The 144179-nt window shown below is 36.8% G+C and overlaps 1 protein-coding gene across 11 annotated transcripts; it reads left to right on the top strand.

The window, feature by feature from the left end:
* Positions 1-46067: 46067 nt before the first annotated feature.
* Positions 46068-142356, top strand: ETV1 (ETS variant transcription factor 1). 11 transcript variants are annotated; one of them, XM_030857164.2, is made up of 14 exons: positions 46068-46412; positions 46511-46670; positions 46846-46977; positions 47789-47876; positions 49246-49293; positions 58561-58614; positions 96753-96882; positions 100444-100632; positions 104940-105187; positions 122637-122705; positions 124299-124367; positions 127852-128021; positions 133651-133752; positions 138612-141354. In XM_030857164.2, exons 3-14 carry the CDS (start codon positions 46933-46935, stop codon positions 138831-138833), a joined length of 1434 nt encoding a protein of 477 aa, XP_030713024.1. In that variant the 5' UTR covers positions 46068-46412; positions 46511-46670; positions 46846-46932; the 3' UTR covers positions 138834-141354. The 11 variants fall into 11 exon arrangements, with proteins under 11 accessions (XP_030713024.1, XP_030713021.1, XP_030713022.1 ...); XM_030857161.3 differs by having other exon boundaries at positions 46069-46412; positions 46511-46707; XM_030857162.3 differs by having other exon boundaries at positions 46069-46412; positions 46511-46707; positions 46819-46977.
* Positions 142357-144179: the final 1823 nt, after the last annotated feature.

Below are 144179 nucleotides of genomic sequence, written 5' to 3'. Positions count from 1 at the left end.
TATAACAATAGCAACTCACCTGTATTTTTTTGTCTCAGTTTAGTAATTGATTAATTGAAGATAACGATAATCATTCCACAAGATTGTCATTGAGACTAAATCAGTATGTACATGTTTCAAATGCTTATCTTACCACTTGATGCATTGTGTTTAATTAACATTGAATAATTATATTCTTCTTTTCCAATTTTAATGATCTTTATCCTGAGCTCTAGGACCCAGATTTTTCATTGTTTGATGTTTTATTCTCACCATATCATCCCAGCGTGTCATAATCCACTTGCCCTTAGTCTGAGGTTTGAGAATTTAGGGTGAATAACTGAGACCCTCATATGTTAAGACATAGTGGGTTTTTTAAAAATTAATTAATTTATTTGTGGCTGCATTGGGTTTTCGTTGCTATGCACAGGCTCTCTCTAGTTGTGGCGAGCGGGGGCTACTCTTTGTTGCGGTGCGCGGGCTTCTCGTTGCGGGGCCTTCTCTTGCTGTGGAGCATGGGCTCTAGGTGTGCGGGCTTCAGTAGTTGTGGCTCGTGAGCTCTAGAGCACAGGCTCAGTGGTTGTGGTGCACGGGCTTAGTTGCTCCGTGGCATGTGGGACCCTGCCAGACCAGGGCTCGAACCCGAGCCCCCTGCATTGGCAGGCAGACTCTCAACCACTGTGCCACCAGGGAAGTCCTTTCGTGGGGCTTTTTTGTTTTCTCTTTTCTTCTCCAGGACTATTAGTTTCTCAGGAGACATCTCCTTGGGCTTTATGGCTGGTGTTCTGGGAACAAGGTACAAGGAAGCCTAGAGGATCTCGAATTCACTGTGCTCACTGGAGCTTGATCTCCTTGCTTTCTGTCCCATTCCTCTCCAGCTCCCCATCAAACTGGATGTCCCTGAGCCCTGAGCTTCTCTGGCTCAGTTACTTCCAAGTAAATGTCCAGTACCTACTAATTATGGAGGCATTGAAGGGACGTAAGGCTGTGAGACAGTTGGACTCTGGGAGTGGGAAAAAGGCAACTACACTTTTTATATGCAAACTCTAATCCAATCTTTGCTTCCATGCCTCACATCTTAACTTCCTTGTCAACTTGCCCTGATACTTGCCTTCAAGTGCTGAGTCTCCCGGTACTTTGCACACTGAAGCTGGGATCAGCCCTCTCCCCTGCAGGGCCTCCCCTGCAGGTACTTTACACTTAGCTTCCTCCACTAATCTGTCTCAACACCACTCCCTCTGGTTCCCTTCTTCCAAAAATGGGCTTAGAATTTTGGCCCATCATTTGACTCCTCTGGTTCTCTGTAAACTTGTGAGTTTATACCTTTTTAAATTCTTTATTTAACACTGAAGTATAGTTGCTGTCCAATATTATTTAAGTTTCAGGTGTACAGTAGAGTAAATCACGATTTTTACAGGTTATACTCCATTTATAGTTATTATAAAACATTGACTATGTCCCCTGTGCTGTATAATGTGTCTTTGTAGCTTATTTTGTACCTAATAGTTTGCACCTCTTCATTCCCTCCTCCTATATTGCCCCTCCCCCCTTCCCTCTCCTCACTGGTAACCACTAGCTTGTTCTCTATATCCGTGAGTCTGCTTCTTTTTTGTTACATTCACTAGTTTGTTTCCAATTCTTTTATTGACGTTTCATTGGGACTCTGAAGAGACAAAAATGAGTGATGAGACAAATGGGTGTGAGGGTCAAAGGTTTGGAAAGGTTCAAATTAAGAAGGAATATAATATGTTATTTAAAGTCTGTAGGGAATTCTCTGGTGTTCCAGTGGTTGGGACTCCACGCTTTCACTGCCAAGGGAGCAGGTTCCATCCCTGGTCGGGGAACTAAGATCCCACAAACCGTGCAAAATGACCAAAAGAAAAGTTTAAACTCTGTATATTGTCTAATTCTCTCCTAAAAATAGGATGCCAGTGATAACACTAAGATAAGTATTACAAAAAAGAAATCTGAGAAAGGTCAAGATATTTTATTTTTTAAAAGTTATGCCAACTCAGCTGGTTTCTAGATATCACTTAGGAAAACCAGAACTCTCAGACTTTGATGGTGCTCTTATTACAGAACTTGAGATACTCCTGAACTGAAATGCCATAGCATATCACCATCTTGGTCCTTCATTCTGCAATCACCATGCTTTAGATAGGGTCAACAAACTACAGCCCATGGGCCAATGATCTGTTTTTGTGAATAAAGTTTTATTGAAACATGGCTACTTCCGTTCAGTCGCCTATTGTCTGTGGCTGCTTTCATGCTACAAACCCTGGGATTTACACCAGAATTGTGTAGTTACAAAAACATTTACTGTCTGGCTCTTTACAGAAGAAGCTTGCTGACACCTGCTTTAGATGGCTAAGTTGCAGGAATATAAGAGTTGGTGGCTATTTTGTTAAAAAATAAATAAGTGGAAAATCAGCTGTGAAGAGTAGCAAATATTTTCTTGTTATTTCTGAATTAGGTAAAAATGATTATTAAACTTATGTTACCTCTTAAATATAAAAGGCAGGTGCAGTATAATGCCTCATGCGCAGACTATTTTTGAAACATACTAAAGTCAAAACCAAAACTCTGTATACCATTAATCTAATTACATAAAGGATCAAAGTATTGATATCTGGCAACCGGAATGAATTCTTTCATTTTAATCATAGTGGACACAGCACTATATAAGGGATAAAGGACACATGAGTTTGATTCTTGTATGTGCTATTTACATACTCGATGGCCTTGAACAAGTCACAGTGCCTCTAAATTTAAATTTCCTTGTCCATAAATACAGGGGATTAAATTGCATGGTTTTGCATCAGCTGTGATTCCATAAGGTTGTGAAAACAAAGCAGTTAACATCTTCCTTGCTTGCACATGATGTTATTAGGCTGTTCCACTGGTTTTAATATTTAAAAGAAAAGCATCAAGCACTAAAATTAGGAATACTGTGGCTATATTATGATTCTTCTACCCCTATACTTTATTTGGGTTCCCTTCGAAAAATCATTTATGCAATTCCATGCTCCAGTTTCCTTTTTACTAAAGCAGCAATAAGAGTGTTTGTTATTTTTAGTATATCAAGATATACTATTCTTTTTGGAAAAGCTGTTTGGAAAGACTTGAAAGAAAAGAAGTACATGAATATTAAATTTTGTTTTGAAGTTAATTTAGGTTATTATATTATTTCAAAAAGTACTTACCCTTGCCCTTTAAAATATTGTGTACAGAATGCAACTTAAATGCTAAATTTTACATAGTCCTTACTCATGTGTGAAAAAATTAGATATTCTGCATCGTAGACAACTCTTCTGAAATAATGTCACCATGTAATATCGCTGTTAGCTTTCCCAGCTGAGAAATGCTGTTTTCATGAATAGTGATAAGAGGGGAATTTGAATGGAATTTTACATTCTCATGCCTTGTTACATAAAATTGTCACTCAGGACTATAAATTTTATCCCTTTTATACCAAATATAAACTATCAATTTCAAACGTGTAGTATAGATTTAGATGCATTTCTTCCCATTTTTAAATGTCAGGTGAACCATGTTAGGTAAAGAGAACTCTGAATATGATTAGCTAGGATTAGAAACATTTAATCCAAACCATGACCCCTTTCCATTACCATATAATATTAAAAAACCTTACTATTTATGTGCTATAGAGCAACTGGGAATGTTTGCCTTAGTAGTCTAACTTACAGTGAACTTTTTACAGACTAAGGATTTTTAAAGGTCTAGAACTTTTAATATTATGGTAAAATTACTTCTCTTTAAGTATTCTTTCTTAGTGTTTGATACTTACACTGGTAATTATACTCAAATTTTACCTGATATTTAAATAGAAAATATGAGTTCATAATAAATACGCTGTAAGTGTTTTGTAGGAGATAGCAACTTAGTGAAAAAGATATACTCTAAATAATCATACTATTTTTTTTATTTGTTTATCTGTAGATAATGTAATGGGAAAATGTAGTGCTATTGTTGAAGATCCTGTCATTGTTTGCTGAGTTGAAATTAATTATTTAATACTTATTAATTGTCAGTAAAGTTCCGTGGAAACCCACAAAGCCTGATCTTTGTCTGAAGGAGTATCTGCTAATGTAGCCAACCTTTATAAGGAGTTACTAATGAAAGAGCTGGTGGAACAAAGGCAAGATATTGTATCAAACTGGAGCTCTTATAATACTATTGTCCTTTAGACTTTCTCGCTTCCTCTCACCATTCCATCAGAACAGATTAATGATGTGTACTATTTCACAGTCACAATTTAGGTACTCATCTCTGGCCTTGCTTCTATAATAATGGTATATTTTACCCCTATCCTATCATATTCACTTTTCAGTTCGTTCACAGGCTTTCTAGGTTGTCTGTAGCCTTTGCTTCAAGTCCTGTGAAGCTCAACCTGGTAAACTTTTATAATAGTTTTGCTTTCCTCTTGGTTTTTGGTTTGTCTGTTTGTTGCTGTTGATCATTCTGAACATTGCAGCCACCATGACATTCTTATCTTAACTAATGAACAAGCTCTGGGATAATTGAGATTCACTTCCTACCTGCTGGTAAAATCATAACTGGTCAAGAGAATCCTGCAGTTTACAAGGCCAGCTTCATATGATTTCTGAGATGCTTTCCATCATGCACGATGCTGTGAATTCATGGTACTACTTCACATAGCCTAGTTTCAGCAGCAAGATACTAAACATGCTCCTGATTTCAGGACAACAGTGGATTCCTATGAAGCTGAGATGAGATAACTACCATCCTTGATCCTCCAGACAACTTCTTAGGATTTGGGTGCAACATTTAAAAATCAAAAATCTCTTCAACCTGTCTAGCCCAAATGGCCTGAGAGGGTATAGCTCACCCATGGGATATCCATGGAGCCTATGTAATTAAAGCAGAGCAACTGAGATGAAAATGGCAAGAGAAAAAGCCACATGTGTAATGGAAGAGGGGCAGTCATTTGCTGTGGGCCGCTTTTAAGTTGGTTCCCAATGATGCCCACCTCCTGGCATTCATGCTAGTGTTTCACTACCAACGATTTAGTGTGAGCTGGACCTAGTGACTTGTTTCTGGTAAAGAAAATAAAGCAGAAATCCTGGGATATCACTTCCAAAGTTAAGTGTAAAAAGACTCTGGTTCTAAATTTGCTTTACTTCTCTTACTTTCTTGCTTACTTGATCTGGTGGAAGCCAGCCGCCATGTTGTGAACTGACCTAAGGAGAGGACTGTGACAAAACTAGGAGAGACCTCCATCCAACAGTCAGCAAGGAACTGAAGCCTGCCAACAACCACCTGAGTGAGACTAGAAGTGGGTCTTCCACAGTGGACCCTTTCTATGAGACAACAGCCCTGGCTGACACCTTGATTACAGCTTTCTAAGAGACCCTGAGCTGGAGGAACCAACTAAGTTGCCCCCAGATTCCTGACCTACAAAAATTGTGATTTATAAGCATTTCTTGTCTTAAGCCTCTAAGTTTTGGGGTAAGTTGTTATATAGCCATAGATGACTAATATATCATTTAAGATCCTATAGGCCACTGTGGTGACATTTTATCTCTCTGGGTGAGATGAAAAGCTCTTGCAAAATTTTGGGCGGAGCTGTGATGACTTACATTTTGAAAGGATTCTGCTTGCTGCTCTACTGGCAGTAATTTCAGGGGAATATGGTCATAAGCAAGAAGAAGAGTATCTTAGTACTTTCAGGCTGCTATGACAAAACATCATAAATTAGGTGGCCTATAAACAGCAGAAATATATTGCTCACAATTCTGGAGGCTTTAAGTGTAAATGAGGTACCAGCATAGTTGGGTTCTGGTGAGAACCCTCTTCTTCCAGGTTGTAGACTGCTGAGTTCTTGTTGTATCTTCACATGCTAAAAGGAGCTACAGAGTTGGGCAGGGCCTCTTTTTTTTTTTTTTTTGGTACGCGGGCCTCTCACTGTTGTGGCCTCTCCCGTTGCGGAGCACAGGCTCCGGACGCGCAGGCTCAGCGGCCATGGCTTATGGGCCCAGCCGCTCTACGACATGCGGGATCTTCCCGGACCGGGGCACGAACCTGTGTCCCCTGCATCGGCAGGCGGACTCTCAACCACTGCACCACCAGGGAAGCCCAGGGCCTCTTTTATAAGAGCACTAATACCTTTCTTAAGGGCTCCACTCTCATGTCCTAAGCACCTCTCAAAGACGCCACCTCCTAATATCATTAGATTGGGCACTAGGTTTCAACATATGAATTGAGGGGACACAAACATGCAGTCCATGGCAAAGTTTTAAGAGGCTTTTGCTTGCTCTAGCTCAAGCGAGAAGATGGAGGCTTAATCTAGGGTGACAGTAGTGGATGTGTTAAGAAGTGATCAGAATCTGATACATTTAAAGAAAAAGCCAAAAGACTTTGCTGATGGAATAGATGGAGGGTATGGAAAGGAAAGAAAAATGTCAAGAATGTCTCCAAAGTATCTGGCGAGATGGATCTGCCATCTACAGAGATGGGGAAATGCTATGAGAGAAGCAGGTTTGGAGGTGATGGAAATAGGAGCTGAGTCTGACAACTGTCCATTGACTATGCCTAATGCACATCCAAGTGAAGCTTCAAGTCATCAATTGAATGTATGAGTCAGATAACAAGGGAAAGGGCCCAATCGCAAACGTGAATTTGGGAATGTTCAGAATACCTGTAGGTGGTATTTAAAGACTTGAGTTTAGATAAGACCACCTAGAACTTATATATCAACAGAAAAAAGATCTAAGGACCAAACTGGGAGTCACCCCAAAATTTAAAGATCAGGGAGCTGAGGAGGATCCATAAGTAGGAGCCTGAGAGGAAGAAAACTGTAAGGAAATAGGAAGACTAGGAGAGTGTGGTATCCTGGAGGTCAGGAGAAAAACATGCCTCAACTCGCTGTGTTTAAGGAGGCTGACAGGTCAAATACAGTAAGGACCTGGGAAAGGACAATTAGTTTTAGTAACATGGATGTTGGATGTCATGTTGCTTGGTGACCTTGATAAAAGCATTCTGGTGGAGAGTTAGGGTGAATTGAAGAAAGACTAGATAGAGGGAAACTAAAAATATAGACAAATCTTTGGTGGAGTACTGCTGTAAAGAGAAAAAGGAAACAAATGGCAGCTTGAGGAATATGTGAGGTTGAGAGAGATTTTTCTAAACTGAAAAAAATAAAACAAGTATTGCAGGCTGATAATTCACTTAAAGAATATAAGTTGCTGCTAGAAAATGAAACAAAAGTTGGAGATAGAAAGTCATTCCATCAAAAAGAAAATGCACTTATTTATTTTTATAAGAAAAATCTAATTGGGATATTGAGTGGAATTGTGCTAAATTTATAGGATTCACTTAGAATGGATCAAAATCTTTGCAATATTGGGTATTCACATCTGCTATCTCTTCATTTATGCAAATGTTACATAAAGAGATAATAATTTTCTAGAGATTTTTCATATAATTTCTGTCCATTTTTTAGGTTTATTACTTTGTATTTCTTTGCTAGGAGTGGGATATTCTTTTTATTATTGATGCATTTTTTTGATAAATGTAAGAATATTGATTTAGATGTATTCATTTTGTATCTGCTTTTCATATTTATACATTGGTTTTAAACAGTTTCAGTTGATTCTCTTTGGTGTCATAATAAATAAAATCATATCCTAAGTAAATAACTATGGTACCCTGTTTTCAGTCTTCCATTTCTAGAACTACTGCCAGGCTCTCTCCACATTATCAAGTAATCAAAAAGTTTATACTGAAGTATAAACCAGAGGACATATGTAAAATGGGATCTTGAAGGATTATCTGATACATCTTCTGTCAGCCCCAAATGTCTAGCACCTCTGATGAATGATTCTTTTAAAGGAATTAGAGAAATTCTGCCATTCTCATTTGATAGATTTTTCAAATGTACATACTTTATCATATATCAAAATTTCTGTTCATGGTACTGAGTAGACTTTAATTTTTCCCTTATGCTTGAAGGGTTAATAAGCTCCTGGAGGATAAAAGAAGATACACAGCAAGCTGGATACAAATGGAAAGCAAAGCAGAGAAATGAGTACCCACCAGGGCTCTGCATATAGTTTAGCACAGTGTCTGGGACATAGTTGGTTCTAAATAAACTTTAAATAAAAGCTCCTGAGGAATCAAGATGTCGGTGTGGGAAAATGCAGAGTTAGCATCTCCCCACAACTATGGTGCCTGCCGGCCACTGGTGGGGAACTCTGACCCCAAGGAGATGGGAGGAACCCTAGAATGAACTGGTAGGACATAGGGGGACCGAGGGGGGGAGGAGAAGTGGAGGCCAGACAAGATTGGTGCCCCTGAACTTGGGGAGATCAGGAGAGGCAGGTGGGAGGGACTTTCTAGGAAGAGCAGGAGAGGAGTGGAGGGTGATCGCCTGGCCCACTTGGGTGGGGGAGCTTGCTGAGCTCCCAAGCTGGTTCCCCCACCTCCAAAGCCCCATCCAGGCAGTGTGGTTCCTGGAGGCATAGGAGGGAGGCCGGGGAGATCAGGAGTGGCAGGCGAGAGGGGACTTCCTAGACCCCAGACCAGAGGAGCAGGAGAGGAGAAGAGAGGAAGGCATTTACCCCACCCACTTGAGCCCATGAAGCCTGCTGGGCTCCCAGGTGAGGTCCCCTGCCCTCTGAGACAAGGGGAGGGAGACATGCCTGGGCCCCTTCTGTTCCTTGAGCCTAAGCCCCATCCCCCACAGCTCCCAGGGCGTTTTCCAGCCCTGTGGGTCCTAAGCATTGGCCCTACAAACCACACAAACCTCGCTGTTGCTTAGCCCCGCTCACCACAGCCAAGGCCTTTCCTGCCCCACCTCTGCCTTTTTTTTTTTTCTTTTCCCTCCTCCTCTGTTTTACTATTGTGGTACTGATGTACCTTCTGGTTGTTGATTCATCTGTATGTTTATTTTTACATTCTTTCTAACATATCTCTTATTTTCCTAGTCTAATTTTATTTTTTACTTTGTTATTCTCTTTTTTTTTTCTTGCTGCCCCACGTGGCTGGTGGGATCTTGATTCATGAGCCTGGGGTTGGGGGGTAGCTCCTGCAGTGGGAGCTCCAATCCTGAACCACTGAGCTAACAGAGAATCTCAGACCCCAGGGAATATTCATCGGCGTGAGGTCTCACAGAGCTCCTCATCTCAGCACCAAGACCCAGCTCTACAAAATAGCCTACAAACTTCAGTGTTGGAAGCCTCAGACCAAGCAACCAGTAAAACAGGAACACAATCTCACTCATAAAAAAAAAAAAAAAAAAAGAGACGTTAAAAAAATATGTCACAGATGAAGGAGCAAGGTAAAAACCTACAAGACCAAATAAATGAAGAGGAAATAGGAAATCTACTTGAAAAAGAACTCAGAGTAAAGATAGTAAAGATGATCCAGAATCTCTGAAATAGAATGGAAGCACGGATTGAGAAAATACAAGAAATGTTTAACAAAGATCTAGAAGAACTAAAGAACAAACAAATAGAGATGAACAACACAATAACTGAAATGAAAAATACACTAGAAGGAATCAATAACAATAACGGAGACAGAAGAACGAATAAGTGAGCTGGAAGACAAAATGGTGGAAATAACTGCTGAGGAGCAGAAGAAAGAAGAAAGAATGAAAAGAATTGAAGACAATCTCAGAGACCTCTGGGACAACACTAAATGCACCAACATTCGAATTACAGGGGTCCCAGAAGAGGAAGAGAAAAAGAAAGGGTCTGAGAAAATATTTGAAGAGATTATAGTGGAAAACTTCCCTAACATGGGGAAAGAAATAGTCACCCAAGTCCAGGAAGCACAGAAAGTCCCATACAGGATAGACAGTAGGAGAAACACACCAAGACACATATTAATCAAACTAACAAAAATTAAATTTAAAGAAAAAATATTAAAAGCAGCAACGGAAAAACAAAAAATAACATACAAAGGAATCCCCATAAGGTTATCAGCTGATTTTTCAGTGCAAACACTGCAAGCCAGAAGGAAGTGGCAGGATATACTTAAAGTGATTAAAGAGAAAAACCTACAACCAAGATTACTCTACCCAGCAAGGATCTCATTCAGATTCAATAGAGAAATTAAAACCTTTACAGACAAGCAGAAGCTAAAAGAATTCAGCACCACCAAACCAGCTTTACAATAAGTGCTAAAGAAACTTCTCTGAGCAGGAAACACTAGAGAAGAAAAAGACCCACAAAAACAAACCAAAAACAATTAAGAAAATGGTAATAGGAACATACATATCGATAATAACCTTGAACGTAAACGGATTAAGTGCCCCGACCAAAAGACACAGACTGGCTGAATGGATACAAAAAACAGACCCATATATATGCTGTCTACAAGAGACCCACTTCAGACCTAGGGACACATACGGACTGAAAGTGAAGTGATGGTAAAACATATTCCACGCAAATGGAAATCAAAAGAAAGCTGGAGTAGCAATAGTCGTATCAGATAAAATAGACTTTAAAATGAAGACTGTTACAAGAGATAAGGAGGGACACTACATAATGATCAAAGGATCAATCGAAAAAGAAGATATAACAGTTATAAATGTTTATGCACCCAACGTAGGAGCATCTCAGTACATAGGCAAATGCTAACAAACATGAAAGGAGAAATTGACAGTAACACAATAATAGTAGGGGACTTTTAACACCCCACTTACACCAAAGGAAAGATCATCCAAACAGAAAATAAATAAGGAAAAACAAGCTTTAAATGACACAATAGACCAGATACATGTTATTCATATTTATAGAACATTCCACCCCAAAGTGTCAGAATACATTTTCTTCTCAAGTGCACATGGAACAGTCTTCAGGATAGATCACACCTTGGGTCACAAATCAAGCCTCAGAAAATTTAAGAAAATTGAAATCATATCAAGCATCTTTTCTGATGACAATGCTATGAGATTGGAAATCAATTACAGAAAAAATACATGGAGGCTAAACAGTGCACTACTAAATAACCAAGAGATCACTGAAGAAATCAAAGAAGAAATAAAAAAAATACATAGAAACAAATGACAATGAAAACACGACAACCCAAAACCTAGGGGACACAGCAAAAGCAGTTCTAAGAGGGAAGTTTATAGCAATTCAGTCTCACCTCAAGAAACAAGAAAAATCTCAAATAAACAATCTACACTACACTTAAAACAACTAAAGAACAAAGAAAACCCAAAGTTAGTAGAAGGAAAGAAATCATAAAGATCAGAGCAGAAATGAATATGATAGAAACAAAGAAAACAATAGCAAAGATCAATAAAACTAAAAGTTGGTTCTTTGAGAAGATAAAAAAAATGTTAAACCCTTAGACTCAGCAAGAAAAAAAGGGATAGGATGCAAATCAATAAAATTAGAAATGAAAAAGGAGAAATCACAACAGACACCACAGAAATACAAAGGATAATAAGAGACTACTACAAACAACCATATGCCACTAAAATGGACAACCACGAAGAAATAGACAAATTCTCGGAAAGGTAAAATTTTCCAAGGCTGAACCAGGAAAAAATAGAAAACATAAACAGACCTATCACAAGTAATGAAATTGAAACTGTAAGTAAAAATCTTCCAGCAAACAAAAGTCCAGGACAAGGTGGCTTCACAGGTGAATTCTATCAAACATTTAGAGAAGAGCTAACACCAATCCTTCTCAAAATCTTCCAAAAAACTGCAGATGGAGAAATACTCCCAAATTCATTCTACAAAGCCACCATCACCTAAATACCAAAAGCAGAAAACGATATCACATAAAAAAAGAAAATTATAGACCAATATCACTGATGAATGTAGATGCAAAAATCCTCAACAAATACTAGCAAACAGAATCCAACAGCACATTAAAAGGATCATCCACCATCAAGTGGGATTTATTCCAAGAATGCAAGGATTCTTCAGTATATGCAAATCAATCAATGTGATACACCACATTAACAAATTAAGGAATAAAAACCATATGATCATCTCAATAGATGCAGAAAAATCTTTTGACAAAATTCAACACCCATTTATGGTAAAAACTCTCCAGAAAATGGGCATACAGGGAACCTACCTCAACATAATAAAGGCCATATATGACAAACCCAAAGCAAACATCATTCTCAATGGTGAAAAACAGAAAGCATTTCCTCTAAGATCAGGAACGAGACAAGGATGTCCACTCTCATCACTATCATTCAATGTAGTTTTGGAAGTCCTAGCCATGGCAATCAGCAAAGAAAAAGAAATAAAAGGAATACAAATTGGAAAAGAAGTAAAACTGTCACTGTTTGCAGATGACATGATACTATACATAGAGAATCCTAAAGATGACACCAGAAAACTACTAGAGCTAATCAATGAATTTAGTAAGGTTGCAGGATACAAAATTAATGCACAGAAATCTTTTGCATTTCTATACACTAATGATGAAAAACCTGAAAGAGAAATTAAGGAAACACTCCCATTTACCATTGTAACGAAAAGAATAAAATACCTAGGAATAAACCTGCCTAAGGAGGTGAAAGACTTGTACTCAGAAAACTATAAAACACTGATGAAAGAAATCAAACATGACATAAACAGATGGAGAAATATACCACGTTCTTGGATTGGAAGAATCGGTATTGTGAAAATGACTATACTGCCCAAAGCAATCTACAGATTCAGTGCAATCCCTATCAAACTACCAATGGCATTCTTCACAGATTAGAACAAAAAAATCTTGCAATTCATGTGGAAACACAAAAGACCCCGAACAGCCAAAGCAATCTTGAGAAAGAAAAACGGAGTTGGAGGAATCAGGCTCCCTGACTTCAAACTATACCACAAAGCTACAGTAATCAAGACAGTATGGTACTGGCACAAAAACAGAAATATAGATCAATGGTACAGGATAGAATGCCCAGAGACAAACCCATGCACATATGGGTACCTAATTTACAACACAGGAGACAAGAACATATGATGGAGAAAACACAGCCTCTTCAATAAGTCGTGCTGGGAAAACTGGACAGCTACATGTAAACAAATGAAATTAGAACACTCCGTAACACCATATGCAAAAATAAACTCAAAATGGATTAAAGACTTAAATGTAAGGCCGATACTAGAAAACTCTTAGAGGAAAACATAGGCAGAACACAGCAAGATCCTTTTTGACCCACCTCCTAGAGAAATGGAAATAAAAACAAAAATAAACAAGTGGGACCTAATGAAACTTAAAAGCTTTTGCACAGCAAAGGAAATCATAAACAAGATAAAAAGACAACCCTCAGAATGGGAGAAAATATTTGCAAATGAGGCAACTGACAAACGATTAATCTCCAAAATTTACATGCAGCTCAATATCAATAAAACAAACAACCCAATCCAAAAATGGGCAGAAGACCTAAATAGACATTTCTAAAGAAGATATACAGATTGCCAAGAAACACATAAAAGGATTCTCAACATCACTAATAAGAGAAATGCAAATCAAAACTACAATGAGGTATCACCTCACACCAGTCAGAATGGCCATCATCAAAAAATCTACAAACAATAAATGCTGGAGAGGGTGTGGAGAAAAGGGAACCCTCTTGCACTGTTGGTGGGAATGTAAATTGATACAGCCACTATGGAGAACACTATGGAGGTTCCTTAAAAAACTAACAATAGGACTACCACAAGACCCAGCAATCCCACTACTGGGCATATACCCTGAGAAAACCATAATTCAAAGAGTCATGTACCACAATGTTCATTGCAGATCTATTTACAATAGTCAGGACATGGAAGCAACCTAAGTGTCCATCAACAGATGAATGGATAAAGAAGATGTGACACATATATACAATGGAATATTAGTCAGCCATAAAAAGAAACAAAATTGAGTTATTTGTAGTAAGGTGGATGGACCTAGAGTCTGTCTTACAGAGTGAAGTCAGAAAGAGAAAAACAAATACCGTATGCTAACACATATACATGGAATCTAAAAAATAAAATGGTTCTGAAGAACCTAGGGGCGGGACAGGAATAAAGATGCAGATGTAGAGAATGGACTTGAGGACACAGGGAGGGGGAAGGGTAAGCTGGGATGAAGTGAGAGAGTGGCATGGACATATATACACTACCAAATGTAAAATAGATAGCTAGTGGAAAGCAGCCACGTAGCACAGGGAGATCAGCTTGGTGCTTTGTGACCACCTAGAGGGGTGGGATAGGGAGGGTGGGAGGGAGATGCAAGAGTGAGGGGATCTAGGGATATATGTATATGTATAGCTGATTCGCTTTGTTATAAAGCAGAAACTAACACACCCTTGTAAAGCACTTATACTCCAATAAAGATGTGGGGAAAAAAAGGAATCTTAAAAAAAAAATGGTACTGATGAATGTAGTTGCAGGGCAGGAATAAAGAGGTAGACATAGAGAATGGACTTGATGATATGGGGTGGGAGGGCGAAGCTGAGGCAAAGTGAGTGTAGCATCGAGGTATATACACTACCGAATGTAAAATAGTTGGCTCGTGGGAAGCAGCAGCATGGCACAAGGAGATCTGCCCAGTGCTTTGCGGTGAACTCAAGGGGTGGGATAGGGAGGATTCTAGGGAGGCTCAAGGGGGAGGAGATATGGGGACATATGTATGCATATGGCTGGTTTGCTTTGTTGTGCAACAGAAACTAACACAATATTGTGAAGGAACTTTACTCCAATAAAGATGTATTAGAAAAAAATAAAAGAAGCTCCCTCTACGTGGCCTAGAAAAAGCAATGAAAACTTTGTAAATGGACCTTGATTAGTAAGTCTGAAATTAAAAGGGAATTTTTCTAACACTATCCTTTTCACTTGCGGAGCAAGGGAACTACTGGAAAGAATATCATTGACAAGAAAAGCAAATAAAAATTCTGTTATCAGTTTAAAGTGACAACATACTACCATCACCTTTTTCTCAGTCACCATCTTCAAGAACAAATAACAATGAACAGTTGTTGGATTTGAAACTGGAAAATTACAACTGATAACAGATATCAATTGCTTCTCCAACTCTGGAAAAATTTTGAGTTCATTTCTCCTTAAATTTTTGGAGGAAAGAATCTATTAATGATTCCCACTTTAGGCCTTTTTCTCAGTGTGTTTGTAAAGTCTTTTCTGGGTTGATTGTACTCCGAATAGTGGCACATAACATATTTAACTCATTTCCTTTACTTCAAACACCGTAAGCTACTACTGCTTCCATTATCATAGGAAATGTAGATAAATGACTGGACCTTCAGTCTTAAAAAAAAAATAGTAGCTTAGGTCAAGAGATAGTTAAGAAGAATAAATTAAATCTGACTTTTAGCATGTTTTATTGTGGACCATTCCTTTCAATAATTAATGCTTCAAATTCTAGATGATGGATTTATTTTGAGCTGTCAGTTTTAAGACAGAAAGAAAAATGAGAGAAAAATGTTCTAGGCAATGATAACGTCCTACTTTAAAGTTCTTATGTGTTTGCTTAAATAGTTACAATAACACATGCTGCAGAAATTTCCTATATTTATTTTAGAATTACTGCTATGCACATATGTATTATTCTTGGTAGGATGGGCATCTTCATATCTAGGGCATCCCACTATGATGACTGATTATGTTCCAGCTGGTCTTTCTCTACTTAGGAATGAAATTTTTTACTGGAGTAAATTTAATCAGAAAATCCTGTTAAATGTGGCACTCGTCCCAATCAGTTGAAAGTTTCGAAAAGAGAAAGTATAAGAAGAGAGGCAAAAGCTACAGTCTTTAATAACATGAACTTATCCAATGTGAGTTCTGAAGTTGGACAGTCTTTGACTCTTCTTCTGAATTCATCACTTATTAACTCTATGACTTTTAAAGTGCTGTAAAACCCCTCTAATTCTTGGTTTTTTGTAACTTTGAGAAATAATATTAATAGCTACATTTTAGGCTTCCTAAAAGGGTAAATTGAGATACTGTATACATGCATTTAGCCAAGTGGGCAATAAGTGTTTCCTTTTATTGTTACTGTTATATATTCCAACCAGTGTCAAAGAATGATTTGCAAACCACCTGCATTGTTATCTGTTGAGGTACTTATTAAACTACAAATTCTGGGTCTCTCTCAACACCAACTGTTTCAAGATCTCTAGGGCTGAGGCCCAGAAATCTGCATTTTTCACAAGAACCCCAGGTGATTTTATGCATATTAAAACATTTTTTTCCAATTTTAATCAGTTTTTTTTTTATTTTTAAAATTGAAGTATAGTTGATTTACAATGTTATATTAGTTTCAGGGGTACAGCCTAGTGATTCAATTATACATATATACATGTATAATGTGTGTGTATATATATATGTATACACACACACACACACACACACACATCTGTTCTTTTTCAGATTCTTTTCCCTTACAGGTTATTACAAAATATTGAGTATAGTTCCCTGTGCTATACAGTAGGTCCTTGTTGGTTATCTCTTTTATGTATAGCGGTGTGCATATGTTAATCCCAGCCTCCTAATTTATCCCTCCCTCCCCTCATTTCCCCTTTGCTAACCATAAGTGTGTTTTCTATGTCTGTGAATCTGTATCTGTTTTGTAAATAAGTTGATTTGTATCATTTTTTTTTTTTGGATTGCACATACAAGTGATATCATATTATATTTGTCTTTCTCTGTCTGGCTTACTTCACTTAGTATGACAATCTCTAGGTCCACCCATGTTGCTACAAATTGCATTATTTCATTCCTTTTTATGGCTGAGTAGTATTCTCTTGTGTATATGTACCACAACTTCTTTATCCATTCCTCTGTCAATGGACATTTAGGTTGCTTCCATGTCTTGGCTATTGTAAATAGTGCTGCTATGAACATTGATGTTTATGTATATTTTCTTTTACTTAAGTTTTATTGGTGTATAGTTGATTTACAATGTTGTATTAGTTTCAGGTGTATGGCAGAGTGATTCATTTATACATATACATATATTCATTCTTTTTCAAATTCTTTTCCCATATAGGTTATTATAGAATATTGAGTAGTGTTTCCTGTGCTATATAGTAGGTCCTTGTTGGTTATCTGTTTTATATATAGTAGTGTGTATATGTTAATCCCAAACTCATCATTTATCCCTCCCACCCATGTTTCCCCTTTGGTAACCATAAGTTTGTTTTCAAAATCTGTGAGTCTGTCTCAGTTTTGTAAATAAGTTCATTTGTATTATTTTTTTAATTAGATTCCACATATGAGTGATATATGATATTTGTCTTTCTCTGACTTATTTCACTTAGTATGATAATCTCTAGGTCCATCCATGTTGCTGCAAATGGCATTATTTTGTTCTTTTTGTATGGTTGAGTAATATTCCATCGTATATATGTACCACATCTTCTTTATCCAATCCTCTGTTGATGCACATTTAGGTTGCTTCCATGTCTTAGCTGTTGTAAATAGTGCTGCAATGAACATCGGGGTGCATGTATCTTTTTGAATGATGCTTTTCTCTGAATATATGTCCAGGAGTGAGATTGCTAGATCATATGGTAGTTCTATTTTTAGTTTTTTAAGGAACCTCCCTACTGTTCTCCATAATGATTTTACCAATTTACATTCCCACCAACAGTGTAGGAGGCTTCCCTTTTCTCCACACCCTTTCCAGCATTTATTCTTTGTAGACTTCAATGATGGCTCTTCTTACTGGTGTGAGGTGATAACTCATTGTAGTTTTGATTGGTATTTCTCCAATAATTAGTGATGTGGAGCACTTTTTCATGTGCTTTTTGGTCATTTGTATGTCTTCTTTGGAGAAATGTCTATTTGGATCTTCTGCCCATTTTTTGATTGGGTTGTTTTTTGTTTTTTTTTTTTTGATATAGAGCTGCATGAGTTGTTTGTATATTTGGGGGAATAATCCCTTGTAGGTTGCTTCATTTGCAAATATTTTCTTCCAGTCAGTAGGTTGTCTTTCTGTTTTGTTTATGGTTTCCTTTGCTGTGCAAAAGAGTTTAAGTTTAATTAGGTTCCATTTGTTTATTTTTGTTGTTATTTTTATTACTCTAGGATGTAGATCCAAAAAGATATTGGTGCACTTTATTGCAGAGTGTTCTTCCTGTGTTTTCCTCTAAGAGTTTTATAGTGTCTGGCATTACATTTAGGGATTTAATATATTTTGAGTTTATTTTTATGTATGATGTTAGAGAATGTTTTAATTTAATTCTTTTACATGTAGCTGTCTAGTCTTCCCAGCACCACTTATTGAAGAGACTGTCTTTTCTCCACTGTATATTCTTGCCTCCTTTTCCAAAGATTAATTTAATGGGTTTATTTCTGGGATTTCTGTCCTGTTCCATTGATCTATATTTCTGTTTTTGTGCCAGTACCATACTGTTTTCATTACTGTAGCTTTGTAGTATAGTCTGAAGCCAGGGAGCCTGATTCCTCCAACTCCTTTTTTTTCCCCAGGATTGCTTTGGCTATTTGGGGTCTTTTGTGTTTCCATACAAATTAAAAATTTTTTTGTTCCAGTTCTGTGAAAAATGTTATTGGTAATTTGATAGGGATTGCATTAAATTGGTAGATTGCCTTGGGCATTTTAGTTATTTTAACAGTATTGATTCTTTAATCCAAAACATGGTATATCTTTCCATCTGTTTGTGTGGTCTTCAGTTTTTTTCATTAGCATCTTAGACTTTTCATGGTACAAATCTTTTTCCTCCTTAGGTAGGTTTATTCCTTGGTATTTTATTCTTTTTGAGGTGACAGTAAATGAGATTGTTTCCTTAATTTCACTGTCTGATCTTTTGTTGTTAGTGTATAGAAATGCAACAGATTTCTGTGTATTAATTTTGTATCCTGCAACTCTACCCAATTCACTGATGAGCTCTAGTAGTTTACTGATAGTGTCGTATTTTCTATGTATAGTATGTCATCTGCAAACAGTGACAGTTTTACTTCTTCTACTAAAGTTTGAGAAACATTACTTTAATACTTGAATTTCCTTTTTTAAAATGCTGTTTTCTTATCATCTGGCAGTAGTTTAAAGTCACTGTTTAGTAACTCCATTTTATCTTATCAATATGCTAACTACCTGAAAGAAAATAAATGCACATTGCTGGGGTTTGTATTTAAAATGCCCCCTTCCCTGAATAGCCAAAATGATCTTGATAAAGAACAAGAAAGCTGGAGGTATCATGTGCCCTGATTTCAAACTATACTACAAAGCTACAATAATCAAAACAGTACTGTACTAGGACAAAAACAGACATATATATCAATGAAACAGAATGAAGAGGCCAGAATGAACCCATGCTTATATGAACAATTAATCTAGGACAAAAGTGGCAAGAATATATAATGAGGAAAAGACAGCCTCTTCAATAAATGGTGCTGGGAAAACTGGACAGCTATGTGCAAAAGAATCAAACAGGACTACTTTCTGCACAAAATATGCACAAAAATAAATTCAAAATAGATTAAAGACTTAAATATAAGCCCTGAAACCATAAAAATTCTAGAAGAAAATATACGTAGTAACTTCTCTGACATCAGTTACAGTAATATATTTTTGGATTTATCTCCTCAGGCAAGAAAAAACAAAAATAAACAAGTGGGATTAAATAAACTAAACAAACGGGACATCAAACTAAAAAGCTTTTGCACAGTGAACAAAACAAAAAGTCCGCCTACACCTTAAAAGTACACAGAGCTGTAGTCAATTATATCTCAGTAAAACTGGAGGAAAAAAAAAAAGTAAAATGCCTGTTACCCCCCCACTCACCTTAGCTCAGGCCCATTGAAAACTGCTTCCAACTCCCCTTGTGTCTTCCTCATCTCTTTTCTTCCTGCATATAACCCATAGGAACTTTCTAGCACTCACTGTGCACACTTCAAAATTTTTAGTTGTTAATCATCCTGTACATGATAAAGTCTAAGCTTCTGAACATAGAAATCAAAATCCTCAAAATATATCCCCTACCTCTCTTTTAAGCCATATATCTACCCTGTCCCTGACACAGTATACTCTACTGAAAGAAAAGAAAAAGAAAAAAAACCCTCAGCATTTCAAATAAATAGTTCTGCCCTGTTTCAATGCCCTTCCTTCAGTCAACAAATGACTTAAAATTTCTTCCCGTTGAAATCATGTCCACCAAGATCCAGTGTGAGTGGCACTTCCTCCCAAGAGCTTTTCCTAATCTCTTCAGCTGCAAGAGATTACCTTCTTAAAGCCCTTAGTTTGTAATATTCTTAAAACACTTAGATTTTTCTTTTTTGTATTATGTCACCTGTTAGGTTTTTCACTTCTTACAGACAAAAAAACACATCATTATCTCTTTCTCTTCATCCCTTGTTGTGCTTGGCATAAATACTGGACTCAGGATGGTTGTTTCAAAGGAACCACTGAATGAATTAATGATCGTAACACGTAACTTGCAATAATAGTTTTCTAGAGACGCTCAACTTATGAAATATTTATCTTTGGCACTTTTAATTACTCTTGGAATGCAAGGGTGTTCTTGCTTTATCAACTGTATATGGACCTTAAAAACTACCCCATCCAACACTAGCACGACAGTTGAGAAATATGAGTAACACAATGACTTGCCCAAATCATACTGTTAAGGATGACACTGAGTCCAGAAGTATATTGGACTAATTCTCTGTTCAGATGATTTACACACTTATTTCATTTGTATATATGTACACTTATACATCAGTATATTTATTTTTCACATTTCTGTAAGTGTCCTGTATAAGCTTATTCTGTTGTTTCAAGAATGCTGTATAATCATCACAGTTCTACTGGCATACAACAAGAAGCATCGATCCTCATGTTTAGGAGATTGATGTCCACTGTTCTTCAGCTGAACTACACTGAATTCTGCATTAGGCTACAATTCAGCTGGGCTTAGCTACAGACTGATGGGTGGGTTCAGGTTTTCTTCATGTGTCTTCTTTCTGATGGGAAGCGAAAGGGGCAGCAGCTACCTAGGGCATGCTGTTTTGCTTTTTTCTGATTTGTCAAACTATCATTTCTGCCCACATTCCATTGGCCAAAGGAAGTAATTTTTATTATGTTTACATTTATATTTAATATCTGAAATATGTATATATGTCAAAATGGTTTAACTTCTAAAGATACAATTCTAGATATTCCTTGTTATAAGTGCAACTTGTAAAAAAATAAATGAAAATTAACCAATATAGAAATTTAGTTTCTGTATCTCCATTATGAAACTGAAAAAAATATATATATATATATTCAGTTTTGTTCATACTTGACAAAATGTTTATATGACTGGCCTATACTGATTATTTTTGATTATTCATATTTCTACTAGTGGGAGAAATTACAGTGACTTCATTTAAATGCTAGCAATTTTTTTTTTTTTTTTTTTTTTTTTTTGCGGTACGCGGGCCTCTCACTGTAGCGGCCTCTCCTGCCGTGGAGCACAGGCTCCGGATGCACAGGCTCAGCAGCCATGGCTCACGGGCCCAGCCGCTCCGTGGCATGTGGAATCTTCCCAGACCGGGGCACGAACCCGTGTCCCCTGCATCAGCAGGCAGACTCTCAAAAACTGTGCCACCAGGGAAGCCCCAATGCTAGCAATTTAAATGAGTAAAACTATGTTTTAAAATATTGAGGAATTTGGATTTTGTTTTCTATTTGCACCAAACAGAAGAATGAAACGGTACAATTTTTAATCTGCAGTAATAAAATTCATGAGAAAATTGCTTAAGATCTGAACTTTTAACAATTACTCAGATTAATTCTGATACACGTTACCCAAAATCAGTTTCAGTCAACCCTTCCTTAAAAGGGAAACCTCATGAATCATGTTTATATAGATACACTCCAGAATATTTTACACATTTAAATTGACTTCCATGTGAAAATGACATCATTAAACAAAATATCCAGCATTTATTAATTTTACCAAAACTTTGCCTCCCTGAGTGATTGCTAGTGATTGCCTGTAGTCTAATCAAAATATTATATGAGAAGCAAAATACTATATATCATACAATTTTATTTCAAAATTCCTACTACTTTGCCATGATACTTAGTAAGATCTACTGCTATACATTTAGCTATATTTTTCATTAATAATACTGAGATGGTCAAACCCTTAAATTGCTTTTAAACTCCTTATATACAAGATGGAACCATTTTAGAAAGCTCAAAATAATGAGAATTTAGGGATTAACTGTTTTTTTTTCCCCTTGGAAATTAATATGCAGCTAGTAATTATTGTACAACACTCACACTGAAGACCTGGGGTCTGAAAACTGAAAATATAAAGTTGTTTAAATGGTGTTACTGTAACCTAAAGATTCAGTACTAAAATTTCTCTCTTAGTTATTTTATATTTGTTTGGGTTGGCTATCCAACCCAAAAATCCTTTGCCCAGTTTTATTAGAAATTTCATGTCAAAATGGGCCTAACAATTCTGACTTTTTTTTTCGCCCACAGTTTAATAATTGCTGTTCTCTCTCTCTCTCTCTTTTTTTATAAGGAATTCTGAAGAGGGTAACCCATCAAGTATGTTATTTGCGCCTAGTTGCCATGGTTAGAGAAAAGGTAAGGGAGATTCCGTAAGAAAGTGGGGCCCCCAAACTATCATTACATCATTAAAGAGGAAACACAACCACCGGTACTACCTATAAATGTTCATAATTCAGCTGCAGTAAAGGGATTTACTAGATGACAGTGTAAAAGTGGTTATTTTCTATTCCTATCTGCATTTTTTGTAAGACCTGGATTTTTGTGACCTATACTGTATGAATATTTGTTTCAATTAAAAGGTGCTTTCTCTTTCAAAAAAAAAGGGAAACAAACAAAAAATTCATTTTTTCATGCCTATCCATGTTGATTTTCTGCTTTCTCTATAAGGTGGGGTGGAGAGGCAGGAAGAATGTTCTAATTTGAAGTAATTTGTAATGAAAATTAATTGTATATTTCTATGCATTTATTCAATGTTTTATTGATTGATTTTAACTAGAGTTTAAGTCTATATCAGGGAAGAGCTATGTGCAAATTACTCTGAAACTATTGTCAAGTTTGGCAGTGTTGGTGCTTTAAGAAATTCTTTGGTTTTCATTGGAGTCATTTATTCCTATTGATAAGGAAAAGTGTTTGAATTTCTCTAATACAAAGTTGCTGCACTGGGAGTTAATACTAACTTTACCAAAGTATACGATGGTAAGAATGAAAATGTCTCACTCTGGATCTTAGTTTCATTTCCTATAAAATGGGGAATTGATACTGTATCAGCTTCAGAGTCCCTTCTGATGATAGGATACTGGAGTAGTAAAGAATTGTGCTTAACCATTATTTTTATATACCAGTGTTTATAATGATCAAAATACAATGTACATTCATGGCAGAATGTGTGATAGGATAATTTATTGAAATATTAATTTGTGTTTCATTTTCACTGCTATGGAAGGATCAGAAAGAACATGAATTATTTTTACTTTGACATTTCTATTACATTCCCGTCCTCATTCCAGTAAGTGACCAGAATTTGTGTTCCTTTTGTTACCTGAAGATAAACTCACTCCCCAGCTTTTGTTTTCAGTTTACTAGGAGGAGTTATACTAAAGATTGGAGAGACAGAGAGAGAGAGAGAGAGAGAGAGAGAGAGAGAGAGAGAGGAATGGAGAAAGATGCAAGGTAGAGGAAGCATTAAAGGAAGGGAATGGAAGACTACCGAACCCTTGATTTATAGGGATCCAGGCCTCAGGCCTTGCAGAAACCCCAAGAGTACGGAAGAAGCTGGGGGAGGTTGGTTGAGTACACGGGACTTCTAGGGAGGTTGCTCTTGAAGGACTTAACAAAGATTCCTTTCACTGGCACTACCTACCTTCAAGAAGAAGTGGGTGGGTGGGACGGAGGGAGATGCAAGAGGGAAGAGATATGGGAACATATGTATATGTATAACTGATTCACTTTGTTATAAAGCAGAAACTAACACACCATTGTAAAGCAATTATACTCAAAGATGTAAAAAAAAAAAAGAAGTGGGCTTGGTCACTAAATCATAAAAGAAGAAAGCAAGAGAAGAAGAAAGGAACAGAGAGGAACTTCAAAAACAGCCAGAAACAATTAACAAAATGGCAGTAAGCATAAATTGATCAATAATTATTTCAAATGTAAATAGATGAAATTCTCCAATCAAAAGCCACAGAGTGGCTGAATGGATTTAAAACAAAAACAAAAGCAAAACCCATCTATATGCTGCCTACAAGTGACTCATTTAGATGTAAGGAAACACACAGACTGAAAGTGAAGAGATGGAAAAAGTTATTCCATACAACTGGAAACAAAAAGAAAGCTGGAATAGCCATATTTAATCAGACAAACTACATTTTAAAACAAATACTATAATAAGAGACAAAGAAGAGCATTACATAATGATAAAGGAGTCAATCCACCAAGAAGATATAACATTTGTAAGTATTTATTCACCCAACATAGTAGCAACTAAATATATAGAGCAAATATTAACAGACCTAGAGAAAGAAATAGACATCAATACAGTAATAGTAGGGGACTATAATATCCCACTTACCTCAATGGATAGATCATCCAGACAGAAAATCAATAAAGAAACATCAGCCTTAAATGATATAGACCTAATAGGTACTTACAGAACATTCCATACAAAACCAAGAGAATACAGTTGATCCTTATACAGCATGAGTTGAACTGCTTGGATCCGCTTATATATAGATTCTTTTTAATAAAGATATTGGAAAATCTTTTGGAGATTTGAAACAATTTGAAAAACTCACAGGTGAACTGCATAGCCTAGAAATATCAAAAAAATAAGAAAAAGGTATGTTATGAATGAATAAAAATGTAGATATACAAAATACAGGTCAATCATTTGTTTATGTTATCAGTAAAGCTTCTGATCAACAGTAGGTTATTAAGTTTCTGGAAAGTCAAAAGTTGTACAGGAATTTTTGGCTGCACCAAAGGGTCAGCACCCCTAACCACTGTATTGTCCAAGGGTCAATTGTATATGTTCTTCTCAAGGGCACATGGAAAATTTTCCAAGATAGATCATATGTTACGCCATAAAACAAGTCTTAGTAAATTTAAGAGGATTGAGATAATATTATGCATCATTTCTGACCACAGTGTTATGAAACTAGAAATTAATGACACAAGGAAAATTGGAAAATTCATAAGTATGAGGAGATTAAGCAACATGCTACTGAACAACCAATGGGTCAAAGAAGAAATCAAAGAATACTCTGAGACAAATGGAAATAGAAAATTAACATACCAACATTTATGGCAAGCAGCAAAAGCAGTTCCAGGAGGGAAGTTCATAAAGATAAATGCCTACCTCAAGAAACAAGAAAGGGGCTTCCCTGGTGGCACAGTGGTTAAGAATCTGCCTGCCAATGCAGAGGACACGGGTTCGAGCCCTGGCCCAGGAAGATCCCACATGCCACGGAACAACTAGGCCCATGAGCCACAACTACTGAGCCTGTGCTCTAGGGCCCACGAGCCATAACTACTGAGCCTGCATGCCACAACTACTGGATCCCACGCACCTAGTGCCCATGCTCCACAACAAGAGAAGCCACCAAAACAACAAAGAGTAGCCCCCACTCGCCACAACTAGAGAAAGCCCGTGCACAGCAACGAAGATCCAACACAGCCAAAAATAAATAAATTAATTAAATAAATAAAAAAAAAAAAACAAGAAAGGTCTCAAATAAACAACCTAACGTTACAACTCAAGGAACTAGAAAAAGAAGAAGAAAGCCCAAAGTTAGTGGAAGGAAGGAAATAAAATGTCAGAGCAGAAATAAATGAATTTACAGACTAAAAAGAAAATAGAAAAGATCAATGAAATTAGGAGCTGGTTCTTTGAAAAGTTAAACAAAATTGACTAACCTTTAGCTAGACTCACCAATAAAAAAGAGACTCAAATTAAAAAAAATCAAAAATGAAAGAGGAGATATTATAACTGATACCACAGAAATACAAAGGATCATAAGAGACTACCATGAATAATCACTTACAAATTGGACAACCTAAAGAAATGGATAAATTCCTAGAAACTTACAACCTACCAACACTGAATCATGATACAATAGAAAATCTTAACATATGTTGATTATTAGTAAGGAGATTGAATCAGTAATCAAAAACCTCCAACAAACAAAAATCCAGGACCAGACTGCTTCACTGGTAAATTTTACTAAACATTCAAAGAATTAATACCAGTCCTTCCAAACTATTCCAAGAAAAATTGAAGTGGAAGGAGCTCTTCCAAACTCATTTTACAAGGCCAGCATGACCCTGATACCAAAACCAAACACAAGAAAAAAAATTACAGGCCAATACCCCTGAGGATCACAGATGCAAAAATCCTCAACAAAATATTAGCAAACTGAATTCAAAAATACGTTAAAAGGATCATACGCCACCGCAATCAAGTGAGTGAGACTTATTCCAGGGATGCAAGAATAAACCAACATCCACAAATCAGTCAATGTGATACACCACATTAACAAATTGAAGAATAAAAGTCGTAGGATCATCTCAGTAGGTGCATAAAAAACATTTGACAAGGTTCAATATCCATTTGTGATCAAAGCTCTCAACAAAGTGAGTAGAGAGAGAACATACCTCAACATAATAAAGTCCATGTATGACAAGCCCACAGCTAACATCATACTCAGTGGTTACAAGCTGAAAGCTATTCCTCTGAGAGCAGGAATAACACAAAGATGCCCACTCTTGCCACTTTTATTCAACATAGTTTTAGATGTCCTAGCCAGAACGATTAGGCAGGAAAAAATAACTCACCCATGGAAAGGAAGAAGGAAAAGAGTCACTATCTGCAGTTGACCTGATGTTATATATAAAAAACCTTGAGAGACTCCATTAAAAACCTGTTAGAACTAATAAAAAATTTAGTAAAGTTGTAGTTATAAATCAGTACACAAATCTGTTGTGTTTCTATACACTAATAATGAACAATCAAGGAAATTAAGAAAACAGTGCCATTTACAAATGCCTCAAAAAGAACAAAATATCTAGGAATAAATTTAATTAAAGAGGTGAAATACCTGTATATTAAAAATTATAAGACATTAGTGAAAAAAAATGAAAGAAGACCAAATAAATGGAAAGATATTCCATGCTCATGGATTGGAAGAATTAATATTGTTAAAATGTCCATACTACCCAAAGCAATATACAGATTCAATGCAATCCCTGTCAAAATTCCAATGCCATTTTTCACAGAACTAGAACAAAAAATCTTAAAATTTGTGTGGAATCATAAAAGACCCCAAACAGCCAAAGCAATCCTAAAAAAAAAGAGCAAGGCTGGAGGCATCACACTACCTGATTTCAAAGTATTACAAAGGTATAGTAATTAAAACAGTACAGTATTGGCATAAAAGCAGACACATAGATCAATGGAACAGAATAAACCCATACATATATGGTCAATTAATTTATGACAAGGAGCCAAGAATAAACAACGGGCAAAGGAGAGTATTTTCAATGTGTGGTATTGGGAAAATTGGACAGCCACAAGCAAAAGAATGAAACTGGAATACTATTTTATACTATATACAAAAACTAACTCAAAATGGATTAAAGAATTACAGACTGTAAGACCTGAAACCATAAAACTCCTAGTAGGAAACATAGACAGTAAACTCCTTGACATAGGTCTTGTTGATGATTTTTGAATCTGACACCAAAAGCAAAAGCAGCAAAAGCAACAAAAGCAAAAATAAACAAGTGGGACTACATCAAACTAAAAAGCTCTGCACAGCAAAGGAAACTATCAACAAAATGAAAAGGTAACCTACTGAGAGAAAATATTTGCAAATCATGTATCTGATAAGGGACTAGTATGCAAAATATATAAAGAACTCATACAACTCAAGCAAACAAAAACAATTTTAAAAATGGCAGAAAAAATGAATAGACTTTTTTCCATAGAAGACATGCAGATAGCCAACAGGTACATGAAAAGATGCTCAACGTCGTTAATCATCAAGGAAATGCAAATCAAAACCACAATGAGATACAACTTCATACTTGTTAGAATGGATATTATAAAAAAGACTAGAAGTAACAAGTGTTGGCGAGGATGTGAGAAGGGAACCATTGTGTACTGTTGGTGGAAATGTAAATTGGTGCAGCCACTATGGAAAACACTATCTCAAAAATTAAAAATAGGACTACTATATGTTCCAGCAGTTCTGCTGGGCATTTATTTAAAGAACACCAAAACACTACTTCAGAAAGATATGTAGCCTCATGTTCATTGAAGCATTATTCACAATAGCTCAGATATAGAAGCAACTTAAGTGTCCATCAATGGATGAATGAATAAAGAAGAGGTGGTGTGTGTATACACACACTCACACACACACACAATGGAATATTACTTAGCCGTAAAATACAATGAAATCATGCTATCTGCAACAACATGAATGGAACTCAAGGACCTTATGCTAAGTGAAATAAGTCAGATAGAGAAAGACAAATACTATATATGTGTGTGTGTGTTAGTGCATAAAAAAGAATAAACCTAAAACTAAGTTTATAGGTCCAAAAACAGAGTAGTGGTTGCCAGAGCTGGGGATGGGGATGGGATAAATGAAAGAACTGTTTGTTTGTTTTTAGTTTAAATAAGTTAACTAAAAAATAAAATTAAAATATAATTTATTTTTTAGGAAAAAAACTGGGGTTGGATATTGAGCATATCACTAAAGTCATATTTGACTAAAGAACTGAGGCCTTCTTCCATGTTCCAGTCTTCCTATTAAATACGTAGATTTCTGTGTGGTCCTAGAGAGGCAGATGGATGTTGCCAAAATGACTGAATTTGGATCTCTTACCAGCCAAACAAGGAGAGGCTTGGAGTCAGATGCAACTTGATTTAATGACAAGAAAGATAATGTGACATTTCTTGCTCATGTACTTAGAAACTGAAAATTATAATGGCTGCAAGTATTGAGCAATAAAAATTCCTTTGAAAATTAACTATAAACATAACTGAATAATTAAATTAGAATTACTTTCCTCTGCTATAAACATCAAAAGGCAAAGTTCAAACTATATATATCAAATAAACATATATGATCCAATAGAATGAAAGTAGTGTTCTGTTTGTTAGAATGCATCATCGTAGGTAAAAACTCTCTAGGACTTTCCAATGCACAGAAAAATTTAAAGCTCTCAAATTTGTTTTTACAAGCTCAAGGGGTGAGACCTAACATAAAAAAAATACAGCATTCTTTAGCCCTTATCTGTGTACATCATTACACATTCAAGAGATTTGCCTCTACAAAGCTTTGTTATTTTGAGAGACAGCCCAGTGAACTTGTCACCATTCATGATGCAGTGGTGCGAAAAAAACTCTACTGTGTGTCAGGTATCCTAACTCTAGTCCCAGTTTCTGATTTTACATCTGTGGACTTGGTTAAATTGCTTAACTCTTCTGATTCTCAAAAGTATCCTCTGTAAGTTAAAAAGATTGTGATAAGAGGCTCCAAAGCTTCGGCCAACTTGAATTTTCTATTATAATGGTAATTTTTTCCAAATACTTTGTTTCCCTGGCCTTTAGCCCGATATCCTAAGAACTGCCATCTTAACTGCCATTCATGTATTAATGTTGAAAGTTAAAGGAGTCACTACAACGATTCTCTCATCAGCTAACAGTTTTGGAATTCCCTTTTCTTATTGTCTTCAGAGTCCATCTGAGTTACACAACAGAATGAGTCTCAATACTAGTACGTTAAACTCACATCAGTGTTTGAACAAAAGCAACATTACCCACTTTGTTTTGTTTTGTTTTGGTTTGGTTTGGTTTGGTTTGCGGTACGAGGGCCTCTCACTGTTGTGGCCTCTCCCGTTGCGGAGCACAGGCTCCGGACGCGCAGGCTCAGCGGCCATGGCTCACGGGCCCAGCCGCTCCGCGGCACGTGGGATCTTCCCGGACCCGGGCACGAACCCGTGTCTCCTGCATCGGCAGGCGGACTCTCAACCACTGCGCCACCAGGGAAGCCCCCACTTTGTTTTATTCACAAGATGCCCTCCAAAAGGTTTTAGTTGTTTCAAAGAAAATCCATACTCAAAGACTCCCTTATGTTAAAATTATTCAATAAGAATATCCTGCCAGCATTGATGCCAGCTACAAAGGATGAAACCTGAAAGTGCTTTAGGTGATGGCGGTGTCTTTGAAATAAACATCATCCTTTAGTCTATATATTGTATTCAACTCACTAAATATAAGGAATGTATATTTGCCTTATTTATGATTTTCTTCAAGAAATGCCCTTTTCTAGAAGCATCTGTTAGGCATATGCCCACTGCTAACCAAAGAGCCAAAATATCAAAGCGCCAGCATTCTTTTGAATTGAAAGATCTAGAATGTTTGCTGGAAATCAGCTCAATAATGACACAATCACAATATGCATACATATTTTTTGTACATTAGCCTTTATCAATGGGAACTGTTTGCAATACTTTAACGAGACTAAACCAAGGGCTTTCATTTGAACTCAATACTCAGAGGACTCCACAGGATTTGAGGGCAGGAAAGAAAGCAGAGAAGGTAGTAATTCCATTTTACAGTTGGGAAAACTGAAGCAGAGGCATAATTGAGTTCCAAAACTTATGGAGGAGGTGATGTTAAATCTAGAACATAAAGAATTATTTTTCAAGTCATAGACAGTTTTATTGCAAAAGGACCCTGTACACATTTATCAGTTCTAGTACCTTAATAGCTACCCAACAAGTCATTTTTTTGAAAAATATATAACTAATAAATACATTTAAATTAACATAGCTCTAATATTGACTATGGCCTTTTTTTTCTTCTCTTTCTATCTGAGTTGAAGATCAGTGTCCCAAGACACCTTAAATAAAATCTACGTAAGAACAGTAAACTTGTGAGGCAAATGCAGCTGCCATGTTCCACTGCCCTTCCTCTCAGCCAGGACAGATTATTGTCTGGTTGTTGTCTCAAATCCTCCCATTAAAACATTCTGGAGCCCCTTTCATGTATCAGGACCAAAACATGAGACTCCGAGAAATCAAGAGCAATCGATGTGGACTTCAGTTAGCATGTGACATCAACAGAACTGCTGAAATTTTCAATGGAAAATCCACAAAAATGTACAGCAACAATACTTCCATTAAAAAAAAGAAGAATCGTAAGCCATTTATCTTCCATTGGATGAAAAGAAGTAAAGTTAGATTAAGTCTCGCAGTAAAACTTTCTGGCTATACTTTGTACGTACTGAAGTACAAGAATATTTAGCCAATAAGGCGAGTTTTTGCCCATTCCCTAAAGGAAAATTATACGACTAACTAACACAAAATAGATAATACGGGGGTGGGGGGGGGGAATGCAGTCTGTCTTGTGAAGTGTGTATGAAATTTTTCCATCTAAACAGCAAAGAAATCATATCTTTGGTTTCTTTAACCCACAGAAAATAAGCAGTCAAATTGTAGAGACTTGCATGAATAGACAAATGTCATAAATATTTTTCTTTCTCCCGATATTTAAAAAATGTCTTTATATTCGTATATTTATCTATGCACGCATAGACTCACCCTAAAGTACCCATATTTTCAATCTGTGATTTAAAATTCTCACCTCATGGGGACTGCCCTGGCAGTCCAGTGGATAAGACTTTGCCTTCCAATGCGGGGGTGAAGGTTCGATCCCTGGTCAGGGAGCTAAGTTCCCACATGCCTTGGGGTCAAAAAAACAAAACATGAAACAGAAGCAATATTGTCACAAATTCAATAAGGACTTTAAAAATTGTCCACGTCAAAAAATCTTTAAAAAAATAAATAAAACTCACAACTCTTTTTTTTAAAGACTTAAAAATTATGTCTGTATGTATGATATTATTTGGAAAACAAATCTTTTGTAATAGTATATAACTACCTCCTGACAATATTAGCAGTCACTTCCTAAATTCTATATATTGTATTCACTTTACCAAACAGGAAATGCAAATTGCCCTTCTTTGTTATTCTTCCATTAAAGATATGCCATTTCATTGAATTAAAGATTGTTGAACATAAGCCAACCATTAGAATGAGGTTATGAATACCAAATGTACATACGTGTCGTACGCCTTTTCATTCTTAAAAGTGTGGAAGAATAGAAGGGAATAGAAGAGACTTATGAAGCAGCCAAGTAGTTCTGTCCTTAGACAAGAGGGGACTCATACTTGACAAGGGTCCCACACTTATATAGGCCTTCACATGAATTTTTATCCCCAAATATAATTTTGCCCTGAAAAGATTGATTAGCTTGCATTTAAACGTCATTTCAGCCACTCTTGGTAATGATCATACATCAGAGATTCTTCTTTAGAACCAATGATGTATACAGCAAATGTCATTGGAAGTTACACTTAATATTTCCCTCTTACATCCTCATTCCTCACACTCCACCACTTTTGTATTTTAGTAATGGCTAAATTGATAATACAAATCAAGAAAGGATTTGTGCTTTGGAGATCGGTGAGAAAATGGAGACAAAGAATTTTTTAATGATAAAAAATTTGTATTTATACTGTAAAATTTCCTTAGTTTCATAGTTCCTTACACACTTTGGATCAAGGAGGCTACTCTGGGCTCCCCAACTACAGCTACTGCTGTCACTCCATGGAGTTGAGGCCAACACTCTGGATTCCAAGGAAAGGTGGAAGTAATAAGGGAGAACTAAAGTGCAAAACAGCTGGTAGAAAGTTAAGAAATAAAAATAATTGTTGGGCTTCCCTGGTGGCGCAGTGGTTGAGAGTCCGCCTGCTGATGCAAGGGACACGGTTCGTGCCCCGGTCTGGGAAGATCCCACAGCCCGCGGAGCGGCTGGGCCCATGAGCCATGGCCGCTGGGCCTGCGCATCCACAGCCTGTGTTTCGCAACAGGAGAGGCCACAACAGTGAGAGGCCCGCGTACTGCAAAGAAAAAATAAATTAAAAAAATAATTGTTGATAGTATGTAGCTGTTATTATAAGTATATCATAAACTGGTCACTTCAATTAACAAAGACCTTATAAACTGGATGCTATTTTTATCCGCATTTCAAAAATGTAGAAACAGGGCTTAGAGAGATTAAGCAACCTGCCCAGGATCACACAGCTATTAAATGGGCGAAGCAAGTTTGGAATCAGGCAATGTAGCCCCAGGAAGTCATCCTTCTCAATGTCCACCTCCTCTCCCATCTTCTCTCAGCTGAATGCAACACATTTCTTTATTATTATTTGTCTTCCTGGGCAAGGAGAAGCCTGTTTCTATTCAAAAGAACTTCAACTCCAATATCAGCTATTTTTAATTTGATAAAATAAATTGGTATAACCTACTAGAAAGTGAATGTGCCAAGCATTGATCTAAGCACTTGACAAGAGATCATTCCTTTTATCGACTCTGTGATGGAGGTATTTAATTATCCCCATTTTGCAGAAGAACAAATAAAGGCACAGAAAAGTAAAATAACTTGCCCAAGCTCACACAGCTGCTAAGTAGAAAAGCTAGGATTTGCAACATGGCAGTCTGGCTTCAGAACCTACATTCTTAAGCAGGGCTGACTTCTCATTAGGCACATAGACATAGAGGCAAGGGCCTGCCATATTTTAGAGGACCATAAAAAATGTTTCAATTTAAGTTTCTTTTAAAATCAGAAGCAAAAAATGAATTTAATAATAAGTAGATAATAAGTATAATATCAAGTGTATGATATAACTAATATCATAACACTGAATATATAATTTCAGATTTCTTATGCCAAGACAGTCTTAAAATATAACAATATAATTTTATAGTTTTACTATTAATTTTTAATGGAGGAAGGAGCCCATGAAAACAAAGATATTCAGGGTTCAAAGAAGTCAAATCTAGCCATGTTCTTAACCATTGTGCTATGCTGCCTCTCATTAAAAAATAAAGTTCACAGTCAAATACTCTTAAGTTTTGTTGTAGAAATAACTTTCTCCAAAAGTTATCTGCCTATTATTTAGCATCCTTCATATTTCCCAGGCAATGGCATGCTATTATCTTTTCCCAACCAAAACAAATTAAGAAATAAGAATCATCCTTTTCATGCAAATATCACTTATAAATTTTAAACCCATACTGACAGTCATAAGGAAAAGTAGACATAATAAAAGGTAGCTGAGGTCAATTTCACAAAGCCTAGGACTCAAGTCAAACAAGTTCATTCTCTAAGTCTGTGAGCCTGTTTCTCTTTTGTAAATAAGTTCATTTGTATCATTTTTCAAATTTAGATTCTGCATGTAAGTGATATCAGTGATATTTGTCTTTGTCTGACTTACTTCACTTAGTATGATGACCTCCAGGTCCATCCATGTTGCTGCAAATGTCATTATTTCATTCTTTTTAGTGGCTGAGTAATATTCCCTTGTATATATGTACCACATCTTCTTTATCCATTCTTCTGTCGACGGACATCTAGGTTGCTTCCATGTCTTGGCGATTGTAAACAATACTGCAGTGAACATTGGGGTGCATGTGTCCTTTTGAACCATGTTTTTCTCCAGATGTATGCCCAGGAGTGGGATTGCTGGATCATATGGTAGCTCTACTTTTAGTTTTTTAAGGAACCTCCATACTGGTCTCCATAGTGGCTGTGCCAATTTACATTCCCACCAACAGTGTAGGAGCATTCGAAAAGGGCATCTTTTGTGTTCACATGGTAATATTGAATCAGTATAATTAGCAGCCCTCATTGTAAACTCCTTCAGAATTGCTGATTTTTTTTGCTCTAATAATTTACGCAAGTATTTTACAAACTGTAACCCATAGGGTTTTAGTCCTAAAAATGTTCTAAGAGGGAAAAATGTTAGATGATCAACTACTTCTGGAAATTTTATTGTACTGTCTCAATCCAGGTCCCCACCTTCCCCATCTCTAGGGGGGCTCTAAACCACCACTATGGAGATTTAATTCACCCAGAGCATTAGTGCGTTGAAGGTTCTGATAAGTACCAAAGGGTTATTTGCTTTCTTTTGTTTTGTCGTAAATTGATTTGTGTTCCCTTCAGGATTTCTCAAACTTTCAAACCTACCCTGGCAACTTTTTCCTCTCCAGATATCTATTAGTATTTCAAGATCAAGTTCTTCCCTCAAGAAAAACTTTGGGGAACTCTGTTCTGTTTATTGTGTAGTCACATTTGTCCCGACTACACATTAGAAAGTGCTTCAAACCAGACTTGAGCAATTATTCAGCAGCCAATTATTCATGGTCTTGAGGTGCCTGGGAGTCATATGAGCGGCGGTTTGCAGCTCTGTTCCTCCACTTGATGGCTCTGTGACTTCGGGTGATTCCTTTTCCTTTTTTTTTTATCAGTTTCCTAGACTGTAAAATGGGACACCAGTACCACTGTTGCAGTATTGTTCTGAAGATCTAGTGAGAGAAATCGTGCAGTATATAATATGCCCACTGCACAGCTTAGCACAGAGCAGAACTCAATGTTTCTTTTCACAAATAAACAGTTAAATATTAACCAAAAAAAATTCTGATTAAAAAAAGCCTTTCCCATCCCAGTTTTATAAATTCCTAGGTAATGGTTAATTTACTCATTTGCGTTAGTGGGCTACCTGGCAATTTCCATGACTACTGAAAAATAATTTTACATGAGACTAATTATAAAGCAGATCAATTTTTAGAACAAATGTCCTTGAAAACATCTCTTTAATTTCCATTTAATTTGAACAGATTCATCTGCAACCCTTATTCATGCAAAACTCCCATTGATGTCACTTGATTCCAAACTATATTAGGTGATCCAAAGATGAAGTAGAATCACTGAACAGACACGAGAATATTGTGCTTGTACTGTGGCTCCAAAGCTTAAAAAGCCGGAAGAAGAGGACGGAGTGAAGGGAAAAAACAATGATCAAAATATTGAAAGGCCAGAAATTAGGTGAAAGCGTAAATGAACAAAGTAGAATTTTAGGCCTTGTCATGGACAGTTTGAGACAGGATTTATAGAAAAGCGTAACAGATCCCATCTTGCCTTGAACGTACCTCTAGTTAACTGTATTCATTCAGTGTATATTTGGTGAATACTTCGTTTGAGCTCAGTCCAATTCCAGGCAGGTTTGTAAATAAAATAATCAACAAGACCACCAGGACCCACCCAATTTTCCTGGAGTTACATCTTGTAGTGGGTAAGGAAGAGTCAGGGAACAAACAAAAACCAGGACCTGTATGTAAACAAGTGGGAATATTTTAAACAAGCTAAATCCTATGATGAATAAAGCAGATTAATATGCCGGAGAAACAGTGAGTTAGGGGAAACACGGGGTGGGTCATGGGGGGCCCCTCTAAAAGGCTGCTTGGCTGGGATATCTCTCCTTCTAGCTTACGTTTTTCATCTATTGGGGGTGCTATGTTGTTTGTGTCTTCCTCATATAACACACTGCCTGGTATGCTGTGATGATGAGTGCTGAGACCTGCAGCTGCACTTCCTCATTTGCTGAACAGAGAATTTAATAAGAGGAAATAAGTTTCCACTTCAGCATAAGGGATTTAGTTTAGCTATTACTAAGCACATCCCAATCCTGAAGCGTTAAATCACTAAATGGTGTTGTAATTTGAAGTTCTTGTAGTTTTCTCGGGCTGCCACAACAAAATACCACAGACTGGCTTAACAATGGAAGCTTATTTTCTCACAGTTGCGAAGATTGGAAATCCAGGATCTGGGTGCCAGCATGGTCATGTTCTGGTGAGAGCTCTCTTCCTGGCTTGGCTTTTCACTGTGCTCAAGAAGCTGTGAGTGGAGAGGGAGGGAGGGAAGGGATTTGAGAGAGAGAGAGAATGAGAGTTCCTCTTTCTTTTCCTCCTTCTTCTTCTTGTGAGAGCCCTACCCCCATGAACTAATCTAACCCTAATTACCTCCCAATACCACCAGAATGGGGGTTAGAGCTTCAACATAAGAATTTGGGGAGGAGGGACACACACATTCAGTCCATACACGCATCTTTAACAAGAGGATGTGTTTAATAAGTCCTTTAACAGTCATCCCTCAGAGATGACTGAGGTGATAGGAATACAGCCATGAGTAACATGAAGTCCCTGTTCTCTTGGAGCCTTGGGTCTAATTGTGGAAGCCACTTGGCATACATCAAAATGGCAAGTAAATCTGTGTTCAATCTGTGATAGACTGGACATTTGAAAAGAAAAAAGTTCTTATAGTCAGCCTCTAAGATTGCCACCAGTGATCCCAGCTTCCTAATATTCACACCTTTGTGCCATCTCTCTCACACATTGTATTAGTCTGTATGACCAATAGTCTATGGCAGAACTGATGGTTTGTCACTTCCGAGATTAGGTTGTAAAAGACTGATTTCCATCTTGAGCTGTCTCTCTTGGATTATTGGTACTTGAAAGCCTTGTCATCAGCAGCCCTATGGAGAAACACACATGGTGAAAAACTGAGCTATGTGGCCAATAGTCACAAGAAACTGAGGGCACCAGCCACCACATGAGTGAGCCTGGCAGCAGATTTCCTAGCTCCAGATCACAGCTTGACTACAGCCTCGGGAGAGACCCTGAGCCAGAAATACCCAGCTAGGTTTTTCTTAGATTCCTGATTCATAGAAATAGTGAGATAATAAATGTGGAGTAACTTAAGCCATTAAATTTGGAGATAGTTTGTAACTCAGTGATGGATAACTAACGCTGGTCTTTCACTGCAGATAATTTGAGAGACAGTGATCTAGAATGTTCTTGATCAGTGATCAGATATGGAAGGCTTAAGTAAGACTTGATAAGCTCTAAATAAGTATGGCTCTGTGTGTTGGAAAATAAGAAGAGTAGTGATGGCATTGATAACAAACTTGATGAGCTACTGATGCCCCTTTGAGCTATAAGACTGAATTATCTAGAAACCAAGCACGGATATCTCACATTACGTCACGAATGAGTCAAATAACAAGAGCTATTTGTAATGAATATCATGGCCTTTTCCTCTGTTTTAACTGATAACACTTATTATTTTAAGAATTCTGATATTTCAGTAGGAGTGGGTGTGAGAATATGTATATGTATAGGAAAGAATATCTTTGTTTTAACTCTGAATGCAAAATTATTTTTAGGTCTCATCCATATACATACCTGCTTCCTGAATGCCTTTCTGATAATGCCTTCCTTTATGGACTCAAATGATGTCAAGAGTGTCAGATACAAATCTTTCCTAACAAAGGTAAGACTCTCATCATAAATAACTTATTTTTCTGGGTGGACTATGTTGTTCCAAGATATATTTGATAAACTTATGAGCATTGATATTATTTGACACAAGAGAAATAGGGAGTAATTTCAATTTAGAATATAAAAGTGAACCAAGAATAAAAACCTGAGTTGTATTTAGAGTGTGTCAGACAGATACAAAGAAGATTTGTAGCTTTCTTTGATGTGCTCACATGAAATGCCTGTAGTCAAAGGGCTATTTTTAAACTTGAGAAGAAATTCAGGACAAAAGGAACATTTTAAATATAAAAGAGAATTCAGGAAGATCACAAAGAAGTGAAATCACTATTACAAAGTTCAAAGACACATTGTTCTTCAAATACCAAGAAACTGACTTAAGGATCATTGGTGACCCTCATTCAGGGAAGACTCTCTAGGTATTAAGGAAGTGAGGGACACGAGGCTCTTCTCTTGCTCCCTTTGCAGAAACTGCTCTGTTTGGACAACTTTTCTGTTTTACTTTCTTGAGACTAATTCCTCTGTTGTGCACTGCCGTCAAGCAGCATTTTCTCTCTCCTTCAGCTACTGTGCTAGAGTTTTGAACTCAGCAAGGAGATCTTAACTGCAAGATAATTGGCATGTGGTGTCAGGCGTCACGTTGGCTGATCACTAGAGACCAGGGAGAGGAATCTGATGTGTCAGTCCCCTGCCTGAGCAGGATAAGTATTGGAGACCAGGAATTGACCTCCACATTGATAGGAAGCTAGAAAATTATTTTAAACATGGACAGGAAGTCCATAACAGGAAGTCAGGCTGACTGTTCTTAGGTATTAAGGACAGTTCTAAAAGTCATCTGGAAGGTCACAGGGATAGATCTGTGACATTAGGCCAAGGAGGACTGACCCAGAGAGGAGAAATCTTTTGTCTTATGTCAGAGAAAATCTCTAACACACAGGACAAGAAAGGCAACTTCTATGAGTACCAACTCTGCGAGGCAATTTAGATACATTAACTCATTTCTTCCTCAGCAATTTTGGAAAAGAGGTTTTATATCCATTATATAGCTGTGGAAACTGAGACTCAGAGACATGACATAATTTAGCCTGTGTTGGACCGGCATTCAGATCTATGACCATCTGATACAAAATCCTCTTTCCACTACACCACTGTTTTTTTTCCTCTGAGTGACTTTATCACAGTCGTTGACTAAAAATAAGATAGGAGACTTCTTTCATAAGGGATCTTAAGGGTATCTATTACAAACCCTTCATTTAATACATTTAAAAAAGAAAGAAAGGTTACATTGGTACAAGTTATGATTCTGAATTATATACTTCAGATACTTTGCTGTCAGTCACAAATATCAGATCCTGAGAAATCACAAAGAATGTTTCTCTGTGTCAAAAAAAAATGAAAGAAACCTATACATAGGAGAAATATATTTAGCTCAAGGCAGCTTTTAATTTTCTTTTCGATAATAAATCAAGAACAAACTTTTATCAAAAAGCCATTTGTACTCAGGTAAATCGGCCCTTTTCAGTTGTCCAGCAAATTTTTATTTGTTTTCAGTACAGTCTGCCTACAACATTGCTTAGTTAATATTTGAAATGTGTTTATATTTGTAGAGTGAGGCAGTTCAGTAGTAGGCTATCCATTCACTGATTCATTCATCCTACAACAAGCATTAAACACCTTCTATATGCCAGTGGCTAAGATACTTGTAATCAGGTCCTAAGTACTGAATGAAGGACAGTTATTAACATTTACACAGAATTTAGAGCTATGAAAAAATGCCAGCTCTGAGAGGCCAGAAGAAGAAATTCTCCTAAAACTACCTTGGGATTCAGAACTGGAGAAAACAAACTATTTCCAGGAGGACCACCCAGAGGGGGTACTTTAGGAAGCCAGCCTGGAAATAGTCCTCCCAATGTGTAATACACATAAAAGATTAACTTTATTGCTGGTGATTTAGATTGTTCTAAATCAAGTTGTGTCCCAGGAGAATAAAATTCCATTTCTAAAGTGGACTTTTAGAATCATTTTTTCCCTTTTACATGAGGAAAGCACCTCCACCAAACCTGCATCTCTCACAGTGGTCCAGAAAACAACTACAAGGGTAGAGATTGGTGAACTCCGCTGATGTCTTACTGTTTAATGTTACCAATGCCATGCCTTCAAATGCAAGTAGTCCTCTTTCCAAAGAAAGGTAAAAGATTTGTTTTGTTCCTTGTTCATTATTTATTCTAAAATTTATAAATCACTCAAAGTTAAGATCCATGACTATCTAGATATATTGTTATTCTATAAATGAAAATTTCTATGGTTCTTACAAAATTAACTCTAAATTACTAATGTGTTCACCCCTTAAATGGATTAAAAAATGACTGATACATGCATGTTGTAACAAACCATTCCACGTGCTAAAAGAAAAATATGATTATCTTTTTTTATAAATTTCTTTGTTTGGTTTTTTTTTGGCTGTGTTGGGTCTTTGTTGCTGTGTGCAGGCTTTCTCTAGTTGCCGCGAGTGGCGGCTACTCTTCATTGCGGTGCGCGGGCTTCTCTTGTTGCGGAGCACGGGCTGTAGGCATGCAGGCTTCAGTAGTTGTGGCACGTGGGGTCAGTAGTTGTGGCTTGCGGGCTCTAGAGCACAGGCTCAGTAGTTGTGGCACACGGGCTTGGTTGCTCCACGGCATGTGGGATCTTCCCAGGCCAGGGCTCGAACCCACGTCCCTTGCATTGGCAGGCAGATTCTTAACCACTGCGCCACCAGGGAAGCCCCCTATGATTATCTTTTACCTCACACCTCCAATCAGACCTACTAGAGGTACCTGTAACTAATAATAAGAGATGGATGTGTATTCTTTGGGATGATAAAAATCAATATTTTTAGCTAAATATAGTACCTATAGAAAGAGAAAAGTAAAGGTATATATTATACATTCTCAATGGGGGTGATATTGCCCCCAAGTGTTGAAAATTGGTTCTTGGAGGGATAAATGTTAGATATTACACTAATTTGTGACCTTCCAAAGGATTAAGGATATAAACAAATATATAGTATATCTGTAGTATTAAAATTGAATGGGAGGGGGGCAATTAGAAATAAAAAATGTCCACAAAGCCTCTTTGGGGAGGCAGTAATGAAAAATTGTTGACAAACACTGGTGTATAGGTATATATACACATATGTCTCCTATATGTGTATACAGGCACCTTTACGCACACTATTTTTTCTTTTGAACAAAAACAGAATATATGATACTCTATATTCTGTCCCTTGCTTTTATTAACATGCTATGCCACGTGTAATCCGGGATTGACACATGCAAATGCTTACAGGGGTCAGGTGGGTAACATAAATAACATAACATAAATAAGAAAAACAGGGATTAGGGAAGAGTGTGGGCCATGGCAAAACTGAAACCCATGCTCCTTCACAAGAGCTTCACAAGCTCCAGCTGATGGTTGCTATTTGGGAATTTAGTCTCAGTGTTATCATATTCTCTGATTTGTCAAGCAATAGTGGAAATCGAAATTTTACGTGTTGATGATGAAATTTCCAAGCATGTCAACATTATGTGGGTCAAGCAAAACATGTCCCAACTAGTAAACCTTGCAGGTCTCCCTTTGGATTTCTGGTAGAGGTCCAACCCAGGGTTTCCCCAGAAAGATTCAGAGGCCAACTACAACAAAATCCTCTGCAACAGAATTTTCATGTGATGTGCTTGCCGGGCCCAAGTTCAGGTCTACTGAATCGGAAACTCTGTGGGTCCATCCAGGAATCTGAAGTTTTAACAAGGAGTTTCTTAAGTAATCTCAAGTTTGAGAACCAAGAACACAGCATACTTTTTAACAGCTATATAAGCACCATAATTGAATTCCAAAGTATGAAATGATCATACTATGTTAAAAACCATGTCCTCATTGGTGGGTATTGAAGTTGCTTCTAAATTTCCCCCTCTATACATAATACTTCAGTAAATGTCCTTATGCACATTGCTTTTATTTTTATAGAACAGATTTCCCAAATCAGGATTATTGGGTCTAACTAAGGTCTAATAGATACTGTACATTTTAGGGTCTAGTAGATACTGACTTCATACTTACTTTAGACATTTTAGGGTCTAGTAGATACTTGCTTTATAAAGGTTGCAGAAAGTCACATTCCCGCCAGCAATACATGTGAGTGCCCTTATCCCAACACTAACATCCCTGGACATTAGAATTTTTTTCCAATTTGATGGGATAAAGATGTTTTTAATTTTTTTAATGAATAATGTCCTGACTTCTAGTGCAGTTAACAATTTTTTAAATCACATTTCCTCTACAAGGGAATATTGGAGATATTCCCCTGCTGAGAATGGCAGGGTTAGAGTGGGAGCTAACACCTTGTACACAGTGGCAACTTTCTTGATACCCTTACCTTCTTCCTAGGGTCTACCCTCCTCTCAAATCCCTGCTTCTCTTCCCACAGGGAGCCTACTATAGCCACTCATTATCTTTCACTATTCTGGCAGGTTTCTAAGTTTTCCTTTAAAATTATATTCACCTGTTCATTCCTATGCCCACTCGTCTATTTAATGGTCTGTCTTTTCATTATCTATTTGATGTAGCTCTGTGCAAACTAGGCCATTAACAGTTTGCTTACAAAGAATTCAAAAAATTATACAGGTTACTATTTTACTTAATAATCAACCCAATTTGAACAAATTTCATTTAATTTTAATCATATTAACCATTTCAAACTATCAGTAGTACCATTTTAGTTTGTTTCTGCTGCTTTTAGAAATGTGCTTTAACATCAGGCATTTTCAGTATAATGCTATAATAAGTTAACTGCAGAAAAGCCACTAATGAATTTTATTTTATTAAATAACAGCAAAGGAACTATAAAGATTTAAATAGCTTTCTATGCAAGTTAAAAACTTTCCAAACTCAGAAATGGATTTTTATGGGGGGCGGAGGGGGGGAGGTGGGCTTTCTCTCAAGAGCTCTAATTTCAAAACCCAAATGGAATTTCAAAATACAAGTAAATAAATGTCAAAGCCTCTTGGCCTCTGCTCTGCCATTCTATGCCTGAAATCCTGCCAAAATGAAATTTTCCATTCAAGGAGGACTGGCGTTTACTAAGCTGATTTTTAAAGACTCACTTTCAAAAGTAGTGGAAACTTTGTGCAACTTTTGACGTTCCTCTCTGTGGATACAACAGCTGCCTCTGTAGACATTTTCCACAATGGTAACAATTTCTGAAAAACGAATTTTTAGCCCTTCCAATGCCTTCAGCCACTAGGTCTACTGGTTTTTCCCAGCGCCAAGCAGAGAAGATAAACAGAAGCCAAACTAAAAGCTAGCGTCTCACTAAGTATCACGGCACAAAAAGGACAGAAAGAGAAAGGGCAGAAGAGAAAGTGGGAGGGAGGAGGGAGCATGGTCCGATAGTCCACTTGCTAGAGGGAAACATTAATCTCAAAACTGTGTGCTGTTTCAACAAAACTGAGCTGTAGTGAGACTGGCTTGTCTGCTTATTCACATATTATCATATTCAGTTACTGTTAAGATCAAATAGTTAGAAAAGCTGAGTTCGTTTAAAGAATACAAAGGGAAAATATGGAGCCCCTGCAATACGTAGTCAAATCCGAGGATTAAGGCTCAGCTTCTCTTGGTCAGTCCAGCGTAGGTGGGAAGTAGGGGTAGTGCTTTGGGGGGCCGGTGAAAGAGTGAAGTCTTGGCAAATGGAAACTAAAACTGTCAGCCAGTGAAAACCTGCAGTGTGCCTAAAAGAAGCTTTAAAAAGTTAACAAACTACGGGATAAATCTAAGGTGGGAATGAAAATTAGAGTGTTGTGAGAAAACTGAAATCCATTTACTCTTTGACAGTCTAAAAGCAACTTGAAACAGCAAGCCTAAGTTCCTAGCTTGTCCTTAAGGCTTTCTCCCCACTCCTTTATTCTCTTCCTTTCCTTTTTCGCAGCTTTTCTCATATGCAGTGTATGTACCCCGTAATTATCTCCCTGTGAGTCTTCCTTTAATTTCGGACTTATTTTTTCCCCCCTCTTTGTTGCTCCCAGACCCAAGCCTCCTTTTCCTCATATTCTAGTATTTGTTCGCTGACGGAACAGAGAAGGGGTAGCGAGGCAGAAAAGTTTTGTGGTTTGGAAAACTTGGGCCTTTGTTGTGTCATTTCCCCTACCCCGTCACGCCCCCAACCACGTGACCAAGAAAGGCCGGAATTTTGTGAATGGAGCCGAAAGGTGGCTGCAGGGCGGGAGAGGCTCCGCCTCTTTTCCTAAAGCGGCCAATCTCCTAGCGGAGCGCTGCGGGGTCAGCAATAAACAACAATGGTCTGGGAACAGACGGTAAATTATTGGCTACCGAGAGAACCTCGCGGGGGCTGAGTCTGAAGCTCCGCCCCCTCCCGGTTACCATCGTTACCCGTCAGGCTCCAGCCGCAGAGAAGGTCTTTGGAAACTGTTGGTCAGGTTACGGGGGCTGGGTTATCCCGGGAGTGTTGGGCGGCGGGACACACTTGCCGCCTGACTGCACCCTCAGAAAGTACCCTGGAGCCTCACGATGCTAGCCTCGAGGCCCGGCTGCGCCCGAACCCCTCCCCGGCTCGGGTAAATGTGCAGTTCCCGCTCAAAATGCTTGTAGGTGCGCGCCTTAGGACGGGCTAACTCCGATTTACTACTTTCAGGGAACGCACGGTGTGTGTCCTTGCTGTCCACAGTTACTGGGTGTTTCCCCAGTAATAAGTTTTTTTTTTAATATTAAAAAAATTTTTGACCCATGACCTCCATGGGTCCGGAATTGAGCCTTGTGCGCTCACACTCCGGTTTAATACGGCTCCATAACGTTCCATTTAAGGAAGGAAACTTTCAATTAGAAATTAAGAACTGCAGCACGTTTCTCAAAGGGCTGAACAGCTGCCGGAAACATCCTTTGGTCTCAAGCTCTGGTCGCCACCAGGATCACAAATGAATTTCAACACCATTGAGTCCCTGGTCCCATCCCCGAGGCCTCTCATCCCCGGTTGGGCCGAGGCTTCTGAAGTGACTCTTTACAGCTCTAAGCCCCGTAGGAGGGCCAGGGCAAGTGGTTTCAGAATTGCAGCCCTCACTTTTTAACGTCCTAGTCATTGTCCTTGAAACCCGACCCCCCTCGCCTCTCTCCCCCAACTCCCGGCTCTGGCTGTTTAAAAGCTGGAGAGGAAGTGAAAGCGTCAAGTACAGTAAGTGATACCCTCCGCCTCCGTGTATACATAACAAAAGCTCAGGAAACGTGCGGGTCCCTAGGATATCCGAGCCACCCCTAACCTATCCCTGCACCTCCCCACCTCCACCAGGGACTGGAAACACCTTGTCCCAGTGCACACGTGGGACAAATTTTATTTTAATACTTTACCTCACCTAGATCGCTCTGTACTTCTCCCTTCCAACGCAACCACTCCTGAAGCAATTCCTCTGCTTCTCCCAGGTGCTTTCCCCATAGATTTTACTGTCCCATGAAAGATTTACTTGAGGATGACGTTAAAAAAATAATGTTGTTGATGCGCCATAATGGTTATGGTGGGTGTTGAAAAATGGGAAGAGAACCTGGGCCAAAAACTTAGTGGGAACGAGGCTATAGTGTGAGGTGGGCTCCTTATCAGGTTCAAAATAGAGGGGCTGGAGATCTTGAGGGAGGGGTGGTGGGAGACTAAGGAGGCACGGTCTTGGTGGATCGCACTTCAGAGTATATATCTGACCCGAACGAATGTGCTTTAGGAAATCAGCCCAATTAGTGGACCAAACACACCAGTAAGGGGAACTGGCGACTCGAAACACATGGCTTCGGTGTCCCCGGGCGCCTTAACAATAAGCAGCGGGTTAGGACGGCAGTCGATTTGCTCTGTGGCGTTTCCAGGCTGTGGTCACCGCGCCAGCCGGCGGAGCACGGGTATGGGCAGAGGGGCGCGGGAGATTCACGAGCAGGGGCAGCAAGCCTCCTGATTGACAGCCCGAAATCCGATCTTGTGAAAGAGACGCGGAGCCAATGGGAGGCAGCGATCCATCAGTTTGGATTGGAGGCCCCTGGAGGAGAAGTAGAGGAAAAACCACCGAATTGAGCTCTGTCAGAGGCGCTTTCGGCTTCCAAGGGGGAAGTGCTGGGCAATAATTAATGTTTTTATTAAAATTGGAGGGAATTTTTTGCAGCCGTTCGCCTAGCGTGGCCTTCAGGTGGGTCTTTCCAACAACTTTTTATGTCTCTCCAGATAATTGCATGGTTGTGGGTTGCAAAAACTATCCTTATGAAAGAGGTGTCTCCGTCTCTTTAGTCCCGTTAGGTGCAAAGCAAGTCTCGTTGATCGCCATTGCTAGTTTTGCACACGTTTGCGAATCAGAGCTGCCCGGGGTACACCGACCGCGCAGGGAAACATCGAGAGTGTAAATAAATACATCGCCTCTGGTTCGGATTTTTGCTACTGCCGAAAATATGTAAATTGTGAACTCTCTTGTCTCTCTTTGGATCCAGGTGAAGGAGGCGGTGTAGGGAGGGTTGTTTTTGTGAATGGGACTGTCGGAGGGTAATTAGCTATGCAAATTCAAGAGCTTCATTCATGATTTTTTTTTTTTTTTTTTGTAGCCTAAAAGCCATCTTGTTCCCCTCTAGGTTGATAGAAGTCCAGATCCCGAGGAAATCTCCAGCTAAATGCTCAAAATATAAAATACTGAGCTGAGATTTGCGAAGAGCAGCAGAATGGATGGATTTTATGACCAGCAAGTGCCTTACATGGTCACCAATGTGAGTGATCAGTTCGAAAGTTGCTGTTTATAAACTTGACTCCGACGGAGGGGGTGGGGTGGGGAGGAGGGAGAGAATGAGGAGGGAGGGGGCAAGGGGGCTGGGACTGCAGATACTTTATCTGCTTTGTTGCCACTGTAGGGCGACTCTGCTTCTAGAAGCCCAGTCTTCAAAATGAGCTTACCTTTCAGTGATTTGGATAAGGCATAGTTTTGTTTTTAAGACTCCTTTTTCTGATTAAAGTGCTCAAGATGAGTGGAAGAGGAGATGGGGGGCAGCAGCAGCTGCTGCTCTCAAAGTTTTTGGCTGGGTTTGTCTGCCACATTGAAAAGAATGAAGTTGAGACAAATGCTGACACTTTTTGTTTATATGGGGTGTTTATTTTTTTCTTTTTTTTTTCATTGTCTCTCTTACATTTTTCATTTCACCACTCTGTTTTTGTTCTTTTTTTAGGGGTGTTTCAGGGAGAATAAAATTCACTGTGTTTTAATCTAGCATTGATCCAGCCTAAAACGACTTTAAGTGTAATTGCTTAATGTTGTTTTGATGTTGAGATACCATGAATATATGACTGATAAATAGTGTATTACCATCGGCACAGGGGAGCAACTCTCCCTGGCTGTTGAGTTCTCAGCATAAGCTTTCACTGTCAAATGAACACAGAAAATGATTATTGGAATTGATACGATGGACTTTTATTTTTCTATTTAGGGAGGAGATCCAGTAGACTTTTGTATGCATGTGTGTTTCTATGTGTGTGTGCCATGTGAGGTTTACATTCTTTTAAAGGATTTTATCTTTCCCTTTGTAGAATCAGCGTGGGAGAAATTGTAACGAGAAACCAACAAATGTCAGGAAAAGAAAATTCATTAACAGAGATCTGGCTCATGATTCAGAAGGTGAGGTTTGATTTTGGGCTGAATCCCCCCTCTTTACCTATACTTCCCACCCTCATAAAGAAGAGAAGCACTTCAGTCTTACCTTAAGAATAATACACTTTCAAATTACTGCATTTAACCAAGACTTTTATTTGGAGCAATTAACATGATGTGACAGTTTGCGTTGAGAGATATTTTATGGCTCTGTCACAAACTAATGCAAGAAGGAAATAAAAACAGTGACAACCTTCTTTTAATCATTCTTTTGTGTTTAAATACCTTTGTCCATATGGCATACAAGTAATCCCATACACTAAGGTAACAATTTTGAAATATCCAACACAGTGGGACAAATTAGGCAGCTGTGCACACTGCTTAATTTCTCTTTTCTCCTGTGTTAGAAGTTGAGCAATGTAAGTGATTGTTTGATTTCCCATCCCCTTACACTAAAACCATATACTGTTATCAAACTTTTCATTGATGATTTTGATGACCACATGGTGAGGCCTTAAAATGTTCAATGAATCATAATCAAGGCCTAATTAGTAATTATAATACCTATTTGGGAAATTGGGTCACAGATTCTTTTCATGAACTGTTGGTAGGAGGTCAATATATTATAAATTATTCCAGCCCTATGCAGGCATTCATAATAAACTTACCATACTTAGATTTAATTACCAAAGTTCAGTTTGCCATTTAGATTAGGTATATTGGATTCTGAAACATCCTCAAATCTTCATATAAGTATAAATAAGTTACACGTGCCTCTCCCTCCCCACTATGACAGAATACACAGTTTTGGACTTGATAATAATCAGGTACCAGAGAATTATCTCTCTGACTTTTGTAAACCTATTCCTGTAGAAATTTTCTTCCAAAATCTTGTATTTAAAAGTTGTCCCTTTTAGTTTTGAGGCGTTGAACTTCAAAACATATAGTACTTTGAGAATTATACAATGTACTGTTACATGTTTTATATAAGATTCGGAAGATAGAAATAAAACGTTTTTCAGTCGTTCTGATTTTTCCCCTACTACTGTTTTAGCAAGAGTTGAATATATTTAAGAAAGGTTTCTGTGGATAGACATGCCTTTACCTCAGCCTTTTTGAGTTCTAGTGTATGCGTGTTGTTTGAGGTCCCTAAGCTTATTTATTAAGCTAACTGTTAAAAAGGGGAAAAAAAAGATATTGAGAAGTATTGCTTAATAGACATCAAAATGGGCAGGATTATTGATATAATTAAGTTACAAATCCTGATTTCTTTTTATATTGACTCCCCTCCCCAAATTAAATTGATCTATAGTACTAATTTCATGACAAACATTTCCATTTAATGTAGGCTAAAGGTTTGCAAATCTTTTGTTTATGTCTTTGACTTGTTTTTTAGAACTCTTTCAAGATCTAAGTCAATTACAGGAAACATGGCTTGCAGAAGGTAAGGCAAAAAATTGCTTTCAAAGGAGGGGAAAAGCAACTCTAGAAGGGGAGGGAAAAAAAGTCCTGAACTTGCTGTCTTCATGTTCAGCCCAATTAATTGAGCTCTAAAAGAGCCACCTCATGTGTCATGCATACATTAGAGCCTCTGATGAGTTTGTCTTCGGGGAATCTGGGACTGCACTACCCAGTGTCATCACAAATTACCAGGAGAAATTGCTTCCAGCTCACAATCACATCTGCTTTTGGCAAGAACTAATGCACCAAGACTTCAAGTTCTAAGCCTCTGTTCAGATTTTAATTGCAATTGATCAGGTTTATATTATTGTACCTCGAGAGACCTCCTAGAGCCAGAACTCGGCTTGCTGTTTCCTTTAGAGCACCGCATATCATTATTTGGTGTTCTGGCGGAGGACTTTTCTGATGGCAGAAATTAGTTTCTCTGGGTTCATCAGGACGGGATGCTTCAAGATTTAAGTGCAAGTGTCTTCTTTCCACCTTGTTCACAACACAGAACGTTAGGTGTGTATCCAATGCTAAGGAAATCCATGGCTTTAAAATAAATCTTGGGGGGATTGGAGGATTTTAAAAATGTTTTCTGTTTGTTACTATGATGTGATGTTTGTTGAAATTGATCTTTGCTATTATAACACTTTTATTAGGATTTATTTAATATAGCAAGGAGATATTTAAAGGCATTACTTTTATTTTTGATAAAATTTTGTGTTGCAGTCTATTGTATCTTTTTTTGTGAAACTTTATTTTATAGGAACGAGGAGATATTGCTTCAGTACAGCTTTATACAACTTGAGAAATGTCTAATGTTGAGGGACTTTTGTTGGCGTCTATAATTTGAAATTTTTCTTTTGGATTTGGTACACTAAATGTGAAATAATAATTTTATCCTACGATGTGTTTTGTGGGAAATACAAAGAGAAAATTATAGATAGTTAGGTATTGAGTATAGTTGTGTTATTTCTGTCTTTGCATTACGTGGGAAACATGCAGTTTTTGGAACAGATTTTTAAGATGGTTCAAAGAAGAGAGAGGGTCTCTTTAAAAGGAACCCAAGCAATGCTGTTGCTACTTTGAGGCAGACTGCTGTGTTTTTTCCAGTGGTCTTGCTTGCAGTTGATCAAGTTGCTGTTAGCATGTAAAATAAGTTTCTTTGTTTTGCTGATATTCTAGTTCTTCCAAAGGGCTTCTGCAATCTTTATAAAGCTTTTAAGTTAAATAGCTTTTCCAGTATCCCTTTGCAAGGGTGATTGTATTTGTATGTTAATGAAAGGTAAGTATTAATGAAAGTTTTAGTTACATTTAAAGGTCATTTTGCTTGTCACTGTAAATGAAACTTATTGCAATAGATTACTTATTATTGCAACATAAGCCATATATTCAAATGTAACTTTCTCAAGAAAAATCTGCACAGAGGCTCTTGCATGAATTTTATCTGTTAGTTTTGCAAAGTTAAATGTTGTGAGAACACTATGTTTATGAGGGAATTTATTCGCTTATCCAGAATACCTTCAGATATCTATTTTAATTGTTCTGGAAGGTTTGTTGGTTCTTAAGATGTTTAAGTCTCATTGATTCCAAGTCAGTGCACTTGCTGGCAGATTTTGAATGTGCACAGCAACTCTGTTCCTGGAATTTAAAAATGTGGAATCTGTGACAGACTCTTACCATTTTATAATCAGTTTCAGTGCAGTGTTTTACTTTTGACTTGTTTTGTTTCTTTGTCCCTCAGATAAGTGATTTGGTAATTTATCCAAGTTTATTTTAAAACTCTACACTGAATATTCTTACCCATGGTAATTAACTTACCTGTAAATCAGATCTGAAGATTTAGCTTTATATAAAATAAACCTAGAAAATGATTGATGTATGTGAAAGAACATGGACTTTTACTTAGAAAAGAATTTATAAGCTTAAATAAGTTCAGGAATTAATCCTCGGAGTGTTTTATTGAATACCCAGGTGGGCTCCTATTTACAAACCATGAGTAAGATTGCATTTGAGGATAATTTAAACATTTGTTCAGAATACTTTACGTTAATGTATCCTGTCATGATATAAGCATAACATTAACTTTATTTCTAAAAATCTAAGAGTAAGAAGAGAGGTGGGTTTTTAAAATTATCTGTTAATGGACTGCACATTTATTTTTAGCAATTTTATATAATTATGTTATTTGCATTAGCATGTTAACTTATCCCACATCTTGAACAATATTAGCTAAGAAGAGATCTCAAAATTATACTAGTTTATTTGTAGCTAGATCTGTTCATTTATGTTCTTCTGGTCATCCAGAAATTAAAACATTGCCAAACTGGCAGACTATAAACGGTTCACATATTTCTTTTCATAATTCTTTATCGCCAAGAAAGGGACCATGGAATTTTAAGTCATCTTGACCCTTTTTAAAAAGACCATTGGCAATTAACCAAGTTTCTCCCATAAGAATCCCACTGGGAAGTTAAACAGGTCTAAAAATGTTACTAGGCAGGAGAGTCAAGGTACTTGTAACGTGTCATATGAATTTTTAAAAAATTATCAAAGTCCCTAAATACTTGGGAAATAATATTGTTTCAGGTTTAATTTATTTTTTTCCTGTAAAAATTTTTATAAGGTAGACCCGAAGTGTAACATGGATTGGTCAGAGGTAAATTATTATGGATTATGAAATGTGTTTTATGTCCAAGGAAAAATTTGGATAGATAAGGTAGGACTTATTTGAGGGTGGGGTTGGAACCAGTATTTTCAATTCACTAAAGTCCTCTCCAAAAAATATGCTTCCATTCTTCCCCCAAATTTCTAAACAGGGATCAAAAATATGTTTTTGAAGAATATAACTTTATATTAGTATCAGTTTTGAAGTACTAACTGCAATTTTAAGGTTTTTTAACATATACACCACAATTTAAAATAATCACATCTTATTCTGAAGAAAATTGAAAAGGTAATGTTTTCAGTGACCAGAGTAGCAGTTAAAAAAGTGAAGAATGTGCTTATTTTAAATTTTGCCATAGCCAGTTTATATTGTCATTTTACTGTGTACAATTCTTTATTTATTGATTCTTTGACTTTTGAATTCGATTGCCACTGACAGAAAGGCAATTCCAATTATTTGATCCCATGAAATAATGAGTTCAAATATCAATTCTATCAACATCCTGGTAACGTCCTGTTTTTTTAAGTGGTGCTTTAAGGAAGGGCATCCTAGAAATTCATAGTTAAAATGGAACCTTTTGTGTGGGGGGGACAGAAGTAGAAGGATGTAAAATCTAGTTAAAAGAGGATCACGTTCTTTTAAAGTTGCTTGTTAAAGTTTACCTTTAACACAACTTAAAGAAAAATAATACATTTCATATGTATCTAATATAAATACATAGCAACTTTTGAGTGTTATTTTTGATGTTGGTCTAGATGTCCTTGAGGTTTCTTTTCATCAGTAATATTAAGGAAAATTGTCGATAGTGATTCGCTGCCATCAGGGTAGAATGTTTTTCAGTTGTGTGGTAAGTCAAGTTTCATGCTGCCAGGACACTTTAGTCAAAGTTGTGCCTCCAAGAATAACCTTTCTACACTAAAGATTATTATTACCTCATGCCCTCATGCCGATAAGCTTTTTTCCTTTTGTTTTATGTGACCTTCTATTAATAGTCAGGTTTGCTGAAAAGTAAAGATGTCATTCTATCTCCTCAGTTCACTTTAGTGGCTGATACTAAATTTATAATCAAAATCATTTATTATGAATTTCATCAAATAATATGTGCTCTTGTTACTCAATATACATAATGCCACCCATAATACACAGTAGTCATAATGTACTCATTTTTATTTTTTAAAAACTAGACTGTTTCTTTTTGAAACGGAACATAAATTGGGTATGGACTCACGATTTTTTTTTAAATGTGAGGCAGTAAGGAGAAAAAGCTTTAAAAACTACATTATTTTGTGTGGTTTAAATAAAAAAGGAATTGAGAGTTAGGCATTAAATTACAGAAGTCCATACTATTTCTTAGAGTTGAGCAAGAGTCATTGTATGGGGGGAGGGGGGAGCTACTCTCCATCTTTTTCTTGTACCAGGAAATACTCTAAACTATGAAACAAAGACTTCTTGTTTGGACTTCATTAAAGGGTAGCAGGTAGAGTAGATGTATTCTGTTTCTCAACATTTATTGGAAGTATATAAATGCATTTTCATCTAGGGTCTATTTGCAAAATAGAAAAATTTGTTAAAAATAGAATTCGGATTTGATGTAGCCTAGATATCGGTTTTCCAGAGGGTCCTAATACATGTTAATGAAATATTGCTGAACTTTTCTAATTCAGTTACAGAAAGTGTATAATTTCTTGAATTTCATAATATAACTTTATTTCCTTTGACCTGTGCACAACATTGTAATTAAAATAATAATAATGATAATAATAATAGAAGTCAGACCTCAGTAGCATTAGAGAAAATATATGGATAATAACAACAGCTCTGAGCTACGCTTAAGTTTTCAAGTCTCTCTATAGGTTAGTTAGGAAATTGAAGTTGATTTGAGACTAAAGACAACTAAAACTTACTGTTTTCTTTCTTTTAGAGCATACAGAAAGAATGCCTTTATCAATATTAAAGATGTTTTTGTCATGGGGAAAATGCCCCCCCTTTTTTCATCTGTTTCAATGTATTTATATTTCTGCATTAATTAATGTTTATACATTGGTACAATCATTTTAATGTTAAAAGCGATGTGGTATAAAACCAGGCTTAGCGGCCTCATGATTATTTTCTTCCATGGCCTGAAGCTTCATTTTAGGATTAAACAAAGTATGACTGTGTGAAGGTTGATTTTCTTGTTGTTTTACTTTTATTTAAAAGAAAATTTAAATTTCTTTAGAGAAACTTGTTTCTTAACCCTGTGAGAGTGAAATGCTACTAAGTTCAGCAATAAACTATTATAATCTTAAGATAAAAAGAGCATTTGAATAATAAGCAAGAAAAATAAGGTATTTCTTTAATGGTTTGGCTTTTCTTCCCCCTTCCTTCTTTCCTTCCTTCCTTCCATCCACCCATCCACCCATCCATCCATCCATCCATCCGTCTATCTTTACCTCTTTTCTTTTTTCCTTCTTAGTTTTATACATTTAAGTTTCTGTGACAAATTACCGTATAAAGCAGGATGGGTTAAACATATGTAAATATATATATGGATTTAACTTTGTCATTTATTTAAACGTGTACCTTAATGGATTTGAGCTGTATTTGAGACAGAGCAATAAAACTGGTATGTTTATACTGCAAGTTCAAGTTGACTTGCTTTAGCTCTCTGGAAGGGTGTGACATGAAAAGATTGCGGTTGGGCCCCATGGCTCATGCTGGACTGTGTTTTTGTGAATGGAGGCGGAACTCCAGCTCTGCCTGCTTGTCTGGAGGAATTGCTGAGGAGATCAGCTGTCTCATTCACGGGCAGAAAGAATGACTCATACATCTTCCGCCTTGTTTGGCTCCAGGTCATTGTTACAGTGGATAGAACTGGTTTTAATTAAATATTAACCCCTTTTCAACTTGACATTTGTTTCAGTTGTAATTTTTCCACTTTTTCCCTAGCTTTAAAAGAAAACCTGACAGGCGCCTAGTTTGTAAGAAAAAGGGGGTTTTTACTTGTTTGCAGCCAAACTTGGAAAATATTTCAACACTCACCTTTCCTTAAGTAATGATTATTACTTTATTTGAAGGTTTAAAATAAGCACAAAAGACAGACAAACTCTGTTTAAAAATTGTGCACTCCCCACCCCAGCCCCGCCCAAGAAATGTTAGTTAAGAAAGTATATTAAAATTCAAAATAAGGGTTAGTGATTCTGTGACATCAAGACTGTGATTAATATTTTCATGGGTTTCTTTCTCATAATATGTATTGCGATGTAGTAGAACGAGAGAGAGAGAGAGAGAGAGAGAGAGAGAGAGGGAGAGAGGGAGAGAGAGGAGAAACAACTTTGGATAATAATGTAGGTAAATAGCTGAAAGTGCAAATACTTCCCTTATAAAGGCGAAGTCCTGAGACTTGATGGCAACTTGTCTATTAATGTGTGATGAACTGATAGAAGCGCTCCAGCTATTACCAGTAAAATCCACATGCTTCATCTTCTTGAAAGCCTTTTATTGGTCTTTTGGTATATACTTTCTCTTCTCCTTTCTTACTCTTTCCCCTTCCTCTTTAATTACAGAGTGTGGGGAAACATTTTCATTCCCCAAAGGTGATTATTCCAAGCATAGTTTATTATAGATGGCAGTGAAAAAACTAATTTATTTTTAGGTTGGCCTCTATTGTTAATTTTCCACTTTGGAGTTGGTATGGCTTGCCGCAAATTTTCAGGAAGCTGTAGTTTGCTACTTCACAGAATTCCCCGTGAATGGAGGAAAAAAAGGAAATGTACGATACGAGTGTGGCAATACTTTGTCATATTTTCCTTGCCCAGATCCAACTTGTGTTTTTCGTTAGCTGCTTTCCTTTGACTCTAACTTGAAGTTAGAGGTAGACTTCAGCTTTTGTCCATTTAAGTAGCATGCTGCTTCATTTGGTCTATTCAGTTTCTTAAGATTAGCTTCTGTGAAAATGTGAGTCATATGTTTTTTGTTAAAATTCTGGAATATGTTCAGGCATAAGTGTGAAGTATTTATTCAGTATGTTAAGGAGTTAGAACAGAAATAGCAGTTCTTATTCTTTTTACAAAATTGTTGGTATGTAGCTATTTTCTGTATTTGTGAGGTATAACTTCTGGTTTCTTCTCCTCCTGAAGTTTTCCCTCCCCAGCTCCCATCTCCCAACATACGCTGCTTATCCATCAGCGATTTTTTACGCCTTTCTTGCAGTGATATATATCATTGAATTGCAACTTTGTCTTCTGATAGTAAGAAAAAAAAAGTCTGGCCTTTGGGACAGTCATACCAGCATATTCTGTTACAAATACGTTTTTGTTACTCACCCGCTATTTTTAACTATTCCTGTAAAGGGATATTACGTTTTTATTAGATTCTTGTAAATGTTGGCTTTTTAAAAGCATAGTGATTGCTGTGGTTGATAATTTTGCATCTCAGTAGTTATCTGGGTTTAGCTGTTAATTTCAAAGGAAAACCAAAACCTGTGGATATGGTGGGAAAAATGTGTAGGGTTTGATTCTGTCTGCCTGCTGTTATTTATTAAATAGATATTAAAAACACTTTTTGTAATTTTTTTTGGTGAAGACTTATTTTGATCGTTACTCCTCCACTTATAATTTGTGAGTCTTTGAGAAAAATCAGGTTTACTGTACTGTCAAAAGATTGTTTATAGCTAAGAGAATGCTAATGTACAAATTTTAGCTGCGATTTTTATCCGTCTCCAATATAATTCATTAGAAGTAAAGATATTAAACTTGCATTGTAATGATTTGAGTAGTACCTCGTGTGTGAATTGAAAAAAAGGGATGGGTGGTGGAGGTTTGGAAAGAAGAATATAAGTAACGTTTCTTGAGTATCTGATATTGTGTCTGGCGTTGTGCTTAGACTATTCCATTTAATCCTCATGAAAAACCTATATTATCACTATTAAACTGATGAGTAAAATGGAGTTCAAAGAGGTTAAATAATGTTACACAGTTTACACAGCATAACATAGAACAATGATTTGAAGGTTGTTGGCCTTTAGTTAACCTTGGTATCAGGTATTAGTGGAATCGGAAGAAAAAAGTACCTCTTCCTCCAGTACAGGCTGATCAAATAGGTATCAGTTCTAATTTGGAAAAAAGCGCTTAATTTGTTTGGTTTTCTTAAGTGGCAGAGGATGGAATTTGTCTTCAATAAACTTAAGTATTGGTGTACAGAAGAAAGTTGTTAGAAAATAATTGAATGTCAAACTGCATATGTCTTGGTAATAGGCAAGATTATCGTTTGTTCCGCTCTTAATAATATAACATAAATTTTATTCAACCAAATATTTGTTTTTTTAAATCCTATTAAATAAGCTGACACAACAGACATTTTAATTCTATGTATGTTGTGTTCCTTTTTTATACAGAATTTTTAAAATGTAGAATTTCTTTTTATATGAATTTTTTTTCTTAATTACCAACACAAAGCTTTTTCAACAAAGACTGATTATGTTAATAAGAATTCCCCATACAGAATAGGCACTTTTAAAAAAATTAATTGACATCTGTTTTAGTATGACTTGATTGGATAAAAAGTTTCACTCTTAGATAATACTAGTAAAGTAATACTAACTAATCAGGTTATAGCTAAAGTTAATTAGGATTATAACTCATTATAAACCCAGCTTTTATGTAGCTTGTATGTCTGTAAGTGTGCGTATTTGTGTGTGCAGATGAAAACTCATTTTTTTAATATGTCAATTTGGAATAGGTTATTTTGACGCCTAAATTAACTGTGATGAAAATATTCTAGAAGTGAAAAATATACTTGTGTTTTCATTGCCGAATACATTAAGTTCTTGCTCCTCAGAATTTTTTTCCTTTACTAAAAATAGGGTAGTCATTTGACATTAGGACTGATGAAATAGTGATATTCTTTTGTTAGTACTAAATAGTCACCTGGAAAATATTTTGCATGAAAAGATGGAGTTTGGTTTTATTATTTACTATTTTTATTATTGTGACCATAATCATTGAGATATAATATTTTATCATATATGACCAAAATCAATGATAATCTTTTCATGTAAAAAACTTTGTCACATATTTTGGCCAAATTTAGGGCAAACATTTTTAATTGTGGTAGTCTAATTGGCAGTAGACCGAACATATCAAAAGCAGATATTTCGAAAAAGCAGAGGGATATGTGTAGTAATTACACATCATTTGGAAGAATTGTGTGGTTAATTGAAATGGGCCGCTTAAGCACCGGCAGTAGGTGAATTGAAATACTTCTTACTCCATTCTTGCAAAAACAGAAAACAAAAAAAACCCCACTGCATCTAATGGAATTCCTGTAGCTTCTTTTATTTTGCATGTTTCTTTTATTTCCACGTGGCAGGTGAAATTCAGAGGGACTACAACTTCCACCATTTTATTTCTGACATACGTGTTTTCTGGGTGACACTGATGATGGCTTCTATTTCTCCTCCCAAATATTGCTGTCAATGCCATTTTAAATATGAGCTCATTGGCAAATAATCATAGGTTTGGTCTCAGTCTAAAAAGCTCTTCCATGAGAGATCTTACTTGACATTCTTTATGCCTTGGCAGTTTCTCTCTTAATTTTGTTTTCTTTTTTTTTCCTCAGCTCAGGTACCTGACAATGATGAGCAGTTTGTGCCAGACTATCAGGCTGAAAGTTGTAAGTATACTATGACTCATCTCTTGAACTTTTCTTTGTCTTTGTTTCCTGCTTTTATCCTTTCTCTTTGGTTGGTCTCCACTTCCAGTGTCTTTTCTTGCATTGTGTCCGTGCCTTTTTAGCTTACAGTCATGAGGTGATTGTATTTGTCAGGTTGTGACCTCAGTAGAACCCCTGTAGGATCTGAAAAGAGCTTAGGAAAACTGATTGGATTAAAAGAGGGTCCTGTTCTCTATTTCGTTTATATCCTTGGAGAAGAAACAGGGTGTGATCCATGAACATGCGAGTGTTTACTTCCAGCTTTTCAGTATGTCCAGCAGGAAAAGTGTGTGTGCTGATGGGAGACGGTCAGTAGTTCAAATCCTCATGAGATTTATTGTATAACATAAAAATCTTAGACCACACATCCTCTGGCTTATTGTATTATTTTACACTCATGAATTTTCACCTGCTTGGATTTAATTTTTAGCCTCATTATCTGCTTCCCGGTTGCAGTCACACAAATGCAAGTAGCCATTGGCTTCTCTTAGGATCCCTTCTGTGTTTCTTTCCCCGAGCCTTGCTCCAGGGCTTGTCATAGCATGCGAGAGGAGTGATTCAGGGGTTCTCCCCTCCTCTAATCAAAGAATGAGCATTTTGCCTGTATCAACATGGTTGCCTCGGGGTTTGCTTCCGATATTTATGGTTTGCCTCTATCAGCAAACTGCAGCTATTGACCTGAGGTGTGAATAGTAAAGATAAGGGTATAAATGCCATCCCGATTATAAAACTGACCTAATACATTTTTGTTCTTTTAGCACCAATTAAAGCTGTAACTTGTTTCATTTTTCCAGGCCATTGACGGTTTCACAGGAGGCAGTAGCAACAGCAACAACAGATGCTTAATACCTTACAACTTATCAAACCCATATTTTCACACCTAATATCATAAATCTAACACAAATACCTACGTTACTTTGAGTAACAGATGTTCGTGTGCAATGTTTTCAGCTTTTATGTTTGCTATCTTACATTTCCCAGGTGTCAAGGGTTGTAAGAGGTTTCTTCCAGATTCTCTCCCGTGTTACATATTTTAGTTCGGCGTCATTACAATTTTTTTTCATTTGTGGTAAAATATATATTACAGAAAATTTATCATTTGAATCATTTTTAAGTGTGCAGTTCAATGGCAGTCATGTTGTTGTGCAAACACCAACACCATCCATTTCCAGAACTTTCTTATCATCCCTACTGAAAGTCTGTACTTACCAAAAACTAACTCCCCACTTACCCTGCCCCCAGCACCTGGTAACTGCTGTTGTATCAGCTTGATTTTTGATCTGAGAAGAGAATTTTCTGTACTGTTTGATATATTTATTAGACATAGGACTTCAAGAAACCTGTTCAGCTAAGGTTTAGACCTTAATTAGAGACTCTTAGAAATTCCCGGAAGGATGATGGCTAAGGATGACAGCTAGGCAAGGTCTCCCTTTCTTCGGTGAAGTGTGGGAAGAGAATGGTCACATTTCCACATGTCCCTTCCTGTGAGGCACTGGAGTTCTTTCTAAAAACTAAACCTGTCATCTGAGTGGGAGAGTTAGTCTCATGGAGTCATTTTATATCTGAAGAAATTGGTAATGATTTTAATACTCTACCAAATGCCTAAAGGTAATTTTTTATTCCTTTTCTTATTTGCCGTCTTTTTGTTTTTTCGTATTCTTGATTAATTCGTCTCCTTGAACTCACTTCTCTAGGTTCACAGCATATGATTTTTTCTTTCTTTCTTTATTCCTTTGATTACTCCTTCTCAAGTCACTCATCTGCTTTCTCTGTCTTTCCCAGGGTTCTGTGCCGTGCCAGCACAGTCCCACAGAACTTTCTGTGATGATGGGAATAATCTACGTCTGTACCGTTCAGTATAGGAACCACTAACCACATTCCTCATTGAGCACTTGAACTGTGGCTAATGGGACTGAAGAAATTAATTTTTAATTTATTTATTTTTTATGACTTTAAATGTATGTGAACACATGTGGCTATCAGCTACTGTGGTCAGCGTGCTTCTGTTGAGCTATGTCTCCTACGTCGTTTTCTCTAGTGCGGGTCTCCAGTCTGTCCCCGTCTACTGAACATCTGGTGCCCCGATCCACCACTGAGGTCCTGGTGCAAATTAGAAAAACGCAGCACCTCTGCACTCACCCCCTCCGCCCTCAGCTGAGCATCAGCATAAAACACCATTTACATAGCACCCCCAGTTTTCAATGTGATTCTCCAGTGACAGTACACTCTCAGTAAGGCCAATGGTGAAATCTTTACTTTTTTTCTGCCCAGCATCTCTCTTCAACTTCTGTTGCCCTTCTAAGTTGATGGCATCACCAATCCAAGCTGAAAACCTTTAATTTATCTTCAGTCCGTCCCAGTTCTTTACCATTAACCTCCCTTTGCTTACCAAGTTGTTAATTCTATGTCTCAGAAATATCTTAATTTCATGGCTTCGACTCCATTGCTAATATTTCACTGCCTTAGTTCACACCCACTTTCTGCCTCCACGGAACTTGTGAATCAGCCTTTCTGTTGGTGTTCTTGCCTTCGTGTTTCCCTCCTTCCAGTCCGCTCTCTGCAATGATATTAACACACAGCCATGTGACCTTGTTAATTTTCTCTTTAAACTTCTTTCAGGACAAAGTCCTAATTCTTTAGCTGTACAGAGCATTGTTCTATAACCTGGGCCTTGGCTATCTTTTCAGTTTTAACTCTTGCTATCCCAGCACCCTGTGTCTCTCCATTCTCTAAACTTGAGCCTTTCTAATTTTTCAGTCCCCCAAACAGAGTGAGCTCTCTTATGCCTCTACCTTTGCACGTGTTCATTTTGCTTTAAAATTTTTTAAGTTTTGCTTTGCAGTCTGGTGTACCTCCAACTCCAGACTCAGCTGCGAGTTCACCGCACTGAGGTCTTTCTTGACCTTTCTTTGCATCCTTACCCTGCAGAGTTAGACTCTATAGCATCTTGTATCTTCTGTTTATTATAATATTGTAGATCCATGTCAGTAAGACTGTGAACTTCTTGAGGATTAGGAGCATGTCATAGTCAGTATGCCTGGCGTGTTTCAGAAGCACCATAAGTAAAATTGTTGTCATAACCATGATCAGCTTCTTAGTGCTGATTTTCTCCTAAGGATTTTCGAAGTCCTAATTCCCTTCTTAAGGTAGAAACATCTGATCATGCCTTAAAGCATTATATATAGTGTCCTTCTGGAAAAACATGCTAAAACCATGAATTAATTTAGCCAAGCACTTTCAGAATGCTGAAATTTTATTTTACTTCAATGAGTGAGTATTTACAGTTTAACAAATATGGCTCTAGGACATATGAATAAAACACCTAATTATAGAGGAAAACCTATAAACACACGTAAAAATAAATCTGAAATAGTCTAATAAGAAGAAAGTGGAGATGTGATTTATTTTAAGTTTCACTGACTTAAAGGACTATTGTTCGGATGATGGTGACCAGCTAATTTCAGTCTTCACTGAGGATGGAGAAAGAGGGAAATAATTTAAATAGAGGAATAGGGCATATGGATTAGACTCTAAAGAGCATTTCTGGATGGAGAAGGTTATCAAATACTGGAATTGAAAGGCCATCTTGTCTCCTAAATGCCCTTTGCAAATGTTTGATACTTGTCTGTCTGGAAAAGCTTAGTGGGGCAGAGGGATCCTATCTCTAGGAACAGAAGGAAACTCCATCCCCTCTGTGTGGCCCGTCTATAACTTCTATGGGGCTATTTTTTTCCAATGGGAATAATCAGATTTCCTTACATACCTCAATCGAATAAAATGCTTCTGTTTTTGCTTTTATTGCTTTAGCCCTTTGGTAAATGTAGGTTAGGAGAATGAATGGCAAGTTTCTGCCCAGCACTGTATTACAGAACATACATTCGAGTGTAACGTGTATAAACATACGTAGAAGAGTAGGGAACAGAGCATTCAAAAAATCTGAAAAATGAAATTAAACCATAACACTGGGGTATTGCCTAGAAATTTTCCTGAGCATCTCTTATTTTTATTTATAAAGTTTTTCTGTTGGAAACCTGGAATCTTAATGATGTCATGCTATAGTTTGGTAACCTTTGAAGGCTGCTGACGTTTGAAGCATGTATAGACATTAAAAACAAATGAGAACAAACAAAAACATCATACAAGCCCATCCTAGGAATTGAATGGAGGTTAAGAAAAACAATTATGTGGCTCAAACAAACTGTTTCTTAGAAATGAATCTTTTCAGAATTCAGACACTGTGGAAAAAGATAGAATAACTTTAGGATACGCTTTAGTCCAGAGGAAGTAGAATTATATCTCTTCAGAAAAGAGAATTAAAAGAGTATTTAGAATAATAGATGAGCCTTATCTTTCCAAAGTAGATACAAATTTGTGTATAGCTGAATTTTTGTAAATCATGTGTTTTAAATTCAATACATCAATAATCTTACATTTTAAGTCATATACTTTAAATTTAGTTATACCACTAGTCTTTTAAAATCTACCACCCCTCATTTTCTTCATGTACAAAGTTGTGTGTTACTATTTTTCTAACTTGTTCGTTTCCATTTGATTACATTAGTTCCTTTCCATGTTTCCCCTACAGTGATTCACATGATAGATGATATTCACATTTACATTTTATGTTCTCCCAGAGCATTCCCAGGGGTTTAGCCAGGGTTATGCAAAATTCCCAGTAGGATAGATCCTTGTAACTCTACACCTTTCTTTCACACCCGAGAAAGAACACTGGAATGCAAATCAATTAGAATGATGTCATTAAAGGAATAATAACCTTGACTCTTCTCTGATATATTTATGAAAGTAAATATAAAAAGTTTGCAAATTTCTCTACTTTAACTGAAGTTTGTAACACAATACTAGTGACCCATTCTGAAAATAAGACAAACCAGTGTGTGCGGACTCAACTGTTTAAAGCCATTATTACACGGGTGATACGTTGTCTATGTAAATGAAAGTCCTAGCTGCACTTCATCTTCGTAGGAATTTTTTTAAAAAAAAATAGCACTTGGGGTGCTTTTTGCAGTGAAGTGGCGAAAAAAAATACCTTAACAGATTCATGTTACAAATCTGCTTCTGAAAAAAGCTGAAGTTAGGTCTATGCAGACCCTGACTGAATAATTCCTTTTATATTAACATGCGTTTGTCCTGGGTTGGAAAGTTCCACTTAGTGTTTGTGTTTCTTAATTTTCTTCCTTTCTACTAAGCTACCTTCCTGCATTCTGTTCCTTTCTACACAGACAGTGAGTACTTTATAAAATTTACTTTTCGTTACTAATTTTGAAACCTTTCTTACCTGATTCATGTCTTGGATGTGACTGGTCAGGAAGATCTTGTTTTTTATTTCTCTAACTGCTTTTACCAGAAGGTGAGCACACATTCACAGAGGAATTCCGTTTCTGAGATTGGAGGAAGTGAGTTTGTTACTGTGTTTTGTCTTCTTTTTAAACATTTTTGGAGGTAAATTTAAGCATGTCACCGTCATCAGACTTAAACTATCCATTTCAAGGATGAAGTGTCTTCTGCCTTTCTCACCTGCGATCATACGTATGTGTATGATCTCAGCCATTGCCAGCCCTTGAAGGTTGATTCCTTTGTGTATGGTTTTTGTTGTGGTTTTTGTTGTTTTTGGTCTGTTTGTTGCTTTGGGGGTTTTTTTCTTGGTTTTTTTTTTTTTTTACAGTTTAAATATTTTATCAAAGCAATATATTGATAGAGTGGAAAACACAAGTAAGATCATTCCCCATTTTTCACAGTTCTCTTCTCTAGAGGCAACCATTTTTTTTTTCCTTTGTAGTTGGCTCACATACTAAATAATGTAATTGTACTGCAACTTATTGATTTATCAGTTTTAGGGTTTTTTTGTTGTCCTGTTCAGATAGATAATCACTTTGGGTAAGTTTAAATTATTTTCCTGAAAGTCATCAGCTATGTAATTTTACATGAGTCCAGTAAACTTATTCACACTTGAGTGTGAATATGAATTATTTGGGAAGCTTATTCAAATGCAGGTTTATGGTCCCTATCTGTGAGAGTTTGACCGTTTAGGTCTGGAATTGGGCCCTGTAATTTCTAACGAGCTGTTAGGTGATTCTGATGCAGGCCTTCCAAGGAGCACAACGTTAGAAATTTTACTATCCTGTTATTTACTTATTTGTAGACTAAAGATAGCAGCATCAATTTTTTGCAGTTAAGTTGTAAGATGGACTTGGCTATTCATACACAATTCATTATGTAATAGATACAGTTTCTGAAGATGTTATTAAGTAATATATTGTCATCTTGTTGAAATATACTAGGGAATTGAATCTATATAAAAATGATACTGTTGAAGTGGTTTCTTCATTTTTATCATTTTTACTTGAGTTATTTGTGTTTTCCAATTGCAAAGACTATTTTCTACTTATTTTCTCTTACCTTTAGCTATAAGAAAGTCATGGCTGATTGTAGATCCCGGTCATCCTTCAATCAATTCTACTTTAGAAGGCTACCTAGTAAATTGTGAATTTTCCCAATCTGGTTAGAGAGAACCAAGCATTAGGGGCCCCATCCTTTTCCAAGTACATTCATTAGGGATTCTTGTTATTAGATAGTCTGCTCTTCCTTTGGGAGTGCACATCTGCCCTATCTATGCCAGTTTTGAGTCCAGCAGCCACATTTTCAGCAAAAAAAAATTTAATTCGGTGCTTGACTGTTTCACAAGGAATGTATTTTTCAAACCAAAATAGAAACCCAGTGAAAAATAAGCTGCATCTTGCCATAATTTTCATTTTAGATAACCTCCCAGGAATCCACAAAGTTTTAGAGAAGAAAGAAAATCTAAATAATACACCTTGGGCCTGTTTCTTGATCTTTATTTACTTATCCGTAAAATGACAAAGAAATAATCTCTCAGACCCAGGCCACGTTGTGACTGTGACTCTCTTTCCACGCTCAAGGGAAAAAAGGAAGGGTAACATTTAATATGGTAAATGCTTGCTTGATTTTGAAAGTGGACTTTAGAAAAAACATAATGGGGAAATGTATAAATAGCAATTACCATAAATTACTATGTACTTATAAGTAAACAGTTGGATCAATTTTATTAAGATCTGCTCTAGGAGAGAGATCCCTTTCACAAATTTTGGTTCTACCGGTTTATTCTTCATAAGGTAGATAGTTCAGACTCAGTGCCAAAGTGAAAACCAAAAGACAAAGGAAAACAACCCCACCTTCCAAAAAAAATTGGAGTTTGTTGTTTCCTTATAGCTGAAAGCTAAAATTACGTATCTCAACCCAAGATTTTAGCTTTTTGTTTCCTATTTTCTTTATCGTTCTTTAATTTTGCCTTCAATATAACAAATTATCCTAGAAATTAACTTCAGAAACATGCTCAAAGGGAGTACGTCAACAAATGCTTTCCACTTAGCCTGCCTATAATTAGTAACAAATTATTTTGAGAAAAGTGATCTGTGCCTTTGGTTGAACGTTACTCAATATTAAATAAGTATATCGTTATGCAGTAACTGGATTTATTAGTCTGAAAGCCAAATAGTGTTTATTGGAAAAATTAGGTAAGGGATGAAGGTGGAAAAGTATTTGCAGAACCAAAGTTATGTTCTTTGTTCTAGTATTTTTAATATATACACAGATGCGTATATATATATTGATGAATTTAAAAAGCAAAAACAACATTTATTAGTATTTGCAAATAAAGCCAAAGCAGTCATGAAAATGAGTACATTTGGGGGCCACCAAATGTATGTAAATTTCATGAAATCAGATATAAAGGACCAATGAAGAGGTAATCTGAGCTAAACCAGTACATGAGAATCTTTATGTCATAATTGTATGTTTAGTGTTCTTATGGGGTTTTATTTATATCATTCTGTTTTTTCCATTTTTTCCCTTTTATAACATTAAACGTCTACTTAATAGGCACAGTGCTTATTTGCTTCTGTCTGTTAATGAATTTTCTCCTAATGAGAGTTTGTGCTGTGTCTCACTGAGTAAAAATGGTTGGTTTGATGTGGTTGCTTTTTTAAATCTAATGAATTGTGCCCCAACAAGCACTACTTTGCTTTGGCATTAGCTGAGGCTTTTGTGAACCCAAGAACGTATTTATCGGCAATTTATCAGGAGTGGCTAGATTAAAAATCCTACTTATATAATGTCTGATTAAAGTTTAAGAAAAACTACTTTTGTGTGCTAATGATTTTATATGCCATCTTTAAATCTTATTTAAATCTAAGGTTAGCAAAGTTCATTTTGCCATAGATACTACATTGTTAAACCGTTCAGGTTTGTTTCATAATTACTCCTAGTTGTTGAATTTACAGTGCTTTTAAGAGCGATTTTTAGATGCCATGGAAGAGGTTTGAATTGTGATTGTTCCTTTATGTTTTATAGGGAAATATTATATTCATATTTCTGTTTGCAAAATTGGAGTGCTTATGTACGCTTACAAGCGTGAGCCATATCCATTATCTTCATTTTTATTATTTAAAATATGAATAATATATCTTAGTAGTATAAACATTTTTATTTTACTTATGAGATTTTAATTTAACTTATTTACTGATACATACGTCTATACAGTTGTATATTAAGGATGCTAAGTAAGTTTATAAGACACTGAAAGTTTATTCGTTCAGCGAATGTGCTTTGAGCCTATTATATGCCATGCTTTGTTCTAGGCATTGCTGATACAGTGGTGGGCAAACCAGAAAAATACCTCTGCTCTCGTGAAGCTTTCGTTCTTATTGCATGTAACTGATAAAGTCTTATTCATCCCATGTTGAGGGATGTGAAATTGTATCGGGATGAGTGTGTATTCATAGTCACTGTCTGTTCCGACTCTGATCTGTTATGTTCTGAAGAAAATGTACTTAGGTGTTTTTTTCAAGTTTTATGTTTATTTCCACAGAAAGCACTCTGCTTAAAGGTGTAGCCACTGGATTTCCCAGTGGATGACTCTCTGTGTTCATACCTCTTTAGCCTAAGCCTAAATTCCTGTGATGGTTGACTAAGAAGAATATTTTACAGCTTTTTAAAAATTATGTACTCTCATGTTAATATTGGGTTGGCCAGGAAGTTCGTGTAACATCGTACGGAAAATGCCGAATGAACTTTCTGGCCAACCCAATACTATACATTGTATATTACTATATACAGTGTATTAACCTCTACATTTTGAGATCATACTCGTTCTTTAAGATGCCGTTCATATGTCATTTATTCCTTAATTATGTTCGAATTAATGACTTCTGTGTGCCCCTAAATGCTTTGTGTGCATCTCAATTTAAACACTATTTCAATTGGCTTGTAGAGGATGGATCATGTCCTACTCATCCTTGTATGATTCACATGTTGTGGCGGTTGAATGAGTATTGAAATGAATGAATAGCTTCTTGGGTGCTTAGACTCTTTCTAAAAACATATTCATGCACAGGTGGCTTAAGTTGTTTGAAATCTAACACAGATATCTTCTTTTATCTTCCATGTTTCATTTTTATTTGAAGGATAATGGAAAGCTGTCTGCATTTGTGTAACATTAGAGCCAAGTCTCAGTTATCAGATTAGGGGTCTCTGATAAATATTATTTAAGACTCATATCTCACATTTCTCAGTAATCTCTATTTAGCACGAATACTCTGAAATAACTTGGTATTGTTCCAGTTTTATACAGAGAGAAACCTAGGATGTAAAATAATTCAGTAGGTAAAGCATGTGATGACTGATATTACAGAGGTCAGACCCCAGCTCATACTTTCTTTCTCTGTGGAAATCTTCCTTCCCTGAGCGCCCTTCCTTAGCCCACTTGTAAAGATTTCAAAACTGTTATTACCCTTGGGAAAAAACCTACATTGTTAAAAAAGAATGTTCTTCATATGAGACACCAATATTGTTTGAAAATTCTTCTTATCAAGGTGTGATAAATTGACAGAGACCAAGAGAGCTGGGCGTTTGTCCCAAGAAAGATATTCTGTGAACTGATATGAGCTAATTACCTACAGGAAAGCAAGATGGGAGGACTTGGTATTTGGGGACTATTGCCAATCCTTATCTAGGCTACAGTGCTTTTTTTCCTCTTCCTCAAATATTTTATCTTACTTTTCCAGCATTTGAGAGGTTTATGACAACACTATATATTTTCATGTTTATGCGCAGGTTTTGACTTCAGAAATGTTTCAGACCTGGCATATTTTCCTCGCAGGAGGTGGAGGGAGAAGAACAGTTTGGGTAATTATGACAGTAGTAGTAGTTAGCAGCAGCAGAATTAGTAAGAGTACTAGTCACAGTCGTAGTGTCCATGGAATTGCCAAAATAGTAGTAAATATTCATGAAAATCCCAAAGCTGCAGCTTGAAGAGACATTATAGATTAGTGATATCACCATTCTTCTGTTAAAGATGAAAAACTGAAATCCAGAAATATTATTGGGCTGTCTCTGATTTTAAAAAGAGTATATGCTCTCACTTGTGTGTAGGTAAAACAGCAAATAAAAATTCTATGAACCTAGACACTGTCACTTATATGTGACCTTTTCTTTATCAAATTCTCCGTTTGTAACCCTGGAATAAAAAATATTTTTCTCAACCATTTTCTCATTCAAGAAGGTACTTTTAAACTCTGCAACCTTATTAGCACAAATGTGTATTTTTCAGATAAAGGAATGAGTTTAATTCAATACGTCTTTATGGTAGGCTTTTGTTTATCTGCGTTACCAATTTTAGTGTGTCCGTATTTAATTCTTAGTTTACTATTATTTAGGTTTTTCACATTAAGTATGATCAACATCTATAAACCGCTACAAAATTCTGGATACATTTTGATCAGAAAGAAATATATACCTTGCTTTGTCCACTTTTCCCTCTGAACTTCTCAACACTGACATTTAATCCTAAACCATAATACGCTCTTCTTAGATTGTCTTCCAGCTATAGAGTTGCCAGGAAAAGTTCTGTCAAATACTCTCAAGGCAACTGGACTCGGTTAAAAGTGGCTCTTTCTTATCAAGATGTATGGATAATATTGAAGCAAACCTTTCAATAGTGTTAGCTTTTCCTTTGAAATGGAGGTCATGCTGTGAAGTGAACTCTTACTGCTGTTTGAGGTGGTTTTCCTCCATCCTCATGGACACAACAGCCTTATTACATTGATTTGATTTGATTCTCTGGTCCATGGCACTGGGGCTAGAATGTCAGGTGACTCAGTTGTCTCAACTGACAGGGCTGCAGGGAAAGCCAAGTAACTGGATGTCATTGCTCCCTTTTTTCTGAATGTTTTTGCCTTCCTCAGTCTCTCCACATTCTTGTTTTCTTCTAGGGTAATCAAACCTTATTTTCCTTTCTGAAAGCTCTACGTTCGTTCACTGTTTTATTGCAGATTAAAGGCTGGTGCATTAGAAGGTTATCAGCTAATCAATAAACTTCAGGCATCCCATCTTGTGATAAAACTGTTTCATTGATCAAAGTGGAAATTAGGCCCTTAGCCTTTAAATGGCAGTTTCTGAAGGTTTGGAGAATGTGCGTATGGAATGTATAGCCCAATCCTCTTGTGTATATTGAGAGGTAGTGGTATGAGTTTAATGTGTGTGTGTGATGTACACAGAAGCAGATCCACGTATAAAAATGTCTTTAGGGCTTCCCTGGTGGCGCAGTGGTTGAGAGTCCGTCTGCCGATGTAGGGGACACGGGTTCGTGCCCCGGGCCGGGAAGATCCCACATGCCGCGGAGCGGCTGGGCCCGTGAGCCATGGCCGTTGAGCCTGCGCATCCGGAGCCTGTGGTCCGCGACGGGAGAGGCCACAACAGTGAGAGGCCCGCGTACTGCAAAGAAAAAAAAGTCTTTAACTGTATTTTATTTAACATATCGTTCTCACTTTTCTTAAATTTTTTTTTCAAATTCTGATCAGTAAACCTCTCTCTCCCTATCTCTCTAAATATATAAAACCTATTTTTGTTAAGACTGGTATTAAGATGTCTTCTAAACCCCTAAAGTGAATTTTCAATAATTGCACACATAGGAGATAAAGGTTCAAATGCTGATTGTGAAATGAGAAAAATAATACTCTTATTTTCATATTAATTACGTAGTTAAATAGATAATAGCTTAAGAATCTTAAGATTTCGCTTCTTTATTTTGGTAAATGGAAGCTTGCTCTTTTGGTTGAGTTCCTACCATTGCTTTTTTTTTTTCCATAATGAAAAGTAAGTTTTGCCAACAAATATTCATAGTGCCAGGCATTATGCTAGGTGCTATAGAATGAAATTTAAAAACAATATTTGTGATAATACTAATCTCTATTTGTTTAGCAATTTAGAATTCATAGATCATTTTCACACCCACGTTTCATTTGTACCTCGCAGTGGTCCTGGGATGTAGGCAGAGCAGACAACGTCATACAGGTTTAGTGAGATTCCCAAAGTCTCATAGATAGTGAATGTCAGAACCAACTCATCTTGTAGCATTTTCTCTTACACGCATCTGAGCAGAATGTGTTAACCCGTCATTCCTTGAAATGCTAAGACTAGACAAGTGAATAAAAAACATAAGTATTTTTTCCATTTGCATGTATACATACATAAATTTATGTTTGTATAATATAATAAATTAAAGGAAAAATGGAAAACATCCAAAAGTTTCTTACTGTTTATGGATTTCTTCTAATTTATAACAATGTACAAAATAACATATATGGAAAGCATGGGTGGAGTAGACAGTCCTTTAAGTTCCCTATTACTCTATGAAAATCATGCTCATACTTTGAGTTGTAGAGAGGTGTGGTTAACTCCTGTGTATACATAAGCCTTCAGCTTCAGGAATCCTGAATGTTTGATTAACAAAATAATGAAGCTCTCAAAAGAGAATTTTTAAATTTTGGTTTGGAACACTATTTCTCTTTGGGCATTGTATAACTTGGCCAGAAATAATTCCTGATATTGTGCAGAAATTAATTGAACATTATATTTGACATTCTGTCTGGTACAACTTTTTTATGTCTATTCATGCTGTTTTATAGTATTAATGCTATAGACACTAAAGCCATGTAATATAAACATGGGATCCTTTCAGGGGACCAAGGGCAGTGTACTACATAAGAGCAAGGCATTGGACCTAGGATGCTTGAGTTGAAATCTCTATTTACTAGGTGTGTGGCTTTGTATAAGCAACTTAAGATCATTGTGCCTCAGTTTCCTCCTGTTTAAAACCTGGATAATAATGTTCCCATCCCTTAGGGTCACTTGTGTATGTTTATATAAAATATGTAAGTAATGAACAGTGAGTAATAAACTACTATGCCATTTTAAATAAGGACTTGAGCATTGGGATTTTGGTATCCATGGGTGGGAACAGATTCTAGAACTAATACCCTGAGGATGCCTAGGCAACAACTGTATGTCTGGCACATAGAAAACAGCATATAAGCTTTTATTCTATATATACACAAATATATATGAAATACACAAAATACATAATTCAGATAATATTTCACAAATGCATTTATTTTGATCAACTTACTTTTCTGTGTTGTTTTTGTTTGTTTGCTTTTGCCATATTCAGAAATTATCTATACCTCCCAGCTTACAGGCTTATCTACACATATTGTAAAATAGTAGAAGAATACTATTTTAAAAGGTCAAAAGAATAGTATTTGACCTTTTACTGTTGGTCACACTAAGCAGTTCAGTGCATATCCGCAGTGATACTGTCAGAAGACACTCAGAAGTGTTGTTTGTTCAAACCTACTGTCATTTTGACTCTAAGGATTCATAAACAGAAAGTTGACCTGGAAACATTCAGTACTTGAAAAACAGACCTGGTTATAGGATCAGTTAACATCTTACATTTAAGATTATGGGTTATGCATTCTGGTTGATCAAGGACACCCTGATTTGTGGGTCTAGCAAAATTGCCTGCATCTTCAATGTTTTTGTTGATTTTGAAGTTGATGTATTCATTGAAAGGGAAAAAAAGTGTTGATTTTTCAAGACGCAACCTTTACAGTGCAAAGCGATAATAATTATAGTGTTCACTCAGCCTGAAGAAAAAATTTCACCAGTTAAATAGCAATAATCAAGATGAGAACTATATTAGAAGGGTGCTAATTTTATGATCCTCTCTTATTTAAATAATAAAAATGAATCCCCAGGACCTTTGCTGTAACACTACGTGCAATGAAAGGGTATTCAGCTTTAGATGTGGCCTGTGGAAGCCCATTTAAAAGTAATTCGTTGCTTAAGTTGTGAATGACCTAAGATCATCCTTATCAAATAGGATGAATGAATTAGTTAGGCAGTGGCTGGGCTTCTACCAGACCAGTTGTGTTCGACCTAAGAATTGGACTCTGCGTGCTAAATTTAAGAAAAGTTGGTTCTAGCTGTACCTAAAACAGAACTGGAATTAACTAACGTTGGATGCTTGTTCAGCACTGAAGTAAATAAAGATCTTAAAGTAGCTATAATCTCACAAGGCAACACGTTGGCTTTAGGTTCAAATCTTAAGTTCCACAGTTTACCATATTTGTGATCTTGGGCTAATTACTTAACTTCTTTAACCCTTGTAAGTAAGAGGAGAAAGTAAATGGATTGGTGTAATGATTAAATGAGATATTTTATGTCAAGATTTTGGCATGCAAGTTAGTATTTGATAACTCAGTAACTCTATAGAAGTAAGACATTATCGATGTCTATACTCTTTTGAGGCCAGAGGATTTCATAAGCTACAGTGACAATTTCAGAATAGTAATGCTAATAATACAGTTAAAAACAATTGAAAGTGACTGCATTTGATTGACCTAGTGGTGAAGAAATTTGGTTTGTGTTGTCATTCCTGCTACCTAACCACCTGTTGGTAATATACCTACTCTAGATAGAGATCATCAATAGATGGTTCTTTAAAAAGTAAACCTCACCCTCCTTTCCATTATGCTCCATTACCAACCCACAAGGAAGAAACACTACAGATGTAGCAGCGTATACATTACAAAATTGTGGAAGATCCTGCTCTTTCTCTAGTTGGTGTGGTAGGTTGTCTATGCCCAGTGCTTGAAGTTTTTCCTGTAGGAAAGATAAACACTGTATTCGTGACTCACAATTTGGGGGTGGGGGGAAAGGTGGTTTGACAGACCCAACCATTTTTATTTATTTTATTTTATTTTTTATTGGCAGAGGCACATTTAATTTACAGTGATTATACTATCTATTATTCAGCACAGTTTTAAGTACTACAAGCTCCCTGGAGAACAGGGGGGAAAAAATGCATGTAAAAAGAACCCAACCCTCTACAAAATCACACAATGCAGAAGAATCTCAGTGACAAAATACAATTCATGGCACAATACTGTATTTTAAAGTACTTTATATTTCTCAATTCTGTATTTCATTCCCATGAGGAACTCAGTTTATTTATTTTTTTGAATTTTTGAATTTAATTTTTTTTATACAGCAGGTTCTTATTAGTTATCCATTTATACAGATTATATATGTCAATCCCAATCTCTCAGTTCATCACACCACCACCACCATCCTCCGCTGCTTCCCCACTTGGTGTCCATACGTTTGTTTTCTACAACTGGGTCTCAATTTCTGCCCTGCAAACCGGTTCATCTGTACCATTTTTCTAGGTTCCACATATATGCGTTAATATACCATATTTGTTTTTCTCTTTCTGACTTACTTCACTCTGTATGACAGTCTCTAGATTCATCCACGTCTCTACAAATGACCCAATTTTGTTCCTATTCATGGCTGAGTAATATTCCATTATATATATGTACCACATCTTTTATTTTCTTTTTTGGTTCCACATCTTCTTTATTCGTCTGTCAATGGGCATTTAGGTTGCTTCCATGACCTGGCTATTGTAAATAGTGCTGCAATGAACATTGGGGTGCATGTGTCTTTTTGAATTATGGTTTTCTCTGGGTATATGCCCAGTAGTGGGATTGCTGGGTCATATGGTAATTCTATTTTTAGTTTTCTAAGGAACCTCCATACTGTTCTCCATAGTGGCTGTATCAATTTACATTCCCACCAACAGTGCAAGAGGCTTCCCTTTTCTCCACACCCTCTCCAGCATTTATTGTTTGTAGATTTTCTGATGATGCCCATTCTAATGGGTGTGAGGTGATACCTCATTGTAGTTATGATTTGCATTTCTCTACTAATTAGTGACGTTGAGCAGCTTTTCATGTGCTCCTTGGCAATCTGTATGTCTTCTTTGGAGAAATGTCTGTTTAGGTGTTCTGCCCATTTTTGGATTGGGTTGTTTTTTTTTAATATTGAGCTGCATGAGCTGTTTATATATTTTGGAGATTAATCCTTTGTCCGTTGATTCGTTTGCAAATATTTTTTCCCATTCTGAGGGTTGTCTTTTAGTCTTGTTTGTAGTTTCCTTTGCTGTGCAAAAGCTTTTAATTTTCATTAGGTCCCATTTGTTTATTTTTGTTTTTATTTCCATTACTCTAGGAGGTGGGTCAAAAAAGATCTTGCTGTGATTTATGTCAAAGAGTGTTCTTCCTATGTTTTCCTCTAAGAGTTTTATAGTGCCCGGTCTTACATTTAGGTCTTTAATCCATCTTGAGTTTATTTTTGTGTACGGTGTTAGGGAGTATTCCAGTTTCATTCTTTACATGTAGCTGTCCAGTTTTCCCAGCACCACTTATTGAAGAGACTGTTTTTTCTGTGTTGTATATCCTTGCCTCCTTTGTCATAGATTAGTTGACCATAGGTGCATGGGTTTATCTCTGGGCTTTCTGTCCTGTTACATTGATCTATATTTCTGTTTTTGTGCCAGTACCATACTGTCTTAATTACTGTACCTTTGTAGTATAGTCTGAAGTCAAGGAGTCTGATTCCTCCAGCTCCATTTTTTTTCCCTGAAGACTGCTTTGGCTATTCGGGGTCTTTTGTGTCTCCATACAAATTTTAAGTTTTTTTGTTCTAGTTCTGTAAAAAATGCCATTGGTAATTTGATAGGGATTGCGTTGAATCTGTAGATTGCTTTGGGTAGTAATTTTCACAATATTGATTCTTTCAATCTAAGAACATGGTATATCTCTCCATCTGTTTATAGCATCTTTAATTTCTTTCATCAGTGTCTTATAGTTTTCTGCATACAGGTCTTTTGCCTCCCTAGGCAGGTTTATTCCTATGTATTTTATTATTTTTGTTGCAATCGTAATTGGGAGTGTTTCCTTAATTTCTCTTTCAGATTTTTCATCATTAGTGTATAGGAATGCAATTGATTTCTGTGCATTAATTTTGTATCCTGCTACTTTACCAAATTCATTGATTAGCTCTAGTAGTTTTCTGGTGGCACCTTTAGGATTTTCTATATATAGTATTGTGTCATCTGCAAACAGTGACAGTTTTACTTCTTCTTTTCCGGTTTGTTTCCCTTTTATTTCTTTTTCTTCTCTGATTGCTGTGGTTAGGACTTCCAAAACTATGTTGAATAATAGTGGTGAGAGTGGACATACTTGTCTTGTTGCTGTTCTTAGAGGAAATGCTTTCAGTTTTTCACTATTGAGAATGATGCTTGCTGTCGTTTCTCATATATGGCCTTTATTATGTTGAGGTAGGTTCCCTCTATGTCCACTTTCTGGAGAGTTTTTATTATAAATCGGTGTGGAATTTTGTCAAAAGCTTTTTCTGCATCTATTGAGATGATCATATGGTTTTTCTTCGTCAGTTTGTTAATATGGTGTATCACATTGATTGATTTGCATACATTGAAGAATCCTTGCATCCCTGGGATAAATCCGACTTGATCATGGTGTATGATCCTTTTAATGTGTTGTTCGATTCTTTTTGCTAGTATTTTGTTCATGATTTTTGCATGTATGTTCATCAGTAATATTGGTCTGTAATTTTCTTTTTTCGTAGTATCTTTGCCTGGCTCTGGTATCAGGGTGATGGTGGCCTCATAGAATGAGTTTGGGAGTGTTCCTTCCTCTGCAATATTTTGGAAGAGTTTGAGGATAGGTGTTAGCTCTTCTCTAAATGTTTGATAGAATTCACCTGTGAAGCCATCTGGTCCTGGACTTTTGTTTGTTGGAAGATTTTTAATCACAGTTTCAATTTCAGTACTTGTGATTGGTCTGTTCATATTTTTTATTTCTTCCTGGTTCAGTCTTGGAAGGTTATACCTTGCTAAGGATTTGTCCATTTCTTCCAGGTTGTCCATTTTATTGGCATAGAGCTGCTTGTAGTAGTCTCTTAGGATGCTTTGTATTTCTGAGGTGTCTGTTGTAACTTCTCCTTTTTCATTTCTAATTTTATTGATTTGAGTCCTCTCCTTCTTCTTCTTGATGAGTCTGGCTAATGGTTTATCAATTTTATTTATTGTCTCAAAGAACCAGATTTTGGTTTTATTGATCTTTGCTATTGTTTTCTTTGTTTCTCTTTCATTTATTTCTGCTCTGATCTTTATGATTTCTTTCCTTCTGTTACCTTTGGGTTTTGATTGTTCTTCTTTCTCTAGTTCCTTTAAGTGTAAGGTTAGATTGTTTATTTGAGATTTTTCTTGTTTTTTGAGGTAGGCTTGTATTGCTATAAAGTTCCCTCTTAGAACTGCTTTTGCTGCATCCCATAGGTTTTGGATCGTCGTGTTTTCATTGTCATTTGTCTCTAGGTATTTTTTTATTTCCTCTTTGATTTCTTCAGTGATCTCTTGGTTATTTAGTAATGTATTGTTTAGTCTCCATGTGTTTGTGTTTTTTACGTTTTTTTCCCTGTAATTGATTTCTAATCTCATAGTCTTGAGGTCAGAAAAGATGCTTGATATGATTTCAATTTTCTTAAATTTACTGAGGCTTGATTTGTGATCAAGATGTGATCTATCCTGGAGAATGTTCCATGCACACTTGAGAAGAAAGTGCAATCTGCTGTTTTTGGATGGAATGTCCTATAAATATCAATTAAGTCCATCTTGTTTAATGTATCATTTAAAGCTTGTGTTTCCTTATTAATTTTCTGTCTGGATGATCTGTCCATTGGTGTAAGTGAGATGTTAAAGTCCCCGACTATTATTGTTACTGTTGATTTCCTCTTTTATAGCTGTTAGCAGTAGGCTTATGTGTTGAGGTGCTTCTGTATTGGGTACACAGCTATTTATAATTGTTATATCTTCTTGGATTGATCCCTTGATCATTATGTAGTGTCCTTCCTTGCCTCTTGTAGCATTCTTTATTTTAAAGTCTATTTTATCTGATATGAGTATTGCTGCTCCAGCTTTCTTTTGATTTCCATTTGCATGGAATATCTTTTTCCCTCAGTTTATTTCTAGTAGAGGAAAAAAGTATATCAACAATTTAGAATTCTGAGACCCAGCCATTTTTAAACCATGGTTAAGAGTCATTCCATTTTAGAAATTGTGTGAATTATTTGCATAGATGTAGTGCCAAGATAAAGATAGACAAATATTTAAGTCTTTATTTACATGGAGTACAGTTCTCGTGCATAAAAATATGTTAAAAACCAAAACCATGATCCTTGAATTCAAAAAACATAGTGGGAAGTTTGGAAGACGAGGGTGAAATATGCCTGGGATAGTTAAGATACAGTAGAGTGAGGAGTTAACATAGCAGCTAAGAGTACAGGTTCTGGGGTCCTACTAGTTAGGCTCATAACTCGATCTGCTACTTTCTAATTCAGTGATCTTAGTAAGTCACTTCGTCTCCCAATACTTCCATTTCCTCAGCTTACAAAAAGGCTCTCAATGGTAAGGATGCTATAGATGTGGAACAAGGGAACAAGCATACAACTAATCAGGGCGTTCATAATTATTGACACTATTACTATTATAAAATTAATAAAAGTCCTGCATGACTAACAAATTAAATAAATGTTACATAACTTCTATAGCTTTTCTAAGAGATTAATGTAAATTGGAGTAGTTGAGAATGTCTTCATGAAACAAATGAAACATGACCTGGAACTAGAAACCCAGATTCATGGAATGAAATGATCCATGAAGTGAAATGAACCTAGAGATTATCCACCCTTCATGGGCAGTAGTAGTGAATACTTGTTTAGTGCTCCCTGTGTGCTGGGTACTTTTCTAAGCACTTTATATATATCTTCATGCATCATCCAATCTTTACAACAACCTTGTGTACTGCAAACTATTAGTTCCTTTTTTTCAGGTGGGAAGATTGAGGCACAGAGTGGTTAAGTGGATTGTGTCTGATCACACAGTGACCAAGTTGCAGATCTGACTCTAGAGTTTACACCCATAACCACTATCCTATGCTGTTCCAGATAGAGTTTTGTGCCAAAACTAAGGTTGGTGGGGGAAAACAATTTGCTCAAGGTGACTAGTAGTTAGTGCCCAAGAAGTTAGGCACTTAATCCTTCTTAGCGCCTAATTTACAATACTTCTGTGCATCCGCCACCTCAACTGGCTCTTCGTGATTTGTGTGATTTCCCCAGTCATGATGGGAGGGCCTGTGAGGTGAGATGAAGGCCAGGTGTTAATTTCTCTGAAGAAGGCCTGAGCATTTTCTGTCCTTTGGGGAGAAAGGCAGCAGTATTTGGAGAATAGGTGTGCATTGGATAGTGGGAAGACGAAATTTGATAGGTCACAGTCAACATTTGTGAGTCAGCAGAAGTCCGTCAGGTACATTTGGGATTTATTCCTAAGGACAAACAGGCCAGCCTGGAAATTTCTAAGCATGAAATCAGATGTCATGTTATTGAGGAAGAGAAAGTGGAGAGAAAAAAACAAAGGCGCATAATATATATATATTTTTCTTTTTTTCTTTTTTTTTTCTTCGGTACGTGTGCCTCTCACAGCTCTGGCCTCTCCCGCTGCGGAGCACAGGCTCCGGACATGCAGGCCCAGCGGCCATGGCTCACGGGCCCAGCCGCTCCGCGGCATGTGGGATCTTCCCAGACCGGGGCACGAACCCGCGTCTCCTGCATCGGCAGGCGGATTCTCAACCACCGCGCCACCAGGGAAGCCCTATATTTTTTGTACATATATTTCAGCATATAAGCACACTGTAGGTAACCATATTTAAAAGAGGTACATACTAAGTAATGCACCTGTATCAGAAATGTTATAATTATGTTGGTGGAATCTAATGTGGTAAATTGAAGAAATGTGCAGTGGCTAAGAATTTATATGCATGCAGTTGTAAAGGGAGAGGGGAATCAAGCTTAATCTGACAATATTTATCCCTATGCACACCCTCAGTTTACAAAGCTTCCATTAACTTCAAAGGAATGAGGTGGAGAATGCAAACCAGGCCTGTTTTGTTTGTGATCATACGCTTGTTTTGTGGGTGGTATCCTTGTGTTTCTCCAAAGTTCATCTTTTCTATTTGCACACACGGAAGGAGAGCTGAGTCCTCTTTCATCTTCATATTTTTCTAGTTTCTTGGAAATGTCAGTTACAAAGGAGGGCTGTATAAATCTTCTTTGTGTGGTTTAAGTGCTAATATAAGCTGCCGAACATATCAGCTGGCTACAGTATTTGACACACTTAATACTGACTTTACACCTGCAGTTATAGCAGACGTATTGGTAGAGCTCTGTGTTCTAAAGAATGAGATTATATTTCAGAATACAACATACAAAAGAAATATAAAAAAGTCCATGAGTTTCCTACATTGTGTTACATCGGTAAAACATTAAGCAGCTTGAAAAAACGCTGTTTGTTTTCATTGTCTGTCATCCTCTGATCACTCAGTTGTAGAAAAATGATTATTCCTGTATAATTTGTGATCTACAGTAGGCATTATAATATCCGTTTATTCACAGGGGCTTGCTGTTAACATCTAAGCATCTCAAGAGGCAAATTTTAAAGAGGTGCTTTAGGTTGACACAGCAGTAAATCTAGTTTTGACAGTTTTAAAAGAAAGCAGTTAAACATGCGAATACATTGATTGTTTGGATATACCAACACATTTGAGCATGGAGATCCATTTATATATACCTTACGTCTTTAATTTTTTAAATCCACAAGGAGTATTAGTAACTAATATTTATTTAAGTGAAATTTATGTGAAAATACAATCCAATGCAGAATTTATTTCCCAGTTAGTGCATCAATATATTATGAATAACATAAAGACTTGCATTGTGCAAAGATTAGTATGATTTGATATGTACCTTGATGTTACCACAAAACGCTTTGTCCAAAGTAGAAGTAAAAAGATTTGTAATATACAAATATTATTGCCTCCGTGCTGTGATTTTCTATTTCCAATAACACCTGTACAGTACTGCTACCTAGTTATGCTCTACCTTTTATGTTTAATGTGGTAATCTAATTTCCCCTTTTTTGCAATTAGCAAGTCAAAGTAAAAAATGTACATTGGAAAGTTGCCATGACACTATTGCTCTGGAGCCAAATTTAGTAACCGGTGAGAAGTCTTGGTTCCTATCAGACAGGGCTGGTTCCTGAAGGACCAAGCAGAATGATCTTATTACATGGCGTTTTCCCCTGTAATGTAACCTCAAGGATGCACTTGTGGGGTCATGCAATAGGAAGGCTCTAGAGTAGGGGAAAAAAGGAACAGACTTCCTTTGAACTAGCAGCTGCGAAGTTACATCAACAACTCTATGAAGTGTAATAAAAATTGGGGGATAATTTTCTACACATTTAAGAAGGCCTTCTGGAATACTGTGAATAGGGTGAAAATTAAGGAAATTTCTAAGGTTATCAGTGTGTGTAATTAATGAATAGTTGTATAATACTTGATTTCGTATTTTCAGCTATTCTTATGATTATATATCCCTAGATCATAGCAAGTAAGTCCCATATAATTGTAAGTTTATATAAATATGTCTTGAGATAAATTGGGCTGCAGGGTATAAAAATCATATTTAAAAAGTTGTATTATCCATGGTTAAAGTCTTTCTCAATAATTGTTCATTGTGAAGATTGTGAAAGTGGACAAGAGTAGTCTCAAACTCTTTATGTAGTACCATAAACTGACTTGGTGCATTTGTGATTCATAACTCCCAACTGTTATGCCAATTAAAAATTAGAGATGTCTTCCTGTAGAAAAAAATTAATTTAATCTATAATATAATACATTTTTTAAAAAAACTTATATTCAAAGGAAGCAATCTATTTTTTAATGAATTTATTTATTTATTTATTTTTGGCTGCATTCGGTGTTCGTTGCTGTGTGCAGGCTTTCTCTAGTTGCAGCAAGCAGGCTTCTCGTTGCGGTGGCTTCTCTTGTTGCGGAGCACGGGCTCTAGGCGCGTGGGCTTCAGTAGTTGTGGCACATGGGCTCAGTAGTTGTGGCTTGCGGGCTCTAGAGCACAGCCTCAGTAGTTGTGGCGCACGGGCTTTGTTGCTCCGTGGCATGTGGAATATTCCCGGACCGGGGCTCGAGCCCAGGTCCCCTGCACTGGCAGGTGGATTCTTAACCACTGCGCCACCAGGGAAGCCCTGGAAGCAATCTTTTAAAAATAAGTATGTTAAGAAATCACAGAAACCACTTAAAAAATGCTAGTGTAATTCTGAAAGTCTTCATCCCAATAACAGTTTTCTTGGGATTATATCCTTTAGCTGTGGAAATGCGATCTGTGTATACACTGATTGTTTACATTTGCTTTCTGAAACATTTGCAGAGTAAAATCAGCTCCTTATATACTGTATCTTACGTGGTATCTCTTGACTGTTTATTTCATGGCCATGTTTAAGCCTATCCAAAGCTCCCTTCATCCTTTGGCTTGTTTACTTATTTTATTTATGAAGGCTGGGCCTGTGTCAGTAGAGACTTTTTATAGTTATTCTGATATCACTCGTGCTATAGATTTTTTAAGTTAATATTTATTGTTAAGAAATGACAAAAGGGCTTGATTGGCATCTGGAGGTGCTGATGGTATTGTCACAGTTTAGGAAGCAAACACTCTACTTAGCTATGAGTCTCATTTTTTAAGAAAATCTTACGGATTTTCATAAGGAAGTTTGGTCAGCAATATTATCTGCTGTATGAAAAATAACGTGCACTTTTCTAAATGTTTCTACGTAATAATGAAACATTTTTTTCTTCATAAAGGCTATTTTGGGGTTAAAAATGTGGCTCCCAAATCATAGTATTTACTTTTATATTTCATGAATCTCCCTTTTCTTGGAGAGAGTTCTTAATCTGGTACAGTTAAATAACCATTTTTCAAGATGGGCAAAATAGTTTGGATAAAAGCTTTTCTGTAAGAATGGTAATTTCTCCATGGAAAATGCTCTAGTGTACCTTGAATTAAATATTACAGGGCATATTTAAAGAAAATCCCCAAATTTATTTTGGGGAAGAAATTCTAAACATTTTGTACCAAATTAGTAGTTGGTTTAAGTAAGATGTGTTTGTGGGATTTATCCTCGTTAGTAGGAACATCTGTAACAATTGAGGCCAAGTGACAGATAATTTCTTTTTTAAGAAGGTGTTTATTGTCAGGAAAATTACAAAGTTTCCTTTGTAATTACTCTTTGTTATTTTGGCAGCCTGTAAAGTTTTATTGGCATTTACTGAAAGGTACTTTTTTTGGCTCTAGGCAGCTGCCTTTCTTTGTGGGGTAAACTTTTCTAGCTCTGGTATTCACGACATATTTTCAACTTTGTCTCCCGATGGTGTCTTTTTGAACAAGGAGCCAAGTGGCTAATAATGTCTGAATTGTTCTCAATCATGTCTTCAGGAGAGTGACATCAGAATACTGCAGGTGTACTTCAGCCATTTGAGTGTTGTATCCTACTTATCCCATGTATCATTGTGGAACCAAAGTGGTCAATTTAAGACCATGCAAATTACAGGCTCTTTCACATACAGCCTGGAGGAAAAGTATGTTGAAATTATGAATCGAAAGTGAGGATTCACTAATTTGAAAGAAAACAGAATCTTTCAAGCAGTACCGGGTCACCAAATCAGAATTGAAAGATTCTTTTCAAGAGGTGAATATTAAAAGAAGTAAAGCCCAAACATGGAAGAAATGGTGCTATAATAGAATTTTGTTAGACTTGGGAGTGTGACATATACGTTTGGAATTTCAGTTGTCTTGGTGGTGGTATTCACTCTGTCGCCCATGTACCATTTCTCTTACCTCTGGGCTTATTTAAAGACTTTTCTAGTTCAAGCCATTACATGTGAGATGAATTCTAAATTTAGAATTATACTGCTCTAGTTTTGAAGACCACCAAATTCGTTTAAGCAAGTCTTTGCATCACTAATTACTTATTTCATTGCTTTGAAAATAATACTGGAGAAAGTGGTTATACTTTATTTCATAAAAACTTATTTATTTGACTACTTGTTCTTAGTGAGTAAGACTTACAAATCATAGAAAACTGCTGGTCTTTTTACTAATTATTATTCCAAAGTGATGACAGGCATGTTAGTAATTGGCAGTCTTCTTTGGCAATGAAATATCATCTTAATTTTGTTTTTTATGTTACTATGGTCTATAGAGTAATTAATGTAAAATTTTAGGTTGGAGCTTCTGTATTTGTGATTTAATAAAAAAGGAAAATTAAAGATTACATTTATTGTTTGCTACTTCTAAGTAAAAATATCCTTAGATGCTACTATCTGCCTTGGTTCTTCTCTACTGTCTGTTGTCTACTTTTTTTTTTTTAATCAATAGATTTCAAAGAATATATTTACCACCTTTTATCTGAACCACTTGTTAGAGATCTATACAGATAGTTTGCAGAGGGTGATACTCTGAGGTTTGTTCTGGAGAGCTGGACGAGGCAGGGGGGTGCAGGATAGAAGAAGCCCACCTTTTACATGTCCTTCCTATGGGAAGGAGCTGTCTTCATGGTCACACAGTGTCGAGGACAGAGCACTCTTGGTGTCTGGGTATTCAGCAGGGCCCATCTGTCATGGCCTTCTTCAGAACTTCTTCATGCTAGACTGAGAAACACCAGGTAGTGTTGGCATCTTCCAAGTCACCTAGGAATAATAATAGATGCTGATCAGCCTTTTCCAAGACAGTATTGTCCATTATTTGGAAGAAATTACAGAATTACAAGGTAGAGAAGTAATATTAATTTTTGTAACCGTATAGGTCTTAACGAGTATCCATATCAAAGCACAATGGAACAATTTCTGCAGAAGAGGTATCTTGTGTATTTATAAAGGTCGTAAGTAGGTGATTGATGAAGTAGGGCAGTTTTTGAGGGGTGTGGGTTTGGGTGGGCATCTTGATTCAGAACTTCATTTCAGTTTATTAGATCTGTTTCTCAAATAGCTGCAGCTTGTTCAGGTTTGATTCCTGCCAGCTGGATATGAAGTACTCTCTGTTTGGGCTCGCTGTACAGAATCTCTTTCCAAAAAAATAGTGTCGTGCTGCTTTCCATCTACTGGACCAGTAGGGGAAGGAAGATCTGATTTGAAGCCAGTACAGAATGCAAAACTGATTCGATTTGGATTGTTTTTACATTAGGTCTTCTTTTCCCTGTTCTTACCCTTTTCCAGATGGAAGAACCAGTTTCCCACCAGGGCACTTTCTCCTGGCAGTTAAATTGTGAAGGTGAGGATCATTTAGCACCACTCCTGCTGAAGTACTGTTATAGTAGGATTAGGCTTTAAAATTCAGAGGAATGAATCAACACTGTCCGAGTTCTCTCTATTTTTAAATTAATGGTGCTTGCGATGCTTTTAAACTAGGAATATAACTTTTTGTCTTTTGATTCTGCTTTTATCAACATAATAACATTATCAACATAATAACATTATCAACATAATAACATTACTTTTCATCATCAGCTGGAAAGAAGGTGGTCCATGAAATGCCTTTTAAAGCACCAAGTGTTTTAAAATGTTAACCATAGGTACACCTTTCTAATGTGCATATGCACCCTCCTTTCTTGAATATAGTAGATCACACCCAATGTTGCCTTTTCTTGGTGATTAAGTCTCATTATGAATTTCAGTGACCACCATTTGCTAAAATCCAGTAATGCCCTCGGATTCTTGAGGTGCTTAGAGCTGTGTGGCCTCAGAATGTTATGCCCTCTGAATTCTTGCATCAGATTTTTACATTTTTCTTTGACATCAGCGGCAAGCAGGTACTTACACCCAGAGTTACATTTTAGAACTACAAGATTGCTTAGTCTGATGCTTTCGTTTTGGAGATGAGGAACAGAAGCCCAGAGAGGTTGCACACTGTGCCTGAGGTCACGCAGCTAGTTAGCGGTGGTAGGAACTAGGTACAGAGGACTTGACTCCTTATCCAATGCTCATTCTGCCAGGCCACACTGTTTGCTTTTTCCTCTCGTCAAGGTACCTTCCTTATAGATTCTTCTCCATGTGTACATTGTTTGTTCTTAGTGAGTAGTTGACTTGACATAACTACTGTGAAGTAGTATGTGTGAAGTTTCCCTATGAAATTGGAAACAGGATGAAATAGAAAACGTAGTATGGTAACACTCTGATGGTTGAAGTCCCGTTCCTATCATTGGTCACTTTACTTTCTTGAGTTTCAGTTTATCTTTCGTGAAAGGAAGTGCTTGGAGTAATAATGGTAATAACTAACGTTTCCTGAGTTCTTACCACGTGCCAGGTACTCTTCAGAGTTCTCCTGTGCATTACCTCATTTAATTCTCACACAAACTCCATGAGGAAGGTCTATGATAAGCCCCATATTACACGGGGAGAAACTGAATCCTGTAGCAGCTACCTAGTTGACCAGAAGTCCTTAAGCTAGTAAGTAGCAAAGCCAAATTTCATCTCCACGCTCTTAGCCACTGCTGTTATGTTTCTGGGTGATCTACGTGTTCTCTTTTAGCTGTCATGTGTAAATATTCTGGGTTTGAATCATAGCAATGCCAATAGCTAATATTATTGAGCACTTACGTACTTTACGCGTAGCATCCCACTTAATCTTAACAGCGACTCCACAGGGCAGGTGCTATTATCATGCCAACTTTAGAAAAGAGGAAAGTGAAGTACACAGAGGCTTGCCCAGTCTTACAACTGGTAAGTAACAGTGGCAAAATTTGAAACCAGGCAGATTTAAGTACTTGTTACCTTCACTGCTCTGCCCTATTGCCTGAGAACGAGTACTTGAGTACCTAAGCCAGAGCGTGTTATAAGTTTTGTAATAGTTATTTTTGCTGATTAGAGGTAATGTGTGTGTGTGTGTGTGTGTGTGTGTGTGTGTGTGTGTGTGTGTGTGTGTGTCTGGGCACATGCACATCCACATGTGGAAACACACTGACTAATGATTTCTTAGCTATGTGTTTGATGAGGTGTAGAAAACTCTCATGCCAAGCATAGAAATGAGGGAAGTAATTTAGTGCCAGAGAGAATGGGGTGTGGAGTGGTAGCGATGGTGGGAACTGTGACAAATAGGAAAACACGGGTTGTGGCCAAAGGGGAAGGTGATATAGGGCTCAGTCAACTGCTGTCCTATTTTTCAGGCTGGAAAGTGGATTCAGTATTGCTGGATATTGTGTTTTTTTCTAGAGAAGCCAGAATTTTAAACCAGAAAAGGATTTTTAAGCTGATTTTTAAATGATCACAACGGGAGCTTCCCTGGTGGCGCAGTGGTTGAGAGTCCGCCTGCCGATGCAGGGAACACGGGTTCGTGCCCCGGTCCGGGAAGATCCCACATGCCGCGGAGCGGCTGGGCCCGTGAGCCATGGCCGCTGAGCCTGCGCGTCCGGAGCCTGTGTTCCGCAATGGGAGAGGCCACAACAGTGAGAGGCCGGCGTACCCCCAAAAAAAAAAAAAAAAAGATCACAACGAATTGAAATTATTTGAAGCCACTATGTGAACCAAACAGAAACATTGGCAACCTCTGGTTTAGACCATCAGGACTGGTAGATAAGTGACCTTCAGATGAGTCAGAGTTGGTTGCGTCTTTTGAAGAGGGAGGGTTCCAAATCCAGAATACTTGTCCATTCTATTCTGTCTATTAAGATGGCGTAACGGTAGTCTGTGGTGTAGAGAAAGTTGAATTATGAAGTGTACTTTTAAGAAATAACTGTCTTGCGTGAGGCTTTTCTCTGTAGATTGTGAGGATTCCTGGCTTCTGATTTTGGCTCTGTCCTCAGCACTTGTTTCCACGTCTGTAGATACCACAGCAGATTCTGGATGGGGCTGTGGGGTGCAGGATGACCTCCGGGACTTTTTCAAGCTCCATCCCCTCTTTTGTTCGGGTATGTACACCCCTGGCAGGACCATTCAGGAATCCCTGCAATGGAGCATGCAGTCCCTGTTACTGATAGGAGGAGTTTGGGATTAGGAAAAAGAGTTTGATATGCCCTTCTGAGAAAGGTGTGGCTTCTCTGAGGTTCAGTTCTGGTTTTCAGACTGCCCAGGAAGTTCCTTGCGTGTGCCGAACATTTACTTCTGGGAGCAATGCAGGGGCAGTTTGATGACTGTTTGCCTTCCTCCAATTAAAGTAGCTCCTCTTGTTTATATTTTTACCCAAAGGGCGTCCACTTATGGTTCCTTTAGCACAGGGGTTTCTGAGTACAAACACCGGCTCAATCGCTAAAACTTGATCATATCTAATGTTTTCAATTTAAAAATTCTGAGATTGATAACAAGAGGTGAGAGTCTCCCTTACTTTACCTTTGTGATTACTACGGTGCAGCATTCTATGTGTTGCCAAACTAACATCAAAGGACCAACTAGGTATGGGATCTATCCCCACTGATAATATTCCTTTAAGAAACATTGTATCATCTTTTTGATAACTGCTTTACTCATAGAATATTCTTTCAGAAAAAAATATATATCAACTTGCTGTGCAGTGGTCTACATTTTTGTCTTGGAAATATTATAGGTGAATCTATTTCCAGATGCTGCAAATAATGGAAAATCATGGAAAGTGGAATCAGGGTCTCTGTCCTTAAATGTGTTTCAGTTTGCATTTTGATAGCAGTTTAGAAATGTTATCGCTTGTTTTGTCACAGGCATAATTCACATCTTTCTTCGGGCACTGTAAACAAGAGAAATGGTTTAATGGCCCCATAGAGGCACTCTGCTGATAGCTGAGATTAGGCCCTTTAGTAATGGATGTCGGTGCGTGTATGTGTGAGTGGTACGTGTACACAGTGGGGGTGGGGAGAGCTTGGAAGAAGTAAATGTACTGGAAAAGAATCTTCGAGAGGCTCAGATGCAGCAGAAGTGCCCGCCGATTTTCTGTAAGACTTGGAAGATGGATTTACGGAGTGTGTGACACTATTGTCTCTATTTGTACACAAGCCTTCCCCTTTGCTTCTGGAATTTAACCCAGTACTAATTGAGGTCACTGCCACCCATTTATCACCTGAAATTGAAGTGATGTTAACTTAAAGTGAATGCTTTTCATCTAGTGAGTGTATTCCCAACTATATATATTTGTATAAAAGGCTACATGCATTTTTCATGCCATGCTTGTATCTGGTCTTAAATAACCTAATTTATGTATACCATTTACTTTTTCCCCTTTTTACAGAGTTTTTTTTAATTTGCTGCTATAGCCAAGTGAAATTATTTTACAAACACTTTTGTGTCCACAGAATGATTTGTTTTGACTTCCTCAGCTATATTTTGTAGACAAGTGTAAAAAACTCTCTGCATTATACATAACCATGGTCTAAGTAAATGCCTTGAAATACCTCAAAACACATAAATTTCTAGTGTTTTAGAGCCTGAATATCATGTCATGTTTTTCACCATCTTTTTTGTGTATATCCCTTTAAATTGGCTACACAGCCAGAGTAAACACAGGGTTAGTGAAGCAAAATTAAATATCCGTTGTTAACTAATTTAGCTGTTCCCTATCACTAGCAGGGGTCACTGTGCCAGACCTTTCTCCTTTCTCATTGCAGACCCTAATCTAGACTAGGGATCAGCAGACATTTTTTTCTGTTTTTCTATTTTCAGATAGTAAATATTTTAGGCTTTGTGGGTCAAAGTGTTTCTGTCACAAATATCCCATTGTTACTCAAAGTAGTCCTAGACTCTACCTAAATGAATGGGTAGAATGGTGTTCCAATAAAACTTTATTTACCAAAACAGGTGGGAAGCTGGATTTGACCCATGGGCTGCAATTTGCTAACCCCTGTTCTAGAATACTGTACGGTAGACTATTCTAAAACAGACTTTTTGAGCAGACCAGAAATCGCAACATCAAACTCAGGAGAGTCTCTTCAAGGCTCTAAATTCCCAGCTAATATTGATTCAGAAACTACAGATGTGATTCAAAGACATAGTTTTGTTTACAGAAGAAGTAGTTAAAAATCTGATGTGCTTCTCTCTGCAGGGTAATTGTTTTGTACTCACAGAAATTACTGCTCTATTTCACTCTTAGGATAAGAGTTGGGAGGAAAGCAGAGTGAAAGGTCAGAGCTAAGACAATTTATCACCGTATTTACATTCAGTGTCCACATAGAGAAGCGACCCATCACTTGTGACATTTTGGTTATCAGAATCAAGGGGAAGCTTTAGATGTTGGATAGCAATGTTTTTCCATCAGTGGAATATGAGTGGTGTGAATTTTTAAATGCCTTTGGCCACAGCAATAAATTGAAAGAAGACAGAATGCCTAAAAGCAAGCATGAATGCTCTAAGTGTTTTCATTTAGATACAAGTGCAAGAATATATTATTAAGGTCATGTATACAGAAATATGCATAGCATACACATGAATTGATCAAACTTAAAGAAGACTGGCTAATATATTTATTAGAACTTTTCTTAAAAAAACAACTAAATAAAGCTCTAATTGGACTTCTGTGAGCTCTTGATGGTTAGGACTGTGCCTTACTGTTCAGCTTCTTCTATAGCTCCACATTCCCTGCCCCTTAGCAACTGGCATAATGTCTGGGCTGTAGAAAATGAATGAATTAATGAAGAAGTAAATGGATAAAGAACCATCTGATATAATGTTGTAGTGGTGCTCATGCATGAAGGAGATCTTAAGTGTGCTTATTCAAAAATATATTTGAATTGTATGCTCAAGGGTTCAAGAGTTGCTGCCCAAAGCCCATGGCTTTAATTCCTAGGCTGTTATAAGTTAGTCCTAGGTCTTTAGTTGGACATGAAGCTTAGCTTCTTCATGCCTTTAAAAATTCTTTTTGCAAAATTGGAATGCTAATGTCCTTATCTTGAATGATGAGAATCGAGAGTTGGTGAAGATTCTTTGAAAACTTTATAATACTATGTAAATTTGAGTCTTTTTTAAAAAAAAAAGCATTATAGCTGGTGTTTTCTAGCACTATTCCAAACTCAACCAGAGTTCAGTATGTTAACACCTACAGTTTAGCATATTATCTTTCTTAAATTTATATCATGCTCACTATAGAAATATAAACAGAAACTCAGTTCATAAGTTTCATTGTTTATTCTCTGGACTAACATGAACCAGTAAGTCATAACATGGTCTGTTCTCAATTTAGTGGTGCCAAAAAATACTCCAGGGTCATGACTATTTAGGAAATTATTCTCCTATGAGCAAATTTTTAAATTCATTATCTCCATCTCTAATATTGTAGGTGTTCACTTATGACTTATATGTCTACCCTGAGCCAAAGACTTGGTTGTATGCCAGCATTGTTGCATTTGTAAAGCCAAGGGGATTTCTGTGCTCCAGGAGAATGATGACAACAAGAGTGGTCAAAAATGTGGGCAGAAAAAAATGGAATCCAAGATGATGCCTCATAGTTCATAGTTCTAAAATGAAAACAATCACTAATCTAACAAATACTTTACGATGAATACCATAAACCCAAGTAAACTGTGTGAAGTAAGAAGTGGTTAAGTTTATTTTGGAAGTGCATTTTTTAAAGTCCTGGTACTTTGGAGCACTTACGTTTAACCATTAGAGGAATTCAGTCATTGTAAGTCAGCCTTAAGATGTGGTTTTAAAGGTCAAGCCTCCATCAAAGAAAAAATGCAAGAATCATCTCTTGAGAGTTCTCTTGGCTTCTCCTCCTAAAAATCTGATTGTCCAGAGGAGTTGCAGGTCATAAAAGTTTGCATGGAAACGTGTTTGAGGAGGACAGCAGATTTCATAGATAAATGATCTGAACTGTCTGAAGTCAGGGATAAGGATATAATATAATATCATTGGGAACCATCACTTCTTTGTAAATGAAATGAAGGAGTTAACTCACTTGATTTGATACACTTGAAGAAGGAAAGATTCACTTTAATTAAAACTACAAACAATGCCGATTCCTGTAGCCCTGGTTCCAGAGCCAGCCAGGACAGTACAGTAAGCGAGATGAAATGTACCTAAGCAGCCTCGGCAGCAGGCTGGAGCCATGTTCAGCGAAAGTAATTTAATTAGTGTTGATCATGACTCCAGATGATGGTGATTTGATAAGGAATAATTTAGTACTTAACAGCCTTTTACATGCACCAACTCCTTGTGGGAAGGTAAAGCAAATTGCACAAAATGAATGTGCTGCTTCCACTTGTGACTGTGCCAGTGAGCTGGAAAACTGCCTGTTCACAGACGCTCAGGCTCTCAGCCCTGTGATGAAATACCCAACAGGGTCTCAGCTCAGCCCTCTCTGGTGGGAGTCTCTGTACTACTCTTACTGAAGAATAATAAATAACAGAAATCATTCTTGTGATCTAAAATCTCGAGGAAGCAGAAAAGTGAAATTGAGGAAAATAAAGTAGCTCTGGTTCTTGTGCAAAAGGTTGACGATCTTAGGCTGGCTTCTTTTTTCCCCTAAACACAGCAATTAAAAAAAAAAAATCCTCGCATTTGGCTTACGACTGGAAAAAAAAAGTCATGATTCCAAGGGCACACAGTGATTAAGAGGCCCACACACGGAGAGAGTAGGGGAGCCCTAAACTTCTTGGAGAACCTGTGAGAATCCTTGAGTGTTGGCATCTAACAAAAAGGAAGACATTGTTAGTTTTTTTAAAAACGTCTTTTCAAGTACTGGACCTGTTTCAGTGCAGCACACGCTGGATCCAGGTGTTGCCAAGCATCATAGTGGATTTGAAATTTGCCCGGTTATGAGAATCACCTAGAAAATTTTATAAGATACAGAATCCTGATCTATATATCAGCTTTAGTGAATCAGTGTCTGGGAACAGGGTATGAGTTTGCTAGGGCTGCCATAACAAGGTACCACAAACTGGGTCCCACCCTAATGACCCCATCTTAACTAATTTTCCAAATAAGGTCACATTCTGACGTGGGGTTAGGACTTCAGGATAAAATTTGGAGGGGACACAACTGAACCTGTAACATATGGAGTATGGGAATGCCTGTTTGTTTTTTTTCAGAATTTCCCTCGGTAATCTGATGATTAGCCAAATTTGGGGGACCCCTGTTTAGGGATCTACTTGCCTCTGATAGCACTTTGGGAATCCTCATGTGTTCTTTCTTCTAAAGTCACTTTGGGAAACTCATGGGGCCAGTCTGAAAGCACTAGAGCTCCAGATGGTGTATCTACAAGGATGGGTCATGCCTTTTGCTTCTAGGTTGATATTAATGGACATTTTGATAGGAGGCTACTGTCCTGCTAGCAACCATTCCCAATGGTATCCCAGACTTGTCATTCCTCCCGTGAGTCATCTGGAATTATTTATTATGTGAAGTTGAAGCACATGATCAGACGTCTCTGCTGGAAGAGGAGGCCACCAGACATTTTCAAACATCTTAATTTGTATAGCATTGCTTGATGCTTCTCATACTTTTAAATCTTTTTATGGAGGTACACATTCATTACAATGCAAAAATCTTAAGTGTATAACTTGATGAATTTTACATAGGTATATACTCATATATACACCGCCAAGAGCAAGATATAAAATATTTACAGTTCTCTAGTAGGTTACTAGTGCCCTTTCTCAGTCATGAACACTCCCATCCACCAACAGAAGGAGATTCTTTCATTATCCATTAGTTTGGTCTGTACTTGAAATTCATATACTGTGTACTCCTTGTATACTCTTTTGTGTTTGTCTTCTTTTACTCAGTTTACCATCTGTGAGACCATCCACATTTCTGCATGTGTCATCAATGTGTTCCTTGTTAATTCTTGTGGAATATTCCATTGTATGAATAAGCCACAATTTACTCATCCATTTTTCTGCTAATGAACATTGGAATTTTTCCAGTTTTTGGTATTATGAATAAAGCTGCTATGAACATGTACTTTAGTAAACATATTCAATCCTTTCTCTTTGATATCTACCTAGGAGTATAGTTACTGGACCATAGTGGAGATTTATATGGAGACTTGGTAGATACTTCAAAAAATTTTCCAAAGTGTTTTTGTCAGTTTATACTCTTAGCAGCATATATAAGCAGTTCTTACTGCTTTAGGTCTTCTTCATATCTTGGTAATGCCAGTCTTTTTCAGTTCAGCCATTCTAGTGGGTGTATAGTGAAAACCTCGTGTGATTTTATTTGCAGTTTCCTGATGAGTAAAGATGCTGAATACTTTTTCATATATGCTTGCTTTGTTGCTCATTTGTTTGTCGTTTGGGTATCTTCTTTTATGAACTGCCCGTTTGAGTCTTTTGCCCGTTTTAATTGGGTCTCTTGTTTTCTTTTATTAATTTGTAGCAATTCTTATTATGTTGAATATGATTTCTTTGTCAGATCTTTCTATAGCAAGTATCCTCTTGGTGTCTGTAACTTAGTGTCCTGATGAAGAGAAGTTCTTAATTTCAATGAAGCCTAATTCGTAGATTATTTTCTTTTATGGTTAATGCCTTTTGCATCCTGTTTACTAATCTTTTCCTACACTATGGTCCCAAAGACTTTTAAAATATAGTAATGTTGAATACGGCAGTCTCTGGTATGTTTGATATTTTGATAAATATGATAAACTTTGCATCATACTGGCAATTTATTAGCTTTTAGGTTCTTATCCATTTTCATTCATATAATTTAGATCTCCTCTCTCAGGTATAGTGATTTGTTACTTAGTTGAATGGCAAAGTGAGTTCCTTTGATGTTGCTGCTGCTTTTTCTTAGGAAAATATAAAACCTACTACTTAATCTAAAGTGCTGAACTAGGGTGTACACATTTTGTTGTATATGTTCAAGTAAGTAATAAACAGTGGAAAACTATTTGTTAAGAAAGCAACAAATCCATGGTTAAGATATTACAAGATTGCATCATACAATATTTGTCATTCTAAGAAGTAGCACACACAGGGAGAGAATTTTCTTATAGAATACTACTTTAAATCTTTTGTGATTTTTTTCCCACATTTAAAAAACATTTCATCTTGCAAATTCAGGTAAAAGTAAAGAAAATAATGTAGTGAACTCCCGCCTATCCATCAGTCAGCTTTTAACATTTATCAACATTTTTCTATTTGATTCTTCCCTCATACATTTTTTTCTAGAGTATTTTAAAGAAAATCCCAGAGCTTATTTTTTATCTGTAAATATTTTATGAAGCTTTAGCTTTAAACCTTTCTTTTTGGTACAACTGCCATTTCATTATCACATCCAACAAAATTAACAATAATTTCTTAAACATCTAATACCTAGTCCACATTGAAATATCTTATTTGTTGGAAAGGTGTCTCTTTCAGTTGGTTTGTTCAAGTCAGAATCCAAACAAGTCCTCATGTTACAATTGATTCTTGAGGTTCTTAAGCCTCTTCTATCGTAACGTTTTATAAATTCTAACTTTCTGACTTGGTAAAGTTAATGAACATACGTACCCTTTGCATATGAAGAGACATGTAATTTCCCCTTTGTTTCTAACTCTCTACTTTGAGTAGGTATATTAAACACACATTAAATTAGAAAAAAATACTTTGAAATAGACCACTCAGCGAAATAATTGTATTATTATTTATTAAGTTTTCCTTAGACAACTAATTTAGATGAAACTTGTTCACTTCTGTGGCACATTTGTTTTCTACAGTGTTTCAGATGTCTCTTGAGTACCACTGAACATTTTTGTCAAAATTATGTGCTTATGTAAAAAAATAGCATTTATCTTCCTGGAGCTTGGTAGCTCTTGATATCAATTTCTTATACTAAAATTATATATGACATTCCAGTTAGTACAAGTTCATAATGATGTAATATCATAATCAAGATTGAATGGCATCATAAGACACAAAGCTTCTCTTGTAATATCTTCCTTTATAGTATATACACTTAATATTTTGTTTTAATCCCAGGTTTTATAGGACTTGGAGTAACTATCCACAGTGTGTCCTTCTTGTGTTTATCCTTGATAATTCATACCTGTGCAAATTGTATGAAAATAAAATTCATTCTCATGTCTATTTTCCCCTTATCTTTTTATTCATTTTCCATTTATACTAAAACTTCAATTATTCTGAGGATCTCTAATATGCATTTGTTCAGTTTCATATAGAAGAATAAAAATATATAATCTTATTTATTTATTGGTTTGAAAGCTATGATTCCACCCCAAATATACATACTTCTTCATATTTTATGATATTGTCTTTATATTATATTGAAGAGTAATGACATAAGACACGGAGTCATATGAAAAAGGAGGAAACATCGTTTCATATAGAATAATTGTTTTATGGTAGATTATATATGAAAAATAACTTTAACATATTTCTCACAATGTATCTTCACACTTGTGGTAAGTAGTTAGGCAAATAGTTTTATGTGTATTTTTATATATGAGCGCTGGCCTAAACAGAGGTCGAGTTTTTTGTCCTTTCGTCCAAAGTATCATTAGTTACCCTGAGAACTGCATGCATCTGGATTTTCTTTCTCATAGTCCAGCTGTTATTCCATTAAACCATTACTATTGGTACATTTGAGATATTTTCCTTTCAATAATACTTAAATTTATGTTCCTGTCTTCAGTTAATTCTTGGATAATCAGCTGTATTTTTTCTGCTTTAGTCATTGGAAACCTTTCTGAAATGTTTTCAAGCTTACTTTCTGAAAACTTCTAGTATTGTCAGTATCCGCTAAACCAATTACAAGTAGTTCATCTGACTTTAAGTAATGAGAGAGAGTTTAAGCATGCATTTCGTTATGCAGTAAAAGCAAACAACGAGTATATGGAGATCCTCCAGAATCTTTTCTTGCATGAAATTCATCCAATGTGATTTTTCTTATGTATGAAAGTTAATATGAAATGTTAGTGACATTTTAACCAAGAGGAGTAGAACAGATTAGTGTACTTAATTCCTAACTGTATTTCATTTTTGTGGGTATTTGTGTTTTGTTTTCTAGTGGCTTTTCATGGCCTCCCACTGAAAATCAAGAAAGAACCCCACAGTCCATGTTCAGAACTTGGCTCTGCCTGCAGTCAAGAACAGCCCTTTAAATTCAGCTATGGAGAAAAGTGCCTGTACAATGTCAGGTAAAGCAATCAGGTGTACAGAGAAGGCCTGATGGTTCTTACTGAAACACAGTTCCAGCATAATATAAAATCTTAAGTCATATTTTATGAGTTACACCTGCAGCATATAACAAGCTAATTAGGTTATGTGTTTAGCAGAACTCGGAAGGACCATTTACTGTCTGATTACATACTTTCAGAATCATTTTAATTAAAGGTCAAGTCAGAGACCTATCTTTTTTTTTTTTTTTTTGGGTCTTTGTTGCTGTGTGGGGGCTTTCTCTAGTTGCGGCGAGGGGGGCTACTCTTCGTTGGGTTTTGCAGGCTTCTCATTGCAGTGGCTTCTCTTGTTGCAGAGCACAGGCTCTAGGCGGGCAGGCTTCAGTAGTTGTGGTGCACGGGCTCAGTAGCTGTGGCTCACGGACTCTAGAGCGCAGGCTCAGTAGTTGTGGCGCACAGGCTTAGTTGCTCTGCGGCATGTGGGATCTTCCCGGACCAGGGCTCGAATACATGTCCCCTGCATTGGCAGGCGGATTCTTAACCACCGCGCCATCAGGGAAGCCCCCAGAATCATTTTAATGCAGTCATTTTTATCCAAATCATGAGTTACTTTTCTACTGTAGTGATGCACTATGGGATTGAAAAGAGGGACTGGGGACTTCCCTGGCCGTCCAGTGGTGAAGAATCCGTGCTTCCACTGCAGGGGGCACTGGTTCAATCCCTGGTTGGAGAACTAAGATCTTACATGCTGTGCGGTGTGCCCAAATAAATAAATAAATAAACAAGTAAAAGAGGAAGGTGCTTCCTGTGTCTATCTTCACTTAAAAAAAAGAGAGAGAGAGAGAGAGGTTCTTACTTTGCATGCATGAATAGCTGCTGAAAGTTCTCATTAGAAAGAAAGCATTATGCACTTTAGATAGAGTGTGTAGGAAAAAATGAACCATTTGGCAGGTCTAAGCAGTACATTAGTTATCTGACAGGTTTTGCAGATGATCTATAAGATGCATTCATGGACAATTGCAGTAAAGTTAGAATTTTATAAGGCTTAGCAGAGGCTATTATCTATTAATAAGCCAGTTGTTCCTTCGGGTGATAATAAAGGGGGGTGGGGCAGTAGAAGTGCACTGTTCATTTGTTGGAAAATTTGATAACATGTATGTTCATTAAAAACCCTTCATAGTAAATTGCATTCTGCTGCTTTTCATATCGGCCTCTAATTGCGTACGGAAAAAGTTGGCTCTGTATATTGTATGTTATTACTCTCAATTATAGTAGAGACGTACGTAGTTCTTTAAAGGAGTTAGTTTAGAAACTTATAAAAATGATTAAAAATATTTGTGGTCTTATGAATTATGTTGATTCCAGTTCATAATACGTTATAATCCAAAGGAGTCTTCTATTTCCTCAGATTTTTTTTACATATTTTCTTTTTTCTTTTTCGTGGAATAATTTTTTTCCTTTTTTTTTAAATTGAAGTATAGTTGATGTACAATATTATATAAGATAGAGGTGTACAAGATAGTGATTCACAACATTTAAAGGTTATACTCCATTTATAGTTATTATAAAATATTGGCTATAGTCCCTGTGTTGTACAGTATGTCCTTGTAGCTTATTTTATGCCTAGTAGTTTGTACCTCTTAATCTCCTACCCCTGTGTTGCCCCCCTCAACTTCACTCTCCCCACTGGTAACCACTCGTTTGTTCTTTATATCTGTGAGTCTGCTTCCTTTTTGTTATATTCACTAGTTTGTTGTCCAAGATAGTTAAGATTTGAGAAACTTCGATTTGTGCAGTCTCACAGTACCTGACCAGTGCTTGGACATTCTATTACTATTTGTTCTTGCCAACTTGTCTTTTATATCTGTTTTTCTAGGAGGTTCACCAGAGCCTGAAATGATGAGGCAGTTCAGTTGAACTTCAAAGCTTTTATAAAACAGATCTCTTGTAGAAGCCAACTAATAAAACATACTGAGTTCAGATAAAACAATATTGATCAATCTGAGTTTTATTTTTATCATGTTTTTAATTTTTGCATTTTCTCCTTAAGAGTACTGTGTATTCTCAGAGTAATTATTTAACATATGGAGGAATTTTTAATTAATAAACCAAATAGGTATAGAATTGCCATTGCATTTTAGCATTGATCAGAAGTGTGACTGTGAAATAACTGCTGCTTTATGGACTTAGAAAGAAGAAAGACATATCTGACTTTCATAAATTAATGGTAGAAGAATTACCTGAATATTTTGAGGTTCTTCTTGGGGACCAGTAATTCCCACAGTGATATATGGATTAAATTTTGTTATTTCCATTTCTATACAAACAGTGTAACTCAATACAGCATTTCATAAGGGAAAAAAGTAATATTCTAGGACAGGAGATGTATCATTTTTTCTTTTTATGTGGGAATGAGACATGTGAACCATTTTATAAAAGAAGTGGGTTCACATTCAGAAATATTGGTAAGTGAAATAGGTAGGACCAAACATAATATGAGTTCCACTGACTTTGCTTTAAAGCAAGGAAGACTTATGCAGCACATACTCCTTCACTTCTATAAAGTATTTTTGCACTTGGATGTTATTCTGTTGTATAGATGGTGCAACAGGGTAAATTATTACGTAAGTCAGTTTTTTTTTAAAGTTTCTTTTTTAAAGAAAAATATATATTAATGAATGCTTTTTATTTTAAAATGAAATACAGTATTTTAATCTAGAACATCTTTTTTTGTTCAGAAATTTAAGTACAATTTGTTTTCAATAAAATATTTTTTAGATTACAAAAATTAGTTAAATCATATTCCTGAGAGCTACGCTAAAGAAAGCAACTTAAATTCATAATGTATATAAAAACAAGCTTACTCATTTTATTATTTTGTAACTGTGTTCTGAAGTTAGACGATGATAACAGGATTTTACTCTTAAGAACATTATTTTGTACCTATTCTTATACTCCAAGAAAGTTTAAAGATGTCAGAGACATAAATCTTTATTAATTTGCCTCATAGACCTTTATTATCCTATGTGAGGAAATTAATGCCAGGCGTCATTTATTTTACATTAAAAAAATGACAATAAGGCAAAAGCATGGCCTTCTTAGAGTTCTACCACAAATACAGACGAGCCAGGTATGACCCGCATCTCGTTAAACTGACATGAGTTCTTATTCTAAAATCTTACGTAATATAGAAGGATTATAATATCAGAAATATTTAATGATCTAGAAAAGATCTATGGAACTTGCTTAAGGAGACATATCGAGAATAGATGGAAATAATATGCCACTGCTTTCATTGACAGAGATGTTCCTTATACTGTGTTGTTTGTATATATATTAAAAATAGATGTTGTATATTTATGCTGTTACCAAGTTATACATTCATTATCCCATTTTCTTTTTAAGTGTGTGACAGTTTCAAAGATTACGTGTTCTAGAGCTGCGGAAACCAAAAAACATGCAATTCCAACTTCCTTAAGACTTAAGCCTAAAATATTTTTTCTACCCTTGGGTTGGGGGGAAAAAAAAGTTTTAATTGCTCCCAAGAAGCACATGTTCTCTTTTCTTTCATTCCTTGGGTAGTGCCTATGATCAGAAGCCACAAGTGGGAATGAGGCCCTCCAACCCCCCAACACCATCCAGCACCCCAGTGTCCCCCCTGCACCATGCGTCTCCCAACTCAGCTCACACTTCGAAACCTGACCGCGCCTTCCCAGCTCACCTCCCTCCGTCGCAGCCCATTCAAGACAGTAGCTACCCCATGGACCACAGGTAACTGCAAGTACCATTTAAAAAAAATTTTTGGTTAGAGTATAGTTGATTTACAATGTTGTGTTAGTTTCTGCTGTACAGCAAAGTGGTTAAGTTATACACATACATATATCCACTGTTTTTTTAGATTCTTTTCCTATATAGGCCATTACAGAGTACTGGGTAGAGTTCCCTGTGTTATACAGTAGGTCCTTATCAGTTACTTATTTTATATGTAGTAGTGTGTATGTGTTAATCCCAATCTCCCAATTTATCCCTTCTCCCACCCTTACCCCCTGGTAACTGCAAGTACCATTTAAAAAAACAAAAAACAAACCAAAAAAAACAACTGTTTCTAGCATTCTTGGAAGAAAGTCCTATTACTACCAATTCCTAAGACCTATAGTAAATTCAAGGGGAGTGTATTAATTTTGCACATCTGTGCAAAATATTTTTAGGAAGAGCTTGCTCTATCTATCTTTAGCTATAAATAATTTGTGGAGAAGGTCATTTATAAACATTCCTTTATAAACATTTAAATTGGTTGCTAAAATGGAAAATTAATCTATATACTGACATTTGAACATTTCCCTTTCACTTTGCTTGAATTAAATTGCTTCAGTTAAACTTTAAATCAGATCATCCCATTTTTATGAGCATATGTGTGTACTTTTTCTATAAAGTTAGGAGACTAATTTTAGTAGGTGGCTTACAGAATGAGGTTCTTTACCTTAGATGAGTGGTTTAGCTGTACGTAGTTTTGCAGAAGAAAACTTATTTGATAGAACTATCTTTCCTCCTTTCCAAGTAATGAATATTTAATGTCAGTAGAGGCATGACCCTGAACGCTGAGAATATAAAGAGGTAGAGACTCAATTAGTATTACTTAGAAAGGAATAATGCAAGATACAACATAGAGCTAAAGAGAATGTTACGGTGGGTAATTCTCGACTCCTAGAGATGAAAAAATTCATATTGAAATAAAATATTGGAGGACCTTTAGAGGCCTTAACAATACAACTTAAAACACAAGTCAATTATGTATAGCATCCTTTCTTCCCCTTCTACCTTGTACTTATATAGAGTGAGTGGTGTGCTGGTAAATGGTTAACAACAGGCTCTATGGGAGTAAACCCAAGGACCTTGATCTATAGCATTTGATGCGTCTGTGATGTAAATATTGCCCCCATGGCAGACTCCAGGGTATCACTGTGACAACCCTGAATGTGGAATTGCAAAGAGATGTGTAGTAACATGCCATGAAACAGTATTTCTGCCAAACAGATACAATAGACATAACCTCTAGAGCGTAATTAGTATAATTAGTAGTAAAATGTAGTAAAAGAATTAGGAAGTGATGAGTTTTGAGTGTTTTCTGCCTTTGTTTTAAATATAATTTTTTAATAATTTTAAACTTACATAATTTAATTCTTAACGATGGCTGTGTTTAAGAGTTGGCTCCCATAATTCCTGAAAATTTAACAATAAGCCCGTGCAAATTGGCTCTGACACACCATTATAAAAATAGCTCAGCCAGAGGAATCTCCCAGATCAGCAGAGGAAACCAGAAGATGTGCCACTGGCAACTTTCGGAAAATAAGGGAATACTCAGATCTGCTTTTTATAGGTTATTTAATGGGACTCAATCTCAAGTTCAGTAACTCTTTTGGTATGAAGGTAAAATGAAAGCATTCTTTCCAATGTGAGACCAAGTCATAACTTTCCTACCTTGGTTTCCATCCCTGAGTCCTCTTGTGCTTTAGTTATGAAATGCTTCCCATTATCTTTCCCTTCTCACCCTGTGGACTTGAGACTTTGTCCGAGTGTAACGGTATGTGCATCTGTGTAAACAGTTTTGTAAATACAGATGAAAGACATCTTATTGCCGGGTGGGCCATTAAACAGATGCACATTGTGCAGGGCTGAAAGGGAAAAAGAGGACGACCAAAGAAAAGCAAGTTTTGTTTTGTCTACTTCTGGTGACTTCCCAGAGTTCTTGATAGCGCGTCTCACACCTCAAATGAGGGCCAGAATTAGAGATTGCATAGTCGGTGCTCTGTGCAGAATAGTTCTTTCTTATGGGAGGTGACCGCTGAACAAGCAGTATGGCTGTTTTTAGGTGACCTAACTTTAAATGCTGTAGCCAAACCCATTTTAGTTTCTCTACTTGAACTCAAATATTTGAGACTGAGAACAGCCGGCCCGGAACTAGAAGAGGGAAGCTCAGGGTCTTTTCCCACTGCCCCCCACTGAGTGTTGAGGACAGCACCAGCTGGCCGATCCCAGGAAAATCTCTGAAGCCGTATGCTTCTGAGGAGGATTTCTTGGAGAGCTCTAGCCAACAAATGACAGTCCCTCAGTTATAATTGGCAAATTTGCTCTGGGAACAGATCCTTTCCCCCAAATAGCCCCATCCAGCCGAGGCACCCCACCTCACTCTGGGAATGCTTCATGGCCAACTGGGCTGCACCCCGCTTCCTTTCCTCAGCCTCATTCTGCTCCTTGGGCCAGCCCTTTGGCACTTTTTCCTGAACCCACTGTGCAGGAGCCCTGTCTCTTTTTCTCAATGTTTCCCACCACTTAGGCACTGGTTTTCTTTACCCAGGAGCTCATCAGCACGCCCTCCTTACCCATGAACTCTCTCCAGAAAGCTTCTGGAGTCGCTTTCTCTTTACAGTGGGTCATAAGAATGATACCACAAACTTGTAGTTTCTTAGGAAGCACGTGTGTTTGATATATTCCTGGTCCTCAGTGAGTACCAACTGGAATCATGTTGACTTGTGAAAACAAATGGCTTGATTTTTCAACAAAGCTTTTCGTAGAAGTATTATTATCTTCCTTTGAAGACTTCCCAAGTGAGCTGGTTTCTTTTTTTAACTTCAACTTACAATTTTCTTATTCATTCCTTGACAGTTCTTAATGATAATTTGTTTCTTTTTTTGGCTAATGAAATAAGCAAGTGAAGGGAAGTGAATGCAGTGCCAGTCAGCCTATTTTGCTATATCTGAGTTTCTGAGTTTATTTTCTGCAGGTGTAGGTGGAATTTCAGTGCTTTCCATGGCAGCCAGAAAGGCTAGAGTTAAATCACAGGGTGGAGTGTTCTTAGAAATGCTAAAGCAATTGCCCTGCCATTCTTTCGCTTTTACCTTGTTTTCATTTAACGTTACCAAAATTAAATGTTAACTTTCCAAATTAAAGTCTGAGGAATGCTTTTGGGGGCGGGTGCAGGGGAGTTAATAGGCTTACATTTGCTCATAGAAATGTTGGATAGGTTATTTTTAAGCACTCCTGGGCATGTTTAGAGCTGTTAAATCTTTAATTAATCCACATCTTTGCGGTGGGTCAATGATATTAGGATGAGAAACACAGAACTGAACTGATGAAGTGATTAGCGAATCAGTACACAGGATAACCAAGAAGGAAGGAGCGTAGAGACTCACTCTCAGCCTTCTGCCAAGGCCTCAGAACTTCCCCATGACCTAACGGCACGACCTGTCCCAAAGCTATGTGACGCATGCATGTTCCTTCCATCATTGGAGGTCTGCTGTAATAGTTTATGCTTATTTTTATCAACCTGATATTTTGTTTGAAAATCTTGGAAGCCAGTGAGTTCTGTGTTGCTGTTTGACAGTAAAGAAGTAGTCTTTTACAACTAGCTTGGATTTCAGTCTCTATAATATTTCCCAGTTTAATTTCTCACTAGAATACAGTGTTATTTAGGACATTGTTGAAGATGTAAGAGTCCTGCACATTTGAGAAGAAAGTCATTCCCTTCTCGCTCCCTTGATAACTGATGGTAAGGGAAGGAAAACCAATAAGGAGGTTTTTATGTGGTTGATTTTGTTTGTTGGTTGGTTAGTTTGATAACAGAATTAAAAGCTGGAGGCTGCAGTTTGAAATCAGATTCTTTCTGGTTCCCCTGTTTTGTTTTGTTTTTCTTGTCTATAATTAATTTGAGACCCTCTTAATAAGGAAATCTGGTAAATGATCCAGTTGATTTCTAGTTGGGCATTTTAACTGTTAGAGTGTGTTATTTCTTGCAAACACTACAATGCTCTCCTAGCCTTCCCCGAAGCACATCTTTAACTTTTTGTCAGGTACTGAAATAGTGCTGAATGGAACTAATTAGAAGGGGAACACAAGGTGTATTATGATTAGAAATCACAGTGCTACCGACCCAGGAAGGAGATATCTAGTCTTTGGTAAAGATTTACACTTCGGGTCAGCTGGTGTCATGTTCATTAACTAGAAGTTCAAAATCGTGCCAGTATTTTTAAAGGGTATTCCTTGTTACTATTTTATTTGAAACATGCTCTCTTATTTCCCAGATTTCGCCGCCAACTTTCTGAACCCTGTAATTCCTTTCCTCCTTTGCCGACAATGCCAAGGGAAGGACGTCCCATGTACCAACGGCAGATGTCTGAGCCAAACATTCCCTTCCCACCTCAAGGCTTTAAGCAGGAGTACCACGACCCAGTGTATGAACACAACACCATGGTTGGTGGTGCGGCCAGCCAAAGCTTCCCCCCTCCTCTGATGATCAAACAGGAGCCCAGAGATTTTGCATATGATTCAGGTAGGCCTGTGCTTTAAGTTATGTTTAAGATAAATCTTTTCACTTGCTTGTCAGTTTCATTAGTGTTGGCCACAGATGGGGGGGCTCCTGACCATTTTTTGGTGGAATCTTTCTGATTTATTCCTTCTTTGAATCTCTCTCTTTATGTGAAGGGTTGGACTGTCAAACCAGTTTGGCATGAGCCAATGGATGAAATAGTGTCTAGAAATGAAACCTGTCCAAAGAAGAGTACAATTTGTAAAATTACGCGCACTCTCAGCCCAAGAGAGTAACGTGATCCTTCTTGTCTTGATTCTGGGCTTTCTTTCCATTTGCTCCTGCTGCACTGTTTAATAACAATATTAACAGAAAGCAATATTCTTCTGTACTGAGTAACTTATTGCTTATAACTGTTTGTTTGTTTGTTTCTTTATTTTTGTGGCAAGATTCCAAGGGTCCGGAAGTAAGGATTCTTCCATATTGGGAGAGGGATAGCAAAAATAGCAATAATAGGCTTAGCTCTAGTCTCACTGAGCCTGAAAGATCTCACTAAGTAGTACGTCAAGATGGAGAATTGGGGTTTCCCGAAAGTAAAAAGCACTTATGTCTATTGTTAATGTTACCACCAACTTTGCCAATATTTGATCTTAAGAACTCAGAAAAATTACTTAACTATTCTGTGCTCATTTCTTTTGTTATAATCTCAAAATCAGGACACCTGCCTTTCAGAAATCTCAGGCATTTGGGGAAAAAGTATGAAATAAAAGCTAATGCTTCTAAGAAGGGCACCAGGCAAAATATTACTAACGTTATTGTAAGCACGGTCAATAGATGGTTGTGGACTTAAAAATATTGGAAAACAATGTGACTTCCTTTCATCTGGATGCAAAGTTGTGGATGTTCTTTATGAAGGAACTATTGCTTCTCTAGGCATAACCCTGCCGAGTTTTTCTATCGGTTCTACTTGAGGAAAGAAAATTGTCTGCTGGTCTTCAGTTTCCAACTTGCATCAAGTTACCTGTTTTATTATAAACTGGTCTTAAAGCTCAGCAAGAAGGAGCCCTACCACTGAGAGTCTCCCTCTGGCCACCCTTCCTCATTGGCCAAGAAGTTGAAAAGGACTAAGGGGAGTTGCCCACTGAGAGGCTATACCTCTACTTCTGGAAGGTATACCAGTTACCCAGGGCCCATGAATTCCCTGCCCAGCCAACCTTGAGTCCACTTCCAGGGCCTGAGCAAGTTTATCCCAGGCCTAGTTTTCTGAAGGCAGAGCACACTGTTCCTGTCTAGGTCCAAGGAGGTGGCCAAGGGACAGCTGCTTGTGGGAGGATGAGGATGAAGCTTGGTTGTGCCCGTATGTTTGGTGTGTGAGGCCCCCGTGGTGTGGAACAAGGTGGGGTTGAGGAATAGGGAGAGAGGCAGGAAGGGGGTGTGGAGGGTCCGGGATCTGAAGACTGAAAACTGGCTGCATACCATCCTCTTTCAGCACTAATCCTAGAGATTTCCCCAAATTCTAGGTTTGGCCTGGCCTTCCAAGTTGTTATGTTTTTATAGTTTCAAGGAATAGGAGGAGAGAACATATTTATTTATCGTTTTGTTTGGCTGGTTTATAGTTTAAAAATTTAAACATATGGTGTGAGGGACTGTACTTGAATGCTTGTCCCAGGCCCTGTAATTTGGAGAGGGTCCTAGAATGTACCATAGTGTTTACGCTTTAGAACCTTTTATGTTTGTCCATGATTTACGGGCATAATTAAGAACTCTGCACTACAATGGGCTTTATTATAGACACGATTCATTTTTCTCTGCAAGTTTCTAGTCCTGTTAACTGATGTTATTCTTACTCTCCAAACCACATTTTAATTTGCTGCACAGTTTTTTGACTTCATCATGATTTCAAGAAACTTTACATGGAAATCAGTTAAAATAGCCCAAATAATTGGTTCAAAAGGACTTGTAGGGCATAGCATTTTTAGAAAATTCTTTGTGTTTTTTAGAATGTTTTTATAGGTACAATCTCAGAAAGATTATCACTGAAATCATTTTCTTGATTCTGTGGTTTTCCATACATATATATATATACATATACACACACACGTATATATTCTCCTTATATCTATATTGTATATAAAATTATATATAACATGATGTTGAAGACGTGTAACTTTTCCTGAGAAGATGTGAAGCAAACAAGAAAAATATTTAAATAATACATTGAGGGCAAAAAAATAGGAACTCGGGCTGTGAGGTTTAATTGCATTATTTGTGGACCATATATAATATGAATTCGAGTCAGCTACAGTCTGACCCTCAAAAGCACAGATTCAGTCACTTCTAACCTAAAGAAGGATAGTCCATTCCTTAGCTCAATCTGCTATAATAAAATACCATCATCAGTGGGAAAGCTGAAGTAACAGACATTTAACTTCCACAGTTCTGCAGGCTGGGAAGTCCAAGATCAAGGTTCTAGAAGATTCATTTCCTGGTGAGGCCTCTTTTCCTGGCTTTGCAGATGGCTACTTACTCACTGTGTCCTCATGAGGCACAGAGAGGGCTCTGGTCTCTCTTCCTCTTCTTTTATAAGGACACTAATTCCACCATGGGGGCCCTACCCTCATGACCTAGTCTTATTCTAATTACCTCTCAAAGCCCCCGCCCCCCTCCAAATACCACCACTTTTGGCATTAGGGCTTCACAATGAATTATGGGGGACACGATCATTCAGTCTATAACAGTCCAGTATCCTGTTTTAAAGGTACATAGGGCATCTCTTTTGTAAGTTGCCATAAAGCTTGCAAATGACTTGTGGAATATTTGTTTAATATTTGAGAAGCTGTTAATTTATGTTACTGTCTCTCCTGTAAATTATATTTCCGATTGCTAAAGTTGGACAACACCTTTGAATTCTAATTTCAATATTGCCAATAAGATACACTTCAGTTTCGCTTGAATAGTTAAATAGTAAAGTTGTATCTTCTGGATGGATGTGGTCTAAAGAACTGTAGTTACTGTGTAACCAGGGCAGATGAAAAATTAACCTGTGTGTTTCAAAATATGTTTTACTGGCCACCAAATTGCTGCAATTAAGGTGACGCATCTGTATACGTCATACATTGCCGTCAACAAGTCCGATCTCCAGATGTTTTGTTTTGTTGTCATTAGTTCTTTCATCCTTGCTGACAGAATATTAAATAACCTTTTTAGGAAATCTAATGTATTTATCACTGAATCATTAAGTTCTTTGTTCACTTATTGATGTTGAACAAGTAGCACATTAGAAAATACTTAATGTGATTTAAAGACAATGCAAAAACGTTTCATAGTCCATTTACTCAGCATCTGTGATCCAAAGCTTGTCCTTTAAGAAGGCCTCTAGAACTCGTTATTGCTTAATTCAATATAGCATAAATGTTGTGAAAATAAAAGAAGCTTTGTAAGTGAAAAGGTAGCATGATTATGCTCTAATAAAGCCTGACATTAATTATGATATGGGAAATGGAATGTCTATTAGTTATAATTATAATTACAGGAATGCAATTTCAACTGCTGCGTATTTAAGCTAAAAAATTGCAAAATATTATGTTAGTAGAGTAGAAATTTTATTCAGGAAAAGGGACAAATCTTGGATCAGAAGACACTGAGGAGATAAAAAAAATTGATATTTAGGGCCAATTTGGTGAACCAGTACAGTGTGATCATGATTATATGATATTAAGTTCTCAGCAGTCCAATTGCATCTATTATTGTTGTTTTCCTCCTCTGCTTCTTTAGCCTAATAGTGCTGCATAAAGCAGGACACAGGTTTTTTGTTGGTTGGTTGCTTTGTCTTGAATCCAACCTGGTTCCTCTCTTTTGCTCCTATGGCCAAGTGACTATGTAAAAAGCGTTGAATAAGCATTGTGCACTTCATGTGGATGCAATGCTCCATTTTCATAAAATCGTGGTTATTTTCCCATTATGCTTGCATATGAGGTTTTGCAGATTCAAAATGCCCAATGAGGTAAATATTTTAGATACTCACAGCAACATATTTTATTAGAATTGTATGTGTTCGTCTTTTGTTTGTTTTTGTTTTGGATAGCTTCGGGTAGTATTTTTAGGAGGGTGGTGGGCACATGAAACTAAAGTTTGACTCAAGAAAATATCAGCACACAATGTTCATGTGCTTTGATTAGTAGATATTTTCACTCTCAGAAAATTATCTTAAGGAAGGGGAGTTGCAGGATGAATGTTTGGGGGGGGAGGAATATTACAGAGTAATTGAATGGTAATGTAAGTTATGGCTGCCAATAACAGAAATACTATGCAGCCATTAGAAGTCAGCTTTTAAAAAATATTTAGTGAAATGAGACTATTGAGTAAAAAACATTATAAGTGTAAAGCCCGACTTAGGCAAAATAAGACTCAGGACATAAATACTGTGGTTATACATGCGTGGTGCTATTATAGGCAATATTTATTTTGTCTGTAAAGTGCTTTGTCTTTCAACAGTGCTTACGTACTGCTTTCCTATTCAGACAGAGTACGTATTATATTTTAAAGTATCAACCAATTTAGAATTGAAGAAAAAAAGTGTCCAAATTAATCACATCAGTCCTATAAGTGAAAAGAATGCTAAGTTAAAGATGACACAGTCTCATTCATTGCAAACCTGACTTTCTATTCGTTTGTTTCCAGGACTGCCTTAGAGAGGGAAGAGAATGAATATGCTACTTGGTGGGTTTCAGGTTCATCCCTGCACTGTTCTTGCAGTACCATCATGTAATGCTATTACGTTCCTTTGCATTTTGGGGTGTCTTAAAAATCTTGACCTAGGAGTTGATTGGAGGGGGTGATACATTAATAAGGTGTTTTTAACACTCAGCGCCTATTCTATTACTTTAATTAGTTTAAAAGATACTTCCCAGCCCTGTGGTGGAGCAGTTTAAGCTAGGAGCTGGGAAGGAAGAGGGGAAAGAGAACTTTCAGGGACAGACTAAGGTTTCTGAAGTAAGAAAAAGGGGGAAAGCGTGTGCTTGGAGCTTCGGGAGAGGAGGAAGTAGTTGTAGAGGGTAAGGGAGAAAGCTGACATCATGTTTTCTGAAGAAAAAGTTTCTGTATTTTTTAATTGTGGTTTTTAGGGCCATGAGTCCTGGTACTGATGAGGCCTTCTTTCAGTTTGGAGGCATGTCGCATTTATGTGGTAGTAAATGTTAGCATTATTTTCAATTGGGAAATTGACACAAATAGCTGTTTCATAGAATCATAAACCTTTAAACTCATGAAAGCTCTGGGGTATCACCTAATTCACATTCCTTCTTTACGCCCTATTATACAGATAAAATGTCCGAGGCTCATTCAAGTTAACTTACCATCAGTTACAAAGGTGTTTTGTGAAACAGCCAAAACCAGAACCAAGGTTTTCTTATTCTTAGTTTAGTGCACAGTCCACAGCCTATCTTTCTATATAATTGTCCAAAATAAAGTACTTTAATCTACAGTTTGTTAGATATATTATTTACCCTTTTCTCTAATTCTTAGAATGAGTATTTGCCTATGTCTTTTCGGTACGCGGGCCTCTCACTGTTGTGGCCCCTCCCGTTGCGGAGCACAGGCTCTGGACGCACAGGCTCAGCGGCCATGGCTCACGGGCCCAGCCACTCCGCGGCACGTGGGATCTTCCTGAACCGGGGCACGAGCCCCTGCATCGGCAGGCGGACTCTCAACCGCTGTGCCACCAGGGAAGCCCTGCCTATGTCTTTTAAAAGCTCTATGTGACCCAGGGCAAAGAAAGCATTTGCATTAAAACTTAAGGTGTGCTTTTCCTAATTTGGGGGTATTTATTTCACATTAGACAGTCCCCAGATTTTATTCTGTTAGGTGCTCACTGTTGTAAGGTAGGAAAATATAAAACTTCAAATGATATTTCAGATTAAAATGTGTTCTATTTCCTTTTTAAAAATGCACCATAAACATTATCAAACATTGAGATTGTCAGAGAAGTAACTTTTCCTAATAGTTCTTCTGGAAAAAGCTGAACAATTATTAGAAGGAAACGTATCAAATCGATGGCCTAGCCAGCTCGAAAATTCTTTGATTGATTATATAAACTTTGAGTGTGTCTGAGCCTTCTTTCTTATTGGACTTCACTCTTTGTTAAAACACTTGATAGCTTGATGGCTTAAAATTTAACTATAAGAGTCATTTTCAAACTTTTGTCAGCTGAATCTATTTTTCAGCAGAAAGCTTATGAAGGACTGCGGTATCTAAAACAGATACGGGACTTCCCTGGCCGTCCAGTGGTTGGAACTCCACGCTTCCACTGCAGAGGGCGAGGGTTCGATCCCTGGTTGGGGAACTAAGATCCCACATACTGTGTGGCATGGCCAAAAAATTAAAAAACAAAACAAACAAAAGAACATATAAGGAAAGCTTACATTTGGAAAAATAATCTTTCATTTTTAAATATCTTTCATTTTTAAATCCTAGCAACCCTTTCCAAGTTTCCATATACTTCATCACCTTAGGACTTTGATGAAGGCCAATAGACAAACCTTCAAATTTGGAGAGTAATTATCTGTACTTAGCATGTAGAAAAATAATATGTAGGCAGAGAAATGATAAAATAGGTGCACAATACTTAGCTCATGTTAAGTATGTTAAAACTAGGAATACGTTTAACTTTCATCTGTGAGAGCTGACAAATATATCTGGTACTCACATAGGGCCAAGCTGGCAATGTAGTCGTAAGAGTTAAATAGTTTTGCGTTTCTGAAGTGGCGAGAGAAGATTTTTATGTTGTCAATGTTATTCTGTGTTTTGCTGTGTTGATGGGTACTCATCTTAAATAGCAGAGAAGATAGTGAAGTCATTCCTAATGCTGCTCTTAGTGAGCATTGCTTGGGATTCCCCTTGCAGAATTTAGAATATGGTTTGAAGGTTAAAGTTATAGGGTGAAATCAGTAGATAATAGAGCGAGAAAAACGTACTTGTTTTCTGCAGCCACATGGAAATATGAGTAAATAGTGCTTTATGTGTTTGGAGATGATTTGTCAGGGCCCCAATCAACTGGCTCAACTTGCACAAAATTACAAAAAAACAAAACACCAAAATTCAGAAGGCAAGATGTACTCAGTAGTTTATTTCTAAACTGTTACTACTATGATTGTTACTACTACTCCTGTAGTAACAGCTCAGAAATTCTGTCATCAGGATATATTATTTTTTAATGATTTCTTATTATTTACTTTTTAAGAGGGGATATATATTTTAGGGAAACTAACCTCATATATTTTATAATAAATGTTCTTATATGTCTTCTGAACAATTGAGTTATACATAAGTAAACAACCAGAAATATTGTTCAAGAAATACAAGGAATGCAGTGATGACAAAAGGAAACTGTTGGAAAATGCTCATTAAAGTTGGATGGAACAGAGAGAAGAGAAGTAAAGGCTACTGATATTTATTTTGAACTTCCAGGCTTGCCATAAACTAGCTTCTTCATTTCTGAAATGGAAGGCCCCGTGATTGATAATTATAACTTTAATTTTTTAAAATATGAAATAAAAACATTTAGAAATATTAAGCTTTACTTCATCACTTTTACTTACGTATCTTTGAACCACCTTAAAAACTAATTCCTAAAAGAATACTGAAATTTTTTAAAGCCAAAAACAGAGAATGTTATTTAAGAATTAATAACTGAATGTACGTTGACTCTTCAGTGGTCTTTCTCTGTTCCATGTTTCCTCTGGATGATAGATTATAGGATTCCTTATCATCTCCCCTCCTGGCTGTGTCAAGTATTTTAATTTTAGTTTTATTTTAGTTTAAAGTTAAATATGGTAGTAACTTGATTTATTCTCTATCATTTTATTAGCCAGATATTAGAAATTGGAAGATAAATATTAAATTATAACGCCATAGTAGAAAATCTTGCACACATTTAAAACCAAAGACCATGTATTTTTCATGTTTCTCCTCATTCCTTCTTCTGTAGGCATAGCAAAGATCCTATGAGAAATCAGTTAGAGATACATTCAGGGATTGTTGACTGCAACCATTTCCCAATGTGGCTTCAGGTCACTGGAAAAGTATTTTCTTCCCTCTGGAGTCAAGGACCAAGTTACAGATGGCTGATAAAACCCATTATATGTTTTAACAGTGTTTGGTATTGGACTGACTCTTTACAAATCATTCCCGTAATTGCTCATAAATAGTTTTCTTCCCTCCTAAAAACTCTGGATATTTCTTAAGCATTACCATCTTTAGTAATTTCCAGCGCAGTGATGATTATGGTTCCATGAATTTTGGCTTTTTGTACCTGCTATTTAACACTCCCAAAGGCCAAGCCTTGGCCCTACTCCATTACTAAGCATCATTTGCTTATGGCCACATTTTCTCCTAAAACATGGCAACTGATTTTTTTCCCTCCTAACTTTGAAACCATTGCTCCAAAAATTTCAAGTGGAGAATCACTCGGGAATTTAAAGGAATGAGCTATTGATCCTTCAGGAAAAATTAACATCTTACCTGTTTCTCTAGAATCCAAATATAATTTTCTTTTTCTCAGTGTGTGATTTGTGGACTAGTAGATCACTTAATCTCTGATATTTAGGTGCTTAAATTATGAAAAGTGACGGTGATGCCTTCCTAATTGATTTTGTTATTATAATAGAGCTCACAGTTTGACTTTGCTTTTTATTGCTTAGCAGATCTCATATGAGTTTTCCTCATTCAGTTCTGGGTTAAAATAGCAAATCTCCCCAAACAGCACTTTGGTCCACTATATCAGTTTTTCTAAGAAATACTTCAGTATGCGCTAAATCTACAGTTACAGTAAGTGGCATTGGCTAGTGATTTGATTTGAGAATTGAGACTATGGTCTGGATTTACTCTTTATGCATTAACACAGGTCAAATGGACAGGGACTGTATTTTAAGTCAGTAATGGAAGGCTGAAGGCTGTCTTAAACCAATCATATCAGTTTTACCCATGACTGATTGATCCCTAGGGGCAGAGCCCTGTAAGCATTTCTCTTACATGAATGGACTCTATAGAGCCTGGAGTTTCATTCATAAAATGGAGATTGAAAGGACACACACACACACACACACACACACACACACACACACACACTCTTTACTCTCTGGAATGTCCATTTATACAGAGCTGAAGGGTATAGTGTTCCATCAGCTGCTGCTTTTGCCAGTTGACTGGAAGTAATGATTAATGCTCATTGGTCCTGCCTGCATGTAACCTGACACTATTTATGGCCTTGCAGTGTTCCTAATGTATAGTGAATGAGAAGGCAACATTCTCAAATCAGAAACATAAACAGGAACTGGTGGGTCTGAATTCCATTCAAATATGTCATTTCAGCCACACAGTGTTTGTCTAACTGGGATTTTACAGGCAGGAAAGGGGGAAGGGAGGGATAATCTGCTTGTGAGTTGAACTAGCATGAAAAAAGGGAATTAGAATGGGGAGGGGGGGTGTACTTTTTTAGTGTAGGATTTTTAGTTTCTTTTTAAAGAAAACAACCAGGATGCTTAGGCCCAGAACTGCTTATTGCGAGTGGGTGAGATGAACATACAACTGTTTTCATATGTGCAACTAAGATTTGCAATTAAATGAGACAGTTGAAGGATGCGCGTTTGGATTTCTCCCTCTGTGTGTGTGTTTCATAAACGTGAACAAGAGAGGGAAGATAAATATTTATTTTTTACAAGTATATGTCTGAGTATATATTTTTAGGTTTAGAATATCGTTATAGAATATTTTACACTTAAAGGATCTCTATACTTAAGTGACTTAACTATGTAATAGTTTAAAGGGAGACTTTTTATTTCATAAAATATTTTTACCTAACATAGGCATAACTTAATTGAAATCTTTTCAAGGAATTTTTTTTCAGATTAAATAGATTATGGTTTTTATCATGGTTGTACACGTGTGTAAATTTTCTATTTAATTGCTTCTAATACAGTCTTGAAAATTTTACAAAGATAGCTATTCAAAAACACATGTGAAAAACAAAGCAAGGCGAAACTGAAAGAATGACACGCATATATCATTATGATTTATTTACTATACTCTTAAGTTTAGAAAAGTATCTTTGAACATTCCATTCTGCTAACCCTTCTTTGCAGTGTGTGGGCCCTCACAGTTCACTGTTTTCATCCACATGTTTTTGTTATTCTTAGCATTAAAAAATAAAACCACCCACTTGGTATGACACTGGAAACATTATACTGAATCCTGGACCTGTTACCTATTTACTACTAATGTCATTTTGAGCATGTTTTGTTACCTCTTTTGTCCTCAGTTTCCTCATTCATGGAAAGGGGAAAATAATTCCTATACCTTTTGTGTTTTTGTGAGGATTAAATATGACTATGTTTGTAAAATTGCTAATACAGTGTTAGGGGTCTAGGCAGTTAGAATAAGGATTTCTGTTGATATGATTTTATCTTAACTTCTAGAGATTTCCTCAGACTGTCGCTAGTTCTTGAATGAGGTGCCACTATTACAATATTTATAAATACACTTCAGTGCTAAAGGATAGGACAAAATAAGAGAGATATTCTTATGTTAAAACAATCATATTGGGGCTTCCCTGGTGGCGCAGTGGTTGAGAGTCCGCCTGCCGATGCAGGGGACACGGGTTCGTGCCCCGGTCCGGGAAGATCTCACATGCCGCGGAGCGGCTGGGCCCGTGAGCCATGGCCGCTGAGCCTGCGCGTCCGGAGCCTGTGCTCCGCAGCGGGAGAGGCCACGGCAGTGAGAGGCCCGCGTACCGCAAAAAAAAAAAAAAAGAAAGAAAAAACAATCATATTGGGCTTCCCTGGTAGCGCAGTGGTTGAGAGTCCGCCTGCCGATGCAGGGCACACGGGTTCGTGCCCCGGTCCGGGAAGATCCCACATGCCGCGGAGCGGCTGGGCCTGTGAGCCATGGCCGCTGAGCCTGCGCGTCCCGGAGCCTGTTTTCCGCAACGGGAGAGACCACAACAGTGAGAGGCCCGTGTACCGCAAAAAAACAAAACAAAACAAACAAAAAGCAATCATATTGTGCATAGCCAGCAAGATAGTGTACAATTATGCTGTTTCTGACGAAGTGAAACAGTCATACTGAACTTACTGCTAGTGTTATTCATGTTTAAAGCAAGGAGACTAAATCATCTGAATATTGAGGTGATCCAAGGAAAAATGAGTGAGAGGACAAAGCAATTCATGATGTATTTGTTTCAAATTGTGTAGGTTCCAGAAAGGGAACAATTCAGTATTGAAGCTCATCATGAAAAATTCCCCCACTTCAGAATTTTTTTTGTGGCCCGCTTTGGCAACTAATGGCATCTTTTCTCATATATATTTTTAAACTTCCGTTAATTGTCAGAGTGCAATAATATCTAACAAGTAGTCAAAGTTAAAATTGTGCTTATTTTGTGCAATTGTGTTTCCTATCGTTGCAACTTTATTTTCAACTCTAACTTACTGAAACCTCCACAGGCTTGTAAAACTGTGAGCCAACTAGATCATAATAAGCTAATCCTCTTTGAATGTGGTGGTTATTTGTGTAGGATACTGTCCCCTGCAAAAAAAAAAAAAAAAAAAGCCAAAAAGCCCAGATGCTTACAAGAGAAGTTTGTGGTTTCTCAGGTAAAATTCTATGCTGTTGTTTTAGGTTATATAGCCTTTAAGTTTTAAAAGCATCTGAATGCAGATAACTGTGTTACTTTTTTTTTCTTTTTCAAGGTTTTGCAAGCACTATTCTAGGCATACAAAGACTGACATAGTTCTCTTTCTGTCCTCAAAGTCTGTCAACAGTAGATTCAGTACATCTGATCTGTGGCAAAAGAAATATCTCTGCAGATTTTACATTATTTATATTCACAGTTTACTAAAAATCCTAATGACAAAGCTCCCATCTACGTGTGAATGAAGTAATACCAAACGCATCACTCTCTTAAGATTTCAGCCACCTCCAACTTTTCTGCCTTCTTTACGTGTTTCAGTGACTAAGTTGTTATATTTATATAGAGCTTTTGTGACTGACAACAGATAGATCTTATAAAACTTGACTTAAAGCCTTCACACTTGAATTCAGACATATTAATACTGGGCCTTATTTTTTAGAGTTAATTACTTTCAGCTTTGTTCTATAAATAGCTTGTATGGGTGTAAAAAAAATCCTTATGTTAGCATCCTTTTTAGAACACTTTATAAAATATATTTTCTTGATTAGTTACACGAAATCTCTTCATGTGGCAAGTAGAAATGCAGAGTAAAAGGATGTTACACTAGTATGTATGTGAAGACCTGTGCATTTAAATACATCTTTATGAAGCTCATTTATTTATGCACTCTGGAAAACCTTTGGATTTTAAACATGAAACTGAATTTGCCAGGAAATGAGAAGAAACAAAAAACTTAAGTTTAAGAAAGACAAAACTTAGGCAAGATCTGTCATAATGCTCTTCTTTCTTGAATGAGATTGATGCGATTAGTTCTTGGTACAGCTCAGTATTTGTTTAGATGATAAATAAATGTCTTTGAAAACTTGTTTAAACTCCTGTGTTTACATTGAAATACACACACACACACACACAAGCACATTTTTCACCAAGTACCTGTTAATTTCAGATGTATGTTGACACACACATTTTGGCCCTGGAGTTTTAATTTCCGCCATCATCATTATACCATAAACAAGTTTAGGTGGACTTGATCTTGTTACATCACCTCCTCAAGGAGTTAGTTAAGTGTGTAATCAATCCATCTCTGCAGTGTACACTCACATGAAAGCAAAATCACATTAAAATACCACATCAAACTTATTTCTATTTTACTGGGATTTCTCATTTACTCTCAGAGATTTGAATGCTTAATTAAGTTATCACGCTGATTGTTTCTCCAGGAATTTAACTAGAAGCATCAAATGAAAGAAAGGTGCTTTTTCCCCCTTATTTAGAGTTTACAATCTGAAGTGTTTTCAGCTTCGTACACTATTTGGTAACAAAGAATTTCAACAAATCATAGGGATGTCTCATACAACTGTGGCAAATAGTTTCTCTCTGATCCGGCCTGTTATAGCTCCTAGAAACTTTAGGCAAACCATGACCTGAAGAAGAAACTTCATCCTGTACTATGGGGCAACGCATATGCAAATCAGAAAAGTGCCTAGCAACTTCAAAACTGCACTTTGTGGGCAGACCTTTGGTAAAGCTTCCCAAATCAGTATTATGTTTCCCAATACAGTTTTAAAATGCAAGTCAAGAAACAGCTTTTTAGTTTCATACTTGCTTATCTTAATTTAAAGGAAATTTTAACTGCGTTACTAAAGGTGAAGACTAATCAAATCAGGTAGTTTAGTGTGTTAGTTTACTTCTTCTTAACTTCCGCCACAGTGACTATGACTAGCGCATTAAAATGACAACAGTGCTTTGCTGCTTTGAATTTTTGCAGCATATTAGATCAGCTTTCATCACCATGAACTCATCTGTGACAAATTATAGGCAGTTTAGTTTCTGCAAGCTGATTTGGCCCCATCCTAAGGTCATGCTGAAGAGCTCTTTGATCCATAAGTTTCCAAATAATAAAAAACAATCCTTTACCCTAAATTAAATATACATAATTCAATTTACAGATTGAATTTAAAACTTTTTAGACTAAAGCCATTTAGCATCAAATATCAGGGAGTAATACCGTAAAAAGAAGCTCAAAAGAGGTACCTCCAAATATTTTGAAAATATAATGGAGCTTCTCACTTAAACCTTATAAATTTATAATGAATTTAAAATCAATATATTTTAAATATCATAGGTTAATAGATTTATGAAGAATATTACTGAATAAGTACACGAATAAGCAATGTCAACCATCTCAATAGATACATGATTTAAGAATAGCAAATTAAGTTACAAAAATAATTTTGATATGTAATTATTTCTAGTTTTAAGTACGGTGATTCACACAGTTTAAATACTTGTGAGGTTCACTTAAAAGTAGATTCTGTTAGTAATAAGTACCTTATATTGAATCCTGAGTGTTAGCAGAAAGTGGGCAGAATGTTGCCCATGGCTTACTCCATATGGTCTTCCAAAAACCCTTTGAAGGAGATCACTGTTATTCCCATTTTACAGATGTGGAGGTTGAGAGTTAAGAGGTGTTAAAAAACTAACAAAATGTTATACTCCCATAAAATATCAGAACTGAGATTCAAAACCAGGTCTCTTAGATGACAAGGTGAACGTTTGTAATCACTGCTGACTAATGATCCTAAGATTATAATCATGGATGCATATTAAGACAGTGTAAATATGCTCTCATCTTAACGTTTGTGAACAGGATAAACTGCAGCTTATTATTGTCACTGAATTATGTAAGTTTTATTTCATGGATAAACATAAACGAATACATATGAAATGCCTCCATTCCCTGCTACAAAACATTTCCCTTTGAAGTCGCCACTTAGCTAGTTTGGATCTGAGTTGAGCATTTAGCAAAAGTTAAAATGTAATGCCAAACTTCATTGGTTGGATTTTTTATTAGATAAGGTAGAAATGAAAGCAGCAGGCAATTTAATTAGCAGTAATTTTTCTGGGCAAGTCATTACTTTGATGAACTTCAGAGCAACGTTTATGGCTCCTAATTAACCATGTTAGTCATTTGATTGAATAATCACTTTGGAAATGTTTCTACAATTTGATTAGAGTCTGACCCACTCGGATGGTCATAAATTAACTGATATCGCTTTAGGATAACATGACTTTCGTTACTTTAGGGGAGTAAACTTCTCTTAGCCATATTTTTTTCAGGCTTCTCTGGACCATACAGAGGGCACCGATTTTAAAGATAGACTGGACTTAAACGATGCTGGCCAAGTGTCTCAATTCCAAGAGCTAGATGTTAATTTTATTTACTCTGGGGTGTAATCAATAGTATTAAGAACTGGCATAATCACAAATATATTCTCATGTATGCATTTTTTTTTCTAAATTGCTGTTCAGTGCTTTTTTGTTGAGCCTTTGGAAACGTAATGGAGGCTGCGGCATCAGCCATATTTTATGTCATTAATTTACGATGAATTTTAAATCAGTATACTTTAAATGTCATAGAATAATAAGTAGAATTTATGAATAATATTACAGAGTAAGTACAACAGAAACCAATAAATCAGCTAGTTCAATAGACACGAGTATTAGTGAAATTATCCATCGAATCCTATCTTTGATGTCAAATGTCTAGTTTTCCAGGATTATGATTATTTCATATGATGTTAGAGGCACTTTTATAAGCCGACCCTTCAACTTTGAATAGTGGGTTTCTCAGAAACGCTTGCATTTTCTTTCTTCCGCTTTTTCTCCCCCTTTGGGGAGGAAACTACATTTAGTCACGCTAAATATATAATAGAGTTTAACCTATACATTTCCTTGCTGCCTCCAGAGCCAGCCAGCTGTTTTTACAGCCACACTCCAGCTGGGCAGCAGTCAGTAAAAGTATTTTGTGGCAGGGTGTCAACATTGGTACAACAAAATGCTTGCCTCTAAGCAGCTGCGGAGCTGATGGCAGAGTCATTAACACTCTCCTTTCCAGGCCCAGCTGCCTGAGGGAACTTACGCCTTGGTAATAAATCAAAATAACATGAAAAATTAATTTGAAGTACCATTGGTTAAAGAGTTGGGATAAAATGCATTGCTAATCATTTGTTAACCCAGAAGATCAACTCCACTGCAACCCTATTGTAAGCACTGATATCAGGAAGCACGGTTTAACCCTGTAGGGTCAGAATTATATACTACATAATACTTTATATAAAGAAGGCACAATGTAATAAAGTGTTTGAAAATGAGTTTTACACTATTTTCGGCTTGTAAGCTATTGATTGCCACATACTTTTCAATATTACTGCTATTAGGGATCGCCATTAAGCTATTTTTGACTAAAACCACATAAGATAAGCTTTTTTCTGTGAAATAATATCTCATATTTTGGTTGATATTTATCACTAGAAAAAATTTTAGAACATCAGGTAGACTTTAAAAATGGAACATTCCAGACCAAGAAAGAATGACATCTGGGCTAAACAGTGCTCATTATCTATTACAGCATGAAAGTCTATAGATGGAGAGTTAAAGAGAGATAAGGGCCTTTGGATTCCCATTCATTTAAATGTTATTACTTGTTCAGAAGTTAAGTACTTACTACAAGTGGTGGAAAGGAAGATATATTCTTATATTAAATAGCACACTTGTCATATATATTTTATACATTTAGTTTTGTACATGTTGTTTTAAAAACTTAAGTAATACATACAGAAGATAGAATCAACTTAATCACATGTGTATATATTCCTGTGGAACCTATATATGTTATATGTAGGGTTGGGCCCAGGTTTTTGGTACCTAAAACTTATAAAATTTGGGGAACCCTCTGAAACAAAAGGAAAAGGAAATGACATATACAAAATTAGGCATAGGATTTCAGTAAGGCTCTTGCAAGTAGAGGGTCTTGAGGTTGAAACTACACTCTCTTCACCATGAATAGACCTCTGGTTATGTGAGTGAACTTCTATATTCAGAGTTAAATAACTAGGGAGGATAACAGACTCAGATAACATCTCACCCAACCCTTTGTTTTATATAAACTTAGACACAAAATGGCTTATCTAAAGTCATGTAGCTTTATTAGTAGTAAATGAAGGACTTGAATTTTAATCTTTTGTCTCTTAATCTATATATCTTTCCTTTTCCCCATATCTAAAGCTACTAAACACATTAGATACACAACCATCACTATGACTCAAGTTTAACCATTAACCAAGTTTATTTTCTCAGGGATGAGTTAACTGGGTCACACAGGCAAGGCCTCACTCTTAAGGTAACAATGGTGTTTGCTAAAAAGTTGTTGGATTTCTCTTTTATAGCCTCACTGGATTTGAATCTGACCTGTGGGCTTAACAAACTGAAAAGCCAGTCTTGTTTCTATCTGAAGAAAAAAGAGCAGTCACCTTACTAGGCTGGAGTAATTTTAAGAGATATAACAATTTCGTCTTCTCATAATAATTTCTAGCCAGTGTTCATGAAATAAACTATGAATGAGTCTTTTATTGATCTTTGCTTTGGATGACATCGAGTATACAAAGTTATTCCATACATGTCCTGAAATATTTTTTAAGTCATGACACTGTTTGAGGACACAATCACATTGATGCAGGGTTGCTAGTAAAGCCACCTTTACTTTATGAAGGTTGGTGTGGGTAAAACTTTGAATTCACCTGCCTGTTCAGGAGAATCAGTATCCACCATGGTATGCTTCTCATCCTTAAGTTTCTTGTGTGGGCCCTGCCTGAAATGTTAACTATGTGTTGACAAGTTCCCCTCAAGAGACTCGTGTCAGTTTCTGTTACTTTTCCTTTCTGCACTCTGTCCACTGATAACAGCACATTTTCAGCTCCAGACATCTTTGACCGCTGTTGTTTCCTCTTGCAGAAGTGCCTAGCTGCCACTCCATTTATATGAGGCAAGAAGGCTTCCTGGCTCATCCCAGCAGAACAGAAGTTAAGTTTTCCACTATTGAAATTCTTGTAAATACCTGTCAACATAATTGGACATCCTAAGGATGCTGTCAGATTATCATTATATTACATGGGGAAAATCACTTATGTCCACTAAACCATTATTTTAAAACTTTTCTTTTTAAAGTAAAAGGAAGATTTTTCAGGTCATGATCTCTTATATTTGGTTGTTAACATGAGTCATGTGCATATAAACAGCTGAAAAGTGGACTTCTCTGTTCTTTTTTGCCAGCAACCACATCCTTTTGAAAGAGAACGTGTGCTTTTATAAGATCACCTTACCTTACTGCTTTCTACTGAAGTGTATCTTTTAGGAATTTTCAGTTTTGCTTTAGAGACCTAAGTCATTGTTTTGAAATAAAGCACCGTTGATTTAAATACATTCACCTTTAAATATCCTAGATTTTACATTTTGGGACAAGTAATTGTTAAGAATGGACTTTCACAGAAGAGACTTAGAAAAGGAGTTTTCTGTTGTGGATGTGTTATGGTAACCGTGGGGGGAAAGTTTTGTTCTAATGGGCATGATGCCTGCAAAGTAATGAATGAAAATGATTTTATCTGGATAGACTCCCCTTTAAAGTATTTCCGGAATTATGTGCATGGTCCTTGATGTCAATACTATGTATCTTCAGTGAATGACTTAGATCCATCCTTCTAGGTTGAGTCCAGCATTGGTTGTTTTGTTTAAATAACATTAATAGAAGTAAATCCCCATGTTTAAAGGATAGTATTATGAGATGGTAAATCCAGAAAATATGAGGCCAAAAATTTTGCACAAATGCAATATAATTATTGTTGCTATTTTTAATATTATGTACCTACCACAGAGACCAATACTTTTGAGAAATAAAACTGTGACTAAGCTATGGGAAATTTCTTCCTGGTGATGAAAGATAACAGCAATTAAATGAAGGTCCCACAGTCAAGGATATTTGGGGGAGAAAATGATTGTGAAAAGCTGTCAATTTATTTTGCATTTTTCCTGTGGACTTAGTTATGTTACAGCAAAAAAGGAAAGTTTTTTTTAACTGCCTTGGCTATTGAAGATGAAAACATGAGAAAGTTAACCTAGCTAAATATTTCTGCAAAGAAGTAAGGGGGTAAACCGTACCTGTTTCAGCTCCTCACGGTCATAATGCAAGGTACATGGCAGTAATTCACTCTGATTTCCCTCTCATCTCGTTGAATAACAAAACTTGGAAGAAAATGGAAAAGGAAACGATACGTTGTACATCCCAGGTTTGCCAGTGTTTACGTAAGCTCTATGCTTTTGTTAGTAATAATATAAATTGCTAACTCTCATGTATTACCATGTGCTAGGCAGTGTTCTAAGGCTGCATATATTAAATCATGTAATCCTCACAACAACCCTATAAGGTAGATGCTTTGTTATCATTCCCATTTTATAGATGAGGAGACTGAGGCACAGAGGTTAAATAATGTGTCCAAGGTCACGGAGTGGAAAAGTAGAAGAGTCCTTTTCTACCTCCGTTTTTGCGTTAATGGTTATATTTTGATTTATTTGTGAGTGTTATTTCTGTCATGAGTAAATGTATTTCATTTCCCCCCACAGGCTGCATGTTTGAAAAGGGCCCCAGGCAGTTTTATGATGACACCTGTGTTGTCCCAGAGAAATTCGATGGTAGGTTTTTCATTGTGTATCAAGTTTTGATTTCTGTAAGAGGACGAGGAGAGATCACCTTCGCCTCTCCTGAAAGCAGTCAACATCGCTACTTAACGATCTTTATGCCCGTCACTTACGATGCACTCAAGTCTCGCTAAACTTTGCCTCTTATAAATTCCCTTTCCTTTGCCCATTAAGAAGCTTTTTCCTTTGTCCTATGAGAGATCCCATTTTTAGAGTTAGACAGAGTGTCATTCTTGCTGGGCTTTATGTAGAATAAGGGGGCCCTTTCCATTGCCCGGCTGAGGACATGCAGCTTGTTGCTTGAGATTTACTGAGAGCTGATCCCGTAATTAACAAAGCAGAGGAGAAAGCGTGCTACCGTGGATGCATGGATGACTAATGCAGGCTCTTGCCTTTTATTGTTCACGAAAACATGCATTATGGAACACAGGAACAATACAGCTGCCCATTTAGTTAGTGATTGTGAGTCCTCCTTTTTTGTTTTTCCCCTGGGAAGATGTTCATTACTAATGTGACATTACTTTGTAATTGCTTCAGATGGAGTTAAGAAAGCATCACTTTTTTTTTGTTTGTTTGTTTTTGCCGTACGCGGGCCTCTCACTGTTGTGGCCTCTCCCGTTGCGGAGCACAGGCTCCGGACACGCAGGCTCAGCGGCCATGGCTCACGGGCCCAGCCGCTCCGCGGCATGTGGGATCTTTCCGGACCGGGGCCCGAACCCGTGTCCCCTGCATCGGCAGGTGGACTCTCAACCACTGCGCCACCAGGGAAGCCCTGCATCACTCTTTTAATATCACTTGCTGTGGCAATGAAAATGAAAATATCACCCCACACACACACGTTAGAAAGGGGTGTCAAGTTAGAATCTTCTTTTCTTGACAAAGGTGGCAGCAGTCAGCGTCTACACAGAGGCTTGGGTAAAAAGTGAACAGTTGATTGACTTAGTGGTTCTTCAGAGCGGTCTACATATTTCCTGCTTTGATTGTTTAACAGGAAACAAGCAGGGGCCCTCTGATTAGCTGATTGCACAAACTTTAGGGATCATGGCTGTAATGGCCTGGTAGCTCTCAGGAGTTTTTAATTGTCATTATTTAAACAGCAAAGTGTATGTGCAGATTGCTTCGCAGTTTCTAATTAGTTGCTTGAAGTCTACTGTGTTCCCCAGGCTTTCGCTACACGTAGACGCTGCAGAAGGGGTGATATAAGTCTTGGGAAGATCTGTTTCCTTAGCCTCCCTTTACATCGCTAAATTCATGCCAAGGTCACAGGGTTAAACTCCAATAGGGATCACTTTTTCAGCCTTACTCTATACTAGATGTTACTTTTAACCTTTGAGTTTCAGAGGTGTGATCTGTGTTATTTTCTTTGGCATCATTCGCAGAGCATCGACATCCTTAAAGTCCAGCTTTTTCTCTTGAGATACAGCATAAAGTCTACTTTTTGGCATGACCTTCATCAGTTTATTTCATGCTTAGTGAGCTTAACATTTTAAGAAATCGCGATAATTAGTATGGGCACGTAAGGAAGGAAAATAGCTCAAAACTGTAGACAGGATTATGATATAATCTAACAGGGCAAAGTCTAAGTCACTTACATGTTTGGGGAAGCTAACTGTCTTGATTATATTTTCCCTTTGGGTTTGAAATACTCCTCAATTTTATACTAAGAAAATATTTTTGGGAAGATAGTATTGGGCTTACATTTTATAAGGAATAGAGACCAAGAAGAAAGAACGAAGGGTTATTTTTTCATTGTACAAGGCCAGTATGGTCAGTCACATTTATAGGCAGAAGCAATCTAAAGGTTAGAAAATCTGAATCTGACAGTGTTTCACTCTGTCTGCATAATTGCTCAGTTGCCCCCATGAAAATTTCTAAATCTCAGAAGGAAAAACGGAGATAAATAAACCTGTCATTGAAATCAGTATGAAGACACTTCTATATTTTATAGCTTAGACCAAAACAACACAATGATTTTTAGCAGCTGTTGAGTGAATAATTTTATTTTGGTTTAGGTTTTTCTTTTGCGGTACGCGGGCCTCTCACTGTTGTGGCCTCTCCCGTCGCGGAGCACAGGCACAGGCTCCGGACGTACAGGCTCAGCGGCCATGGCTCACGGGCCCAGCCGCTCTGCGGCATGTGGGATCCCCCGGACCGGGGATGAACCCGTGTCCCCTGCATCGGCAGGCGGACTCTCAACCACTGCGCCACCAGGGAAGCCCTGGTTTAGGTTTTTTAAGTGTTCTTTCTGTAATTATTTTAAGAGGTGTATTTCTGTCTCTTGACCAAAGGAAACTTTTAAAAAGCTCGTGATTTGGTCTGGTTTATAATTCACACTTAATGTCAGAAGATCGGCTCGAATATATTCTGTCTGAATTGTTTCTTTAGTGCAGGAGAGAAATTCATGCATTAATAGTGATATGCTTGTAGGGCCCTAGACATTCAATCCCCAATGTGACTAATTCCACATATTTTTGAGACAATTTGCTGGAGATAGAAGTAAATAATCAGTAGTCATGAAACTGAGTTGTGTTTTTCTTTTTTGGTTTGTTTGTTTTTTGGTAAAATCAAAATATCTGGCCAGATATTCCAAAGAATTGGAAACTAACACCTTTGCTGCTGTAATCTATTTAATAGTCTTTTACACTTTGTATGAATAACAAATAAATGTAGCACAAACAAACCTTTCTTGTTTAAAAATATAGATAACAGAAAACTCTGGTGTATTCTTTTTTGTGTGTGTATAAACATTATAAAATTGGACTTTTAGAAAAAGAATAGCAAGCTAAACTCAAATAAGTGCAATACAAACAAGAGACAAGGAAAAATGAGAGAATTTTCATTTGCTGCCAGTTGAGAAAGCAGAGTGCCAGTGAAGGTGGAAGAAAGATGGTATACCGGTAATCCAGTATGCCCTGAATTACCCATGACATTGTCCTAGTTTTTGCTTAACTCACAGAGTCTAAGATGCTATTAACTTTGCTTTGAAGTATTTGCATTAAAATTTTCACTAGTTTGTCATGTGCAGGTCAATGAGGTATTTACAAATTGCAGAATTTAATTTGCGCAAATAAAATGCACAGAGCTTAAAATTGATTACTCCCTCTGCATTGTTACTTAGAACAGTAAGTAATAGCATTAACAATGAAGGCAAGAAGTATGATCGGATACTACAGTTTTTAAAATAGTATCTAAAGAAAAAAAAGTTATACAGCATTTTTATAAGTAAATGACCTCCATGGATTTATTCTGGCCTTTGTGCGTTTATAGTGACCTCTATATATACAGTTGCGTGTAAGTTTGTAGATTCCTGGGTTATATTCACCTTTTTACCTATTTTAAATCCCTATTTAATGGTAACAGTATATTTCATAGAAACCCTTAAGTTGGTTGTGGTGTAACCATTTCAGTGATTGATTTAATATAAATTTTATGTAAATATCATGGCTAATCATAGAAACTTAAAATGTTTTTAATTTAGGAGATATAAAGCAAGAGCCAGGAATGTATCGGGAAGGACCCACGTACCAGCGGCGGGGATCACTTCAGCTCTGGCAGTTTTTGGTAGCACTTCTGGACGACCCTTCCAATTCCCATTTCATTGCCTGGACTGGGAGAGGCATGGAATTTAAATTGATTGAGCCTGAAGAGGTGAGTTTAGTAGATTCTAGTTAGGAAGATCAGATGTGTTCTAATATAAGGAAACATAGACTTGATTAATATGCCAAAGAAGTATTTTTTAATTTTAAAACTATAGGGAAACATTGTGAATTAAAAGGTGGGCCAAAAAAAAAAAAGCAGGAATGTATTTAAAATAAGACATGAATATGTTGCAGGCTTTTTCCAGTTGCATACCGTCCTACAGGAATTGAAGGAAATCAACCGGATTGTTAGCATAATCCTTTATTCAAGAGAGCAGGGCTTGGGAAGTCTTTAAAGGTGCATCTAAGTTGGGCACGTTTGATGGTCTTTGAGGAAGAGAGATGTCTATCAAAGTTCAACTAGTTTTGGGTATGGAGGAATTGTTCTTGAGAATTAGCAGTTATTATTTGGACAGTCTTGATTTTTGTCAAGAGGGTTAGAGAGGAACATTTAGAGAACAAAGTCATGTGTAAGAGGGTGTAGGGGAGACGTAGCTGTGGGCAGTAAAGGCACACAAGGGCCACAGTGGGAAATTCTTACTCCTTAAGTGTTTCTTAGGAGACACAGACCTGTACAACCATTGTTTCCCTTTGATTATTGGTGACATCTGTTTTGAATCAGCTGGGCTGTGTACGTTCCTTTGGAAGGTAGGAATAAAGTTTAAAATGTCACCATACCTAAGAAGGCTCTGGATAGAGAGAATACAGTAAATGGAACACCTTTCATTCTGTTCAGCTGTCTTACTTCCTCAAACCCTCCCCCATGCACATACCAATGGAGTGTTTTCCTGAAAAACCTCTCAGTTCAATTTTTATTCTGCCCAGGACTAACTTTAGGCTTAAGCCTACTATTTTTTTTTTTTTTTTTTTTCTTTTTTTGGTTGCGGCCCATGGGATCTGAGTCATGCAGGATCTTTTCATTACGGGGCGGTCTCTTCGTTGCCGTGCTCGGGTTTCTCTCTAGTTGTGGCATGCAGGATTTCTCTTTCTCGTTGAGGTGCGTGAGCTCAATAGTTGTGGCACACGGGCTTAGCTGCCCCACGGCATGTGGGATCTTAGTTCCCCAACCAGGGATCAAACCCGTGTCCCCTTCATTGGCAGGCAGATTCCTTACCACTGGACCACCGGGGAAGTCCCAAGCCTACTATTATTATTACAACATAACCTACCGAATAGCATTTTGGATCTCAAAAGAAAGGTGACTTTTATATGAAATGTTTGTGTCTTATCAAAGATGCTTTTTCTGCTGCTGTTAAAATTGACTTCAGTTTACATTAGCTGAGAAAGCAATGGAAGACTTTTAGCTAACATGCCTATGACTGATCATATTGGCTATAGGATCTAAACACCTCAGAAAAGTCGAAAAATTCAGAGAGAGATATCCAGCTATTTTTTAATTCAAAGTGATTAGTTTCACGTAGACTAGACATCTACAACCTAGACTAGGCCAATGGGCCTATACATCTTGCATTTTCTGCTCTATGAGACCATGTATTTAATCATAATCAGATAACGTGTCCTAATTTGATTTCCAGAAGACAAGGTGACATTACTTATTAAGATTTAAGAGATTATCCGATTCGAGTATGTATTAAATAAAGTATGAAATCAGAGGAGATGGTTAGTACAATTAAGTGTACTCCGGGTTACATCAATACCCTGGTAGCATTTGAGGGCCCAAGTTAAATCAGAAATTCAATTGAGTATAGGCTAAATGTTTGGGTGTTTGAATTTTGTACTGCATCTAAAACTTAATTTGGCTGTCAAAAGAAATTCATTTTTTATGTAGGTGTACTTAAATGATATAAGTGAAAAACCCACAAAAATGTGAAGCACTAAAAATTGAGACTAGAAACACTTAACGTAAAGTAATTTGAAAGCCCTTTAACATGATGGGAATGTGTGCTCTTCACCTCGTGAAAGATGTTAATAATCTCTGCAAGAGTTGCTTCATGCTAGAACTGAGGACATTCAACAGGGATTTATATCAATTACTTCCGTCCATCTGTGGTTAAAATAAGTGAGCAGAAACAGAATTTTTATTTTTGCCATCTATCTGTTAAGATGGGGGAAATGACTGAATTATGTCTGTGATTATTGATCCACTCAGAAGTGTAAAAATACTTAGGCACACGTGATTAAGTTCTTTATATAGCAATTGTTGATTTTTAAGCTGATCATGTTTGAACAAGTAGAATAGGAGACTTGACCAGGGGACCATTAAGTTACATCAAATTGTGAATTTCTGTGATTTTTTTTTTTTTTAAATGCCGGGAAGGAATACAATTATTTCTGTTCCATACAACAAACCAACATTTAGACACCTTTTCTGTATCAGACTCAGAAAGTAAAAAAGGACAGGGGAATTCAGAGTCAGCCTAACTCCCTGGCAATTGTGCAATAAGCGCTCAATGTCTCCTAAGGCCCTTTGTTCAAAATGAAACATTCCATTTCTGATTGCTGCATTGCTCACTGCTACAATTGCTTCCATCAGGCAATGACTGTGCTGCTTATGTTTAAATTTCTTCTTTGGAAAATGTTTGCGAAATTTCTTTAGTCTCTGTGGCCCACGGTCACCCTCTTCTTTCAACTACACAGCAGTTAATTGAGGGTCTGTGACAGCACAGCTCATGAAAGGTGGCTCTGAAGCCATCCTTGTTGGAATTACTCATGAGTTCCGCTTTTTGTATTTCCTCTTGCAGTTTCAAATGATACTGAGTGAGACTGCAGTCTTGTGGCTGATTATATGCTCAGTGTGTTTGGATAACTTTTAGCAAGCACGTAATCTTTAACATCTCTTTTTGAGATATTCGAGATAATGACATGTTATTTTTTAATTAATCATGGGTTCTGGGGAATTGTTCCAGGGAACAGTTATTGACATAGTGAAGCATCTGTAGGAGGCAGAGTAGAAGTCTTCTGCTAATATGCAAGCTTGTTGAGCTGGAAGAGTTATCGAGAAGTCTGATAGCCAGGCCCTGATTGTGGTTTCTAGGTTTACTGTTGCATATTCAAGCGTGATTTTAAAAATAAATTGAATAATAATTGAACGATTGCATTTTCCTGTTTAATTCATTTGGTGATAAGGATAAATGCTAGAGTGCTATAGAGATCTTTTCACTCTCCTCATTAACATCCAAAGTTTTCTTTTGAAAGAGTATTAAAAGGAATTTACTGGAAGTATTGCCATCATCGTACCCACTCCATGTTGAAAATGGTACCTTGGCGCTTTTTTTTTAACATCTTTATTGTAGTATAATTGTTTTACAATGGTGTGTCAGTTTCTGCTTATGACAAAGTGAATCAGCCATATGTATACATATATCCCCATATCTCCTCCCTCTTGCGTCTCCCTCCCACCCTCCCTATCCCACCCCTCTAGGTGGTCACAAAGCACCGAGCTGATCTCCCTGTGCTATGCAGCTGCTTCCCACTAGCTATCTGTTTTACATTTGGTACCTTGGCTTTTAGTGGCGCCGGATATAGTGGTGATTGATGGGGTCATATGTGAGGGCTGAGTGGACTTTCTTAGTTGTTGGATGGTCTAACCTATCCTGGAAATTATTTATGTTATCTGTTCATTTTAAGTTGCAATCTTTTAAAAAATTTTTATCATGATAGGAACACAACATGGGATCTATCTTCTTATCAAATTTTTATGCGTTCAATCCAGTATCATTATAGGAACAGTGCTGTACAACAGATTTCTGTATCTTATTCCTTCATCTTGCACAACTTGTCTGCATCTCTCAGGCATATGAGTATCCATTTCCCTCAACTTTATAATGAATGTGATATTGAAACAGCTCTAAGAATAAATTTGGGGGCTTCCCTGTTGGCGCAGTGGTTGGGAGTCCGCCTGCCGATGCAGAGGACACGGGTTCATGCCCCGGTCCAGGAGGATCCCACATGCTGTGGAGCGGTTGGGCCCCTGAGCCATGGCCGCTGAGCCTGCACGTCCAGAGCCTGTGCTCTGCAACGGGAGAGACCACAACAGTGAGAGGCGCGCGTACCGCAAAAAAAAGAAAAAAGAAGAATAAATCTGATTGTTTTAAAATGTCTACTGATACCCATGGTGCTGAGAATTAACTGGCATCATAAAAGTCAAACTCTGCTTATGGTATTAAAAAAACATCTTTCTCTCCCCAAAGACTTCCACTGTGTTGTCTTGAAGTTTGTTGTAGGTATTTTACTTTCTAGGTGCCTCCTGGTGAGCCTCTAGAAAAGTATCATTTACAAATGCATAAGTGTTCAGAAATTGTTGTTCAATTTCAGGAGATACTAATAATTTATTTTCACATCCCCTCCAGGTTCGCAGGCTGTTCAGTTGTCATGTCTATTAAAGATTCACTGATGTCCATTGTTAGCTTTTTAAAAGACATTTTATTTAGAAATTATTGCTTTCACTTCTTATTGCCATCAGCCCATTTTGCTATTGCTTAGAACATTTACATTAAAACGAAGTTTATCTTTGGAACTTTAAGATGTACCTGTCACAGTGACTCCGTTTTGATATATAGTCACGTCCCTGTGACGTTACATCTCTCTGCTCTTAAAAAATTATACTGATATATGTGACTAAATTACATTGTATCTCCATTCAGGAAGTAGAAATTAGTGAGAGAGAAAATAGCAAGGATCAGTGTTTTTAAAAGAGAAAAAAAAAACTCTGGAGAAAGGTTATTGCTAATGAAGTAGAGAGAGACAGAATGATCTCTTTGCAAAGCATTCTGTTTTAGTATATTACACGTAGCAACAACTTGGAATTCTGTGAACATGAAGGAAAACTCTAACCCTATTTAAAAATGGTGTCTCAGGGTTACCTAGGTATGCATGGCAGCTGCAATTTCTGCTCAGATGAAGCACAAGTGGAAATTAATGCGAAAGTGACTTTAGCTGGGGTCATAGAAGCAGGCCACCCTGTTCTGGATAATGCTGCATGTAGCCAGGGTAGTGGTGAGGTAGGGGATGCAGATATGTTGAGGAAGGAGGTTTTGCTGAAGCTCTGTTGAAGCTCGGAGATTGTTCACTAAACAACAAAAGTAGATATTCTGCTTTAGAGATTTTTGTCTGTGGACTCATATACACGGTGACCTTCGTATTTTTAGCATCTGATTACTGTTTAAATGAACGCTTAATTCCCCAGTGTAGTATTGGCTACAATTTTATCCTGATGCTGCTTCAGGCAATAAAAATTATTTGCAGTTCAGCTTACTAAATGGTATACTGTTTCCTCTGCTGTACACACTGTGCCACTTGTTCACTCTTTTATTCAGCGTCATGCAGGATATCTATTTTCCTTTGGTTTATCATAACCTCAAAAACACCTTTACAAAGAGATCACGAAGCCACTCTTGATCTATAGATTTTATCTGAAAAGAAAAAATAAGAAGGAAAAAACAGGGAACCTCAGAATGCGAAGCATGCCTCGGCTCCAGGGTGATCACTGAAGGCCTGGTTTAAAAAGCAAACCAGGACGCAGGATATGCAGATCACGATAGCTTTTGTGTCTTTACTTATGTTTTTGATTTGAATGTGTTTTAGAGCGTTTGGAAGTAATTAATGAATTAACTAATTTTTATGAGATATGTTGATAAGTTTTTACTTAACACTACAATGTAATTTTGTTTTGGTGGCAGGTGGCCCGGCGTTGGGGCATTCAGAAAAACAGGCCAGCCATGAACTATGATAAACTTAGCCGTTCACTCCGCTATTATTATGAGAAAGGAATCATGCAAAAGGTGAGCAGCTAATACAGCATTAAAATTCATTGAAATGTTGCACATTCATCTGCATGTCATACTTTAAAGCCACATATCATTACACTGCTGAAGCAAGGTTTTCGCCCACTTTAACATATGCTTAGCTGTTTGTTTTGCTATTACAAGCCTTTCTGTTTATAAATGCATGGGCATTATAGACAAATGTGTAATAATATCATATACAAAGTAGTAGACTTTCTGGAAGTCCCCACTTTCCTGTGTTTGGTAGAAAAAATGTTGTTTTCGTACGAATATGGCAAGCATATATCCCCAGAAGTCATTGATATTTTGCTACATTCTCCACAAGTATATAATTTTGAATACTAACTGAATTGTTACCTTTTCCCTCTTGTTCTGGTTCTTAAAACATTCAGAACACTGCTTGTTCTCATTCTGAAAAACATTTTTTCGTGGCTGATTTCATTACTTGACAGCTTAACATCTTAAACCGTTGATTAAAAATAAGTATTTGATCTTATTTCATTGGTATAATGAAGTTAAATTTATTTTATTTCAAATGAGTGTCTCTTAATATTTCCAGGTAGCTTTTTTAAAAGGTGTGAGATAAAACAAATGAATTACACCTAGAACAAAATATAAAATTTTTGAAGAAGGTAATGAATAAATGAATAAATAAAGATAAAACATTTGGGTATTTGTTATTGTTACATCCTTCAGCCTTGCATGCATATTCGATCTAATAGTCTTGACTGTGAACAACGTTTAGGATTTATTCATCGTGAATATTACATTATAGTTTTATTATGCATCCTTTGTTCATTTGGGGGGACACAGACGTATATCAGAGATTGTGGCATAGTTTTATGTCACCATGGTTCTGCCAAGAAAAACTAGACCAGTTGATCCATGAAACTTACTAGAAGACAGGGAAACAGCATCATTGAGTTTTCTAGACCAAAGGGAATCTGTGCTCTGGAGCTGGCCAGCCTGGAAGTTAGAACTTGAAAGATCCTTAAAAGATAAGGCTGAATTAGATTCTTAATTGCTTCCTATTTCCCTGAATCTCTCCTTCAAAATGTAAAACCAGTTACTATCTGCTCTGTCTTCTCCATCTCAACCCTGGAGTCCTTTTTAATTCCTCCCTTCCTCTCATCCACCACTCCCATTTGCAGCCAACCCCTTTCACATACATCCCATTCTTTTCGTTTTCATCACCATCTTCCTAATTGGGCACATCAAGTGGGCTGGCACAGTAGGTGCTCTGCAGGTCCCCTGGGCAGTGTTACACAAAAGGCAGTCATGACTTTGGTTTGCATGCTACCTTCTCATTAGATCACCTTTTTTGAACAGATTCTTCTGCTACTAAGCAGTGGTATTCTTACCTCGTGAAGCTGCTGTGATTATTAAATGAAATTATGTGCTTGAGACACTTGCATTGTACCTGGCGCAAAAGTCTTCAACAAATGGTAGCTGTGAATGCATCTCACACCCTGAATCCAAGGCATATCTAGCTTGTGTGTCTTGACCAGTAAGTCCCTTACTAAATGGAGCAGTCACAGAGAGCTAAAAAGTATCGTAAAATGTCCAATCATACCTCAGGTTTTAGACACAGTATTTGAGGGGGTATCTTCAGGATGACATGTCTGGTCTTAAATATTCTCAAAGGGGTTCAAACTTATGCTTATTACTGATCCCACCACTTCCATGTTCCTATTTATTTATACAGTTATCACATATCCTATTTATTTACCTCTTACTTTAATAAATTAATAAGGCAAGATGCTATCAAATAGTCAAATGACAGCATAGATGTTGAAAAAACAAAGAAAAAATGTTGTGGCTCCTCACGTTTTTTCTATTAGGCTGTAATTGCCAAAGGAAACTATTAGCAACTATTTATTTGTCAGCTAATATAGGAGAGCAAAATGTTGTACATCACAGGCCTTTTGGGGTATTGCATATGATATAAGGAAAACCAGGTCGTTTAAAGGTGGAAAATGCAAAAGTTGAAGTCTGCTTATAACTAGCACAACAATCAAGACTTTGGACAATTTTTACAGACGTACATATACTTATTCTTCCTTCCACGTGTTGAGCCGTTCTACTTGCCACTTTCTGACACACCTGTGACTCTCATTGCTTCACTCTTTTTAGAATGTCCTGCCATCTTATCTTTACCTGTTAACATAATGGTTAAGTAAGTTCTAGTATAGTCATTCAGAGGAAAATGATGCAGTCCTTTAAAAAAAGAAAACTCTGATGTAGAATTATATATTTTAATGTATGGGGAAAGTGTTTATCTGACCACGCTTGTTCATGAACTTAAAACTCTGTGTGTATGTGGTGTATGTAAAAGAAAATAAAACGGAAAGATTAGAGGATAAAATAAAACCCAAGTGGATCTAAACATCAAAGAAACCCTGATTATTTTAGTAGTTATGAAAGAAATAAGAAATGAAGTAATGATCATTATACCTTATAGACAGTACATGTATGAGTTTCAAAATTTAGAAATGATGGGAAAAGCATATACAAACATTTAAGCATTGGTTATTTCTGGTTGATATAATCAGATTATTATTTCTTTTGGCTTAATCTGTAATTTAAAATTTTCTTCCAATATCCCTGTATCACTTCTGAAACTTTAAAAGTTAACACATAATTTAAATAGCTAGTCTTTCAAAATTCATGTTTTATCTATCTAAGCATTGCAGTTTGTGTATACTGAATGTATAGCATTTTCCATATTATAACTGAATAACAGAAGACGTTCTGTCCCTTGGTTGGTTATCAGCCCTTGTTCTAAACTTTGTGGCATTTAACATAGTCCAGTAATTATGGTAGTAGCCCTAAATATGTTTACTGTAAGGAAAATAAAACAGTGAGTCAAGGCAGAGTCCTTAAGAGGTTTTATAATCTTGATGGCATATTATACATTTTAATTCCCCACAGTGATTTATTGAATCATTTCTAATTATAACCAATAGCAACAGGTTGTACAAAAAAACTTCCAGTGTCCTAAAGCAAATGCCTCCTTCTCAGCGGCTGCAGACAAAACAAAGCAGGTTATTAAATGCTCTGAGGTATGCAGGCCATTTATTTTATTTTTATTCTCAAAGTGCTTTGAACAAAGAAACACGGGAAACAAGGATTTAGTATAGTTAAGCTTTGTTTCTGATATGGTCTATTTTTACTTTTATGGCAGTTCCACCATTTCACCTTTACGAACTTAATTTCCTTTTTATAAAGGACTAAAGTGAATAAATTTATGCCAGACTCCTCTGTTTGCCATGCCCTGTGCTAGAGACTTCCATCTTAGTCTTGCAACAGGCTTTCCAAGAAGCCATTCCTGACTCCATTTCACAAAAAAAAAGGGGAACTGGGGGCAGTTTAAGAAACATGTCCAAATTCATAAAAACTAAGTCTTGGCTGTTTTCAAGCCTAAGGATATTCAGAGTATTTGAATTCTCTAAATTGATTCCTCTTACAGGGTAAAAAAAATCCAGGGCAGAAAACATTCTAAATCTGAGTCCAGAACAGCAGTGCTCTTTGGTAATTTTTTTTTTCTTCCCAAACATGCACAGATAGTTTATAAACTATGAACTCACCATACCCCCACGTCACACAGCAAGTAGCAGAGGAGTTGAGTAATTTGCACCTTTCTAAAATTACTGAACTCTACATACACACAAAAAGTTACTGCCAAACTTAATACAAAGAACTGTATTCATCCACTCCCGCCCTGCCCAACCCCCCCGTGGGTTTTTGAGAAGCTCAGCATTGTCTATTAATGGCAGCGGGGGCAGGGCTGTATTTGTTCCACTCAATTGTTTATAATTTCCTAGAGAAGCATTACTCTTCAAAATTTAAGTTTGGGACATGTTATTTCCTACAAATTACGCCACTTCTCCTTTATTTCAGGCAGCTGTCACATTCCTTTTTTTCATTTCCTCCCTATGCATCGTGTATTTTAAATTCCTTTCACTTTTTTACACCGTCTTACTTCAATTTGACACTTTATATACATCCTTACCTTCTGTCTAAGGCATCTTGCTTTGACTTTTAAAAGTGATGTACCCAGGATAATGCTGGGTACATCTCGATCCATCTTTCGTTTAAATAAGGCTATGCATCTTTTTCTTCGGGTGAGAATATACAGTGCAAAAGAAAAAAAAAAGAAAAAAAGAACAGTTCACCCTGCGAATCAGTGAATCACTAGTCTAGTCTTATTAGGAACACAATACATTTTTCTTCCAAGATTTGGAAGTTTAGTTTTTCTACAGTTTCAGAAATATAATGTTAAGAGGGAGACACTACACTTTAAAGGCCTGTTTATTTTATAAGTACTATAGATACTACCTTTTCAAACAGAGGGGAAAACATTGTAATGTGAAGATGCCTGCATGAAATCATTGATTTTTTTTTCCCCCAAATAGCAATGTAAGTTTACACTTACATGAAAACAAGCAAACTGCTAAGCTTTCTAGCTATATCTGGAATGAATGTAATTATTACTCAAGGTCAACATTTTGCATTTCCCTCGATTGAACCGTAGTTTATCACACAAAGTGAGGATTTTTTTTTTTTTCTATCTGTTAATAGTTCATTGCTTCTTCTTTTGTTATTCATCCTTTCTGGAGTATTAAATCATGTTTTTGTTTATTTCTTTCTCTGCCCTTCCAATCTGGGATGGTGAAGATGAGTTGTTGGGTTTTTTTAAGCTGAGATGTAGTTGACATAACAACCTCACATTAGTTTCAGGTGTACAACGCAGCGATTGGATATTTGTATCTCTTGCGAAATGCTCACCACACTAAGTCCAGTTACCATCCGGCACTGCACATAAGGATGGGATTTCTCTTCCGTGTTTCCCTTAGGTGGCTGGAGAGAGATACGTCTACAAGTTTGTATGTGATCCAGAAGCCCTCTTCTCCATGGCCTTTCCAGATAATCAGCGCCCACTGCTGAAGACAGACATGGAGCGTCATATCAACGAAGAGGACACGGTGCCTCTGTCCCACTTTGACGAGAGCATGGCCTATATGCCAGAAGGGGGCTGCTGCAACCCTCACCCCTATAACGAAGGCTACGTGTATTAACACAAGTGACAGTCAAGGGCCTCCTCGCGCCTCTCCTCTTTTGCGAGATGCAGAGAATCTCTGAATTCTCTTCAATCTTTGTCTGATTTTTGTTGTTTGTATTTTATTTTTAAATAATAATACACAAAAAGGGGCTTTTCCTGTTGCATTATTCTATGGTCTGCCATGGACTGTGCACTTTATTTGAGGGTGGGTGGGAGTAATCTAAACATTTATTCTGTGTAACAGGAAGGTAATGGGTGAATGGGAGGGGGGGATTGGGGGATTACTTTTTACTTAGGCTTGGGATGGGGTCCTACAGGTTTTAAGTATGATGAAGCTCTATCATGTTGATTTGATTTCATAACAACCTAGAAAATGTTCATGTCCTCTGGGTGTCTATAGTACCCAGTTAATTCACATTGTGTAAATATCCACTTGGAGACTATTTGCCTTGGGCATTTTCCCCTATCATTTCTGAGTCTCTGCAAGGTGTACAAAAAAAAAACTACTGTAAAAGGCAGTTTAATTGTTAGAAATGACTGTTTTTGCACCTCTTGTAAAAAGGTATCTAGAGATTGCATTTGCTGCTTTTTGTTTCGTTTTGCTTTATATATGACTCTTAGAGGATAACCATAAAATGGGTAATTCTCTCTGAAGTTGAGTAATCACCATGACTGTAAATGAGGGGCACAATTTTGGACTCTGGCTCCAAACTGAGTCACAGGCCAGTAGCAGTATACGTATCCGGTGCCACCTTGCTCTTTAGATACAAATCATACTGTTGTTAAAGTATTTTGAAGCTCATTTCAGTTAAATAATGATATTTTTCATGGTCCTTTGAGATCTTCATTTAAATGGTAAATCTGGGATCACAATGAAGCAAAAAATATCTGTCTCCTTTCGCTTCCTTCAGTACATAAAAACATTATTTAATCAATAAGAATTAACTGTACTAAATCACATAATATGCTGTTCTAGATACAGCAAGCACTCCTTAAGAAAAATATCCAATACACTAAATAGGTACTATAGTAATTTTTAGACATGGTACCCATTGATATGCATTTAAACCTTTTACTGCTGTGTTATGTTGAAACATATATAAATATTAGATAATGCTAATGCTTCTGCTGCTGTCTTTTCTGTAATATTCTCTTTCATGCTGAATTTACTATGACCATTTATAAGCAATGCAGTTAACTACAGATAGCATTTCAGGACAAAATAGATGACTCGAACCATTTATTGCTTAAAAAATAGCTTATGCCATGCTATGCTATAAGCAGCTTTTATGCACATTGACAAAATGAAGAGTAAGCTTCAGCTTGCTAAGGGAAACTGTGGAAAATTTTGTAACTTTTGGTGAAACGGAAAATTATTTACAAACTGTCAAAGAATATGAGGAAGTTGCTGTATGACATAGTGCTGGCGCTGGTACTATCCATCATCTTGTTTTGGACACTCGTGTAAATGTGATTGGATTGTTTGAAAGAAGATTTAAAGATTTAAAGTTTCAAAGGTTTTTGTTTTGTTTTGCATTTGGAGAAAATACTGAAAGCAGGGTATAACAAAACCATAAGTAAATGGTGTTACAGTATCTCTGAAGAGCTTGCTAAAATGATTCAAGCAAGAAACACGAATTTTGTTCACTCCATCAATATCCCAGAGGAACAAAAATTTTTAAAGAGTCAGTAGCAAAATTTTAAAAAAGTCCTAAACACAAAGCCAAAATCGACTTATAAAAGCTTTTCATGATGAACACGGGAAAAATTGTTGAAAGATGATCTCCTGGCTACCCATTTTCCAACATGACATGGATCACAACTCATGTCTTTAAATTGAACAGTTATTGGGAAACCCACATACCATAATCAATACTACTCACATTTAATCCTACAAAAAAAATTCTAATTTCAACACATCTATGTAACCTGTGATTTCAAGGCTTGTTCTACATTTACATTATATAGCATTAGGCCCATTATGGGCTAATAAATATGCCTTAAAAATCAGAACTTTTGCCCCCCACTTTGCTCATGTGGCCATTTACAGCATGTAGAATAAAAACAGATTTTAAAATATTCAGCTAAAGTTTTACTGGAAAGAGAATTGACACATTTGGAGAAATTGAAGGAGAAATTGAAAGTGGGTCCTTAAAATATGATCTAAGTGAAAATTATATTGAGTATTCTTTTTTTTCTCTTTTTCTTTTATTCTTTTAAAACTTCTAGTTTGACAGTGAGAAAATTGGGCTATGAGTTATTTTAAGGAATCAAGGAAGAATTGGTATTGATTATATAATATTTAAGGACAAATGATATATTTTGCTGTTTACGGTACTAACTCACTGAATGAAGTAAGTAATTGGCCAACATTAAGTATATTTCTCATACAGAAGGGTTCAAGACATTACATTATAAACTCTTGGGAAATGTATCTAATTTTTTTTTTTTTTGGTTCTGTTCTTATTCTACTTTTTGTTTGGTTGTATTTTTATTTTCAGATAGATTAATAAATCTGGCAGCTGATTTCTGCAAGATTCTTGTGTTTTGAATTTCTAATTGAATTGGCTATTCAAACATAGAAATCAACAACATAACATTTTCCTTCAACTTGGTAAAGGAAAATAAAAGAATTATCTCCCCTCATGTTTGCTGCCTTTTGATGTTAATACCCAACAGACTAATTACAACAAAGAATGTCACCTCTGCAATAACTAATGAAAGATGATTTTCTTTAAGTTATGCCTATAAAAATGCTTAAAAATAAAAATTCACACAGCTGACAGTGCAGAGCAGTTTTCTCGAATTATAGAAAGTTCTTGGGGGTCACTTAATTGAAACTCCTTTTTATAGATTTTTATCAGTTTCCTGTAGATTTTATAACAAATTACCACAAGTTTAATAACTTAAAGCAGCACAAATTTATCCTCTTTTAGTTCTAGAGATCAGAAGTCCAAAATGAGTCTAAAGGGGATAAAATCAAGGTGTCTGTAGGGCTGGTTCCTTCTGGAGGAAGCCCATCCTTACTTCTACTTTTAGAAGCCGTTGTCATTTCTGGCTCCTGGCTCCTGGCTTCCTTACTCCAATCTCTGCTTCTGTGGTCACATCTCTTTTTCCTCTACTGTAGTCAAATCTTCCTCGGCCTATCTCTTACAAGGATATCTGTGATTACATTTAGGGTCTACCCAGATAACGCAGGATAATCTCCCCATCTCAAGATCTTTAACTTAATCACATCTTTGACGTCCCTTTTGCCCGGTAAGTTATCATTCACAGGGATCAGGACACACAGGTAAGGGGTTATGGAGGAAAAGGGGTGGCTCTTATTCAGCTTACCACACAGATGAAGACACTGTGTATTAAAAATACTGATTGACTTACCTGTGGACAAAAATGTTCTTATTGATGGATCTAGGGTGAGAAATTACTGAAGAACATTTTTGTTTACCATTGAGATGGTCTCACTCTACTCTGCATAAAAGGTAATGAAAGCATTCTATGTTAAAGTTCACCTACTCCATTAAAGCATCTGATAATCACATAGAGCTTTTAGATTATTTAATTCCCCCACATGTAAAAATTATGTAATGAGAGAAAAATATAGTGTGATAATTACAGAGTTATAGCATAGTTAATTATGTTATCCAAGTCAGATTATTTTTTTTAATATAAATTTCTTTTGATGCTAGTACGGGTTGTTACTCTACAGCCTTAACATCTACAAGTTATTACTGTTTAAGAAAGAATGATATGTAGAATATGTTTGTTACTCAAAAGAGCAATTTTAAAATATGAGTCAACTTATGTTTATATGACAAGGAAAGAAATCTATTACCAGATGTCTTAGCATTTGGCCAGATCATAGGTGCTTCTAAAATGAATGTTCTATCAGGTAGCATTTTCAGAGCGTATAATGACAAAACATTACAGAGGGGAAGACCATTTGAATGTTTCTTACTTGGTATCTCAAAAGAGAAAAACTGAAATTTGAAAATAAGAAATGAGTGAGCTATTTTCCAGTTGCAGTTTGATATGGGGAAGGGGAAAAATAGAATTGTAAGAAAAAAATAAAGATGGGTAAAAATAATAGAAGGAAGTTGAAGGCAAATGAACATATTGAGCAATTGTGAGATGAATTACATCAAAGCCAAGTTTCCATAAGATATCCGTGTCGGACATGATACTGAAGAATTCGGCTCAATTTACTCAGAACTCAACTAGTACATACTTTTAAGACTTAGCTTTTTTTTTTCTTCTTTTTTTAATATATGAGACTTCTTTAGAAAGATTTATTTATTAAAAAAAATTTTATGGAAAGATGTGGTTTAAGAAGAGGAGAATTTGATCAGAGTAGTGGATGCCTTTACTGAAAAATATTGACGATTTTAGAACGTTCCATTAAAAGTATTCATAGAATAGCTGTGGTTTATAAACGCATATGTAAGATAGGGTTGTTTTTTTTCTTTTTCTTTTTGCATATAGACTCCAATATTCTTACTTAGTTCCATCCTAAAATTATGTTTCTATGGAGAAGAAATTTTTAATTCACTTGGATATATTAAAATTATACTTACGGTTTGAGAAAACATTCCATGAAGTTTCTGTGATCATAGCAAATAAATATGCTCAAAATTTAAATCTAAAATAAAAGCCCAGAAGCTGAAAATATTGCACTATTGTGATCACTCTGGGAGGTGGCACATGTAAAACTGATAAATATCATCTAAGATGTTGACTTGCTTTGAATCATTTTAATCACTTAATTTATGACCAGTGTACTTGAGTAGTGTTTTGCCCTCCTGTCACTTCCCACGTGTTATTCTTTTTCTGGTAATGTAGGTCCCAGGACACCTGATAAATATTTTTCTAGTACTGTGTTCTAATCTCTTTCAATACATGCATGGTTTCACTTAATCTGTTCAGCAGCTATTTCAGGAAGAAATTTTGGGAAAGGAACTATCTAAATTATTTCAGTGACTCCCATGTGCCAGCCAGGGTGCATGCTTGACAGATGTTAGTGTTTCCATCACTGATTGGCTTTGAGGAGAAGCTGAGGCTAAAGACAAAACAGAATGTCATTGTGTTCAAAATGTCATGTGATCACAGGCAAATTCATAAACGAGGCTTTTTTTGTTGTTTGTTTTTGTAAACTGGACCTAGCTACTTTCTTGACTTAAATTTTAAATAACTTAAAAATGTATGTAAGTCTCTGCTCAGCTCAGAGAGGGACGCGGCGGCCGTGCAGGCCCCGGGGGACAGCACTGTAGGGGCAGGGGGCGGAGTTGGTCAGCAAAGCTCTTGAACTCCTGATCGCCAGAGTAGTTCAGGTAGCCCTGGAGGCGAGGGTGGGGCTCAGAAGGCC

This window comes from Globicephala melas, chromosome 9 (assembly GCF_963455315.2).
Source record: "Globicephala melas chromosome 9, mGloMel1.2, whole genome shotgun sequence".
Lineage (NCBI taxonomy): Eukaryota > Metazoa > Chordata > Mammalia > Artiodactyla > Delphinidae > Globicephala > Globicephala melas.
This window is presented reverse-complemented; position numbering and strand designations above follow the sequence as displayed.

Bases quoted from the DNA above. Each gene is read 5' to 3' on its own strand.
- ETV1 (XM_030857158.2), top strand. From the start codon at position 47,229: ATGAGTGGAAGAGGAGATGGGGGGCAGCAGCAGCTGCTGCTCTCAAAG. The intron at 100,633-104,939 runs GTAACTGCAAGT...CTTATTTCCCAG, and splicing joins AGCTACCCCATGGACCACAG to ATTTCGCCGCCAACTTTCTG. The intron at 124,368-127,851 runs GTAGGTTTTTCA...TTTTTAATTTAG, and splicing joins TGTCCCAGAGAAATTCGATG to GAGATATAAAGCAAGAGCCA.